A 129,995-nucleotide genomic window follows, 5' to 3' on the forward strand; every position below is an offset into this window, starting at 1 on the left:
TGATGGAATAATGCAAATAAAAGCCAAATTGCAGGATGTTAAGAAGTAAGTATACAGTGAAGAAATGTAGGCTACTCTTTCTGAAGTTTGGTTGCAATTCCTTACCATGATAGAGAAGGAATAGCTGGGGACCCGACACATTTTTTTAAATTTTTTTTTTTTTTTTTTTTTTTTTTTTTAATATTGGCACTATTTGGCCCAAAATGCAGTTATCTATCTCCATGGAATGACTTGAAAGGTTTCTGGCTCTCTTCCAGCCAAAAAATAAATTTCTACTAGCCTATTAGTGATGTCTGAATTGCTACCATTAGTGATATTGGGTTATTGAATTAAAGGATTATCTCCTAACAGTTAGTAAGTACCCTCCCGGGCTCCCATCTGTAGGTAATTCATTAAGCTTTTAGCAGCTATTTCTGTGATGTGAATTGGTTTATCTGATTTTGTGTGTGTGCGACCACTGAGAATAGATTTTGACAAAGGAAGGATAAGAACACTGAAGGGTTTTTGACAGTTTGGAGGTGGTACCCGTAAGGAGGCAAGGTGAAGCACTCCCAAAAGGAAAGGCAACCAGGTTCTAAGGGGTTATCTGCCTCTCGGTGTTCCTCAGATCGTTTTCAATCTTACACTCTCCCCCCCACCCCCTCACATCAATGAATCATTTTTAAAGACCGCTTTGGACTATAACCTTGTCAAATTTTTCTGGAAATATACTTTATGTCCCAGATAATAGAACAGTGTACTGGATCTGTTCTCACTGGGCCTATCCAGAGGCAGAATTACCTTGAAGCAAATGATGCTTAGGTTTCCAGATACCTCACTTGCCTGGGCCCCCTCCCAGACCTTGGGAGGGATCTTAGCAATATGTTAACATGATCATGCATTCTGGGAAAATTTGCAAAATAAGATAATTACAACAGACCACTGTCTCTTTCCACTCTTATTTCCACTTTGTCACATTTTCCCTAAAATTATACCAAAAAAAGCCAAAGTAGCCCTGGAGTAACCACAGTAATTTTTGTGATCCAATAGCTAACGGGAAGTTGAGTTGGATATGCAATTAGTTTAGGTTTACTAGCATATGTTTTTTATGGTTTGCTGTCACTTATGTGTACTTTTAGGCTATTGCTAGCTGCTTCAGTGCAGGGATGTATTGCTGGAATATTCCTACCACCCACTGTGCCAACTCATGTGTCACAACATGAATGTGTACTAGTAAAGCCCTTGATCACAAACTGGTGAGAGTTATCAATGCAAAGATTATTTAAGATGAGTTACTGTTCAAGGAAACTTGAAATATCTTGAGATCTATTTCTGAGTGATCACATAAAAGTATATGAAAGAAACTTCATTGAGGCTTGCCCAAATCTACACTAATAAAAAAGTATGATGCAAATTGACTGTACTTTTGTGATGCCTACCATCCAATCAGGAGTGAGTATGCAAATTAACCCACCAAAGATAGTGGGTTAAATTTGTATACACAGGCACCAAGCATCTGGGTTTCTTGTGTTGTCACCATGGCGACAACACAGGTGTTCTACACTGCCCCAGCTGCTCTGGGCCTCTGGGCAGTGTGGGAAGGCAAAAAGGCGGCTCTGGTGGGAGGGAAGGCGGTGCTGGCAGCCAGGAGAAGGAAGGCCCATTCTTGCATGAATCTTCGTGCATCAGGCCTCTAGTTTGATAATATGCCTAAAAATTACACATGGTATTACCAATAATGAACTTGAAGGCTGAAAAAAACTCTTCTAAATTATGAATTAATAAATTGAAATCAACTCATATTGAAGAAAATCTGAATTATCTTTCTAATTGAGATTATACTATGGAAGTATTGTCTTATAAAGACATACAATCAAAGACATATAATCAAAAATATACCAAAAAAAGTAGAGAGGAAACTTCTAGAGGTGTACATGACAGGAAATGAGTAAAATGATTGTGTTATTGTTTGTGGTATTTTGTTATTATTTGTGTAATTGCCAGGTTTTAAGATGTTATAGTTTCTTTTCTTTTCATTTTTTATTAAAAAAAAATTTAAATTCTTGTCCTTATAAAATATAAAAACTGCCGAAATCAGTTTGGCTCAGTGGATAGAGCGTCAGCCTATGGACTGAAAGGTCCCAGGTTCGATTCCGGTCAAGGGCATGTACCTTGGTTGTGGGCACATCCCCAGGAGGGGTGTGCAGGAGGCAGCTGATCGATGTCTCTCTCTCATCAGTATTTCTTACTCTCTATCTCTCTCCCTTCCTCTCTGTAAAAATCAATTATATATATATATATATATATATATATATATATATATATATATATATATATATATATATAATCATTTGGAAGTAAGACTGTACCAAAAAAGGCCAAAGAAGAATCATGCACTCTATGCCTTTTATGTGGTCACTCAGAAATATAATGTTATCAACTATGATTATTGTTGCTTGTTGCCTCACATTATTTTTTATCCATGTATCCACCATAGTCTAGTTGCCCTTCCACACAAATTAAAGATCTCTTTTTCATATACTGATATGTTACGTATCTATGGCCTGGTTGGAATGCTGAAATTCTGTGGCATGTTGTCTTTTGACTGACATCACCCATTTGATATGCTTCACTTTCCCCTGATTCTTCTTATTTGTTGTTAGAGAAAATAATGTGACCGTTTATGTTTGTTTTCTCTCCCACCTGTCTCATAATAGTCCTTACCCACTCACCTAAGTAACTGCACTCGATTCAGAGATCTTTCAAGAATGAAACTGCTAGCTATTTTGGACTCCTGTCTGACAAAACTGAAGTACCTGTAATGCAAGTCTTCAAAACATGGCTTCTATTTTCCTTTTGCTACAATCTAATCTTCAGTCTTTTCCCAGCACAGGACTCATGCCTTCTTCTCTCACTCTTACAGTTTTTTTCTCATTCCCAATTTTGTAATCATAATTTTGTATCCTTTACTTTAAAGAGTATTCTCCCCTTTAACTTGTGTTCACTTCAATCCCTACAAAATCTGATCTTCTCTGCTCCTGTGACTCTGAGCAAGTAATGTGAGACACTCGTTCCCTTATCTGGAAGTCTGGAATCACCATCTCTGCTAACTTAACTTTGCCGAGTTCTTTGAAGAAGTGAGATGATGCAGGTGAAAGGACTTATTTATAAGCTATAAAGAGCCATACAAATGTAAGTAAAGTGGGATCACTGCTTCCTCCTCAAAGAAATGGGACTTTCATTTCCCCCAAGAGGTTATGTTATCTTTTCAGCATTCATACTTTACATTTGGGATTATCCTGACTTGCAGGACGGGCCATGATCCCTTTGGAGAGCTTCATATAGAGGACAAGAATGATGGTGCCAGGACAAGCCCACCCATTGCCACTGTTGGAACACCAACTCTTGGGTTCTCTCTGCTGGGGGTGATGAACAGAGCTGCTTCTGATACTGAGGACAGCATTTAGCATTTAAATTCAGTAATATTTCAAATATTCAGTACTTCTGGAGTCTAACCTGAGAATTTTTCATTTCTAACAAGTTCTCTAGAGATGCATATGTTGACAGTTGCTAGATAGAGAACCCCCATGTTTCAATTCATCTTCAGCTATCATCATTGATATATCTCTGTTTTAATATGACAGTCACATCCTGATCCTGAAACCTGGATGTTTGGACAATTTCTAGGTTGTCCATTTTTTACGTTTTAAAGGTATTTCATTTGATTAAAATATTTGCTTAAGTACTTTAAATTTATCAAATCCAAGATGCCACTGATTGTGAGACACAACTGGGTTTAAAAAAACAAAGCTCAAATAGTTGAGTGACTAGCCCATATTCACAGATTAGGTATTTCAAGCAAGATCTGTTTGATCCCACCCTCTCAGATACCAGTTTATTGCTACAAGCTGCTTCTATATTTGTTTGTCTGTTTTAAGTCGATGAATCCAGCTCATAGTCATAATTGCCTGCAAAAATGATTTTGTAGATCAGATGTCTAAATATATGTATGCATAAGGCCTATAGTCAAAACACATACTTAATCATGAATGTATGGAAAGTGAGAAGTATACCCAATGCAATAAAATGTGCTTTAAATGAACAACTCTTCAATAGGAATTTTAAATATTTGAAAATGTTTGGAATACATAATAAACTAGTTTACTACCAACCAGGCTGCTCACATATCAAATTAAAATGCTCCACCTGAACTTAGATATTTTATTTCATGGAAGGAAATTCAAGACTAATCTCTTCAGCCAGAAAGACAACCAGTAAATGTTCTCATGTTGCAAATTGACAGTGTCAGGCTAAATGACTTTCCAAGAAGCAGTTATATATATATATATATATATATATATATATATATATATATATATATATTTTATCAGAATTCAAAATTACACACAGTTCATTTGCTTTTGTCCATTAAATTTTAAAGTTGAGTAGATTTCCATGGGGCTTCTGTGATTTAGGATTTTAATGAAAACTCTGGTTCCCCCACTGGGTCAGTCTGAACATGGGTGTGGAACGCCAATCCACTGGCTTAAAATTGAACACCTTATCTGAGTTTGTGACTTTTTTTTGTGTGTGTGTGTGTTTACTTTTTAATTTGTAGGCCAAGAGTCAAGACTAAAGTGGGGGTGCAAGGAAGAGAAGAAAAGAAAAGAGGTTCTTGGAACAGGAATCCTCTATCATCCTATCGTAGACAAAAATGCATAAGGCCTATAGTCTTATCCTGTTTCCCCAAAAATAAGACAGTGTCTTATATTAATTTTTGCTCCCAAAGATGCGCTAGGTCTTATTTTCAGGGGATGTCTTATTTTTCCATGAAGAAGAATACGGTACACATTTATTGTTAAATGAAAATAAAGGAAATTTATTACCTGCATACGGTACGGTAGTACGGTAGTTGTCAACACAAACCAGACAAACTGTGAATCCTACAGTGTCAAGAATTTACTCATTTATTCAATGACAATCATGTCATAATCTTCTGGGACATCATCATAACAATCCAATTTCTGAATTTCCTAGTGAATTTCTTGTGACTCCATTTCTTTCAGAATCAGTAGACCAAATCTCTCATGTTTAGCAATAGCATTCTGAGACAGAGCCTGGGGGGGGGGGGAGGGGGGAACGACCTTATTTTCGGGGAGATACCTTATATTTCACTCAGAAGGAAACCTGTAAGTAGATCTTATTTTCGGAGGATGTCTTATTTTCGAGGAAACACGGTAGAATTTTCAAAATCCAAGTAGTAACCCTTACCTTACTGTTGGCGGTAATGTGTGTGTGAGAAGGTAATTGTCATGTAATGAACTCGGAGCCACAAGATATCTAAAAACAAAACAAAACAAAGAAACAGAAAAAAACCCAGACAACCTGACAAGTAGGTAAGACAGGTGACCAGCGCTGGGAGGACTTAAGGGAACTGTGGGTCCAGCCTGTATTAGTTATCACCGTGGCTCACATGGGCTCAGAGCTAGCAGCAGTCCTCCACTAATTCCCAACAGACAGGCCTCCAGGAAGATCCGTCTGGAAATATTTATTGAGCTCCTAATAATTAGGATAGGCGCTGGGAAGATAAAGAAGAATATGATTTGGCTTTTGCCTTGCTCTTAAAGAGCTAACACTCTGGGGGGGAGGGGAGAGGAGGGAGAGTCAAACATATAAATACATTAGTGTATTACAACCTTTAACACAGACATTTCAGTAAGGTACGGCGGAAGCATTAAGAAGGGAGAGGGAAAGTCTCTGAGGGGGGCCCAGGCAACTGAGCCTGACTCCCTCCAGGAGGGGCAGGCTTGATGGCTTAGCAAATAGCAGTTCTGGGCCGGGGAAACCAAGGGACGAGCGGAAAGGGCGCGGGCAGAGGCCAGAGGCGTGAAACTGCGGGTTCTGCCTGGGATCGCCCGCACGCTCCTTTGTCTCCAGACAAGGGAGCGAGAAGGTGGCGAAAGCTGTGTAGGGTAGATCTAAAGAAATTTGGGAAGGTAAAGCTTAGCTATTAGAGAAGCAGGGCAGGATCTAGCCCGGGGAGATTCCTAACAGCAGAAACGTGAGTCCCCGGGTTTCCAACTGGAAGGGGTCTCAGGGGGCGGCGGGGCTGCCTGTGCGGTGGCGGACACTCGGTCCTCAGGGCGCGCTGGCCCTGGTTCGCGCCCCGACGGCCGGCCCGCGGGTCTGCGGAGCGCGCCAAGCCCTCTCCCTGCGCCTGGAGCCCACCGGCTCTCCGGGCGCCGCGCGGGGACTCGCTCAGCTGTCCCGGGGCCCGCCCGGCCCAGGGGCTCCGCCACCTGCCCAGCGCCGGCTCCTCACCGCAGGCCCAGACCCGCGCGCCGTCAGAGGCTGGAGGGCGAGCGCGTGTCCCCAACTGCCCCCCTCCCCTGAGCGTTCATTTGTGTTTATGCCCGCACCTTGATTTTTTTTTTAATTTTTTAATAAACACATTTTATTGATTTTTTTACAGAGAGGAAGAGAGAGGGATAGAGTTAGAAACATCGATGAGAGAGAATCATGGATCAGCTGCCTCTTGCACATCCCCCTACTGGGGAAGTGCCCGCACGCAACCAAGGTACATGCCCCTGACCAGAATCGAACCCGGGACCCTTGAGTCCGCAGGCCGAAGCTCTATCCACTGAGCCAAACCGGTTTCGGCCGCACCTTGATTTTTATTTAATCCCCGCACCCTGGCTGGGAGAAGTTTCTGCCCTCGTGCTCCTTGAGGCAGGCGGTCTGACCCGTGGCTCGCGGTCTACCCGTCTGGGAACTCCCAGGCGCTGGACGGGAAACGTGGTGCGTGGAGCGTCCATCCACCGTCAGGATCCGGGCCCGGAGGAAGGAAACCCCTTCCCGCGTCCTGGGGCCACTGTGGTCCTCCTATCTTGGGGGGGAAAGGCCGACCTCCCCGCGCAGGATCGCCTCCTCCAGGGAACCTCACGCCCGCGCCCCCGCCGCCGCCTATCCGCGGGGCTCCCGGGGGCGCACGGCGGAGGGACGCGCTGGGCGCCCGCGCCGGCGCGCGGACAATGACCCCTTCTCCCCGGGCCGCCGCCTCCCCCCGCCCCCGCCCCCCGCGCGCCCCCGGGCATACCTATTAGCCATTCAGCCCGACAAAACCCCGAGGCCCGCGCTTTGTCCCGCGGAGCCCGGCGCCGTCATTAGCGCTGATTACGCTGAGCCGCCTGACAGCCCCGCGGGCCGCCGGGCAGGCCCCGCACCCGCCCGGCCGGCGCACAAAGGCGGCGGAAATCGCCGCGCACTCCGCGTCCTGGCTGAATGGAGCCAGAAGCCGCTTCCCCTCTCCTCCCGCCCCATTCACGTTGCCTTTTGATACAATATTTTTTTTTCTTTTTTGTTAAAATTAGGGAGAGAGACCGAGGTCAAGGAAGATGTTGCTTGAGCTCTTGGCCTGGCATTTGTTTAATGTAAACAAAGAACAAGTCCTCCCCTACCCGGGCCTCTCTTCCCCTCCCTGCCTCCCAGGTTTTCATAAACAAACGGGACCAGAGAGGCGGCGGCGGCTGGAGGAGGCGGAGTGGGTCTGCAAAGTGGAGGCCACAGGAGCTGCGGCCTTGGGGAGCAGGAGCCATCGCGCTTTGGGGGGAATGACGGGAGTTTGACATACGTGTTACCGGTTAAGGAGCCTGAGCTAGGGCTGGGATCTAACCCTCACGTGGGTCAAGTCTGCTGAAATGTAAGAATGCAGCTTCTTTCCACTTTGCTGGAGTAACATTTTGTTGTTGTTGTTTAAATTGTTACAGGAAAGGGATTTCAAGAAAGAAAGGAAACCCATCATATGGAGATTTCTCCAAGTTCAGGAAACATCCACATTGCTTCCTCCTGAAATTACAACGAACAAACAAACAAACAAAAAACTACCACCTTTCAAGGCTAGGATAAAACTGATACGGAAAACAAAAACAAAAAAATGTTTAAAGGAAATGAAACGTTGACAACACCCTTCTACAGGTAGATTTAAACCAACTTCCAACATGTGATAAGACTTGATTATTCACAGAAGCAGTGAGGTGCCACCGGGTTTCACATAAACATTCTTTCAAGTCTCTTAAATAATAGGACACATATTAGCTAAATCTCCAGATTGGTGGAAACAGAATAGCTACTTATAATGTCATCCTTAGGCAACTGGTTACTTAAAGCAAATTAAATGTGTTTTTTTAAAAAAGATATACTTGAAAGGCTTTCACCAAAGCAGGAAGAAAAATCTTCCATTACTGTTTGCCTCCCCCCCCCCCTTTTTTTTCTGAGCAATTGTTTAGAAATTATTTCTAAAGAGAAAGCTTAGTTCTTAGCATGAGCCCCTTTTTCTTGAGAATGCAGAGTGGACATTTCCTTTTGCTTTTAGGCCTCATTTAAACCGGTGAGTGGGATGGGATTTTAGAATCTCAAATTCCTTTACATAAGTCCACTAATTAGGCCTTTCCCTTCCCTGTTGGATCTGGAAGCATCAGCTTAAGAGATAAAATTTGCCAACTATCTTCTTCAAATGCTGGTTCTGGACAGCTCCATAATCAGAATGGGGTGAGGCTGGGGAACAAGGCTGGAAATCCCTTGATTTTCCATTGAAGTGCAGTACTTTCTGGCAGATTCAGGACTCAGAGTGATCGAGGGAGGTACCTAAGAGTGCAAATTTAAGGAGGCACTCAATCCCCGTGCCTTGCACTTGCTGCACTTGCTTGACCTTTAGAGTGAATGCCTCCTTAAATTTCAGGTGCCTCCTTTGCTTCCTCTGGAGAACTGGCCCGGCTTCTTGGCATTCTAGGGACTCTGGGAAACATAACAAAGTCCTGAGGAAGCTCTGCCATCCAAGCCTTTCACAGCTCGCAGTGGGACTTTTGCTTGCTTTTGGAAGAGCACAGCTTGATCACAAAGACTTCCCTACTCTTCCACCTAGAGCTCTTGTGCAGGAAAGAGTGTTGATTGTCAACAGATCCCTGGCTAAGGGCTGCTGTCCACAATGACAACCACTTAGAAAGCCCCAAATGAGGCCAAATCTGTTTCAGCCATTGAGAAACCAAAAATCAACCTTTATTTATGTTGCTGGCTTCCCCATATAACTTGCCATTTGACTGCTTTTTGTCTTCCATGACTTCACTTATTTTTGTTCCGTTTGCACATTGGCATATCCATCCAAATAAGTTAGCAGGTTTCTGTTAAGGACAGAAAGGCAAATTGAAAGGAGTCTAATGGGGAGGGATACTTGAGGAAGGAAGTTCAGCTCGACTTATTTAAATATCAACATCAAATTGTGTAATATGCTATCCTTTTCACTGGGGGAAAAAATGAAAGCTTAGAGACTAGCTGGATAGCATTTACAGTCTTAGTGCAAGAACTCTGTGTGTGTGTGTGTGTGTGTGTGTGTGTGTGCCTGCACACTTAGGGAGGGCAAATTAAATACTAAGAATATTTATAATTTAATTACAGGACAATGAAGCTCTCGGTGATTTCTTTCATCTTTAATATAGAAGTCAAGATTTATCCGCAGCTTTCTATTTCACCTCAATATGTGAACATTCTTCCCCCATCGTAGTATATTCCTTTTGTTGAAAATAATGCATTTGATTAAAACCTGCCTCTGCGGCAAGATGTTAATCTAGTTTTTACAGCCTCTCCTATCTCCTTTTGTCTATGTTTAATGAGTTCAATCCTAAATGGAGTATATGCTCACCCTAGCATGATCGTGAGTACCTTCTGCTTTTGTATGGGAGGGGGCCTCAAAGGAGATGGAAAGTCTTTCTCACTGCAGAGTCTGTGGCAGATTAATCTTACATTTTTATCAAATAGGATTCACTATTAAGCCCTAGAACTTGTCTTTCTAAATTGTTCTTAAAAGCCGTTGACACTTAATAAAAGGGAGTGTCAGGTGGATAAGCCATAGTTACCTGTGCTGGGAGTGTGGGGAGTTGCCTTATAGGGGATGGTCACATTGCCAATTTCTAGGTTTAAATATATCATGCACATGTATGTACATACATACATACATACATGCATGCAATTTGACTTGGTTATGGACGTAGCATAAAATATACCAGGAGACATCAGAAAAAGCAAAGGAAACCATTTGCACTAGAGTCCTCACCTGCCTGAAAAAAAAAAAGGATTTTTTTTATTGTTTAAAGTATTACATGTCTCCTTTCTCCTCCTATTTACACCGCCCCCCCAAAAAAAAGGATTTTTTTTTTTTAAGGAATCGAGAGTAGCTCCCTTAGTTAGGAAAGGTTGCTCACCAGATTTTTATTGTTTGACTTCCTCATACAGAACCCTGCACCTTTAGAAACAGCAAGTTTCCAAGATACAGGGAAGCCTATCATACCAGTCTCTTAAATAAGTAAATAAACAGCATATCTATGTTTTGTTTAAAAAAAAACTTTAAAGCAAAAGTTATACATAAAGCGTCCTTTTGACATGAAATACCCACGGGAGATTCAGAGATTCGGGGCAGGCGCTCAGCGTGCAGTTCCGGTTCCAGAGGCATCTTCACGCACTCTCCTTGGGAAAAAGCAAAGCAAAGAGAACATAGTGCTGGTGGGGTCTCACCGTGGGCCTCTGTACCACTGGGCGAACATGACAACCCTCTCGCAGGCACCTCATCCAGAGAGTCCCTGGCCACCTGGCTTCCAACGCGCTGCAATTGTCTGTGGGTCTCTCCTCTTCCCTCCCGCCTTCATTTTGTCTGTGTCTTTTTATACACTGGATTCTGTTTCCAAGCCTGCTGTGTGGGCAGCCTAGATGTCGCCCTCGCTGTCGCTGGACGTGATGGAGATGGCTGAAGTGGCTGCCTTGCTGGATAGGCTGGCGGCTGGGCTGGCTGTGGTTCCCAGCACCTCCGTACTGCCCTCCTCCTCGGCTCTCAGCACCCACCCGGAGCCCTGAGACAGGACTTGCTGCTGGAGTCTACGGGGAAGGAATGAAAGATGCTTAATATATTTCCCATTGCCCCCTGGTCCTTGTCGTGGCCAATGGCTCTCCCTCAGAACCTGGGCGGGCGTTAAAGCCAGCAAGATGAGGCAACAGGAGGCAACAGGGCTTGGGCAGGAGTCCTCAGCCACCTCTGCAGAGCCCTTCTTCAGCGCCCGTTCTACTCCCAGTCTCCCCAGGCTTCCGATGCTGGGCTCCCAGGGTCATTCCCGGATGCTGGCCACCTTTGAGAGATTTACAGTTCTGTCAGGATAAAGGGAGTGTGGGTGACAAGGGCAGAGTGGGCTCCGGGGCAGGGTGTATCTGTGCCTCCAAGGCCTGGTCGGCCCAAAGCTAAGGGCAAAAAGGGGCTGCCTGAGAGCTGCAGGGAGCATCTGGGCCTGGGGGAAGAGGCAGTGTTTTTGGCCGATTGAGGGCCATACGCTGGAAAAGAAAAGAAAGCCATGGCCCACTAATCTGCTGTTTTGAGAGTGGGCTGCCCACGCATGGGAAGAGAGGAGCTCCACTTCCCACTTCTTAGAAGCAGAAGTCAACGGAAAACTGTTTTCATAGCATCAGAGAGGGACACAGCACATCTGGGCTTTCAAGCGGCCCATACACGGCCGCACCGCTCACAAGCCAGACTTTCTTTAATAATAAGAGAATTAGCTTTGGGCCTTGAGGTCCCTCATTGTTCCTGGGACGTTAACTTCTGTCCTCCTACCAATGCAGCCTGCATCTGGTGACCGGAACCAGCTGCTGGACCGGCTCCCCAGGCTCCCAGAACGGGACTGCGTAGAACCAAGTGCCCGGAAGGAACCCCCTGCCCAGAATCCCAGAACGCAGGGTCTCCAAACTCAAGGCGCAGACCGTGCTCGCATCCAAGTCGCAGGGCTCTCCGCCCGCCGCCCCCCGCCCCCTTCCCGGGTGAGCGCACGGCGGGAGGCTCCAGGGACTGACCTGTTCTTCGCAGCAGCTGCCCGGTCCCTTTGCCGGCGGTTTTTGAACCAGTTGCCCACCTGCGTCGGGGTGAGTCCGGTGGCCTGGGCGAGCTCCCGCTTCTTGCTGGGGTTGGGGTACGGGTCCTGCAGGTACCACTCGCGCAGCAGGTGCCGCGTGCGCTCCTTGAAGCAGTGCGTCTTCTGCTCGCCGTCCCAGATGGTGCGCGGCAGCGGGAACTTCTTGCGCACCCGGTACTTGTCCACCGGCCCCAGCGGCCGCCCGCGCAGCTTCTCCGCCTCCTGGTAGTGCGCCTCGAGCCACAGCGCCTGCAGCTTGGCGTGCGAGTCCTTGGTGAACTTGTGGTTCTCCAGGATGTGGTAGAGCTCGCGGTAGTGGCCGCCGTGGAAAGCCACGATGGCGCGGGCGCGCAGCACCGACTCGTTCTTGTTGAGGGCCTCGCAGGCCGCCGGGGCCACAGGCAGCGACCAGAGGAAGCGGCCCAGGCGCTCCACGTCGCCGCTCTCCTCCAGGGTTTCGCACACCCCCGCCACTTGCTGGGGGCTGAAGTTCAGGATGGGCAGCTGGAACATGGGGGCGGCGGCGGCGCCGGCGGGAGTGCCGAGCCGGGGACGGGACGCGCGGCGGCGGATGCCCACCGGCCCGCCGGGTGCGCCAGGCTCTTCGCGGTGCACCAGCTCTGGGCAGCCGGGCTGGTCGTTGGGATGGCAGCGGCGGCAGAGGTGGAGGTGGCGGAGGTGGCGGAGGTGGAGGTGGTGGAGACGCACCTGCGGGGAGCGAGCGGGCGGGAGGGGTGGGAGGAGGTGCGGGCTCCGCGGCTCAGGTCCAGCTTTGCACCGTTAGGGCCGAGCTGGCGGGCGAGCGGGCTTCTCTACTGGGGTGGGCGGATTGGCAGCCCGGGCGCCATGGAGACCCCCTGTCAGTCACCGGCCGGCTCTGCCAATCAAGACCGCAACCGGGGCGTCTAGGCCATTTCAGCACCTCCCCGCTCTCGACAGCGCCCGCTGTCCGCCCGCCCGTGGACTTCCCCGCAGCATTTTGTTTGCAGAAGCCCGAGGCAGAAAAGACTTGCGAGTAGCTGGGCGGAAAGAGTCCAGAGCAGCAGCGTTTCAAACCCCCCCCCCCCCCTTCCCCTTCCTAACCTTGTTCTTCTGTCCCCCGCCCTCTCCCACCCTCCCCAACCTCCACCCCCGCCCCCAAGAGGCAGCGAAGCTACAGGAATCCACTTTGGGGCGATGCTCTGCCTGGGTCAAGAGGTCTCCAGTGGACAAAGAGGACTGGCCAAATTGAAACCCTCCAAGGATCCGTCGTTTAGTCGTAGCCAAAAGGCAAACAGTTGCGGGGGAGCGCAGGCTCGGGGAGGGAGGGAAAGTGGATCACCTCATTTCTTCCCAGCAGCACCCATCCCCGCATGCCTTTCCTCCTTATCTGTCTGCCAAAGCAGCCCAGTGGGGAGCCAATCTGCAGCAGAAGGAACGGACCCGGGATCTGTAAGGAGGTCAGTGTGGACACTACACCCCACCACCACCACCTTCACAGGCCTCCTGAAATCACTCAGAGCCAGGTGCTGGCCCCGAAGTCAAACACTCGTAGGAAAAGGGGCATCGCACCCTCCAAAAGTTTATACTTTTCAGCCTCTCTGCCCCTCCCCTCCTACTCCCCCCCCCCCCCCCCCCCAGTTTAATGGACTTGAATAAATGGGCGGCATGGCCACATCTAGAGTGAGAAGTCATTGGCAGGTCAGGACAACAACTTAAAAGCTTATTTCAAAGTTTTTTTTTTAAAAAAATATTGATTTGCTTTTTCTGGAAGGCTAGTTTTTCCCCTAGTCTGTGTTGGAACACTTAACTCTTAAGCTGGGGATAGAAACTCTAACCTTGGCCTTTTTAGCACAAAAGTAATTCAGTAGAGGTGAAATAGGGGGGATGGGGGGAAGAGGAGGGAAAGAGTGGCACAACAATGGTCTGCAGGGGTGGGAGTGGGAGGGGGGAGGGCGGAAAGCGCTTACTAAGCTGTTGAGCACTGACCCCGCCCTCAGAGAAGGGCCTTCTTGGCTGCCCTGCCTTCAGGTCCAAGGGTTGAATTCGTAACTTTTATTGATTTCCAACTGACGTTTGCATCCTACCGTGTTCTGAGGTCAAGGTAAAAAGCAACCCCAATCTCACCTGGGCCTTTCCCTGGGGTTTAGTTTGAAGAAAATGATTGGGTGGGGTGGGGGTGGGGGTCCAAGGAAAACCCCCTTTAAAGGTCCATCCCAAGAAAGGAATCCACGAGGAAGGTTCTCCTGGACCTGGACTGGGCCCGGCTGCCTTTTCTTTAGTATCAAGTACAATCTGTGCGCGGCTGTGCAGCCCCGGTAAGTCAGAAGGCAGATAGATAGCACAGATGGTTGGAGGTGTCGGGTCAGATCATGCTACGCCTCATTGCAGGGCAAAGCTCGTTCTGACGGGAAACCCTGATATTATTTTCACAGATCTTCACAGTTCACTCGAAAAAAAAAAAAATAGCAGAGGGGAAGAAAAACGCCCTGCAACCATTTCCATCATTTCTGTGAGATTGCCAACAGAGAGGCTTTCTCTTCTGAGAGCTCATTTCCTTGAAATGCGACAGGGCAGGGGCAGAAATAAAGAGAGAGATGAGGGTCATGACAAAGCACAGACCGTAGGGTGACTTCCAAATCCGCAGGAAGGACAACTTTTAGCGAGAAACATCACGCACAAGGGCCCACGACAGGCAGTGCAGCACGGAGAAGGGAGACCACGGGAGAGCCGAGTGCGTGGCACTTCTGGCCGAGGATGGAAAGCATCCCCCTCCTCCCGTTCACATAAGTTCCTCCGTTCCCTCGGGAGCTCTCCCCTGCCCACTTTCCCAGCAGAATCGCTCCCCATCCGTGAGCGTGCGGAAGCCGCCAGGGGTGTCTCAGGACCTTACAGGCCCAGAGCCCGGAGCAGCTGGAGGGGATAAGTTGCGGTGCCCCCGGGGACCGAGCCTTCTGCACCCCCTTTTCTGCGCAAATTGAAAGCGGCGAATTCCGAATTGGGGGGAAACTGGCTCCTGACCCTTAGTCTTTGTGGGCAAGTTCTGTTAGCGTTCCGAGTCTAGGTGCCATAACCAGGAAATGGGGATATTTATCCCACTCCTTGGTCAATAGTTATGCAAATAGGAAATGTGAGGACGCGTTGGCTTGTGCGTGCCTAGTGCTCTCGGACGCCTGGGACCCAATGCGAGGACTGGCTGCACAGAAGGGCGCAGGCAGAATCCACCTCCTTCCTCACCCACCCGACGCGGCGTCTGGGCGAGGGGCGGACAGGGTCTGAGAAGTGTCCCGAGGCTCCAGGAAATTCTCTCGTCACCAGCGCAGGGGGACTTGACTTAATTTTGTTCACTCAAAGGAAATGAACTCCTCCCCACCCCCTCGGCACACTGGGATCATGCGTGCGTTCATCTGCTTCCTTTAGGGGAAAAGACAAACGGAAGAATTACGTGGGGCTTCCCCATCCCAGGAAATGAGACAAGCCCCGGTGGGTTCCTTAGGAATAATCTTATTGTGGCGAAGGAAGGGACCCACACCCCCCTTGAAAATGCACTTCTCTCAGGTTTGCCAGGCAAAAGCTGGACCTTCGGGCTGGCTTTTCTTAATTTCACATCAGGCTAGATTTTTACCAGTTTTGGAACCTTGCCCTGGACTCGCTGGCCGCCGCCCCCACCCCAGTTTTCTCTTGCGCTGGACCAGGAAATCTAGGAGGTGCCTAGGCTGCCCTGGGTGCGGGCCTGTTGGTGCAGCTCTGCAGCTGTCTGCTGTTGTCTGCAGCTCCTTGGTGTGAGAGTCCTAGTCAAATATTCGATTCTCACTTGGAATCCATAGACGTCTGTTTTACTTTATGGAGAAAATATGGAGAGAGAGAGAGCGAGACCTCGAAAGAGAGAGAGAGAAGACATTGCCCCTGGGGCAGATTCTACGTCTGTCTAACTGTTAAGTATGGAGGCAGCCCACAAAAGGCCTCCAGGGAGTTGTGAGGTTCATACTAAAGCTCTTCAGAGTTCGCTCTGGGACTTCTTGCAATTTTGTAGTCAGGGATTTTAAGAATGTAGCAATTGAAGATATCTGATTTTGCTCTCATGAGCAGAAGGACCCGTGGAGTCCCAGTTATACTCTGCCGAACAATCCGCCAAGGGAGAGCACTGCTTAGAGGTCAATACATTATCTCCAATGTCTTGTCTTGTTGGCTCTTGGCGCTGGTCTTGCCTTTTATTGGACTCTTCCTAAACCAAACGCCTGTGATAGAAAGGTGTTTTTGTTTTATTTCCTACACAATTCTGTCGACAGGGATTTTAAGAATGTAGCAATTGAGGATATCTGAATTCCTGGATAAAGACATCTGTGCTGCATGTGAGAGTCAGTCACAGTCTGGAAGGACAGTGAGAGCCCAGCCTTTTGTGTATGCCCATTTTTATTTTTTGGGGGAGGGATCTTGAGTCTCCCCCCCCTTTCAAAGCTGTATGTTGCCAGTGAGTGAGAATAATGTAAAAAAAAATCTAGAAAATTAAAATTACTGTCTTTAGAATTATAGTATTAAAATTTCACACTCTCAAGTATTTACTAATGAAGTTAGGATTCTGATTTCAGAAGATATCATATGCATAAATATAGGTATATTTGTTTATGTATTTGATGGTCTCGAGCTTCAGGTTATGGAATTAATTCAATATCCTCACTTTATAGTGCTAACTATCCTAATAAGCTCCCAAGGTAGACTGCTCTATTTCATGCATTCTTCCCCTGCCAGTGTGCACCTTTTAATGAAGAAGAGCGATGCCTCTTTATTGTCTACTTCTGAGAACAAACACCACTGGGAAATGTTTTGTAGATTGGCACTGTAAAATTAACAGACAAAAAAGTATTACAATGAAAATATTGATCTAATTTTAAAAGATTAGGACATTTTTGTTGTTATTTGCAAAATTCACCAGCTCTTTTTAAAATTGCTTATGTTAAGCAGAGGGAAATTTTCATAAGTTTAAATGTGGGAAAATGTACCATTTGAAAGTAACTATTAATTAGCATTAATTTTTTTTTAAATGTTAGGCTGACTATGCAACTTTGTTTTGACTTCTTATTTGTGGTTGTGCCTAGACATTTGATGAAAATTTGTATTTAAGCCAAAAAGTGCATTGCAAGTCATACTTCTTGTTTAAACTATGGTCTTGAATTCACTTTTCTCTCCCCTGCTTCTGTGGGGTAAACCTAAATTTCCACAGAGCTTGTTTAGGGATATGTATCAATCAGTGGGTTCTTATGTGAAGGATTAATGTTAAAAAATGTAACCAGTATGTCACTTAACTTATCAACAATGAAACAATAGTTGAATGACTGAAAGAATGATTAATTCATAGTTTTCTACTTGAACTTTATTTTTTTCTGCCAGCAGGTTATTTTTGACCATTTTCAAATCTAAGATCAAAGTGTCTTTCTAAAATACACATAGAAACTTTAAAATTCAATGAAGTGAAAAATATGTTTGTTTATGTCCTCTGGGATGAGTCAAACATCATCACATTAAATTATATGCATACCATATATAAGTATTAATTATGTGTTATATGTGTAGTAAGTAATAATTCCCTTCTAAGTACTGTAACATCAAATAGAAGCATTAGCCTCCAATTAATATACCTTACGTTCTCTGAGTTGATCCATATGGTTAGCATAAGCTACTTTAAAAATTGCATTATAAAAAATACATTTAGATGGCATCTTACCCTTCAAAGCAGCGAATCTCACCAGAGGGCAATTTTACTCCCCCTTCCAAGGGACATTTGACAATGTCTGAAGACATTCTTGGCTGTCACAACTGGCATCTAGGAGGTGGAGGCCAAAATCTTACAATTAATAGGACAGCTCTCACAACAAAACACTGCTAAAATCCTGCTTTAAAGGATCCCCAGTAATCAGCAAAGACAGACATTACTAACACTTGCTAAAATTCTGTTTATTCTGGTGTTGAAGTATTTTCAAAGGAATCAGTGCCCTTTTAATTTCTCGTTAGGTCTATGCCACACCAATAAAATTTGTTGCTAAGAACCTACTATAATTTTGTTCCTTAAAATTTGCTGTAAATACTTATCATTACCGAATACTTAAAAATTTAAAAATATCCCTGGGAAAAGTGTTGCTATTATGTTACAATCTATGATTTTTGAGTATTTGCTGAGACAGACGACAATGGTTGAAGGCTCTTGGCCAAACCTCTTCATTTTACAAATGAATAAAAGATGAAGACCAAAGGGGTTAAGTGATTACTCATATTATATAACAATTAGTGTTATATAATAACACTAATAATTAGTTAGTGGTAGAGAGGTTTAAAACACAGATTCAAACCTCTGTCCATTAGATGCCTTGCTTTTCCTACCCAAGGAAGATGGGATAATTCCAGCTGAGTTTGAGGGCAGAGGATTTGAGTCGCACATGAATATGTGTAAGGTCCGATGCTGTTTCCTGTTCTTGTGACTTTCAGAGTTTGGAGCAGTCTAGTTCATAGATCTCAGAGAGATTTAAACTATTCTGAGTCTTGCTAAGTAGTGTACCCTTGCAAGCTCTAAAAAAATTTTGAATCTCAAATGTGGCTCTGAGATTTTAGTTGTCTTCTTTCGGGGGGCGGGGGGTAGAAATGTTGACATTTAGGTTTGCTGAACACCTTTTTCTGAGGCATCACAGGAAAATGGAACTGAATCCAGCCTCTTGGGGAGGAAAGATTGGACTTGAGGTGCTGGTAAGGCTTGGTTTAAGTAAACACACACACACACACACACAGACACACACACACACACACACACACACACACGCATGCATGCAAGCACACACACACGCACACACATACACTCTCTCCCCTCCCCCAAATAAAAACCCAACCACCTCCAAACTCTTTTGTCAGGTCTTTCAAAAGAATAACAGTGATGCTCACTAGCATTTCTATAATTAACAAGCTGTCAACATTTCTATTACAACTACAGAAGTCTATTACAGACCACAGAATTGTGATAAATGTTTCTTTAGGTCTGAAATGTTAGCCTTCATCTTCTTTTCAGCTTAAGGGCAATTTTTGAAACCAATTTTGTTTCAATCATTTTGGATCAGTTGTGTGGTAATTTTGGAAGTGCAGATGCTCTAGGCCCACCTATTGAAATAAAGATTTTTAAATGGAAACACAGAGAGGAGTCTGCTTAAGCCCCAGTGGGGACCAGCTGCAAAGCTCTGGCAGGGAATTATGTAGACAGACAGTGGGAGTAGATTTAGAAATAAATAAGGGACAGAGAAATATGTGCATGTTTCCTTTAACAGCAGATTTTTTTCCAAAGCTTCTTCAAACTATGGAATTCCGTTTTGTATTCTATCTGTTAATTACTTTCTCTACTATTTCTTAAACTAATATAAGAGAATTTGTTATAACTATTAAGATTTGGGCTGAACTGATTTTTTATTTCTATCCTTCATTTAGTTAAATTTTCTTTCTACCTTTCTCACCTCCCTTCTCCTTGTCTACCTTTTTATTCTTGTCAGTCCTTTCCATGGATTCTGAAAGTTCCTATTTCCCAATGATTTGGTAGTTCTCTGTATTATAATAATTTGTATTTCTTTTTTCCCTTTCCTTTTCTGTTTGCTCTAATTCTGTGACTCTTTCCTTCTGCTTCCCACTCTCCATTGCCAAATATCTCCTCACTAAACTAAGCCTTGTTAAAATGTCCAGAGGTAGACAAAGACAAAGTGAGTGCTTACTCCTGAAAGCAGATGGGGGACGGTAGTATTTATAAAAGAAGAAGAGTATAGTGCCTCTAGAGTCTAGAATGATGTTTTAGGGCTGTGATGCTTCTCTAATTGAACCTATGGAAGCAGATAAAATAGTAAAAACAGCAAGGGTAGTTTACTTGAAATTTCCCAAATGTTCACTGTATTAGTTTCCTGTAGCTGCTGTAACAAATGATCACACACTGGGTATTTTAAAACAATAGTTCTCTGACAGTTTTGGAGGCCACAAGACTGAGATAATCACTATTGCTTGGTGCATGGTATTATAGACCATTTTTTCTACATGCAGGTACATACTTTTTCCCTTTTGACAGAAATACTGTTTTATAACCTTTTACTGTCATAACATTTTGTGGACATTTTCCTGCTAATAATTACACATTATTTTGAATGGCTGCATTGTGTTCCATAGTGAACATACTATAACTTAGTTATCCGGTCCCTACTGATGTTTATTTAAATGTATTCTAGTTTTTCATCAGATTCACGAGGTGGTCCAAACACATTGACATACCGGCCAACCCTTCCCACAGAGAGGTCCATGGCCACCTTGGCTTGTAGCACCAGCACTAGGGTCGTGGATTTGATTCCCACTGAGGGGCACATGCCTGGTTTGTGGGTTCACTCCCCATCCCCAGTCAGGGCACATGTGGAAGGCAACTAGTCAAGGTGTCTCTATCACATCAGTGTTTCTCTCTTTCTCTCTCCTCCTCCCTCCCTCCCTTCCTTCCATTTTCTCTGAAGGGCAATGGAAAGAATATCCTCAGGTGAGGATTAATTAAAACAAAAACAAGTTTCATGGCCAACTAGGGATTTTTCCCACTGATGCCTTTTTTCCAAGGCCCATTTCTTCGTCTCCTGGCTGGTGCACATATTGTCAGTTTGCAAACTGGCCCCTGTGCCCAGAAGGCAAGGAGAGACCTAAGAAAGAGGCAAAAGACTCCAGGTTAATAGGCAGTTGGTTTAATAAGCTGAGGGAACATAATTGCAAGACTTGTCCTGGGGAGCTGTAAAGCAAGTAGATCTTCACAACTGTCTTTTTACATCTTAAAAGTTATGCATATTGCCAAAACTGGTTTGGCTCAGTGGATAGAGCATTGGCCTGCAGACTCAAGGGTCCTGGGTTCGATTCCAGTCAAGGGCATGTACCTTGGTTGCGGGCACATCCCCAGTAGGGGGTGTGCAAGAGACATTCTCTCTCACTGATGTTCCTAACTCTCTATCCCTCTCTCTTCCTCTCTGTAAAAAATCAATAAAATATATATATTTTTAAAAAGTTATGCATATGAGGCCTTAACTGGATTCAGTGCAGTATTTAGTCAGATGGCCTCACAATTTACTCTTTCAAGGCTGTGTTCTTGAAAATGGCTCCCACTGTGGGAATGATAGGCAGGGCGCACAGTCTAAGGACAGGGGAGGGGCTGAGGAGCCTCTGGTTGCCAGGGTCTAGCTTGTAGGTCAACTGGAGGTCATGACCTTTTGACGACCTCCTCCAACAACTTGTATTACATAAATAGTTAATTTGGGATAAATTATATCTTGAATGTTCCCATTCAGGTACATGGGATGGTTCTCATTTATTTAAATGTCCTTTTGTGTCTTTCAATAAAATTTTTCTAGTTTCCTCATGTTGAAAAAGCAGATAGGATAACTGAAAAAACATTATGGGTTTATTGTAAAGGTCTTAAGTCTTAAGTCCCATACAATTCCATAGATTTTGAAGGCATCATTGTATTACAGTGTGGCATAATAGTTAACATTTACTATCATTTAAAATTAATGAGGAAGTTTTTCCATTGACTCCCCCTGAGTTGGTAGATATGGATAATTGGAGGGGGAAGAGGAGCAGAAAATGAGGTTAGAGCTTGAAGAATTGTGTAAAGTAGGGCATGATAATTGGCTCTTCTACTCCCCCCTCCCCTCCCATGAATGCACCCAGACTGCAGCCTAAGAAATTATCTTTAGTGAATTGAGTGATTAGCCTGGGAAGGTAAAGGTCACTCAAAGTGGAGTGTTTGTGCTTACTCTGGGCTTAGAGGTTATGCCAGAGCATTCAATTTGTAATGAGCCTGAAGGATTTGATGATATGGTGAAGAATATATATGATTTTTTTTTCTGTAGATAGGGAGAAAAAGTATAATTAGAAACTCTAGGAAGAACAAAATTGGTGCAAGAAATCATGGCTCAAATATGAAACAAACTAAAGCATGGCATGATTATGATCAATTGATGAAAATTTAGTTGTCTTTGATGCTTGGAAATTTGACACAAATACATTTTCAAATATTATGTAAAATGACACAAAATTTCATCATCTCTACTTTTGTGCATTTAAAAGAACTTTATAAGTGCAGGTGACATAAACCCAATTTACACTATCTTGAACAAAAATGGAATCCATTGGCTTAAGGAACTGAAAGTGCAAAGATAGTTGACTCCTCCATATCTTGCTTCTGCTTTTATTTATGTTGCCTTCATTGTAAGCCTAATTTTTCCACATGGTGAGAAAGGTAATTATCAATTGCTCAAGCTTTACAAGGTTTTTGGAGTTCAGAGAGACTTTTTTGTTTGTTTGTTTGTTTCTTTTCCTTTTTCCCTTTTTCTTTTTTCCCTATTCAACACATACTGTTTAAGAAAAGACTGGCCCCAGAGATGGAGTGCTTTGATTGGCCAGGTCATTGGTCAATGGTAGGAGGTTATTAAATGAAGGATAGAGCATTAGATGCAGATTGATGGCCAAGTCCATCCCTGAGATCAGAGTCCTATGGAAGCTAAATGCATAGCATTATTGGTTCTTGTTAAGAAAGAGAAATTCTATTGTCTGAGGGGTAACTCTTGAACATTCTGAGCCTATATGTCTCTCTAACTTTTTTTTTTTTTTTTTTTTTTTTTGTGTGTGTGTGTGTGTGTGTGTGTGTGTTTGTGTGTTTCTACCTCGCTGGATACCAGAAGCAGTGGAGTATGAGGGGGACAACTTTAAACTTCTGAGAGAAGTTTATATCTTAGTTACTGCCAGTTTAAAAGTTTCTTTTAGATAATTTAGTCGTTCTCAGATAAATGCTAAATCTGCTTTCCTCTTCCTCTCTAAACTGTCTTTTTTTATGGCGATGGGGCAAATGTGACTTCATAGGGTAGATGGGGTTTTGGGTACATTTGGTGTCCTTTGGATCCTTTCTGGTCTCCGCTGTGGAATGAATGGTTTTATAGTACGGATTGCCCCCCGTGAGGCCTTGTGGAGTGTTGTACAGAAACTCATTACTAGAATCTAGGCTTCTAGACATTTACTTCTAGAGTGAAACACTACATACTTTGTCCTCTGCCCATTACCTCTGTAGTCTCTTCACTAAAGTTTTATCATTTGAATCATCTGGGGTGATTTTTTGTTTCCTGCCCCATGGGACCCTGACTGATACAGAGTTGCTGACTGACTTAGAACTAAAGGTCATTGAGGTAATTAATTTACTATCTCCAAACTATCATCCCAATCACATATGCATATCTTTATTAAAGTATGCATAATCATCAATATCTGTGTCCACAGTCAAACGGAGAAGTTTTTGAGAGCAAGGACTTTCTTCATCTTTATATACTTAAATACTAAGTAAGTGCCATAGACTCCAGAGAAAATGTCACAGATCTCAGAGAAAAGAGATATCTATAATAGTCAGAATAGACTGTTTGGGGAAGTTAGGACTTGAACTCTGAAGAATGAATAGATCTCATCATTGATGTTTCTATCTTACCTCTCTCTTCCTCCCTGAAGTCTATAAAAATATGTTAAAAAATAAAGAGCATTTTATACAGAAAAGTTAATGTGCATTTTAATAGAAACAAACGACTCACTCCCAAAATGTTTGCTGAGGGAAAAACGTGTTTGAAATCTTTATGCTTGCTTTTCAAGAACTTTTGAAAAATGCTGATTGCAAATTGAATTTTTATGATTGATGCCAGTGTTTTTTACTGTTAAAGTTAATATCAATGTTATTGTTGTTCTCAAAAAGCTTTTAAAACGGTTATTAGAGGAAATTAGTAGTGTTAAGAAAACCACTTTCTTAAAGAAACCAGGAGAGTCTCTGAGCGGCCCCCAGCCCTCCATTTAGGGATGCTCTCTTAGAAGGCATCTGCTTCCGGGTTGTAAAGCGCTTGGCTCCTGATTGGCCAGGAGGAAGCTGTGACTGGCCTAGTCTCGCGGGACTTGGCTCTTCTGCTCTTCGCTCTTCTGCGGGGCCAAGCGGGCAGTTCCGTGCTGGCGTCTGTCTTCGTGTCCAGGCGTTCGATTCTGAGTGGATTCTGGGACCCGGGAAAGGAAGGGAGTGGACCTTCGGGTCCCCGGGGCCATTGAGGTGGGTGGGACAGGGAGCTGAGTGTGGCAGTTATTCCCCCCGCTGGCGGGCCCTTTCTCCACAGAACTGCGGGAGGTCGTGTTCTAGGGGCTTCTAGACGCTTCCAGGCGTGTGGCCGGCCTCTGCTTTGGTGTGGCAGCAGCCACGGGCGCCTCCGCGTGGGTGGAGGGTGGGGCGGACTCAGGTGAAGGGAACCAGGTCGGACGCGTTTCCTGCCTCAGAGCGGAAGGGCCGCTGGGAACCTGGGTTAGGAGTGGGGCGTGTTTTGTAAGCCGAAGTGGCAGTCCCCGGAGAACTTCCGCTTTCTGCATTCGTGGTAGATTCGTAAGTTGCTGTTGGTTGGTAAGGGACTTTCTTTCTTTTTCTCTTTTTTTTTTTGGTATAGCAAAGATGGAGATTTATTGAAAAACAAGTACAGACTCCTGCGTGGGGAGGGGAAGAGTCCCGGTAAGGGACTTTCTTTAGCTATCTTGCTACTCCTAGTAGGACCCCTTCGGAAAGGACATATCGAGAGGTACTTATTTTATAGGGCATGTCTTTTTGAGAGTTCTGAGTGTCTGTGGACTCCAGAATATTCAGACAAGGTATGAGGGCCCCCCCAAAAGTTTGTCATACTACAGCATTCAATAAGTATTGAGTAAAGTGCTCACTATCTCTCTGCCGGGCACTGAGCTGAATGGTTCTCTGCCCTCCCCAATTCTTGCTCCATCCACATTTTTCTGTAATAATGCTATATTAACAAATATTTTACTGAATATGTGCTGTTTTGCATATGACTTCAGAAAAATCCTTATTTATTTATTTATTTATTTATTTATTTATTTATTTTTACACAGTATCCAAGATGAATGACAGCCTATTTGTCAGCTTGGACAAGCTTTTGCTAGAATTCGGTAAGTATGAAATAAAAATAAAGAAATATGTAATTATTTGTATTATCATTTACTATTTTAACAATGATGTGAAGTCACAAAAGAATTGTTTATTTTAGTTTTTCAGTATGAGCAAGATATAAGTACTAAAGAAGATATGGTTCAACGAATTAATAGTAAGTAGTTTTGCATGATAAAAATTTCTTATGGCAGGTAAAGTAATACGCAGTTGCCTTGCTCAAGATAACTTATAGTTGGCATTATAACTTTTGTACAGTTCTGTTGATTGCCTAATAATGTCCTATTCTGTATTCAGTATTTCATTTGTGTAGAAGAATTTTACTTTAAGTTGAAATGACCCTCTGAGTGCAATTGAAAATAATATTTTTCTCAAATAACACAGAGTGAGTCAGGGGCCAAGATTGATGGGTGCCATATTTTTCAGGGATGATAATACTGAAAATAATATTAAGAGTGAAAGGACAAAGCAAATTACATACCATATTTTCTGGCGTATAAGACAACCCCCTAATTTTACAGTTAAAACATAGGTTTGTGCCTATATTCGCTGTATAAGACTACCCCCCACTTCAAAGAAAAGACTTACTTTGCCATCAAGATCTGCAGGTAATTTTTGTACAATATTGGTCTTTTGCCCCCGAATTTCGGTTGACTTTTTTTCGTTTCAAAAGTCGTCTTATACGCCGGAAAATACGTAAGTATATTAAGATTCTACAGAAAAACTGAAAAGAAAATAGAACCATTAATTTCTTAATAGTTCTGAAAAGATAGAATTTAGTTGTCTTTTCTGAAACAGAAAAGAATACAGGCTATGAAAATTTTATTTTAATCTTTTTAGGAAACTGTATTTTACTTTTATCTGTTTTAGTCACTACTAAAAATGAGTTGAAGGTGCTTTTTTTTTTTTAATGGTTTATTTATTTATTTAAATATATTTTGTTGATTTTTTACAGAGAGGAGGAGAGAGGGATAGAGAGCTAGAAACGTCAAAGAGAGAGAAACATCGACCAGCTGCCTCTTGCACACCCCCTACTGGGGATGTGCCCGCAACCAAGGTACATGCCCCCGACCGGAATTGAACCCGGGACCTTTCAGTCTGCAGACCGACGCTCTACCACTGAGCCAAACCGGTTTTGGCTGAAGGTGCTTTTAATAATTAATTGACATGGAATTGAATAGAAATTTCACATTTGTCAACAAAACTTATTATCATATATGAGTAAACATTTACATGAACTTATAGCTTCATTAGATGCCATTGATCTTAGATATCACTCTAACCCTCTTACAATAAAAGGATGTTTATCTTTCTCTTCATTGCCAAATACAAATTCTTAGCATATGGGTCTAGGAGCAAGCCTGGCTTTGGTTCTGTGCTTTTCAGTATAGGGCCCGTCCCATCTCATTTTCTCTCCATTCTCTGGCTATCTTCCATTTAGGTAAATTACCAAACTACTTTTTTCTATTGTATTTGTTTATTTTAATTTTATGCTTTTTACTTTAAGAAAATATTTCTTTTCTTTTTTTTCAGAAGGCTTTGAAGATATTAAACAAAGTAAAGCAATAATTTGTAAGATACAGGAAACTATAAATGCAACAGATGAGGAAATTGGTTATTACTGCAAACATAGTAAGGATATCAAAAACAACTGTAGTAAGTGAGTATTTGAAAGAAAAGAACTTTGAGTAATTATCACTAGATTCTTTTATTCAAGGTTTCTGAGTTTAGAAACTGCTCTTTTATAATTGTATTTTATATTAGCACAATGATTAATTAAGTCTTAAATTGCCTTTTAAGAAGGGATCACAGGAAATTCAAAAGAAAAAAAGTGCTTTAAGATCTCTCTAATTCAGATCCAACTAGTCTTACTTGTAAATACTGAATTTTGAATAATCTAGGTTCAGTATATAAAATTGCTATTACATAAATGAATTTGAAATAATTTACATCTTTGAATTCTCAAGATTGTATTTTTGTCTAGTAGAACCTAGGCTAAAATTAGTAGCTTTCCAAAATAAAAGTGTTTACTAGGTTAAGAATTCTTTCGATATGGCATCAGGTTCTACATTCTAGTAGTTAAATCCATTATAAGATATAACCATTTTGAAATAAAGAATTGTTAATGGGACTTTATTGTATATACAAATACTTAAAAATAAAATGTGAGAGGAGAACCAATATAGCAAGGGTAAATGCCAGTACTCATCGCCTCCTACAACCACATCAAAATTACAACTAAAATACAGAATAAAAGTCATTCAGAATCACCTAAAGCTGGCTGAATTCAAGTCCTACAACTAGAGCAACAAAGAAAAGATCACATTAAGGCCGGTAGGAAGGGTGGAGGCATGGAACATGCTGATTCGACACATAGGTGTGGCATTTTTTAAAAATCAGGATGGTTATCTCCAAGGCTGCTTGTGAGAAGCAGAGAGGCTCAGCCCCACACCAGACCCCTAGCCCTGGGTTCCAGAGCTGGGAAGAGAAGTCGTAACTTTGGGCTGTAAAAACCAGTGAGGACTGTGGCTGAATAATACAGAGGCTATTAGAGTCCTGGGTGTTCTCTTAAAGGACCCATGTACAAACATACATGATCCTGCTTCCCCTGATCTTCAGCACCAGGTGGACGCTTTGGGAGAATCTGGGACATACGGGGAAGAACTGGATTGTCTGGAATTGGGGCAGGAACTAGGGGGCAGCTTTCTCTGAGACAGGTGTGCTCACAGGAGTCATTGTTCTTGTGCTGGGCACTCCCCTGTTGCAGTCTAGCAGCCGTAACTGAGTTTACATCAGCGTGGCTCACACTGCTCTGGTGATTCCCTGAGACTCCATCCAAACCAATTTGCAGCCCTACCCAAGCTATTTGCAGCTGTTTTTGCAGCCTGCCCTGGGTCAGTGTTCAGACTTTGTTAAAATTTCTTAAACAAGCAGCAGCTGGCATCAGCATGCCCCAAACCTATCAATAAAAGGTCCAAGACTTGGCACTAGCTCTTACTTCACAGCCAGCCATTACCTAGGCTCTTGCCCAACACAAATAGAGCCATTTGCAGGTCATGGTAGCTCCTGCCAGGTGGGCCCAGGCAGTGGCTAACTTTGCACCTCCTGGGAGGCTCCAGAGCCAGTGCACTGGTGGACAGCTTCAGACCATACCAGATTACCATTCTACATATTCACAAGTGATACACTCAAGGGACAGACTGAGCACCAAAGCCCCATAGAAACAAATCCTGCTCCATGGCATGTCTCTTGTACAGAAGATCTTATATTGTAGACGCTGCTGATCCTCATAGCCAATTGGCCTGGAGGTCAATTCCTCCTGGGGATGCCAACAGCAATCAAAGCCCAAACTCAACAAGACTGTACACAACCCATACAGGACTGCACATAAAGTGCCCAGCTCAGGTGACTAGGGAGGCTTAGCCACTGGGCCCCATAGGACACCTAATACACATGGCCATTCTACCAATTCCAGGAGACATAACAGCTCTACCAAGTACATAGAAACAAACACAGGAAGCAACCAAAATGCATGGACTACTGGATACAGAGTTCAAAATAATGATTATCCGGTTACTTGAGGACCTTAATGAGATTTTCAAGGGGCTTAATGAAACCTCAAGGATCTTAGTGAGAAATTCAAAGATATGAAAAAGGACCAGTCAGAAATTAAGCATACACTAACTGAAATAAGGAATAATTTACAGGGATTCAACAGTAGAGTAGAGGACTTCAAGAGTCAACTCAATGATTTGAAATACGAGGAAGCAAATAACACCTAATCAGAAAAAAAAAGAACCCCAAATTATGAAGTTAGTACCAACATTCACATTTTGGGGGTGCCAGAGGAGAAGAGAGGGAGCAAGATATTGAAAACTCATTTTAAGAAGTGACAGAAAACTTCCCCTAGCCAATGGAAAGAAATAGACATAATTCTATGAAGCACAGAGGCCCAAACTAGAGGAACCCAAAGAAGCCCACACCAAGCCACATCAGAATTAAAATGCCAAGGGTTAAAGACAAAGAGAAAATCTTAAAAGCAGCAAAAGAAAAGCAGTTACCTATACAAAGCATCCATACGACTGTCAGCTGATTTCTCAACAGAAACTTTGCAGGCCAGAAGGGAGTGGCAAGAAATATTCAAAGTGATGAATAGCAAGGATTTACAACCAAGATTTCTCTACCCAGAAAAGCTCTAATTTAGAATTGAGGATCAGATAAAGAGCTTTCCAGACAAGAAAAAGCTAAAGGAGTTCACCACCACCACCAAACCATGGAATGTTAAAGGGTATTCTTTAAGAAGAGGAAGAAGAAGGGATAAAAAACATGAACATTGAAATGGCAATAAATACATAACAACTGAATCTAAAAAGTAAATGAACAAGAAATCTATTGAACAGAATAAAATGATGAGCAAAATAGAATTAGAGGCATGGAAACATGGATCAGACTTAGGAAACTCAGAGGGAAGGATGATTGGGGGATGGGAAGAGATTAACCAAATATCTTATATGCATACTAGAGGCCTGATGCACTAAATTTGTGTAAGTCACGGTGGCTTGCCTTGGCCCTTGCAGCCCTGGCTTTGTCTGGACAGTCATCTGGCTGTCTGGTCTAATTAGCATATTATGCTTTTATTACTATAGAATATGCATTTCCTGTGTACACAGGCAATGGGGTGGAGAAGGCCTGGGGCATGGTGGGAACTTGGTGGAGGGGAAAAAGTGGAGATATCTCTAATACTCTCAACAATAAAGATTTTAAAAAATATATATGAAAAGAGAAACCAAGATGGCAGCATAGGTAAACACCTAAACTGCTGCCTAGCACAACAATATCAAAACTACAACTAAAAGACAAAACGGATACAATCTAGCACCAGAGGAAAGCTGGCTAAGTGGAAATTGTATAACTAGAAGGAAAGAGGAAAGCACATTGAAACTCAGAGGAGCTTCAAAAGACTGAGGTATGGAGATGCATGCGTGCAGAGAGGACAGGCAGCTGACTGCACTGCTGGTTTTCTAAAGCAGGAGGGAGACGGAAGCTCTTGACTGTGCTGAATTCCAGTCCTGGGTGAGAATGGGAGCCCAAACTCATTTTGGGGTGAATTTGGACTGTCAGGAAAAGAGAAAGCACACTGAGACTTAGTGAAGCTGCAGAAGGCATAGGTCCAGAGGTGTGTGTGCGCATAGAGGATTGACTGCTGAGTGCACAGGTGGCTAAATGTGTGGTTGGCTTTCTAAAGCAGGAGGGAGACTGCAGCTCTCAACTGCCCTGAACTCCAGTTCCAGGCGAGTTTCTGGGAAATAAGACTCATTCAGGGAGAAACTGGACTGTCTGGCTGCAGGCGAAGCTCAAGGGCAGCTTTCTCTCAGAGGTGCTTGCAGCGATTACTGAGGGACACTGAGACCCAGGAGCCTCAAAGAGCAGGGCTAACGGGAAGCCAAGGCTGCATGCTCCATCCTGAGATTTTGCCTCATCCAAGCTGAGTACAGAGGCTTTTGTGAGTCTTCTCCATAAGGGTGTCTCCAGCACAGAAGTTCTCCCAGTGTAGACACAGCTGATCCTCACAGCCAACTGGCCTGGAGGTCAATTCCTCCCAGTGATACCAACAGCAACCAAGGCTTAACTACAACAAGGCTGTGCAGACTGTCCACAAAAAGGTGCACCAAAAGTGTCCACCTTAGGTAACTGGGAAGGCTGAGCCACTGGGCCATATAGGACACCTACCACACAAAGCTACTCTAACAACACAGGGAAGCAGCAGAAATGCATAGACAAACATCACAAATGAAAGAAATGGAGGAAAGCAAAACAACTGAATATAGAGTTCAAAACCATGCTAATAAGATTTTTCAAGAATTTCCTAGAAAAGGCCTATAAATTTAGTGAGACCCTCAAGGATATGAAAAAGGACCAACTAGAAATTAAACATACACTGACTGAAATAAAAAATATTATACAAAGACCTAACAGCAGATTAGAGGACCACAAGAATCAAGTCAAAGATTTGAAATACAAAGAAGTAAAAAACACTCAACTGGAAAAGAAAAAAGAATCCAAAAATTTGAAGATAGTGTAAGGAGCCTCTGGGACAACCTCAAGAGTACCAACACCCAATTTATGGAGGTGCCAGAAGAGAGAGAGCAAGATACTGAAAACTTATTTGTAGAAATAATGACTGAAAACTTCCCCTACCTGGTGAAAGAAATAGATTTACAAGTCCAGGAAGTGCACAGACCCCAAATAAAAGGAATCCAAAGAGGACTACACCAAGACACATCATAATTAAAATGCCAAGAGCAAAAGACAAAGCGAGAATATTAAAAGCAGCAAGAGAAAAATAGTTACCTACAAGGGAGCACCCATACAACCGTCAGCTGGTTTCTCAACAGAAAATATGCAGGCCAGATGGAAGTGGCAAGAAATATTCAAAGTGCTGAACAGCAAGAACCTACAACCAAGATTACCCAGCAAAGTTATTCAGAATTGAAGGGCAGATAAAGAGCTTCACAGATAAGAAAAAGCTAAAGGGGTACATCACCACCAAACCAGTATTATAGTAAATGCTGACGGGTATTTTTTAAGAAGAGGAAGAAGAAGAAAAAGGTAAAGATTAAAATTATGAACAACAAATACATGTCTATCAACAAGTGAATCTAAAAATCAAGTGAATAAAAATATCTGATGAACAAAATAAACTGGTGAATATGATAGAATCAGGGGCATAGAAATGACTGAAAATTCTCGGGGGGTAAAGGGGTGTGAGGGGTGAGGGAAAAGGCTGGACAAAAATCATACACCTCTGGATGAGGACAGTGCGGGGAAGGTAAGGGCAGAGGGTGGGGTAGGAACCAGGTAGAGGGGAGCTATGGGGGGGAAAAAAGAAGAACAGTAATAATTGAACAATAAAGATTTATTAAATTAAGAAAAAATATATATGGAAAAAAAAGGAAATTGTTAAGTTTTTTATAGTTCATTTTGTGTGGATCATTGTCTTTGTATTAAGTACTATATTTTAAATTCATATTTGTTTTAAAATATTTTTTTCAAAATTTTAATAAGCTCTTTTGGTTTATACCTCATTACTTAAAAAAAAATAAAAAATCATAGTAATTCTTGACATTGAACCTGAAACCTGGTCATGGCCCTGACCGGGAATCAAACAGTGATTTCTTGGTTCATGGTTCAATGATCAAACTACTGAGCCACACTGGCCCTTTCAGATCTTTTTAATAAGTTTTAAACATTGTTACATACTAGAGGCCTCGTGCATGAAATTCGTGCACTTGGGGGGAGGGTCCCTCAGCCTGGCCTGTGCCCTCTCGCAATCCCAGGAGCCCTTGGGGGGATGTCTCACTGACAGCTTAAGCTTGCTCCTTGTCTAAGCCATCAGTTAGACATCCTTAGTGCTGCTGTGGAAGTGGCAGAGGTTCCTGCCACCACCGCTGTGCTTGCTAGCCATGATCTGGGCTTCTGGCTGAGGGGTGCTCCCCCTGGGGGAGCTCACTGACCACCAGGGGGCAGCTCCTGTGTTGACAATCTGCCCCCTGGTGGTTAGTGCATGTCATAGTGACTGGTCGTTCTGCTGTTTTATAGAATACTTTTTTTTTTTTTAATATATTTTATTGATTTTTTACAGAGAGGAAGAGAGAGAGATAGAGAGTTAGAAACGTCGATGAGAGAGAAACATCGACCAGCTGCCTCTTGCACACCCCCTACTGGGGTTATGCCCGCAACCAATGTACATGCCCTTGACCGGAATCAAACCTGGGACCTTTCAGTCTGCAGACCGACGCTCTACCACTGAGCCAAACCGGCTTCGGCTGTTTTATAGAATACTTAATGCACATCTATCTACATACCTTTTCTTTTTACAAAGATGGGTGTATACCATATTTATTCTTCAACTAGTTTTTTGAATTTAACAATATGTAATGTAAATGGTATTGTATATGTAATTATTATAGGCTTCACTTTTTATGAGCTCCACAGTATTTTTAGTATTGATGTGGGTATTTAACCATTCTTCTATTAATAGACATCTATATTGTTTTCAGTTTTTTCATATTATAAGCAACATGTCCAGGTATCCTTTCACATTTATAGACCTATTGCTATAGGATGAACTTCTACAAGTGAAATTGCTAAATCAAAGAATATGCATGCATATTTAAACGTTTGATAGATAATGTCAAACTGCTCTCCAAAAAGTTTATACTAATTTTATACTTCCACCAACAATGTATGAGAATTTCTATTTCCTCAAACCCTTGCTAACACAGGAATTAGTAATTTAAATTTTTTGGCTATTTGATCTATAAAAAATACATCTTGTTGAACTTCTAAATATATTTTTGATTTAGGTTTTATTGTAATGATTTTTACCAGTAGTTTCCATTACCAGTAGTATTCTAGCTCTCTGAATGCTAACTCCATCAACTAACTGCAATGGGTGCTGGGAAAGAACTGATTTTTTTTTTTTTTTTTTCCAGAGAACCTGTATTCAAGATGTATTGTACTTTATAGTACAATTTCATCTCTGCTGGGTTCTGAGGACAGTTAGTAGCATCTGTTGAGTTTAATACCATGACCACCTCTAGTTTATCATGTCAGCATGCTGGTTTAGAAATGTAAATGTTAAAGATGAATTCATAATAGTTCTAGAAGAAAATATAGATGACAACATAATCTTTGAGAGAAAACTTTTCCAAATATGTCACCAAAGGTAGAAATCATATAGGAAATGGATAAAGATGACTACATGCAGATTAAAAAGAAAAACACCCTAAAATGATACAAAAGGCAAAAGGAAACAATTTATTAAAACAATAATAGTAGTTATTTTTCAGTGTTGAAACTATATGGATTGATTTTCTGTGCTTTCTAGTGGGCATTTATACTTTTTGAATCTGAAAAAATTAAAAAGATTAGAAAGAAGAGCTAGAGAAAATATATGAACAATACTTAGAATGGAGGCTGCCATGATATATGCTAATTTTAGATTTTTCACATTGGTAACACTCTTTGAGTCATGTAATAAAAATGTATAAGATGAATATTTATTTTGCTATTACCATCTGATTTTATAATTCATTTATAATTCATTTTGGCCTAGTTCAGGAGGGTGTAACAACCTGACTTTTTAAATTTCAAAGAAGAAAAAACCTCTCTTTAGCCCTTATCCTAGCTCTTTGAATGCTAACTTCAAAATAATTTCTTTGCCAAGACCTTAGAAGTATGATGAGAAAGAAAGCCAGATGTTGCAGTGTTGCAGAAGATATGCCATAGGAGAATATACACAGTCCATTCACATTACATTACAATTGCTGCTTCCCTAGTCATGATTCCAAAACGGGTTTTATGTAAAAACTAGAGGCCCAGTGCATGAAATTTGTGAACTTGGGAAGAGTCCCTCAGCCTGGCCTGTGCTCTCTTGCAGTTCGGGAGCCCTGCAGACACTGCTGGCCAGGTAACCAGGGCATCCCTCTGTGGGGTGATCGTGGGGTGATGGCGGGCCCACCTACCCCCCCACTAATCGCATTATACCCGCGTTGACTAGCCTGGTGCCAGTGTGTGTCATAGCATGGTCATCCAGAAGGTCATCCAGACAGTCGTTCTGCTGTTCAGTCATTTGGTCAATTTGCATGTTACACTTTTATTATTTAGCTTAACAGATAATGATATTTGAGCATATGTATAATTGCATGAAGGATGGTAGTGATGATGGGAGATGGGACTATTTTTCTTGATGTAAACTTGTTTTCTCTAGGAAGGGAAAAACTTGTTTATTTTTAAATGGTTGCATTTATTTTCATTATCTCTAACAATTCATTTATCATTCTGAGATGCTGATTATAATATTTTTTTTCTTAGCTGGAAGCCAACATGTGATGTTTTTCATAAATATGAAGACTATATGAAGGACCGATTCTCTGTTTATCAAGAAACACTTGAAAAAGACAAGTACAATATATAAATGCTTTTATTTTGTTAAACCTTGTCCGAGGGTATTTTGTCCATTGATTTTTAGAGTGGGTGGAAGGGAGGGATGGGGAAAGGGGAAGGTCCAGAAAGAGAGAGAGGAAAAAAAAACAACAACAACATTGATGTGAGAGAGACACATTGATTGGTTGCCTCCCACACATGCCCTGACTGTGGCAGGGGTCAAAACTGCACCCAAGTATGTGCCCATGATTAGGAATAGAAACTGAGATCCTTTGGTAAGCAGGCTGATGTTCTAACCACTGACCTGTACCAGCCAGAGCAAGTACCTATGTTTAAGCTTATCATTCCTGTAAGTATTAATAGGGTATGCTTTGTAAGAATGTAGAAATTTTGTACAGTGGGGGGTAGTTTTTTTTTTTTTATTTAACTTTATTTTCATTGTTTATACTATTCTAGATGTCTCCATTTTCCCCATCTTTTCCCACCTTCACCTAGTCCTCACTCCTTCCCTCTGGCCAAGTAAAGCCTTGTTTTTGACTCTTGTGGTGCCACTAAAGGCCTACCTATTTGTTATATAGCTCTATCAAACCCTGGATTTATTTACATATGTCCTTAAACAGAAACTATCAATAGCAATTACTATAGCAGAGTGCTTCAATTAACAGTGCTTCAGTTATGACTGAATTGTTACAAGCAAACATCTGTGAGAATAGTTAACTGTAGATTTAGCTTATGAAAAATTTGGAATACAAGTTTTACCCGCAACCCAAAAATTTCATTCTTCTGAAATCCGTCATAAGCTGAAATGGTGTCAAGTGAAGAAGCAGTTACCATCAATTTATACGGAAACATTTTTTAGTGCTTCTGGACCTAAAAATAATCTATTAAATCATACCAAATAACACATAAAACCAAATTACATTAACATTATAGTAAAAGCAGGAATGCACAAAGTAAATTAAGATAAAGCACAGCTGCTCACAGATACATTTCAAGGTTATGGTGGCTTGATAATGAGATGCTGATAAGATAGTAATGACTCTTCTTGAATCATGACTTATCTATGCTGGGCTCTGTCATAGTTCCTATACAGAGTATGTTAGAAAAGTGGGCAGGAATATGTAATATGAACAGGATAGATGTCGTATGCTAATCTCATCAGAAACTGGAGTCTCAGACTCAGTTTCCTTACAGGTAATTTCCCTCCTCCCTGGACCATTTCCCTAAATTACAACTTAATTAGCAATTATGCATTTAGAAGAATAGGAGCTTGTTTGGGCTCAACTGCTTTATCTGCTTAAAGGAAACAGAATTTAGTAATATTAAGAAATTAAAACATTCTCAAGATTCAGACTTGCTAGTACAAGGTTATTAGCTCTACTTTTTTTCTTACTATACAAGCAATTTATGTTTTTATAGTTACCTTCTTACAGATAACCATTATAGTATCTACACTAATAAAACAGGAACATGCAAATTAACCATTTCTTCGCTACGCCCACCAGCCAATCAGGAGCGAGTATGCAAATTAACACAACAAAGATGGCTGCGGCCATAGAGCTAGAGTGAGTAGGAGGCTTGGTTTCCCCCAGCAATGGAGGAAGCCAAGTTTCCAGACTACCCTGGCCTCTGCTTAAGGAGGGGCTGGGGGGGCGGAAAGAAGGGGCTGGGAGCCTTGATTGCTGGAGGGCATGGCCAGCCTGAAAATGGCTCTCAGCCCCTTACCAGGCTGGCCACACCCCCATGGAGTAAGAGACCCTGCTGGGGGGCATGGGCAGCCTGAAAACAGCCATCAACCCCTCACCCAGGCTGGCCAGGCATCCCAGCAGAGACCCTCACCTCATGGGGGCATGGTCCGCCTACAAACCACCATAGCCCCCTCGCCCAAGCCGCCCCATGCCCCAAGGGAACCCCCACCCTGATCTGAGACACCCTTCTTGCTAACCAGCCACTGCCCACCCATGCACCAGGTCTCTATCTATACTAATAAAAGGGTAGTATGCTAATTAGACTGGGAGACCTTCTGGATGTTCTTTTCGGCAAAGCCACGGTGATGGGGCCAATGTAGAGCTGGTTAGAGATGAAGAGGGGAGGGCAGTTGTGGGTGATCAGGCCAGGATAGGATGGCAGTTGAGGGTGATCAGCTAGTGGGGTGGGAGCATTGGGAGTGACCAGGCTAGCAGGGAGGACAGTTGGGGGTGAGCAGACCAGCAGGGGGTACAGTTGGTGATCAGGCTGGCAGGGGGAGGGTGGGCAGTTGGGGGCGAGCAGGCCAGCATGTAGAGTGGTTAGGGTCAATCAGGCAGGCAGACAGGTGAGCAGTTAGGAGCAGCAGTCCCAAATTGTGAGAGGGATGTCTGACTGCCAGTTTAGGCCCAATCCCTGTAAACTGGCAGTTGGATATCCTTTGAGGGGTACCAGATTGGAGAGGGTGCAGGCCGGACTGATAGACACCCCTCACCCCTGTGCACGAATTTTATGCACCATGTAAGAATTTCATGCACTGGTTTTTAAATAATTTCCCCATATAGTATGGCTTAATTTATAAAATTTACAAAATTTTGAGCAACATGAGGATTATATATTTTTAGGATATTTTCTATGAGTATTAATTCTTGAAGCTAAGTATTTTATAAGAATTGGGTAGAAAGAGGATAATAAATATTTTAGGCTTTGTGGGCTACACAGTCTCTGTTGTAACTACTGAACTCTGCTGTTGGGTACAAGAGCAACTTGAGACATTATAGAAATAAATGACTATTTCAATAAAACTTGGTTGATGGAAATTACAGTTTGAATTTTATATAACTTTTTTTTTTGTTAGTGGATATTTTTTCATTGATATTTAGAGAGAGTGAAAGGGATGGGAAGAGACACACAGAGAGAAACATTGATGTGAGAGAGACACATCGATTGGTTGCCTCCTACATGAGCCCCAGCCAGGATGGGGATTGAGCCTGCAACTGAGGTACCTGCCCTTGTGGGACCCTTCAGTCCATGGGTCGATGCTCTATCCACTGAGCCAAACAGGCTAGGGTTGAAGTTTATATAACTTTAATGTGTCATGAAATATTATTATACTTTTTATTTTTCTAGTCATTTAAAAATGTTAAAAAGCCGGGACCGGTTTGGCTCAGTGGATAGAGCGTCGGCCTGCGGACTGAAAGGTCCCGGGTTCGATTCCGGGCAAGGGCATGTACCTTGGTTGCGGGCACATCCCCAGTAGGGGGTGTGCAAGAGGCAGCTGATCGATGATTTCTCTCATCGATGTTTCTAACTATCTCTCTCTTCCTCTCTGTGAAAAATCAATAAAATATATTTTATATTAAAAAAAATAAATAAATAAAAATAAAAATGTTAAAAACAAAACAAAACAAAAACAAAGCATTTTTAGCTAATAGGCCATACAAAATCAGGTGGCAGATTAGATTTGCCCCATAGGTCATAGTCACTGACCCCCTACTGTAGAGCAAGCAAATGTCAAATAAGAAGGAAGAGTTAATGTCATCTTGCAAGAATTAACTGTCTCACTCAAGACTTGTACCTAAATAGATGACTACTTACCTCTACCTGTGTTGGAATGAAGTTCCAAACAGTGCTGACATTTTCTTTCTAAAATAGTTTTTTAAAATATATTTTTATTGATTTTTTTACAGAGAGGAAGGGAGAGGGATAGAGAGTTAGAAACATTGATGAGTGAGAAACATGGATCAGCTGCCTCCTGCACACCCTTTACTGGGGATGTGCTCACAACCAAGGTACATGCCCTTGACTGGTTTCAAACCTGGGACCCTTGAGTCCACAGGCCAACACTCTATCCACTGAGCCAAACTGATTAGGGTTCTAAAATAGTTTTGAAGTATACCAAAATGATTATGAAACCAGAACATGTGAAACCATGTTCTAACACATAGAACATGACTATGTAATAATTTTGGCTTAGATAGTTGAAGAAGATTTAAAAGTTGTAGTTACAGAAGTAGCTGATCTGGGGAGAATAGAGACTCGTAACTCAGGAGGAATAGAAATTCAAGAAGTGATCAAAAGAACCAGGTTGTACACTGCCCAGTGTAGCTCGGTTGATTGGATGTCATCTCATGCACCAAAAAGTTGATAGTGTGGTTCCTTGTCAGGGCACATCCCGGGGTTTTAGGTTCAATCTCTGGTGGGGTGAGGGAGGAATGCAGAAAGTAGCCCATTGATGTTTCACTCTCACATCAACATTTCTCTCTCCCTCTCCTTTCCTCTCTCTCTAAAAGAGCTAATAAAAATATATTTAAAAAAAGAACCAGATTCTGTAATGTCAATTGGAAAGAGCTAAAGAGATATGGAGTTTGACAAATTAACTCATTGGTGACCTTTGGAAGGTAGTTTCATCAGAATGGTGAGAATGAAAATTAAGTAGAAGTGTATTAAGAAGTGAATAACTCAGGTAGTGAAGAAAAATTTGAAAGTGTGATGGAGTTAAGGAAAATCTGAAAGACAAATGGTATTTAGGGAAGCAGGGATAAGTAGATATTTGACTTGCCTTTTATGCTTAATTTAGTAGACTTTAACAAATGATAGACAGTTTTAAAATATACTCTGTGATAATGACATCATTTAAAAAAATTTTAACAGAAAAATGTACCATGGTTATGTATGTCAATATAAAGATGTTTTGAAGCAATATCAACTAAAATACTCAGAAGCACCCCTTTCACATGAATATTATGAGAAGAAAAGAGAACATGAAGAAATTAAAAACAGAGTGTTGGCATGTACTGAACAACTAAAAATGAATGAAACTATTTTTATGGAATTTCTAGGTATTAATATTTTTATTATATATTGTTTTAATAGTGGCATCTTCATAATTAAAATAATAACTCAATCTAAAATACAACTTTGTTTTTCAGTGCCTGCTCCCTTCCCATCACTTACTAAATGGACATTGCATATGTATCCACAATAGTATTTCTACTTAGAATTTTTATTAGATAAGTATTATTTCTGTATTTTAATTGTTATTGTGTTTCTTTGGTGAGAATCACATGGGTTTATTTTATGTTTAATTAAAAAAATTTAGAATTTACTTTAAAGTTCATCTGGGATTAGTTTTTATATATGTGCATGTCATTAGAAGAGGCAATTTTAATGAGAATGAAGTGCAATATGTATCTGGCTTTAAATGGTATGTCTTAGCAACCAAACCAATGAAAAAGTCATCTTGCTCTGTCTTACCAAAGGAAGAATTTCAATTACATCAGTTGATTCTAACTTGTTAGGATGGAAAGCCGTAAGGAGGTGGAGTCACAATCATTCAATCACCTATAGAAATTCATTAGGTATCTGCCTGTGTCAGGCAGTAACAAGAAGATACAGAGCTTTCTTGCAAGGAGCTTTTGGTAGTGAGGGAGATGTGTAGGCAAATATTCTGATACAGTGGCATTGTATTAGATGCTTAAGTAATTCTTAATTGGTCTAAATCTCATTTGTTTGTCAAGATCTTGCCTGGTGATGAACTTGGAACTTTAATCCTCTTCCAACCTCCACAATCCTTTATATGTTTCCCTATCAGATTATAACTCCACTGTTTGTACTAAGTCTACTTTATCCCTGTACTCTACCTTTCTTCATCCTGCTTCATCCTCAATTACCCTTTTATTCCTTTGCTGCTTGCTCTCTCCATGTTTGGGTTTTAGCTTTTTCTGTTTTTGGTTGATCATCTGCTGCCCATTTAAGTTTTAACTTCTCAATGGGAAAGGGCAGAGGTTGGTAGATGCAGAAGGTACAGTGGGTTTTAGGGAGTTGGATGTAGGAGGGATGAGTTGTATGAATGCATGGCAAACAAGAAGAGATGTTACAGGTAGGGAGATGATTTAAATGTCTACATCTTAAAATTTAAATTGATACTGTTGATAATGGCATTGCATTATAAATAATGTTCATCTGAAATTTTTTGTTCATACAAGTCATATTTTAAGGCAGAATAGAAAAGGCCTGACAGATTTTCTCTGGAGTTTTTTACTGTCCTATTTATTTTTAAATTCTCCTAAATAAATTATAGAGTAACTTAGGAAATTGTAGTAGCTAATAACCATGCAGAATGCCTAGTAACAGCTGAAATTGGTTATAAATTTAGTTCAAGCAGAAAATCCAGATACAAGTTCTAGTTATCTTCTGAGTTCTGCAGGGTACACTGATGAACCTTACAGAGCAAGAAAAAAGTGTATTTTTAATGTTGACTTTGGAAAAAAAATAAGTAATGCAGAAACACCGGAAGTTAGATTTGAGCCTGAGTTGGTTGTATATTATTAGTCATGCCAAATGACATGATGAACTTGGGTTAAAAAAAACAAAAACACAAAAGCACACTGTAAAAATACTTAACTGAAAGAAAAAAATCTTAAGTATTTTGGATGAAATGTGTTTTGTTGTTGTTAATCCTTACCAGAGAATGATTTTGAGAGAGTGGAAGGGAGCGGGCAGGGGGGTAGGGGAGAAACACACAGAGAGAGACACATCGATTTGGTTGCCTCTCACACATACACTAACTGACCAGGGCTGAGGATCAAGTCTGCAATCAAGGTAGATGCTCTTGACTAGAACATGGACCCTTCAGTCTGCAGGCCAATGCTCTATCTACTGAGCCATACTGGTTAGGGCTAAAATGTTATTTTTAAGCTCAATATATAACATAGATAAACAATAAATTTTCTTTGTCAGTTTGACAGATGTTTATATTCTTTTTTCATGTACTGTTAGTAATATTAATTATTGTTTATTGTGGAATATAAGTATATATGAATGTTATATGATATTATTTCTGATGTAAAATCTGTTTGCATAACATAGTTCCTTAACATATTAAGTGTTAATTTGAGATGTAGAACACAAGATATTCTTAGACATGCCAACAATTTTTCCAAAATTTCATGTGAATTGAAGAAAGAAGTCGATGAAGTGGAAATAGAAATTAAATATTTAAACCAGGTATATATTATATATATAAATGTATAAGTGTAATGGTACATTACTTTAAAGTCTTAGAAGAGCTATTTCTAAAGAGCCTAAATATGGACAAGGGCATATGATAATTTATTTGCCTCAGATTCCTTTGGAGTAAAAATATAGGTATTGAGTATATCCAACTCTAGATTTTGGGGACTAACTCTTGATTTGGTTTAACTTTCTTTGGGGGCTGAGGAAGAAAATGATGAAAAAATATCATCTAGCTTAATAATGAAAATTTAAAGGCATTAAAAGAGAACAAGACAATAAATGGTTTAAAGAACTTAATTTTGAAAATGTATAACTATATTCTTTATAGAGCTAGGCTAGAGCTAGTTTAACCTTTAAGATTGATGGTACATGATAGTTTCTTGAGTACATTTTTAAAGTTGATTTTAGAAAGAGGAAGGAGGAGAGAGAGAGAGAAGCCTTGATTAGTTGCCTCATATTCACACCCTGACTGGGGGACCTAACCCGAAACCTGGGTATGGGTCCTGACAGGAATCCAACCTGCCATCTTTCAATGCATGGGACAATGTTCCTACCAACTGAGCCTACCAGTCTGGGCTTTTGAATATATATTTTAGTGCCATTTATTGAAATGTGGCTTTCGTTGACAAGTATGTAAAAAAAAAAAAAAATCAAAGTCTAAAATTTTCCAAATTTTGAGAAAAATTTAATAGCGAATTTTCTAAAAGTTGTGTTATATAGTATGTTGATCATTCATAGGTATGAGGTTCAAGATAAGTAATATCATTTGGCTTCCTTTAAAGTTTATGGAAATTATGTCTCTAAGTAGGGAATCTGTCTACTTTGCTTCTAACTGTCCTTTTTTTAAAAAGTGTAAATGTCAATAAATAAATAAAAAATAAAAAAATTTTAAAAGGTGTAAGTTCAATGAGATCTAGGTTTGCAAATGGAGTTGTAAGGAAAAATTAAAGGGTTAGGATTTATTGTTAATTTTACCTTGCTTTGGCAACTTTCACTAAACAATAGCTAATATACCCCACAATATAAATCTTGTGGTAATATAGAAAAAAATCATATTTATTAGTTAAGATAAAACATGTTCCTTAATACTTTGCAGGTAATTATTTTATTTTGCTTTATCATTTTTATTTTTAGCAGATTACAAGATTTTATGAAACTAAGAAATTGGAAGAGAACAATAAAAATATAGAAAAAAGAAAGGAATTGAAAGAAAGGTATAGGTAAACTTTAAAATGGTATTTTATGTGAACAAGTATTCTGCATCTAACAATTTTATTCTATATTTTATCCCAAACTACTAATATTTATACAGATCCTATATTCATATTTTGTGCATGCTATTTTCTATTAATTTCTTATGAAAATATTAATTTTACCTTAAATATTATGGACTGATTTTCAAATTTGCTTGTTATTTAGTACAGCCAAGGATAATTTGTAAAGAGAAATGGGATAGCAGCAGCATATTCACTGTTCTTTAACCTGTCAGTTGTATATTTCATCCAGTTTTCCATGATGACTCAGCAGTGGGAAAAATAGTAGGAGCAGCAACGTACTTACCTTTTTATCATCCTGTCACCAGCTTGAACAGTTCTTCCTTTGCCAGAGAGAGTGAAGATTAGCCAAAATGCTACTGAGTTGTGGCATCATATGTTTCCTTGACATTCATCCTAATGGTGATAAAATAGACATCAGTGCTGGAGGCGTTTAAAAAAAGATTGATTTTGTCTGTTATTGTGTGATGAAAAAACATGTATTACTATTGCTATGTCTGATAAACTTTCTATTTTTCTCATTTGCTTATTTAAGGTAAAGCATGTATTACTTGATAATAACTATCAAAATCTATATTATATAAAATGACTACTAGTTTCTAAGTTCCTCTCAATATAGAGAATTTCATATTAAAGATTTGTCAATAGCCTGGCCAATGTGGCTCAGTAGTTGAGTGTCAACCTATGAACTCGGAAGTCACAGTTCAATTCCTGGTCAGGGCACATGCCTGAGTTTCAGGCTTGAGCCCCAGTGTGATATATATATATATATATATATATATATATATATATATATATATATATATATATATATATATATATTGGGGTGTGTGTATGTGTGTGTGTGTGTGTGTATATATATCTCAAATTTTAGACTTTGATTTTTTTCATTCTTCTTAAGTTTCCTATGTCTCCATTGCTTTTATACTAATTTTCAACATACTCCTCTCCCAAATTAATCTTCCTGATCCCACTTTCTTAGATCTTTTTTCTTGATCCCCTTCTCCCATGTATCACATTCATAGTAATGTGTCTTTAATTTTGTAATCAAATTGATTAGAAAAATATAGTAAATGTACAGAATCTCACTTTATTGACAAATTTTTAAAAATATATTTTTATTGATTTCATAGATGGAGAGGGAAAGAGAGAGAAACATCAATGATGAGAGAGAATCATTGATTAGCTGCCTTCTGCATGCCCCACACTGGGGATCAAGCCTGAAACTTAGGCATGTGTCCTGACCAGGAATTGAACTGTGACTTCCTAGTTCATAGGTTGATACTCAACTACTGAGCCACGTTGGCCAGGCTATTGATAAATCTTTAATATGAAAATTCTCTATATTGAGAGGAACTTAAAAACTAGTCATTTTATATAATATAGATTTTTATAGTTATTATCAAGTAATATTTTAATTATTTAATCAATATTTAAAAATTTTACTTAGAAAATATTCAGTGAAATTGCTCTTCCAGTAAAAAACTTAAAATACTTATGATCATAATGTTGCTTTAATGGTTTCTGTATTCATGCTAGTTGATTATTTCTAAATCTTTTTAAAGTTTGAAGTATTTCAAAATCTAAAGCATGCTACTTAGAAATATTACTAGAGGCTTGGTGCATTAATTTGTGCACCAGTGGGGTCTCTTGACCTAGCTTGCAGAATTGGGCCAAAACCAGCTCTTGGACATCTCCTGAGGGGTCCCAGATTGCCAGAGGGTGCAGGCCAGACTGAGGAACCCCACTGGATGCACAATCGGGGCTGGGGAGGGATGCAGGAGGTTGGCCAGCTGGGGAGGGACTGCGGGGAGGGCTCCAGGGTGTGTCTGGCCCATCTTACTGAGTCCTGATTGGCCAGACCCCAGCAGCAAGCTAAGCTACTAGTCAGAGCTTCTGCCCCCTGGTGGTCAGTGCACATCATAGTGAGCAGTTGAGTGACCTTAGCATATCATTAGCATATTATACTTTGCTTAGTTGAACTGCCAACTGGATGACCAGACGCTTAGCATATTAGGCTTTTATTATATAGGACATTTTAGTTTAAAATATTTTTGACACATTTAGAGTTAAAATTATTGTGTTTTAAAAAATGAGAATGTGATATAATGAGAAGAGCACTGGACTTAATCAGGAAATGTGTGTTTTAGCTGTGACACTAATAAGTAATTTAATAATATTGGGTAGATTTGTTAAGTTCTCTGGAACTCAGTTTTATCTGTGAAATAAGGAGTTTTAACTATCTCATCTAAGTATCTCTTCTGGCTTTAATATATGCTAATTTTTATTGAATTTATTGAGGTGACATTGGTTAATAAATTAGTATTCAGGTGTACAATTCATACAATATACATAATCTGTATATTGTATTATGTGTTTATCACCCAAAGTCAAGTCTCCTTCTGTCAATATATGTTAATTTCTTACTTCACAAATACTTAATGTGATTTACTTTTCCCTTTAGAATTTTTGAAAAAGATGAACATGTATTTATATTGAATAAAACCTCACAGAAAAGTCAATTATTTCTTCCAAATGAATCTCAGAAATTAGTCAGACCAATAAATATTTTATCTTCAGAACCAAGAGTTATAGGTACAGTATCTGTTTATTTTCAAATACTTAGTTTTCTTTGCAAACACCTAAAAGAAGAAATAGAAAGAAGAAATTTTAGTTATCATTTGATATAACCAAGAACAAACTGTTAGAAACCTATCAACTCAGGAAAGGACCACTTTGATTTTTTCTGAGAGCAAACAAGACATGCCTTTTATAGTGTTCTGATTTGGTTGCACAGCTATCAGAGGAAGGTGGATAATTATATATTTTTTATTTGAGAAGTTGTCTTATTAAGTGGGTAGCTGACTTGTGTTAATGATATTTGTGACTTAGTCACAGAGATATTTGAATCATGATTCATTCGTAGATCTATAATTATATTAGGTAAGTACATTGGCTATTATTGCCTCCTGGTCACTAATATTACTGCTCTGTCTTTGGTTCCCCATTATAAAGATGTAGTTTTACCAGCTGGTTTTCATTTTACAGTCATGGTTATTGTAATAGCTATTATATAGTGAGGAATTAAGATTTGTATAATAATTTCATAATTCTATATTTTAATTTAAATTAAGTATTCATGTAACTTTTTTTAAATTACAAGGTTAGGTTAAATGTTGGGTATGATATTTGAGTCTATCTCTGGAAATTATTTGAAGTTGTATAATTTAATAACCTAGATAAAAAAGAAGATAGTTCTATGAAGCAGTCAAAGCTTGCCAGTGTTGACTCCAAACAGAAAGAAAATAATATGCAGGTAGGTATTTCTTTTTTAATAATATAAATTAAATGCTTGCATTATTTAGGACATGCTGTGTGTTTGTGTGTCTGTATTTGTGTTATAAATATATATATATAACACACATATATATACATATATACACACACACACATACACACGCACACACATATATATATGTATGTGTGTATATATATATATATTTTTTAATATATTTTATTGATATTTTACAGAGAGGAAAGGAGAGGGATAGAGAGTTAGAAATATTGATGAGAGAGAATCATTGATCAGCTACCTCTTGCACACCTCCTACTGGGGATGTGCCCACAACCCTGGTAACATGCCCTTGACCAGAATGGAACCTGGGACCTTTCAGTCCGCAGGCTGACACTCTATCCACTGAGCTAAACTGGTTTCGGCTGTTATAAATATATTTTACTAGAGGTCTGGTGCATAAATTTCGTGCATTGAGGGAGAAGGATCCCTCAGCCCAGCCTATGCCCTCTTGCAGTACAAGAGCCCTTAGGGGATGTCCAACTGCTGGCTTAGGCCCAATTCTGTGGAGTGGGCCTAAGCCAGCAATTGGACATCCTTAACACTGCTACAGAGGCGGGGGAGGCTCCTGCCACTGCCACTGCACTTGCCAGCCATGAGCCCGGCTTCTGGCTGAACGGTGCTTCCCCTGTGGGAGTGCACTGACCACCAAGGGGCAGCTCCTGTGTTGAGTGTCTACCCCTTGTGGTCATTGTATGTCATAGCAACCGGTCATTCTGGTATAGGGCCAAAAATAGATCTCTGACATCCCCTGAGGGGTCCCAGATAGTGAGAGGGCACAGGCTAGGCTGAGGGACCCCATTGGTGCACAATCAGGGCTGGGGAGAGACATGGGAGGTTGGCCAGCTGGGGAAGGACCACAGGAGAGTGCCAGGGTGTGTCCAGCCCATCTCACTTGATCCCGATTGGTCAGACCCAGTAGCAAGCTAACCTACTAGTTGGAGCATCTGTCCCCTGATGGTCAGTGCACGTCATAGTGACTGGTTGACCATTGACTGTCTGCCCCTGAGCAGTTGAGCAGCCTTAGGATACCATTAGCATATTACATTTTGATTAGTTGAACAGCCAACTGGATGACTGGACACTTAGCATATTAGGCTTTTATATATAGGATTGGCCATTAGTACAACCTCAGGATATAAAAAAACTTAAAAGAGTTTCAACAGGGCAGCCTGAGCATATATTGTAGCCTTCTCATATACTCATAAAAATAATAGAAAAAATATTTTAAGACTGGAGGTCTGGTGCATGAAATTCATGCACGGGGGAGGGGGTGGTTGTGTCCCTCACTCAGCCTGCACTCTCTCCAAACTGGGACATCCCTCTCACAATTCAGGACTGCTGGCTCCCAACTACTCTCTTGCCTGCCTGCCTGATTGCCCCTAATCGCTTCTGCCTGCCAGCCTGATCACCCCCTAACCACTCCCATGCCAGCCTGATTGATGTCTAACTGCTCCCCTGCCAGCCTGTTTGCCTCCAACTTCCCTCATCTGCTGACCTGGTCACCCCTAACTGCCCTCCCCTTCAGGGTTGATCACCCCTAACTGCTCTCCCTGCAGGCCTGGTCTCTCCCAACTGCCCTCTCTGCTATCCATCTTGTGGTGGCCATCTTGTGTCCACATGTGGGCAGTCATCTTTGACCACATAGGGGCAAGCTTTTGTGTGTTGGAGTGATGGTCAATCTGCATATTACTCTTTTTTTTTTTTTTTTAGATAGGATAGAGGTCTGGTGCACAGGTGGGGGCCAGCTGGTTTGCCCTGAAGTGTGTCCCAGATCAGGGTGGGAGTTCCCTTGGGGTGTGGGGCGGTCTGGGTGAGGGGCCTGTGGTGGTTTGTAGGCCAACCACGCCCTTCGCCCTTTGGCAACCCAGGTGGAGTATCTGGGATTTATGTATCTTCTACAATTGAAACTTTGTAGCCTGGAGCGGAGCCAAGCCTTTTGCTTGCTCTGTGGCTGCCGCCATTTCTGTTTGGATTTGTTTACCTTCTATAATTGAAACTTTGTAGCCTGGAGTGGAGGCTTAGGCCAGCTAGGGCAGGCAGAAAGCTTGGCTTCTTCCCATTGCCTGGGTTATTCAAACCTCCCTTCTGCTCTCTGTGGCCGCAGCAATCTTGGTTGGGGTTAATTTGTATACTTGCTCTGATTGGCTGGTGGATGTGGCTTGTGGGTGTAGCAGAAGTATGGTCAATTTGCATATGATCAATATTCTTTTATTAGATAAGATACCAAGCCCTGTACCCAGTAGACCAAAAACTGAGATATTTCTGAAGGATGAAAACAGGATTGGATTGAAGAGGGAACTTGTAGCCCAGGATTTTCATAGAATACTGTTATTGAAGTTATAGAGCTGAGAGCAATGAATCAGGCAATTGATTGGATTACTTTAGTAGGTGTTAGTTTCATTAACATTTGTTCATCTCATAATCCTTCTGCCCTTGGCCAGGTGTCAGCAATGGGATTACTGTCTCTAGGTACCGTTTCCCCGAAAATAAGACAGTGTCTTATATTAACTTTTTCTCCCAAAGTTGCGCTAGGTCTTACTTTCAGGGGATGTCTTATCTTTCCATGCGCTAGGTCTTATTTTCGGAGGATGTCTTATTTTCGGGGAAACACAGGTAGAAGCAGTGAATATAGGAGCTTGGGTTAGAGAGAGGTGGTGCTCTGGGTGATTCTTGATTTGCATAAAGAAAAAGAAGCACACCACTCAGAAAGCTAACTTCTGGTGTGGCACATCTCTTTTCCTTCATTCTTCCTGAAAATAGTACAGAAGGAAATTCTCAATTAAAATATAATTACTTTCCATTAACTCATAATTAATACACACAAATATAGGGGTAGTGGTGACCAAAGTAATTAGTGAAACATTAATTTTAAATATGTATTAATTTTAGAAATTTAAAAATAAGCTACTAAAATTCTAGATGATATCCAATATGGGATGAAGGTGAAAAATAAATGAGGGAAACTAGTGTACTCAATTCTTTTTTTATTCAGGGTTGGAAGAAAGGAGAAGGTACAAAAACTGATTAATTCAATATATTGCTGGAAAAATATAAATTTATGCATATGTTAAACATTTAAGGGTAACCAACAGTAGATATATGGAATGTATAAGTTTTAAAACAACAGAAAAAAAAGATGAAATGAAGAAAATTAGTCCAACAGAAGTCAGGAATGGGAGGGAAAATAAAACAGCATTTTATTTTTTTATTTTTTTAAATATATTTTATTGATTTTTTACAGAGAGGAAGGGAGAGAGATAGAGAGCTAGAAACGTCGATGAGAGAGAAACATCAACCAGCTGCCTCTTGCACACCCCCTACCGGGGATGTGCCCGCAACCAATGTACATGCCCTTGACCGGAATCGAACCTGGGACCTTTCAGTCCGCAGACTGATGCTCTACCACTGAGCCAAACCGGCTTCGGCAGCATTTTATTTTTTTTAAATATATTTTTAAAATTGATTTTAGAAAAGAAGGGAGAGGGAGAGAAAGAGAAACATCGATGATGAGAGGGAATCATTGATCGGCTGTTTCCTGCATCCTCACACTGGGGACTGAGCCTGCAACCTCAGCATATGCCCTGACTCCGATTCAAACCATGACCTCCTGGTTTATGGGTCAAAATCCAACCACTGAGCTATGCCAGGCAGGCACTAGAAAGCATTTTAAATAAAAAACAAATAAGGTGCCAAAATTAGTTTTGAACAAATCAGTAATAATAAAAATCTGACATAGGTGCTTCTATGGAATGTATAAACAAAATACAACTAAATACTATTAAAACAGAACAACTGAAACAACTTGATAAATGAAGGCTGAAAATAAAAGGATGAAAAATATACACCAGGCAAATGCAGACAAAGCCAAACCAAATGTAACAATGCTATGTAAAATAGAGTTCAAGATTTAAAAACATTAATAAGGATAAATATATTTCATATTTTTAAAAGAATAATTCACCAAGAACTCATAACCATGGTGCACTAACTGATAGTTTCAAAATATATAAAGGAAACATCGATAGAACTTCGAAGAAGCAATTGAATCCATAGTTAAAACATGACCGCTCTATCAAAAACAGTGCTGACTCTGAATTTGGCTACATGTGAAACAATATACAATAAAACCAAGTCATGAAATAACATTAAACAAGATTAACATTTCTTTTTCTGTTGCAATTCTACAGTGACACAGGTTCACTTTATTAGGGCTAATAGCACTATCTCCACAATTTCATTATTTCTCAGGCTACATCTATGCTTTCTTTTCCTGCTGAGCTTTTGTCTCAAGGTCACATCATGATTAGAAGCTAACTATTGCAACTTTACCATTATATCTGCCTTCTAGGCAGGGAAGAAGGAGATCAAGGTTAGCTGATTCAGCCCCATTTAAAAAAAAATTGTGTGTGTGTTTAATTGATTTTAGAGTGTGATTTGAGAGCTAAAGAGGGAGAGGGAGAGGGAGAGGGGGAGTGAGAGGGGGGGAGAGAGAGAGAGAGGGGGGGGGGAGGGAGGGAGGGAGGGAGGGAGGGAGAGGAGATGAGAAAGAGAACCATAGATTTGTTGTTCTACTTATTTATGTATTCATTGGTGATTCCTGTATGTACCCTAACTAGGGATTGAATCCACAACCTTGGAATATTGGGATGATTCTTCAAACAACTGAGCTACCTGGCCAGAGCTCAGCCCCATTTTTAAAGATCTTTCCTGGAAGCTCTTTAAACAACTTATAGTAATGTTTCAATGGCCAGAACTTAGTCATATGGCTACCTCTATCTGGGGAGTGGTTGAGAAATATAGGTAGTTTTGTTTTTGTTTTTGAAATCAACACAAAAAGAAAGTAGATTTTGAATAGGATAGAAAACTTACAGTTTTTGCCACAGGGAAAAAAAAATCAAGATAAAAAATAAGTAAGGATGTAGAGGATCTGAATAACATAATTATCAAACTTTGTTCTAACATACAGAGAATTCAGTTAAATTTTCATTTGCAATATTCATCAAAATTGACCAATTAATACAACTAAACCAATTCTAAAAAGAAGCTATCTTCATTTTTCCCAAGGAATGTTATGTAGAAAAACCTATCAGTGTGATTCCCTACATTAACAGATTAATAAATGACTACAGAGGTAAAAAATATATATCTATATATTTTAAATAGTGGGTTGTTTCTCTTTTGAAAGAATGTAGAGACACTCATCCTACCAGATATCAAAATGTTTCTCTTTTTACTTTTGGTATTGAGATAATTCACATATCATAAAACTCACAATTTTAAAGAGTATGATTCAGTGGTTTTTAGTATATTCACAAGGTAGTGTAATCATCATCATTATCTAATTCCAGAACATCCCAAAACATTTTAAAATATTATCAAAATGTAGTAATTATAAATGTGGAACAAGAAAAGACAAATTTAGTAGTGGACTACATCAAAATAAAAAAGTTCTGTATGACAACTAATGTTAACAAAATAAGAAACAGTGATGGGCCCTAGCTGGTTTTTCTCATTTGCTAGAGCACATGTGTTAATCACAAGGCCCGAGGGCCAAATCCGTCCCGACAGGCCTTGCAATGTGGCCCGCACCGCGCTGTCATCACTGCACTCTGCTGCGTTTCCATCACAATGACAGTTTATGACTGTTCAGTAAACCATTCGGCCCGCGATTTAGGCTGGATTTTAGATTTTGGCCCCTTCTCTGATTGAGTTCGACACCCCTAAGCTAGAGCATTGGCCTTGGGACTGAAGGGTCATGGTTCAATCCCATCAAGGGCACATGTCTTGGTTGCAGGCTCAATCCCTGACCTTGGTCAGGGCATGTGTGAGTGATGTCTCTCACATCAATGTTTCTCTCTGTCTCTCTCCTTCCCTTCCACTCTCTCTAAAAGTCAATGGAAAAAATATCCTCAGGTGAGGATTAACAACAAAAAGACAGTGATAGAATGGGCAGGAGGTTGATATCCAGAATGTATATTAGTAATATGCAAATAAATACATAATAATTCTTACAAATTAATAAAAAAGAAAAAGAAATGATCAAAGATAAGGTAGTTTACAGAAAAGGAAGGATAAGGGTCACTAAACATAAGAAGATGCTGACCTCAGAAGTACAGGAAAGTGCAAATTAAACCAATGAGATGCCTGAGTTCACCTATCAATTTTCAGACATCAAAATAATTGCCAACATCTAGTGAGGTTAATGATAGTGGGAATATAATTTTATACAACTACGTGGGAGGACTGATTCAGTGAACTAATTAAAAATAGAAGTGTACATACTCAGTGTTACACCTTGGCATCTACTGCAAACAGATACTTAAAATACTTGTACTAGTACTTGTATTAGGAGACATACTAGTATATAAAAATGTATATTGTTTAAAATAGACATCAAAAGAATACTTGTATTTTAAGAGACAGGTGTTCCTTAAAGCACCAGGTTTTCTATAATCTGAAAGTACAAGATGATAAAATTAAGACCAGTGGCTGTTAAAACAGAAAGAAATAGTATAAACTTTTCTATTAAAATAAAAATATCTTCATTTTGGTTAAATAAGAAAAATCAGAGACTGTTTAAAATTAGTGACTCAGGAAAAATTAAAGGCTTGAAACAGACAATACAAACAGTAGTAAAGCAGTGGTTTAGATATTAATATCTAAAGTTAAAAATGAAATATTAAATGCATCATATAATAAAAGGCTAATATGCAAATCGAACAATGGAATGACAGGTCTCTGTGACGTGCACTGACCACCAGGGGGTAGACGCTCAATGCAAGAGCTGCCTCCTGGTGGTCAGTGCACTCTCATGGCCAACCTGCCGTAGGCAGCCAAACTCCCCTGATCCCTACCCACAGCCTGCTGGCCCCAATCAGGACTGGGCAAGATGGCCCCGGTCCAGCCCCTATCGCCAGCCAGGCCAAGGGACCCCACCCATGCACAAATTTGTGCACCAGGCTTCCAGTCTATATAAAAGCCTAATATGCAAATTATCCCCTCAGGAGTTTGACTGGGAGACCAGAAGTTTGATTGCTCACTATGATGTGTGCTGACCACCAGGGGGTAGCACAGAAGGAAGTCCCTGGCAAGCAGCTGGAAGGCCCCGATTGGCCCTGATCACCGGCCAAGCCTAGGGGACCCTACCCATGCATGAATTTTGTGCACCGGGCCTCTAGTAAATAATGGTGATGACCAGGGTGACGATGCTCTTGGAGAGCTCCAAATAGCCATGACAAGTCAAACATTTTTATTGTTTTATGTATCAAATTCTAATGTTTATTTTTTTCTTCAGATATTTAATGACTCTGCTATGAATAACCCCTCAAAATGTTCACATGTTACAGCTATTAAAAGTTCACAGAATTTTATGCAGTTCAGGTAACTTTTAAAAATAAGAAAATGCTTTCGTATCTGAAATAATTTATCAACTTAGCAAATAATATAAAAATTATATGTACTATGTTTTAGATTGCTAACCCCACAGAAACAGTTAAACTTCAATCAATGGTTTGAAAAAGGAAATACAGGTACTTATTTTCTGTTTATATTTTCTCTAAGAGTTGGGACTGACAAATTATATGAGGTTTTTATGCTATTCAAATAAGTTTTTTAGATTGTTTGCATCTCTGGTTAATTGACCAGGCATGCCTGGTTTTTTAAAGTACATTTTACCCTAAATATAAAACAAATACTTTTCATTGAAGAAATTTGGGAAACAGAAAAAAAGTAAAGACACAAAAATACCACCACTCAGACATAACAGGCTCTTTACACACTGGTATATATTCTTGATTTTTTTCCTGTGCATATGAATGTTTTGTTTTTTGATATTTTCCCCACAAATTTGAAACATGCTATGTATATAATTTTGTATTTTTTTTCTTCCCACTTGATATACTATTGTTGAGGGTGTTTTTCCATGCCATTCAGCTGAATTTATTTGCAATGATTGTATGGATATGCTATAATTTATTTAGCCTCCTCTCACTTTGAATATTTTGTTTCCAGTTATTTTGCTATTAAAATAATGCTACTATGTTCTTTTACATAAATCTTTTGCTATCTTGGATTATTATCTTTGAAATAACATCATAGGAAGGTCACAGGATATATATCTATGAATTTATTATCCTAGAAACAAGTAGCTGTTGAAACTTTGACACATCCTTGAAAATACTGATTCATTCTCTGTCTGTATAATCCATGTATCATGTTTTAATATACCATGTTCACATGTATGTATATTGTAGTAACCTAGTAATGAATAATAATTATTCTACTTATAGACTATATAAAAGTCTTCACCTCTTCTTGTCTGTAGCATATGGATAGCTGACTTTTATTTTAAAGTTTTAAAAATGGCTCATTCTGGTAGTATAAAAATTCTGTAAATATATGTATATTCAAAAAAGTCACGTAATATACTATTTCTTACACAGTGTAGGATTCAACCAATACAATATGCTTATTTAAATATCCATGTAAATGGATAGTCTTTCTGCTTTCTTCTGGGATAAAGAAATACATCTTATCTGCACAGGTGATCTGTTCCACCTGTTTATAATCCTCCATGCATGCCAAGCTGGCTGAGTATTAGACAAGGAAAGGATGGCTAATCTTTAGAAACAACACATCACTAGTACACTTATGTGGGGAAATGCATATATGTGTTGTAGTTCTAGTTCCAATGAGCAGAAATAGTAAGGTTTCATACTCAAGAAAGCGTATAGTTATCTTAGAAGAAAAAAGACTCTGTTCAATAATTTCCAAGCCTATTTTTGAAGAAGTTAATATATGGCAAAAATAATATTGTGACTTAAATGCAAGAGGCAAAATATAAAGCTTTCAGATGATAAAGTAGAAAAATATCTATTCAAGATAAGGAAGTTCTATTAAATAAGAATTAAAAAGCCCAATCATAAAAGATTGATAAATTTGGCTATATTAAGATTCAGAATTTCTATTCATCAAAAGACACTTAAAAAGAATGGAAACTAGGTCACTAGGTAATCAAAAGACACTATGAAAAGAATGGAAGGCAAGATGATTTAGAACTGTCAGAAGACTAGTTTCCAAATATGTATAAAGAACTACAAATCAAGAAGAAAAAGACAATCTTATTGGAAATTGTGCAAAGTACACAAATAGGTACTTCAAATAGCAAAACTTTTGTGTCAGGTAAAAGTCTGAAAAGTTGCTCAGCAAATCAGGAAACTTAATAATAAAACCACAATGAGATATTACATATTAACCAGACTAGCAAAATAAAGAAGTCTGACTATATTAGATAAGTATTGATGAGAATATAGGGCAATAGGAACTCTCATAATTATTGTAGGAACTGCCATTTATAATTGACCATGTACTAAGACAATACCTAAGTTCTAATTGGAGCTAATAATTTTGTCTGGTGAAATTGAATGATTTCCTAGAGTAGCTCAGGATGGTCAGTTGCAATAACAAAAATGGATAAATAGTTTGGAAGCTAAACTTTGATAATAGTTTAACATCTTGTAAAATGGAGGATATACACACACCCTGTACCTTGTAATTCTACTCTATACCTAGAGAAATACAAGTACATAACTGCAAGTATACTGTATTTGTAAAAGAATGTGATATTATTGTTTGTAATAGCCTCAAAGCAGAAACACTTCAAATGCCAATTTTCAGTAGAATAGATACATTATGTGTGTTTGGACAATGGGATACTTTATATCATTAAAGTAAGCATCTTTTGTCTATGTATAACAATACAGATGAATCTCACAAGCATGTGCTAAGCCAAAAAAAGCAAGATAAAGAGTATGTATATTATTATTTCATCATGTATTATTTTAAAACAGGAAAAATAAATTATATTGCTTAGGTCAGTGGTCAGCAAACTGCTGCTCGCGAGCCACATGCAGCTCTTTGGCCCCTTGAGTTTTTAGGAAAGGCCAGCTTAGGAATACCGTAATACTATCTAATAAAAGAATAATATGCAAATTAACCATCACTCCGCTGCTATACCCATAAGCCATGCCTACAAGCCACACTCACAAGGAGCAAATATGCAAATAAATCCAACCAAGATGGCTGCAGCCACAGAGAGCAGGAGGGAGGCGTGGCCAGCCTGCAAACCATCACATGCCCCTTGCCCAGGCTGCCCCATGCCCCAAGGGAACCCCCAGCCTGATCCAGGACATACTTCAGGGCAAACCAGCCAGTCCCCACCTGTGCACCAGGCCTCTACCTTATCTAATAAAAGAGTAACATGCAGATTAACCATCACTCCAACACACAAGGTGGCTACTCCCATGTGGACACAAGATGGCTGCCACAAGATGGCAGCAGGAGAGGGCAGTTGGGAGGGAACAGGCCTGCAAGGGAGGGCAGCTGGGGGCAATTAAGCCTGCGGGGGAGGTTATTTATTGGTGACCAAGCCAGCAGAGGAAGGAAGTTAGTGGGGACCCAGACCTGCAGGGAAGGGCAGTTGGGAGAGACCCAGGCCTGCAGGGGAGAACAGTTGGGGTGGGGGACCAGACCTGCAGAGGAGGGCAATTAGGCATCAATCAGGCTGGCAGGGGAGTGGTTAGGGGTGATCAGGCTAGCAGGCAGAAGACGTTAGGGGCAATCAGGAAGGCAGGCAGGTGAGCAGATGGGAGCCAGCAGTGCTGCATTGTGAGAGGGATGTCCGACTGTCCGTTTAGACACGATCCAGGTAGGATTTTGCCTAAACAGGCAGTTGGACATCCCTCAAGGAGTCCCATATTGAAGAGAGTGCAGGCTGGGCTGTGGGACAAACCCCCACCATGCACGAATTTTGTGCATTAGGCCTCTAATCAAATTAATAACAGTGTACCTACTTATATAGTTTTAAGTTTAAAAAATTTGTCTCTCAAAAGAAATTTCAATCGTTGTACTGTTGATATTTGGCTCTGTTGACTAATGAGTATGTCCACCACTGGCTTAGGTTATCTATACTAATAAAAGGGTAATATGCTAATTAGACCAGGCATCTTCCGGACAACCATCAGGATGTTCTTTCTGACAAAACTGGGCCCAGTTGAAGCCACCTACCCTGCGATCTTGGGGGTGCCAGTGCCTGTGGCTGTGGCCCAGGAGAGGGAGAAGCCACCTGCCCACATCCCAGGCGCCTGGGTGGCTGCAGCCTGGTCGAAGCTGCCCACCCATGGTCCCCTGTTCCTGGGCAAAGCTGGCCCAGGTTCTGGGTGCCTATGGCTGGCCAGAGGGAGGGAAGCCCAGGTCCCTGGTCCCAGGTGTCTCTGGCTAGCCAAAGGATGGAATCCTGGGTCCTTGGTGTGGGATCGAGGCACAGGCAATTAGGGGCAATCAGGCCTGCAGGGAAGCAGTTAGAGGTGATCAGGCAGGCAGGTAGGCAGGCAGGCAGGCAGGCAGGCAGGGGTTAGGGGTGACCAGGCAGTTTCTAACTCTCTATCCTCTCTGTAACAAATCAATTATATATATAAATTATATATATATATATATATATATATATATATATATATATATATATATATATATATATATATATATATATAATTCCAGAGAGGAAGGGAGAGGGGGAAAGAGATAGAAACATCAATGATGAGAGAGAATCATTGATTAGCTACCTCCTACACCATTCCCACTGGGGATCGAGTCTGCTACCTGGGTATGTGCTCTGACCAGTAATCGAACTATGACCTCCTGGTTCATAGGTCAATGCTCAACCACTGAGTCATGCTGACTGGACTCATATAGTTAAGTTTTTATTCTACTACTAGAGGCCCAGCGCGTGAAATTTGTGCCTGGATATGGTCCCTAGGCCTAGCCTGCAATCAGGGCCATCTTCCCTGGGTGCCAGCAGCTGGCCCCATTTCCCCCACCCCCCCACCTGAGTTCCCAGTTTGCCATCAGGCGATCAGAGTCTGATGGCCAGAGAGGAGGGACTGAGAGATCGGCAGGTCCCACCCACTCACTGACCCTACCCTCACCACAGGTCACCCTTTGTGTGTGGGGTGACCAGCGGGGTGGGATCCTTGGCCTGGTGCCACCTGCATCCCCCGCTGCCATGGGTCCCTGTTTGCCATCGGGCGATGGGAGCCTGCTGGCTGGGAAGAGGAACCAAGAGATGGTCAATGCACTGCATAGTGACTGATCAAGGGGTTGTACTGCCATTATGGTCACCTGGCTTTTATTATATAGGAGCTATGTACTGTTGAATTATATGAACTTGTAATTTTTGTAGGTCAAAAACAGTTAACTATTGGCAATTTCATATGGTGTGACATGTTTTATTTATAATTAAATTTCAAAAAGAAAAAATAGTTTGTTCTCATATAACAGATGCTGAGTGTGGAGATACAGGGACAGTAAGACAGCTGAAAGAATTAAAATGTACTTCACAAGTAAGTCAAATTTTGGTTTCTAATTTCACAGCAAACATTCCAACTTAAATATTAATTTATATTTTTATTTCAGATTTATTATAGTAAAGATTATTTATGTGAAGTATAGATGTTATTAGCTTAGTAATCAAGTGGCTATGATGTTATAGAATCTTAGAGTTTTAGATAAAAAATGAAGCTACAAAAAGTTTATATGAAAATATATAAAAAGAGTTGTCATTAATAATTGACTAAATATAGTGGACACAACTAAATTGTAACTGAAGAAAAAATTTTTGTTTGGTAAGATGGAATAATTTACCAAAGCAATTTAAGACCAGTGGTGATCATAAAAATATATTCAGAATATTTTTAATAATGGAAATCTTTAATGATGATATATAATGAGAGAAACAAATTAGTAATTATAAAATATTCAGAGTAATCTGCAGATTGACCATCACTCCAACACACAATAGCTTGCCCCCATGTGGTCAAAGATGACTGCCCCCAAGTGGACACAAGATGGCCATCGCAAGATGGCCATCAAGAGCATTTGGGAGGGATCAGGTCTGCAAGGAAGGGCAGTTGTGGGTGATCAGGCCAGCAGGGAAGGGCAGTTAGGGGTGACCAGGTCAGCAGAGGAGAGAAGTTGGGGCAGCTGGGCTGCAGGGAAGGGCAGTTGGGGTGGGGGGCCTAAGCCTGCAGGAGAGAGCAGTTTTTTTGGGGGGGGCAGGCCTGCAGGGGAGGGCAGTTAGGGGCAAACAGGCTGGCAGGGGAGCAGTTAGGCATCAATCAGGCTGGCAGGGGAGTGGTTAGACGGTGATCAGGCTGGCAGGGGAGTGGTTAGGCTGGCAGGCAAAAACGATTAGGGGCAATCAGGAAGGCAGGCAGGCGAGCATTTGGGAGCCAGCAGTCTTGGATTGTGAGATTGTGTTTAAGATTGGGCCTAAATGGGCAGTTGGACATCCCTCGAAGGGTCCCAGATTAGATAGGATGCAGGCTGGGCTGAGGGACACACCTCCCCCCTGCACGAATTTTGTACACTGGGCCTCTAGTGAGTTTATAAAGGAAAAAAAAAATGCAAAGAATATACCCAATGAGAGCAAGATTTCTTAGAAGTAAAATATTTATCCCTTTTAAGGAGATACCATATACAACTCAACCCAGTGCATGATGTGGAAATTTTTCTTTTTTCCCCCTGTTTTGGACAGATATATTTTGTGTGTTTGGACACTTACTTTCATTAACTCATCTTATTTTACTTATCCTATATAATAAAAGGCCAATATGCAAATCAGCTGAATGGTGAAAAGACCAGTTGCTATAATGCACACTGACCATCAGGGGGCAGACCCTCAATGCAGGAGCTTCTCCCTGGTGGTCAGTGTGCTCCCACGGGGAAGTGCCGCTCAGCCAGAAACCCTGAGCCAGGCTTATGGCTGGTGAGCAAAGCAGTCGTGGCAGGAGCCTCTCCCACCTCCACAGCAGCGCTAAGGATGTTCAACTGCCAACTTAGGCCCGCTCTCTTGGGGAAGTGGGCCTAAGCCATCACTTGGACATCCCCTGAGGGGACCCAGACAGCGAGAGGCTGCAGGCTGGGCTAAGGACTCCTGTCCACCTCTCTCCCCCTTCCTGAGTACACGAATTTCATGTACCGGGCCTCTAGTGTAATGATACTGTCATACATTAATACAGTATTTTCCACTTCATACATTTTTATATATGCGATTTTATTAACGCAATAACATTCATTTTTATAGTTTTCTGTTACTTTGAATTTGTAGGTTATACATGAAGAACATTTGGGGAAGCCAATAGATAATAATGATGAAGTAGAAGAAAGGGCTGAGAATTTTCCACAGACTGCTGAAATTCCTTTATTTTTAAGAACTCCTGAAGCTGTGAAAACACCTGAATCTTTGGAGAAATTACTGTTCTCTAAAACCCCCCCAATGGAAATGTAAGATTTTAGTTAATAATTATAATTAAAGAATATATGTTTTGAGTTACATAAATAATTGATAGGAATAGTAAAATGCCTATACCTTTAAAAAGTTTTTATTATGGAATATGTCATATTATATATACAAAAGAGATACACCCTACTATAATGACTCTATGTACCTATTACCCTGTTTGAACAATAATTCAATTATTATCATTCTGCCATTCTTGTTTAATATATCTTCTACCCCATTTTTCCTGCAATATTTAGCTGAAGATTCTGAGTACTTACCTAGTGCAATAGTCTATATATTTAAGATTTTTCCAAAGGATAAAAAAACCCTATGGAAAATTTAAAATGCTATTATCCCATGTGGTAGATTTGTAGACATCATTGAATAACGTTACATCAGTCATTTTTCCTCATGTTGCAATGTCTAAAGCAAGAATTGCTTTTCTGTAACTAACATCAATAGGTATAAATATCTCTAAAATGATTATTTAACTTTGAAAACCATAGATTTTTAATTTGCAGCTAAGAAAATAGCACTGCATTTTGACCTTTTATAGTTCACTCCCTTCCTTAATGCTGATCTCTGAGATTTCTCTAAAACCTATGTCAAACAGATTTCACTTCATCAGGAATCTCTCACCTGTGTTCTGCAATATTTAAATTTTTTTTAAACCTCACCTGAGGATATGTTTATTGATTTATTTTTATTATTATTATTTTTTTTTTTAGAAAGAGGGGAAGGGAGGGAGGGAGGGAGGGAGGGAGGGAGGGAGGGAGGGAGGGAGGGAGAGAGAGAGAGAGAGAGAGAGAGAGAGAGAGAGAGAGAGAGAGAGAGAGAGAAAGAGGAATATAGATGTGAAAGAGAATAATCAATTGGCTGTCTCCTGCCCTGACTGAGAATCAAACCCACAACCTTTCAGTGTATGGTACAATGCTCCCCAACAAACTGAGCAACACTGGCCAGAGTTCTACAGCTGTATTTTAAATTGCTACTAAGAGTTTTATATATATTAATGTCATACTGCTGTCTCAAACATAGCATGCTCAAAGTGAGACTCATCATCAAGTCTAAGAACTGTAAAAGGATGTAGCAATCATATAGTAAAACCTCTTTTTATGGACGAGAAAACAGATCTATAAAGTTAAATGATTCATTAATGGTCATAGCGGTAGTTATATAAATTATCTTCAGATTCCTATGTATTTAACAAACACTTAATAGCACTGTCTAAGAACTTATAAATATTACTCATTTAAGACTCACAACAACTTTATGAGATGTAAGTACATTATTCTTATTTTATAGATGAGGGAACAGAATTACAGGTGGTACAACTCATTAGTGTTAGAGTTGAGATTCAAACCCAGGTAGTTTTGTTTCCAGAATCCCTGCTTTCAACCACTGTTTTATATACTGTCTTGTCTAATTATTTTCCCCAAATCTTTTTGTATTTAACTCCCTTATGCAACAGTCTGTAATGACTGGCTTCTCATAAAGACTATAATTTTGTGACTGGCTTTTAGTACCTACAGAATCAAGGTTAAGAATCTTGACTTTGAATCTGGATTGCTGCATTCAAATCCCAACTCTGGCACTATATTAATTGGAGCAAATTATTTAACCTTTCTATGCATCAAAATCCTATTCTGTAAAATAGAAGTGATATAAACGGAAGTAATAATAATATATAGTACCTATTTCATAGGGTTATTTGGAGGAATAAAGCACTTCAGTGGTGATGGAAATACCTAGAATAGAGTCTAACAGTATATTCTCAGTGGGAATTATTATCATTCCATAATTAATTGGTCCACTCCATTTAGCATTATTCTCCACCTTACACCATCTTTTTCTCCTTAGTTGTCACTTCAGTAGCTACTTCCTCCCTTTCCTTATTGTGTCAATTCTTACCTTTGTCAATGATTTTCAACTGGTGTGTGGCAATAATTTTTAAAACATATAATACCTGACTGTTTAGTTGGGCACTAACTTCTTTTCCCTTAGATGGTCAAATAAAAAAAAAAATGACAACACAGCAGTAGCTGTTAGATGTGAATGAATAAAAATTATACCTACTTTTTTTTTTTGTCATATAAGCAAAAAATATATTTTTGGTGTGCCACAGAATTTTAGTAATTAGTTTATATGTGCCATGAGATGAAAAGGTTGAAAATTACTGCTCTTTGCTATTTGTTATGGTACTTACCACTCTGCAATATTAAATAATATGTTTGTAACATTTTGGTTATTTCTTATTTCTCTATAACAGAAACAGAAGTACAATGCCTGAAGATCAAATACAAAAGGAATCCCCTGGGTTTTCTTTTCTTATGAGTTATACTTCCAGATCACCTGGATTGAATTTATTTGATTCTTCTATATTTGATTCAGAAATCTCATCAGATAAGGTAACATGAGAAACTAACGTTTTATTTCTAAAAAAAAAAAAAAATGTACACTAGAACCTCAAAGAATTTTAATTCTTTAGTACCAAACTATCTTGGGACAAAGGCAGTTTTTAAAAAGATTCTGAATATTGATAATATAGCAAAGTACACCCATTTTTTATTTTCAACTTCAGGTGCCCCAAATTGACATATATTTATTAAAATAAAATAAAAAAGAATCTCAGAGCAGGAATGCTTTGAATTGTAGTTAAAGGCAGTTTAAAACTTAATCTGGCTTTGTAGTTTATGTGTTTAACTTCTAAATAAATTTCCTATATTCACAGTGTAAAAACTCCAGGTTATTAGTTGATCTTTCTATCTACATGATTGTATATAACAATATTATAATCAAATAATTTTAAAAGACCTAAAGAATTTTCGTCTAATAGTGATTTCTCCTGTTCAGTGATAGAAATCATGATAAAGTACTTATTTCTGTATGTAGCAATTGAAACTGAAAATTAAGACTATGTACTTTATTTGATTAGAGAGGTAGCATAGCATAGTGATTAACACTAGACTCTGAAGCCAGACCACTTGGTGTATACTGGATATAGGATTTTGGGTATGTAAGACTCTATTTTTTATCTGTAAAATGGAAATAACTTTTATCATAGGGTTTTTTACTGTTAAATGGATTTATGTATATAAAACACTAAGAAAAGTTCAAACCATTTAATGCCATAAGTAGCAATGTAATACAATATAAATATTATATTTTTATTGATTATTTAATTTAGTCACAGCCAATTTTATGTGGATTAGAGTATTTTATTCCTACATCCAATACATATTAAAATATTGAAATTTTAAGTTTATTGATGGATGATGTAGTGTACATTTTGTAGTATTTTATGTCTTCAACTTTGATCTCAATTTATCTAAATGATTATTTCAAAAACAGTAATTTCTAGGGGAATTAAAAAATAGACTATAGTTATTTAATTCTCATTTACAATAGTAACATAAATGCAAAATATATGTATGCAACTTTAGCAGGAAATATGTCCATTTGGATAAAGAAAAAAATATAATTGAATATATCAAAAGATATATGACATACCTGTATAGGAAGAAAATATTGTAAGTATATATTTCTTCCCCAAATAATTTATAAATATCCAATTCTAATTGGAGTCTTGGCAAGCTGATTTACCTTTAATCTTTTGTTTTGATTTTGTAGTAGTGGGGTTGAGGAATGAGATTGGCATAATAATTACTAAGTTTTCTTGACCAAGAATAATAAAAATGTTAAAAAAAATAAGATTTGGAATAACTGAAATGAAATTCTAACACAACATTTAACCCAAAGAAAGGCAGAGAAAACAGCATAACAAGATACATAGGAACAAAGTGAAAACAAATAGTAAAATGTTTGACAAAAATATGAAATTTTAAAATAATTACATTCATCATAAATGGGTTAAACACTCCATTAAAAGGTAAAGATTGTAAGAATAAATAAAAAGCATGACCCAACTATAAGTTATCTACAAGATAATACTTTAAATATAAATACAAAGACAGATTGAAAATAAATAGATGGAAAAGGTATATCATGAAAACTGTAAGCATAAGGTCACAATGGCTATATAATATCAATGGCTAGATAATCTTCAAGGCAAAGAAAAATGGCAGAGATAAAGAGGAGTATTTCATAAGGATAAGAGGGTCAATTCTTAAGGAAGATATTATATAACAATGACAAATATGTACATGCCTACTAACAGCATCAAAATACAGAACAAAAATTGATAGAATTAAAGGAGAAATAGGTAAAAACACAAATTAAGTTGGAGATTTTTAAACAATTAAAATCTGTCAGCAATTTATATAATTAGACAACAGTCAATAAATCCTATCTAATAAAAAAGTAATACACAAATTGACCATCACTCCAACACACAAAATGGCTGTCACCATGTGTCCAAAGATAGCTGCCCCCATGTGGATATAAGATGGCCACCACAAGATGACCAGCAGGGGAAGCAGTTGGGAGGGACCAGGCCTGCAAGGGAGGGCAGTTGTGAGTGGTCAGGCAAAAAGGGGAGGGCATTTGGGAAGGACCAGGCCTGCAAGGGAGGGCAGTTGGGGGCAATCAAGCCTGCAGGGGACGGCAGTTAGGGGTGACCAGGCCGGCAAAGAAGGGAAGTTGGGGGCAAGTTGGCCTGCAGGAAAGGGCAGCTAGGGGGGGACCCAGGTCTTCAGGGGAGGGCAGAGGAGAGGGTGCAAGCTAGGCTGAAGGACAAACTCCCCTCTGTGCATGAATTCCATGCACTGGGCCTCTAGAATACATTATAAAATCAGAACACTATTGATCCTCTTGACCTAACTTACATTTATAGAACACCACACCCAGCAACTGATGGTGCATTCACCAAGACAGAGCATAATCCCCCCTTGCTCTCCCCCTCATCTTTCCCCCTCCCTCTCCCTCTCCCTTCCTCTCTGAAATTAATAAAATATATTTTTAAGAAAGAAACTGCATTGTATGTTACTATGGAGAAATATTAAAATGCCATTAAAAATCAGGTTTTGGAAGAATAATAACATTAAAAATGCTCATAATGCAATATTAAGTTAAAAAAGAGCAGAAAACTGTTGTAAGGATTCCTTTTTTTTCTTCTTTAAATCCTCACTGAGAATATTTTTTCCATTGGTTTTCAGAGACAGTGGAAAGGAGGAGGATGGAGGGAGAGTGAAAGAGAGAAACATGGATGTGAGACACATTGACTGATTGCCTACCACATATGCTCCAGCTGAGGCCAGGGATGGAACCTGCAACCCAGGTCCATGCCCTTGACTGGAATCGAACCCTAGACTCTTTGGTGCATTGGCTGATACTCTGACCACTGAGCCGGCTAAAGCCATGATTCCATTTTTAAAAAGCTTGTTTTACAGAGCAAACAGGCTTTGGCAGCAAAACTTGATCTGAAGTGATGTGAAGCTATTATACTTCCTATTACTTTACAAAAATACATCTTTATTATTGAAAATATTAGAATGTCCCTTTTTTTCTCTCTCTTTTTGAACCCTTTCATCCCATTTGGACCTTCCTCCCAGGCCTACTTCACTATTGTCTGTGTCCAGTAGTGTATTATGCATATAAATTCTTTGGTTAGTCTCCTCCTGCCCTCCTCCCTGTCCCCCTTCCCTCTGAGATTGGTCAGTCTGTTCCATGCTTCCATGTCTCTGGATCTGTTTTTTCCTCTCAGTTTATTTTATTCATTATATTCCACATATGAGTGAGATGTTGTCATACTTGTCTTTCTCTGACTGACTTATTTGACTTAGCATATAGGCAGGAAAACAATACCAAGAACCTGATTTGTAAAAGAGGCTTCAGAATAAAGCAAAAGTTAATTAGAATTTTAGGTTTTGCTAATATTCCAAAGTAGGAGCTTCCTTAGTAAAATATATGCTGCCTACTAATATTTTATCTGTGCCAAGAATCAAATCACTAAGCCTTATTTTAATATAATCAATGATAAGTTTTAAAGATAAATCTTTTTAAGTACAATAGTATACTATATAGAATGTTGCTGTTTTGTCTATTCTGATTATGCTTACTAGAAGAACCAGACTTTAGATTCAAATATAAATGCTATGTATACTGATTTACTGATTTCATGAGTAATACTTAATGGGAATTATTTTTCAGTTTAATGAACACTATTCTGCAGGAAATTTAAATCCTCTCTCATCACAACAAGAAGTTGGTAAGTGATATGTAGTTTGCATCTATATTCATGAGTGGTACTAGTCTTTACTTTTCTGGTAGTGTCCTTTTCTGGTTTTGGTATCAAGGTAATGCTGGCTTTATAAAATAACTTTGGGAGTGTTTCTTCCTCTTTGATTTTTTTTGGGAAGAGTTTGAGAAGGATTGGTGTTAATTCTGACCTATTTCTGACACTATTATTGATATCTCTTCATATCTAAAATACCTGTTGACATTAGAAACTAACTATAACTGGGCCTTTGTGGCTCAGTTGGTTGAACATTGTCCTATGCACCAAAAGGTTGCTGGATTTATTTCCTGGTCAGGGCATGCCTAGTTGGGCTACATGTGGGAGACACTTGATATTCTCTCTCTCTCTCTCTCTCTCTGTCTCCCCCTATCTTTCCCCCCTCTTTCTCCCCCCTTCTCTCCCCTTCCCCCTCTCCCTCCCTCTTTTCCTCCCTCCCTCCCTCCAATATTTTAGTTCTTTCTGGACCTATAGCTAAGGCAGAGAGGAAGTACTCAAGTACCTGTAATCAATCCATCAATCCACCTACCCACCCATTCACCATACTGCTGGCTGGTTCAGATTTATTTAGGGTGAAATAACTAATATGTTTTAAAATATATGAAATTTCTAAATGGCACAAACTAAATTGTTTTGTTTAATGTACTCATTGAATTGGTTCTCTGTGAAGAAATATAGGTGTTTTAAAAGACTTGTTTCAGGTAAGTCTTTGGATTAGTGTACATTTTAAATTACTTAATAGTTATAATTAAGATGTTGAAATATATCTATAGTATTAAATAATAAAATGAATGAAAAAGAATATTTTTTCTTCACAATTCTGGGAATTGTTATTTTTTATATAAAATTGATTTTTAAAAACTTCTTTTAAAACTATAGAGCTCTTTTCATTGTCCTGTCATTTTCTAGACCAATGTCATTAGCAGTCATTGTAGTTACTCATAAATAATATTGAATACATTTGACTTAGCGATGTCCCTTAGGTCCAATATTTCTCTCTCCATTCTTTTTGCTGAGATTTTAGTTAAGGCCAAGCTTTTATAATTTCTTTCTACTTCTAGACACTCTCCTCTTCCAGCCTTTCTACATATCCTCTCCTGAGTAACTCTTACATAAAGAAGTACAAGTCCTGTCATATCTCTTCTTCTGCTTACCAAATGAAGTCCAGTTCTGTAGCTGGACATACAGCAGCTTTTCCAAGCTTATCTTCATTTATTCCCTTTTAATAACTATTTATTATTTCTCAGTGCTTCTAAAAGATGAATTAATTTCTTTCACCCACATATTTCCTATGCATACCTATTTCTATGCCTGTGTACTATATTCTCCATTTGAGTTCTTTACCTTTCCTTCCATCTTATATACAACTTCTTTATGTACTTGAGTTCAAATTACTGTAAAGTAGAATTTAAGTTTGAATCTCTATAACCTTCCATACTACAAAGGATAGTACTTTGCACATAAGAGAAATAGAGTTAACTGTCTGCATGATAGATAAATGATTCAATGTTATCCTATTTATTATATGCTGTATACTGTAGTTTAGTAGGTTATACAAATTATGTAACATGAATGGCATGATATTGTGTATATATTTTCTTCAGGAAACTTATTTGGGAAACCAGAAGAAGATGCCTTTACATTTTCTTTTCCATCAGACTCTTCAACTCATACATTTGGAGCTGGAAAAGATGATTTTAGTTTTCCATTTTCATTTGAACAGGATCAAAACTCAACACCCCCTTCTTCTGTAAAAGGTTTTTCATCTTCCTCACAAAATACAACTCAGTTTACTTTTTTTTGAACTAATTATTAAGTTCTTGAATTATTTTACTGCTTTGTAATCCTAGGGCATAAATTTACATTATTAAAATATGAAGGGTTTTTTGTCAAAGTAATAATGGGTTACCATAATTATTTTATTATATTATTTAAATATTGAAGAAACTTAAGCCCATGCCATTTAATTTTGCTTATACTGTGGTATTAGCTATTACTATCATTATTTTGATTTTGATTTTGTAAGCCATATTAGGCATAACTTTTACCAGTCTTAATAGAATTTGATGTTTTTTCCTTTAATCTTTATTATAAATATTAAGCCTGCTTCTCCACAGGACCTAAGTTTCATTTTGGTAGTATTTTAGGTGCTTTGATAAGAACAAGAACTTCTTCATGCTATCAGAAGACCTTTTAGCAGTAACTACTAGTATGCAGAATTAATGTTGAGATGTACTTAGTTTTTAGCTACTAAAAAATTGCTTTAAGATTACTGTGTTTCCTTATGCTTTACTCTCCCAATATAAAGAGCAATACCTTAACAATATGTGTTTTCTTATAATAAGACAAGGAATAAAATTAGAATTTTACCAGCTTCTTTAGTGGAAGAAAAGGAAATGTGAAATATCATTTTCTGAAAATCGGATTGTTGTCTTAATGGTGACACTGTTAATGTTTTTTTTTTTCTTAAATATTTTAAAAGAACATTTAAAATTTTGTTACCTGTCTTCAACAAAATTATATTTTATGTGCAGCATTTGCTTGTTAATCAGTTCTATAGCTTAAATGAAGATATTTAAAATTCTATGAAATTATATAAACATATTGCTCAATATCATTGTATTTTGTATTTTTTAATTAGTTGTATGTGTTATTAAGTAATAAAGAATCTGACTCCATATTTTGGATTTTAAGCCTCACCCTGTTTTCTTCCCCTTTTGCCCTATACTAGTTTTTGGTCAAGCTGATAAGAAAGCCCAAATATTCCCTCCTTTGGTAATATTTAAATAACCTATAGAAATAACCTATAGAAACATTAAAATAACCGATAGAAACTCTTGCTCCAGCTCCACCCCTACAGATATAAAAACCCAAAGCCAGTATTCTTTCTCTGCTCTTTTAAGCCATTTTCAGACCAGCTTGGAATGCCTGGCCTTCTCTCCTCAGAAAAATGTTATGCAAGTAACAAGACTTCTCATATCCTATTGGAGTGTGTTTGGTTTTATATCTCAATATCCTAAGCAAATTTGGAGTGAGAGTCTATCTTGCTTCTTTAGGATGTCCACAACATAACACAATTATATTAAATTAAGACTTCTCAAAGTATATTTTTAGAAGTAGAAGGATGATATATAAATAATAATAGGAAGAATTTAAGAGAACTTTGGACTGTTTTTAAAAACAAAACAAAACAAAAAATTTTAACAACAGTTGAAAGATGAATATTTCAGTGAAGCTAGAGGAGGTTGTTTTTTGTGGTGGTTTTTTCCTCATTTTTTAAAAATGTATTTTTCTTTCCTAGAGGAATAGAGAAGGAAAGAGCCATAGAAATATCAATGATGAGAGAATCATTGACCTGCTGCTTCCTGCACACCCCCTACTGGGGATTGAGTCCCAAAACCCAGGCATGTGACCTGACCAAGGATAGAACTGTGATCTCCTGATTTATAGGTCAACAGTCAACCACTGAGCCACACCATCTGGGCTGGAGGGTTGTTTTTTTTAAAATCCTCACTGGATGGTGTGTTTTGTTTTTTTTTGTTTCTTTGTGTGTTTTTTTGGGGGGGAGGGGGGCGGGGAGGAGAAAGAGAAAGAGAGAGAGAGATCGAGAGAGATCGATCTTTTGCCTGCCATAAGTACCAGGGATCGAACACGGAACCTAGGTATGTACCCTGACCGGGAATCAAACCTACAACCTTTTGGTCGGGATGATGCTCCAACCAACTGAGCCACATGGGCCAGGGCTGGAGTCTTACTTTTTATATCAAGTATTTATTTTATTGACTCTACAATTGAATTAAATGACAGTTTTGGTAAAAACATTGACTATATTTGAAAAAGAAGAAAAATATAATTGATTTATTTGTCATTTATTAAGAGTTTCAAAATGGATTTTAGCCTTGAGAGACCCAGTGATTCCATGGTTTATTTTTTACTTTAAATAAATGCCTACTACACCAGTATAGTTAGATTTATCATGTATTAATAAATGAGGTAAAGTAAAATACATAACTTTAAAAATATCTAAACTGTGCATGATATTTTGAGGGCATATGGAAGAGCTAAAAGACATAGTGTTGTTTTTTAAATTGAATTTATTGTGGTGACATTTGTTCACAAAACCATACAGGTTTCAAGTGTACAACTCAGTAAAACATCATCTGCATGCTGCAAATGCACTCACTGCCCCAAGCAAAGTCTCTTTCTGTAAAGACAGTCTTATACTGGAGGGACTTATATTTTAGTTGAAAGGACAAAAACTTATTAAACAACAAAAATATTATAATAGTTAATAAAATTCGATAGTTTATAACTTCGTGTTATAAGAGATTGAGTGTTTTAAGATTCAGAGGGGGAAAGGGCCATCATGGACTAGGCAGCCTGGGAAGGATTCATTGAGGAGGTTGCATTTGAATTAGGACTTTAAAGGTACATAGATTGTAAAATTATTCATTGTAAGGTTGATGCTTTTTTTTTTTTTTTTAGCTTTTCATTTTTACTGCCTAACTCTACGGGAAAATGTTTAGTAGAATTTCATTAAGTGCTTATTGAATTAATAGAATTGACAGTATTGGTAAAGAAAGCAGGGAAGACTTTCAAAGTAAGGGGAACAATATGAGCAAAAGAAAAATACAATCACAAATATAGTATGTGTGGAGGAAATTTAGAACAGGCTTAATTGGAGTGGGGATTAGGAAATTGAGTTTATTCTGTTAATAAAAGCCTATGTGGTCAACATGCCTTCATGCTGTGATGCCCTCACGCCTAAATGGCGATCACCAGGAGGCTGTGTGCACAGAAGGCATGCATGGGTGGGTGGGCTGCATGCGCGCACAGGTGGGCAGGGGCTTGATGCTGCGTGTGTGGCACAGAGGCAGCTCCTGCAGCTCTGTGTGGCAAGGCGGGGGGGTCCCGTGGCTCTGCATGGCGAGGAAGCAGGACCCCCGGCTCCGACCTACCTCTTTGGGGCAATCCATCAAGGAGCCCTAGGTGAGTGGGCGGGGCCTACCTCTTTGGGGCGACTTCCCCCCAAGTGCACGAATTTCATGCACCAGGCCTCTAGTTAGATGTGATAGGACTGATTTATAGAGGATATTCAAGTATTTTGACTTGATTTCTGAGGCCATTAAAGAACTTATATTCTATATGCCACAGCTGCAAGAGAAAATGTTTGGCTAAGAAAGATGACCCTGACAATACAATCAGAGGAAAAATGAAAGTTAAACCTATTAGGAGATAATTGCAATGGTCTGAGTATGCAAAAGCATATGAAAAGATGCTCTACAACATATGTCATCAGAGAAATGCAAGTTAAAACAACATTGAGATGCCTCTTCACTCCTATCAGAATGGTCCAAATCCAGCATGTTGACAATACCAAATGCTAACAAGGAATAGAACAACAAGAACTTTCATTCATTGCTGTGGGAATGCAATATGGTATTGCTACTTTGAAAGACAGTTTGACAGTTTCTTATGAAACCAAGCATACTTTTACTATATGATCCAGCAATAGCACTTTTTGGTGTATACCTAACAGAGGCAAAAACTTATGTCTACACAAAAACCTGAACATGGATGTTTTAAAGCACCTTCTAAATTGCCAAAACTTGGAAGCAACTAAGATGTTCTTTAGTAAATGAATGGACAAACAAACTGTGGTATAACAAGACAATGGAATAGTGTTCATGTTAAAAAGAAGTGAACTTCAAGCTATGAAAAGACAGGAAACTTAAGTGCATATTAGTAAGTAGAAGAAGATAGTCTGAAAAGAGTACATACTGTATGATTCTAACTATACAACGTTTTGGAAAAGGCAAACACTATTGAGAGTGAAAAGATAAGTTGCTATGATGGGTTAGAAGGGAGAGAAGAATGAATAGGCAGAGCATAGGATTTTAGGAAGTGAAAACACTCTGTGATAATATAATGATGAATATATGCCATTAATTACTCTAAGCCCATAATAAGTATAACACAAAGAGTGAACCCTAATGTAAGCTATGGACCTTGGGTGATAATGTGCTGATGTAGATTCATTGATTACAACAAATGTACCACTCTGGTGTGAATGTTAATGGGGAAGGCTATGCATGTGTGGAAGTAGGCAGGGAGTATATGGGAAATCTCTGAACCATCTGTTCAGTTTTGCTGTGACTCTAAAACCTCTCTAAAAAATAAAATCTATTTTAAAAAACTAACAAAAGGCAATTTGGACACCACTACCCCCTTCTCTCTCTCTCTCTCTCTCTCTCTCTCTCTCTCACACACACACACACACACACACACACACACAACCTTAAGCTTTCTACTGTCTTGCTGATTGCAGAGTCATAAATCCTTTTTGGGTAGTAGAAAATAGAAATATTAATGTTTATTTATTGTAACTGATTAGGTATTAGAATTTCAGGGGCCTACACAGCCAGCTGATCAGAGAGTGTTAGTAATTTTGAAGTGGTATTATTACCACTTTTAATTTAAAAGTCAAAGTGTTTCTGATCTTTTGAAAGAATGAATGAGCAAGCAATATATAAACCTGGCTGGCATGTTGATGCTTTCCTTTTGAATTTCAATTGCTGCCATGTAACTTGCCTTGGAGGCTGAATGGCTCATTTAGAAGCATTCTCATTGCTTTGCTTTTATATTTTGCTCTTGATTTCTCTAAAGTTGACACAAGTCACATGCAATCAAATCTATATCCCTGGTGGATAGGCCTGTCCTAATATTTTCTGACTCACACTCAGGTTATTTGCAGCTCAGCAGTTCTTCCTCTAAATACATTACTTTGTATTCTGATGTTAACATCTAGCTGAGAATTGGTCTCTTAAAACATGATTTCTTTAATAGTGTACTTTTTTGTTTTGATATGAATCTGAAACTTTTTAGAAAATAAGTTAACTTATTTTTCTGAAGATGGTCTTTCTAAAGAATCAGCTCACCTTTTAATTTTTATTTTATTTTTGTTGTGTTGTAGGAAATGTGTTTTAATGAAGTATTTGTAGCTCCAGACTGATGAAGCCTAAGTACAGCAGAGGCATGATAGGAAGAATATTCCATAGTGTGGGCCTTGGAGTACTGTCTGGGTTTAAACACTGAGAGATTCTTGCTCAAGTCTGACTGTGGGCCAACTGCTTGTCCTCTTTGCTTCGGTTTCTTCATTTTCAAAATGGGGTTGATGATCCTACCTATGGGGTTGTTAGTAGTATGATAGTGTTTGACCTGGTGCTTAGCTCATGGTAAGTGCTCAATGAATTGTGGTCTAATTTGTTTTACAGATAGAGATTTTCATGCAAAACAAGATAAGTTGATGTTCAGATTTTTAAAACAATAAGAAATACAAAGCACATCAAATGATAGAGACACAAGATATTTTAAAGTAACTTTTAGAATCTGTCCAATGGCAAAGCAGATATTCAATAGGAAGGTATTTTATGTTTAGTCATACTATAGTCTGAATGGGTCTGAAAAATTACTGCTTGCAAAAGTTATGTATGTTTTGTTCCAGGCAAGGAAATAATTCCTTCTTCCAATACATCATAAAACAGTAACATTAAACTATTTACTCGCACTCTAGCCAGTTTGGCTCAGTGGAGAGAGCATCAGACTGTGGTTCAAATGGTCCTGGATTTGATTCCCATCAAGGTCATGTACCTGGGTTGCAGGATCCTCCCCAGCCTAGGGCCTAATTTTATTTTTATCATTTTACTTTTTATAACTAATTGACACCTTCTGGTAATATAAAATATTTGAATTGTGTGCTGAGATTTTAAATTAATAATATTCTACATTCATTTGATTAGTATGTCTTTTTCTTACTCTCTGTACTTGATGTGTTGAAAATAAAGGATCTCACAAGGGAAAATGTGGCAAATCTAATAATTCAAGAACTATTTGGTAAGATCTAAGTGGGAATGATAAGCAGTGCACAAAAATGCATAAATATTTAAAATATGTGCATAGATTTTTGAGGCAGGAACTTGGTTTTTTTTAGGAAGTAAAGGATTAATACACTATATTTCCCACCCTAGCCGGTTTGGCTCCATGAATAGAACCTCAGCCTTTGGACCGAATGGTCCTGGTTTCAATTCTGGTCAAGGGCACATGCTAGGGCTGTGGGCTTCATTCCCAGTGTGGGGCCTGCAGGAGGCAGCCAATCAATGATTTTCTCTCATCATTGATAGTTCTAGCTCTCCTTCTATCTTCCTCTCTGAAATCAATAAAAATACTTTAAAAAATACACTATATTTTCCTTCTCATTCACCAGCTGGAGCATGATGAATAAGCAGGAAAATATAGTGTATTAATTTTTACAACAATAGTAGCATCTCTGTAAGAACCTGAATTTATTCTTACAGAAAACCAAGAAACATTTTCACAGGAAATTTTTGACCAAAATAATTAGAGAGGTACCATGTTTAAAGATTTAAAAACTGAATTGTTTCAAAGTTTATGTTTAGATTCAATTCAATCCCAAACAAAATCCCAACAGGATTTTTTTTTAAAGAAGTTCACAAGTTGATCCTAAAATTTATATGGAAAAAAACCCCCACAAAATATAAAACACAGCTGATGGTTTACAGTATCTGATTTCAAAATTTACTACAAAATTACAATTATCAAAACAATGTGGTCATGTCATAAATAGATCATTGGACCAGAACAGAAAGTTCAAAAATAGACCCTCTCATTATGTAGTCACTTGCTTTTTTACAAAGATGCCAAAGCTATCTTACTGGGGGGAAAAAATCTTTTCAACAGATGGTACTATGACAAGGGAATAAATATGTGGAAAAATGAACCTCAACTCCTATCTGCTACACTTCTCAAAAACTAGGGATGTATCATAACCTAAATATAAAATGTAAAGCTATAACTTCTAGAAGAAACTTAAGAGACTAGCTCTGACAACTTAAGATCAATATTTATTAGAGGTCACAAAAATCATTAATTAAAATTTTTTTAATAAGTTGGACTTGATCAAAATTTAAAACTGCTCAGCATAAGACACAGTTAAGAAAATGAAAACATGGCCAGCTCAGTGGTTGAGCATCGATTTACAAACCAGGAGGTCATGGGTTTAATTCCTGGTCAGGGCATATGCCCAGGTTGCAGGCTCAACCCTTGCATATTGTGTATCCAAGTCCTAGGAATAGTAGCTACTTCTTCTATCTACTATATTTATTTTTAGAGCCCTCTTTATTTCTTACTAGCTATTCTTTTGTTACTTTAATCTCCTGTTATATGTAAGCATTCTTAACTATGTTAAACTTTTCCTGTTCAAATTACTATGTGGCTTCTAGCATGATGGATATAAACAAACAAACAAAAATATATCTGACATATACCTGGCAAATGATTGGTATCCAGAATATATAAAGAATTCCCACAAATCAATAACAAAACAAACAAACAATTCAGTAAAATATGGGCAAAGATATGAACAAACCTTTTTTAGAGGAAGATATGTAGATGACCAATACACCTAAAGATGCTCATCTTCATTGGATGTCAGGAGGATGAAAATAAAACCAAGGAGATATTATTTCATACCCATTAGAATGCCTAAGATTGGGAAGATTGACGTTACTATAGTTTTACTATTACTGCATGTCAGAATGGTGTTGGGAGTCTGGTCGGGATGGCTCAGTGGTTGAGTGTCTATCCATAACCAGAAGGTCATAATTCAATTCCCACTCAGGGTTTCATGCTCAGTCCCTAATAGGGGGTGTGCAGGAGAGAGCCAATAGATGATTCTCTCTCATCATTGATGTTTCTATCTCTTCCTCTCTCTCCCTTTTTCTCTCTGAAATCAATAAAAACATATATTTTTAAATGGTGTTGGAATGTCTTTCAACATATGTCCATGGCCCACTGTGCCATCTCAGCCAAGTCCATAGCATTATATGAAGACTATAGGCCCAGTGCACAAATTCATGCACCAGTGGGGTCCCTTGGCCTGGCCTGCAGGATCAGGCTGAAACCGGCTCTCCAACATACCCTAGGGGTCCTGGATTGTGAGAGGGCAAAGACCAAGGGACCTCACCAGTCCATGATAGGGACAAGGAAGAGATGTGGGAGGTTGGCCAGCAGAGGAGGGACCTCGGGATGGCTTCAGGATATGCCTGGCCTGTCTTGCTCAGTCCGATTGGCTGGACTCCAGCAGCAAGCTAACCTACCAGTCTGCTCCCTGGTGGTCAGTGCACATAATAGTAAGCGGTTGAGCGGCCTTAGCAAAGGAATTTCATTACTATATGATGTTAAAAATAGAATGATCACAAGTTTTTTTAAAGTTTTGGAAGAAATGTTATGAAAACAATAAATTCATTTTTTGAAGATGCTCAGGAATTTAAAGATGCTCAGATGTCAGCATTTAATATGCCTGGCATATAGTAGATTCTCAATAAGTATTTGTGAGGGAGGGGAAGATTGAATGAGTTTTACATAGCTTACACAGGACCACAATCTGTTTTGCATAAAAATATAATAGATGTCTCTATCACTACACTTTGTTAAAAATAACACAGCACTTTGAAGAGCAAACAAAAAAACAAAATTAAATTTAAAAGAATTAATTTATTTGTTTGAATCTAATGATCAACATGCAAGGTTTTCTTAGAGAATTTTTGAAACATTAGTAAAGTCTCTTAGCTATAAAATAGCATCACATAAACACAAGGAAAATAAGCAGAATTATATCTTTTAAAAATAACTTTCCAAAAGAGACATATTTAGCAAAGGCAATTACACTCTTGATTTTATTAGATGCCAGTGTTATGTATACTTAGGCGTATCATTCATTCTATTTATGATGAAGCTGTGTGAGGTCCCTTACTGCTGCAAATATTCTTTTGAATTCGCCTACCATTTGCTTAATCTAATTTGCTAAGTGATAAACATAAGCTCCAAGTACTTTTAGAATTACATTGATTTTCACCAAGATCCTAGTGACTGAAGCGGATAGTACTGTAAAATGAGATGAAGCAAATTATAAGATATATTTCTTTTTCAAATGAAAACCATTATCACTGATCCTCCCTATTGTTGCAGTTTTTGTAACTATATAATCATTGCCTATTAGACATGTAATCGTACTGAATGTACAAAAAACCCCACAAAACACAAAATATGAGGAAAATAGCAAAATGGAATATTTCATCCCAACAAAATATCCATAAATTTCTGAAAAATTGCAAAGTATTATTGCATAAAAATGATTAATAATTAGTGATGGAAGGTTTGATACAGATGCAAATGGAATATAATCATAATTCTATTAGTGCATAGCTTTCATTATGCATACTTATAACAATTAGCAGAACTTAACTAAAAAGTATTTTTAGCACTAACTGAAAAACAGTCTCTGATGCAAAATAAATAATCAAACTTTGATAAGAATTTGATAAGAATTTTCTCTAATTATGCTTCTGGAACATTAATATAACTAACTATTTGTTACATTTCTTTTAGAAATTAGGCTGAAAAGAAAAAATATATAATTTCCATATTTTTAAGTTTAACTTTAAAATTTGAGCATTTACCCATTTTTTAATAAATCTTTATTGTTTAGATTATTACAATTGTTCCTCTTTTTCCCCCCATAGCTCCCCTTCACCCGGTTCCCACCCCATCCTCTGCCCTTACCTCCCCTGTCACTGTCCTCATCCATAGGTGTACGATTTTTTGTCCAATCTCTTCCTTCAGCCCCCACACCCCTTTCCTCCTGAGAATTGACAGTCCACTCCCTTTCTATGCCTCTGATTCTATTATATTCATCAGTTTATTCTGTTCATCATATTTTTTATTCACTTGATTTTTAGATTCACTTGTTGATAGACATGTATTTGTAGTTCATAATTTTCATCTTTACCTTTTTCTTCTTCTTCCTCTTCTTAAAGAATACCTTTCAGCATTTCATATAATATTGCTTTGGCGGTGATGAACTCCTTTAGCTTTTTCTTATCTGTGAAGCTCTTTATCTAACCTTTAATTCTGAATGATAACTTTGCTGGGTAGAGTAATCTTGGTTGTAGGTTCTTGCTGTTCAGCACTTTGAATATTTCTTACCACTCCCGTCTGGCCTGCATAGTTTCTGTTGAGAAGTCAGCTGACAATCATATGGGTGCTCTCTTGTAGGTAACTAACTGTTTTTCTCTTGCTGATTTTAATATTCTCTCTTTGTCTTTTGCTCTTGGCATTTTAATTATGATGTGTCTTGGTGTGGTCCTCGTTGGATTCCTTTTGCTTGGGGTTCTCTGTGCTTCCTGTATTTGTAAGTCTATTTCTTTCACCAGGCAGAGGAAGTTTTCTGTCATTACTTCTTCAAATAGGTTTTCAGTATCTTGCACTCTCTCTCTTCTGGCACTCCCATTATTCTGATGTTGGTATGCTTAAAGTTGTCCCAGAGGCTCCTTACACTATCTTCATATTTTTGGATTTTTTTTTCTTTTTGTTTTTCCAGTTGGGTGCTTTTTGCTTCTGTGTATTTCAAATCTTTGACTTGCTTCTTGCAATCCTCTAGTCTGCTGTTAGATTTCTGTATATTATTTTTTATTTCAGTCAGTGTATGTTTGATTTCTAGTTGGTCTTTTTTTTATATCCTCAAGGGTCTCACTAAATTTATCAACCTTTTCTAGAAAATTCTTGAAAAACCTTCTAACCATGGTTTTGAACTCTATATCCAGTCATTTGCTTTCCTCCATTTCTTTCATTTGTGACCTGTATCTTTGTCTCCACATTTTGGCTGCTTCACTGAGTTGATAGAGTGGTTTTGTGTGCTAGGTGTCCTATAGGGCCCTGTGGCTCAGCCTCCCCAGTTACCTGAAATGGACATTCTTGATGCACCCCTTTGTGGGCTGTGTGCACAGTCTTGTTGAAGTTAAGTCTTGATTGTTGTTGGTATCACTGAGAGGAATTGACCTCCAGGCAAAATGGTTATGAGGATCAGCTGTGTCAACGATGGAAGAACTTCTATGCTGGAAACACCCTTATGAGACAAGACTTGCTTCAGTGGGGCTTTTGTGCTCACTGAGTCTGCCCACTGAGTGTGTCCCTTATGAATCTGAAGTGTTGTGTAATCTGGGTGGTCCTACTGTGACCCCTGGGTACACTGGCTCTTGGATCTCCAATGAGGTGCTAATTTAGCCTCTGACTGAAGACACCCAGCAGGAGCTATGGAGATATCTGCAGACTCCTCTTCTTTGTTTGGGTTTTGGAGGTGCCCAAATGAGCAATGAGGCCAAGCTGTGAAGCAATGCAGCCCAGCTGTAAAGCAATGCAAGCTGTGTGGGGCTTTGGGCCTTCTTTTGGATGTTCTGGGTCTCACTGACTCAGCTGCAGTTTGTTAGGTAAGTTTAGAATTCAAAGGATCAGGCCATTCATATGCAAAAACCTCTGTGCTCAGCTTGGATGGGGCAGAGTCTCAGGGCAGAGCAAACAGCAATGGCTTCATGGGGCAGGATCTCAGGGTAGAGCAAAGAGCAATGGCTTCCCATTAGCCCTGCCCTAAGAGGTTCCTGGATCTCAGTGTCCCGCAGTAATTGCTGCAAGTACCTCTGAGAGAAAACTACCCTCGAGTTTTGACCGCTGCCAGACAGTCCAGTTTCTCCCTGAATGAGTATGGTTCCCCAGAGTCTCGCCTGGAACTGGAGTTCAGAGCAGTCAGGAGCTTTGAAAAGCCAGCCATGTACTCAGTTGCCAGCTCTCTTTGCGCATGCCTCCATATCTCTGCCTTTACTTCCACAGCTTCTCTGAGTCTCAGTGTGGTTTTCTCTTTCCTTCTAGTTGTAGAATTTCCACTCAGCCAGCCTTCCTGGGTTCTAGATGATGTATGTTTTTTATTTTAGTTGTAGTTTTGAATTTGTTATGTGAGGCAGCAGTTCAAGCATTTACTTATGCCACTATCTTGGTTTCTCACTTTTATCCATTTTTTAATTGTCACAACCACCTAAATATTAGAAAGTAAGACTAATATTTTTTATTTTAAACATTTCAAAATTTTAGCTACTTCTCCAAAAGATAGAAAGGCTCTAACATAACCTTTAAATTTTGTTCCAAACTGTTAAGGATGTAGAGAAATTAAACTGATAGGTTATCATTGCTGAACTCACTTTATTCCATGATTTTAAACCATTGACCATTCAAATCTCTACAGTCTGCTGAAAAGCTGAGGATTTATTAAAAGGAGGAGAAAAGGAATGAAAATAAGAAACTTGAAAGTCAAATGTTAAGTAACCCTTTAAATCCTCTTTTCTTTTGTTAATCTTCACCTGAGGATATTTTTCTGTTGATTTTTAGAGAGAGTGGAAGGAATGGGGGAGGAAGGGAGAGAGAGAGAGAGAGAGAGAGAGAGAGAGAGAGAGAGAGAGAGAAACATCAAAGTTAGAGAGACACATTGGTTGCCTCCTACATGGCCCCTGAATGGGCTGGGATTGAACCTGCAACCCTGTAACCCAGGTATATGCCCTTGACCTGGAATTGCACCTGTGACCCTTTGGTGTATGGGCTGATGCTCTAACTTACTAGGATACATGGGGGAGGGATAAACTCATTTAAGGAGTTAAATTTTAATCACTTCAAGAACACTACTGGAAAGAAATGAATTCTAGAAAACTAATGATAGACACCAACTTTTTTTTCTTTTTTAAAAATATATATTTTGTTGATTTTTTACAGAGAAGAAGGGAGAGGGATAGAGAGTTAGAAACATCGGTGAGAGAAACATTTATCAGCTGCCTCCTGCACACCGCCTACTGGGGATGTGCCTGCAACCAAGGTACATGCCCTTGACTGAAATCGAACCTCGGACCCTTCAGTCTGCAGGCCGATGCTCTATCCACTGAGCCAAACTGGTTAGGGCGACACCAGCTCTTTTAAGTATATTAATTTATTAATTCATTTACTTGCCAACTTATTGTTCAACAGATATGATTGAACATCCACAGCGTACCAAGCACTGTGCTAAATTCTTGGAATATAGTGGAGAGCCCAGAGACGTGATCCTGCCCTAAAGGAGCTTCATGGCAGGAACCTGCTACGGAGCCTCACAACTTGATTATAGTTTTTAAGAATGTTTTATTTGGTTTTGGAGAGGAAATCTTATAAAAGTTTCAACATGTAAAATAATTCTATAAGTTCAATTAAAATGATCACTTCCCTAGTCAGTTTGGCTCAGTGGATAGAGCATTGGCCTGCAGACTGAGGAATCCTGGGTTCAATTCTGGTCAAGGGCACATACTTTGGTTGCAGGCTTGATGCCCAGCCCTGGTTGGGGCATAAGCGAGAAGCAATCAATTAATGTATCTCTCTTACATCTATGTTTCTCTCTCCCCACTTCCTTCCACTCTCTCTAAAAACTAAATAAAATAAAATAATGAAAAACAAGAAGAGAAACAACCTATTGCTCTATCTATACCATACTTGAATCAGCAAGAACTATCAGAGAGGCAGCGTGGAGCTTGATTGCATTCCTGCCCTAGACTCACTGAATCATTTTGAGCAGCTAAGTCAACAGCTGGGTTTATATTTTCTCATTTATAAAGTGGGATTATTTATGAGGACTTTTAAGCTAGTGGGACTACATATGAGTGCTCACTTCAAAATATTATTGTACATTAATTTATTGTTGATGTCAATAGGAAAGATAAGGAAGCAATATCCTGACATAAACCAAGTTCAATGTATTGTGTAAAATCTGGTGTGCTCATAAGAGACCGGGGTTCTGCTTACTCTCAGACTATTAGAAATAAAAGTTTCCTACCTACCCCATTGTGTTTGGTGGTGATAAGGAGTTCTGGTCAGGGTCCACTTCCCCCAACAATGTCTCATCTCTATTATTACCCGTGCACAGACCTGCAGGCAGCCGCATTGCATAGACATGTGTTAAAGGAAGCCAAAGGCAAAGAATTAACACCTGCATAAAGGATGCAAACCAGGCCATCACATTAAGGAGTACAAATTGATAAAATGAAAATGTAGTAAGTGACATCCTAATGGTTCTATTCTGGCTTCCTAATTCCCTGTGCACAAGATGCTTTTATGCACCACTGAAGTAGAGCCATCACAACCTCCCCCTAGCTCCAGTTAGCTAATTACAGCCTAATGCTCCCCAAACATGGCTGGCATAAAAGCCTGCAGAACTTCCTTTCCTTAATTTAGATAGGACAGATTGAGCACTTTAAAAAATCTGAACCATAGTATATAACCTTACAGTACACACAAAATATACATTCTTAAGGAAAGTGTGCATTTGAGCTATCTTTGGTATGGTAACCTATCTCTGTACATAGATTGAGAATTTATGAAACTAGGAATATGAGGATTAACAAGGCCATATAATTAAACTACTGTTAAAACTCTAAACTTTAAACTCCTTTTTTTTCTGCAAAAGGGCCATTGGGTGTTATTTTATTACATCATTCGCAGGCAATACAAAATTATCAGCTTAAAAATTAGTCTGCTATAATTGGTCACACATTTAATTAACTCACCCCTAATTCCTTGGCAGGCCAAACCAAATGATCTCATAGGCCTTATACAGGGGTAGGAGCATTCTACCCATACTCTAAGTAAAAGGTACTATTTAATCACCATATCCTAACTTTTTATTCACTTTGGTCACACAGTTTTGTCTTAGTAAGATACGAAAAATTAGTCAGATAATTGTTTCCTCATATTATCAATATACTAGAGGCCTGGTGCATGAATTCATGCACCAGTGGGGTCCCTTGGCTTGGCATGCAGGATCAGGCTGAAACTGGATCTCCAACATTCCCCAAAGGGCCCCTGATGGTGAGAGGGAGCAGGCCAGGCAGAGGGACCCCACAGGTGCAGGATCGGGGCTGGGGAGGAATGCCAGTGGTTGGCCAGCTGGGAAGGGACCACAGGAGGGCTCCAGGGTATGTCCAGCCCATCTAGCTCAGTCCTAATTGGTCAGACACCAGCAGCAAGCTAACTACTGGTCAGAGTGTCTGCCCCCACACAGCGAGTGGTTGGACCACCTTCACATATCATTAGCATATTATGCTTTGATTGGTTGAATGGGCAACCAGGCGACTGGACACTTACCATATCAAGCTTTTATTATATAGAATTAGTAATAGGTAATAAGCATGAATTGCTTTACATTAGGTTGATTTATGTAATTCTAAAGTCACCCTTATCAGAAGGCACTATTATCACTATTTTAGAGATGAAGAATCCAAAGCATCAGAGAGGTTATCTCAGACCACACCAGGTAAAGGGTAGACCGGAATTTGAACCCAGGCAGTCAGTGTGTTTCAGGTCAGACCTTTTCATTACCACACCAGGCTACCTGTATGGGTGTAGAAATGCAAGTCAGGGCACTTTTACATTAAGAACCCTATTGTATCATTAAGGGTTCTCAGAATGAAGGGTAGCCCATAGCATGCCCAGGAGGGTCAGAGAGCCAGGCGTGGGGCCACCGATATGGTTCCTTAAAGCCACCTTAGGGGTATGACATCACACTTGAACGGCTGTCAGTGAAGCTCAATTCTGATGCTGCTGCTAGAGTCAACCTCAACATCCGACACTGGACAGAACTCACCGGAACTGCTTCTGCCAAGTCTCTACTTCTTTGCATCCCTCAGTCCTGCCTCCAAGTCCAGCCTATGTGGCAGATAACGACCACAGAGCAAATGTCCTGCGAAGACCCTGAGGCCACACATCTGCTCCACGTGAACCAGCGATGTACACTTTTGAGAAAGAAGTCAGTTTTTAACTGTTGAGATGAGTTGCCACTGAGAAGAATTTAAAGTTGCCAAGAACATTGCCGTTAATTAGGCACCGTCAAGCTGCAGAGATCATGGAAAACAGGCGTGCTTCCTCACGGATGTATTTTCCCACTCAAATTAGCAAAAGGTATCTCGGAAAATCCTCCGGGGAAGTGAGTAACCAACCACGACAGCAATCTACAGGGTCCACAGCTTTCTTTGCCCTGTTGCATGTTTCACCTCCGATGAGGCTAATGGGGGGAAAAAGAGTTTGTTGTTGGAGTGTAAGGACTAAATAATGACAAATTGGTTGCCTGAAGTGCAGAAAAAAAAACAAAAAAGAAAAAAAAAGAAAGAAAAAACACACAAATGGATGTGTGGCATTAACAGAGTTAATTATAGATGCAGATTAAAAGGCAAGATTAAGTAGTGGGAGAAAAGCAGAGAGTCACCTTCGGCCCAGGCCCGCCAGGCAGGAGCGGTCAGTCACCTAGCAACAAGTTTCCTATCCCCGCTGTGCTCTTTAATTCAGCAAATCTGCTCAGGATGGCAGGCTGTTCTCCTGACAAAACGCATTATGTAGGAGACTGAGGGCTACAAAAATCCACTGTGTGCAGCACTCTGCTCCCTATTGACCACTGATCCTTTCTCTCGGCCCACAAAGGAGGCCCACAGAATGCCCTGAAAGGAGGAGAGGCTCCGCAGAGAAAACATTTGCTTGTAATTGAGATTGACTACATAATGAAAATGATGTTCTTTTTTAAAATTCTGCTTGGTGAGGCCACACGTTTTGTCTCCGGGCACTCAAAACACATCCCCGCTGGGAAAAGGGGCAAACATTGTAAAAACTCAAAACTGTGATTTTTTTTTTTTCTTCTTTCTTCTTTGCATTGAAAACACCCATTCTATAACGAAATGGCCAGGTCCCCTCTCCTTAGAACTTAAACAAGTGGCAAGAAGGTAAACAGGAAAACGCCTATTCAGAGCGGCTGTCGCAGGCGCTTGCTTTGCTGCGGTTGTGTGTGCATTCATCTGCACAACAACTAAAGAATTTTGATTTCTTGATTGTGCCCTCTGTGAAGAGACCGTAAGTGGCTGGTCAAAACACGGCCACCCTTGCAAGTGTGTGGGGAGAAACACCCATTGAAAATGTAACCTGCCTCGGAGGAAGGGGCCGAGACAAGGCGTTGTTCTCTTAACCTCGAGGACACTGTGGAGGCGGCCTGTGTTTGGCCTTTAACGGATCTCCTATAGAAAGGTTACAGTGGGATCTTCCTGAAGATCGAAGCAGCAGAGTCACAATTGTTTTTTTTTTTTTTTTTTTTAAAAACACACCAGTTCATTCCTTTGGAAATAATGCTAAATTATTTAGATAGATTAGTATGCCTGTCTGAGTTTCTAGGTTTCAAGGATTTTACAAAAAATAAGGGATTTCCCACACATTAACAAGACGCTCTTCCTGGAGGAGTATGATTCAATAAATACTTATTAAGGCCCCTACCCGTGCCAGGCACTGCTGTGAAGGTTGTGGTTTCAGAGATTTTTTTTTTTTTTTTTTTTTTCTTAAAGAGTCCTCGCCTTTAAGAGGAGCTGAGGAGTATCATGCTATTAAAGCACGGTGTGAAAGGCGTTGCGAGAGAGTTCGGCACAGAGTCCTAAGAGAACATCTAGAATGATAGAGGTCCCAAAATGTAGGGGAAGTGGTTGTCCACACATAAGAATTTAGGGGGTTGTGGGGGCGGGGAGCCGAAACCAGTTTGGCTCAGTGGATAGAGAGTCGGCCTGCTGACTGAAGGGTCCCAGGTTCGATTCCAGTCAAGGGCATGTACCTTGGTTGCAGGCACATCCCCGGTAGGAGGTGTGCAGGAGGCAGCTGATCGATGTTTCTAACTCTCTATCCCTCTCCCTTCCTCTCTGTAAAAAATCAATAAAATATATATATTTTAAAGAATTTTGGGGGGAGATGACACCAGAGCTAATACCTTAAGAATGTGTGGTTGTTCTTGGCAGAGAAAACACTGTGTAAAGATTCTGAGAAAGAGCGTGGAGCTTTGAGTCACTGAGAGGAGCTGTGGCGGGCGGCGCAGAGGAATTCCAGGACCAGGTCCTGTGTGCTGGGCTACGGCCTTTTCCCGAAGGGGGTGAGGAAATATTGATAGGTCTTAGGGATGATTAGGTTTGCAGTGACATTAACAGGTGATGTGTATTTCCTTTTCCTGAGGAGAGCTCCCAGGTAATAAGGAAATGCAAGTTCCCCGTTACAAGTTACCGTTTAAATTAGATGCCAGATTAGAAGCTCTAACGGGGAAGAGGATGGTTGGTTTTACTGAATGGCTGAAGGTGAAAAGCAATGCTTTCGTTTTCAGGCAGAGCGAGGTCATCCTCGGTATCACTGAGGCTGCACCAGAGTGGCACAGAGCGAAACAAAGCCCGGTAGAGAGAAGGCATTTGTGCACCCTCATTTTGCCGGTGAGTAAAAATGTGGCAGTGACTAAATCAGAATCACAGGTCAAAAAAAGTTACTTTCTGGTTTTCTAGCCTCACAAGTGAAAGTTGCCATATTCTTAAGATGAAAAGCTGGTGATTGTGATTGCCTCGGTTGAGGAACTGCATGAATGGACTGTGTGCACTACGCATCTGGGCAGAAAAAATGGAAGATTATATAAAACACAAAACAGATGCCCAAAGGCTAGCTTGTTATCCACACACAGAGGCATGCTTAAAGACATGTCAATACACAGGTTAGCTATTGTCTAGCCGTTGTCATAGGCAGGCAGGGCTGTACTGTCTGCAATAATGAGCACCTGCTTGCCCTGTCTACCCCCATCCTCCCTCCCCACACTCTCAGAATACAGTTGTGTCTAGGGAAGGCCCAGAGGGAGAGGCCAGTATCTCTGTTGGGACCAAAGATGAGCCAGTTCTAAAGGATGATTGTATATATCTGCTTGGTGGCCCATTCCCATATTAGTATTTCCCACGTGGCTGATGGCACCCAAATCCAAGGCCCAGCCCAAAGCCGTTGGCCCGTAGGCAGAGCACTTCTAGGTTATCTAGTTTTTTAAAAGGCATATCCCGCTAAAATCGGTTTGGCTCAGTGGATAGAGCATTGGCGTACGGACTGAAGGGTCCCAGGTTCAATTCCTGTCAAGGGCGTGTACCTTGGTTGCAGGCACATCCCCAGTAGGGGGTGTGCAGGAGGCAGCTGATCGATGTTTTCTCTCTCATCGATGTTTCTAACTCTCTATCCCTCTCCCTTCCTCTCTGTAAAAAATCAATAAAAAATATATTTAAAAAATAAAAAATAAAAATAAAAAGGCATGTCTGAACTCAGGAGGTGGGAAGATCCTGAGAGGTGACAAGATGGAAATGCTCCGTGCTGTCAGGACTGGGGCTGCCTTAACCACAGACCCAGGGCCCTCCCACTCTGCAGCGAGCAGTTTCGTGTGAAACAGATGCCGATGGGCCTTGCCAGCCTCAGTGATCCTCTTCTTCCTTTTCCGAGGCATATTTGCAAACATCTCATCGTGGGCTTTTCAAGAGCTACTCCACAGGAGCTTTCTTCTCTGTGAGGCAGAATCCTTGGAAAACAGGGTCACAGCAATAGCTGACCGGCTCCCTACGTATAAGGTGAATTTAAACTCTCCCACGAAAAGGGGCCACATCCAGTCTGCGTGAGGCACTCTGGGAGATTTATGGAAGCATTATGTGAAAGGCTGTGGACATGCGAGAGTCAGGGAGTCTCACTCCAATAGTTTCTTTCTGAGAGTACGGTTAAGAATTTTGCAAATATTACCTTCTCATGTTTATGTCTAATCAGTTAAACCACATTATCCACCGTCTTAGCTTTCTCGTAGAAGATTATCTGACATTTAGCATTCACCGGTTTTTCTGAAGAGGTCAATAGTTCACCAGCCCAAGTTAGAACTGAACAGAACTGGCCATTCCTACAACGCGGTTGAAATGCGAGGGCTTTGTGTTGACAGCCTAGCGGTTGTAATGAGTCTCTGGTACATTCTTAGGGCTTGTTTCTTTTGCCTTGTGAATGGAGAGAGTAAAATTACAATCTCTAGGTGTTTTCCACGGTCCTTTCACACGCAGGCTGTCCGACACCAATTAAAGAGATTATGTCATCGAGTGAAAGGAAAGCTATAACGTGTACGTTAAAGCTATGATTACTTGAGACAGGGTCACAGGGCCCTATAGCATAGGAGCTGACCTTCAAAAAATTAACTTTGAGCTCAATTCCTAATTAACCTTTTTCAATACAAGACAGTATAATTTCAGGCCATTGCCCCCTGAAAATACCCACTTTTTCATATACGATGACGGTGTTACCAAATTCAATGAGTAATTGACAAAAGATTTTTTTCCCCCCTTAATGATGTTATCTTGAAAGATTCATTTTTATTTCCATTCTAAATATTCTGTTTTCTCGGTGGACAAAACTTTGGGAAATACAATTAAAACTACAAAAAAAGAAAAGTAGTGTTAAAATAAGTTCATGTGGGGGAAGCAATGGTAAGATATATATACACATATATTATCTTACAAAATGGAAAAAAATATAAATTAAATTAAACAATATAAGTTCATGTCAATGCACAAAAACATCAGATAAGAATACTGCATACTCAACAATGTGAAATTACAGTCATTTGGACAAATGGAAATCTGGGTAAGTTTTTAATGATTATGTTGGAATCCAAAAATTTCATTGCTTTGAATTAATGTCTTCTGCAACTATTAAAACTCTGCTTTGCTATACAGTGTATATTTTATTCCAGAAACAGCTCTGTGATAAAAATGCTTCAATTATATTAGCTCTCATTTAATCAGGCCTGAAGTTAATAGCTGATGGACTTCAGACTTCTTATCATCTCTGGCACATTCTGGCTGAACAAAAGAGAAAGTGACTCTTAAATTAGTGCCTTTCAGGGTTTGGCCCTGATACTCATGATTTGCCTCTGGAGATAAGAATTCCCCAAATAGCCGAAACTGGTTTGGCTCAATGGATAGAGCGTCGGCCTGCAGACTGAAAGGTCAAGGGCATGTACCTTGGTTGCGGGCATATCCCCAGTAGGGGGTGTGCAAGAGGCAGTTGATCGATGATTCTCTCTCATTGATGTTTCTAACTCTTTATCCCTCTCTCTTCCTCTCTGTGAAAAATCAATAAAATATATATTAAAAAAAAAAAAAAGATTTCCCCAAATAGATGATTTTTCACATCATTTAGTAGTCACTCTTTAATGACCTCCATAGTAAAGCAGCATTCATCAAATTTAAAAATCAAAACCAGCTTTTTTGTGCCATAGGTTTAGAAAACACTTTAAATGCAACCTGACTGTGGGTTCTACTAATCACTTCTTCGATTGTTTTGAATTCGGACTGTAGATAACACGGCCTAAGACGTTGTCTCATTAATAAACCATTCAGAAACTATCCTAGCGATGTCTTTATTTTTCTATTTCACATTCCCTCCAGGTTTGCTATAGCTGCACTTTGTATTCCGTTAGTTGTGCATAGTGCTACACAAATCCTGCACGATTTTAATGAAAAGAATGTATCATTATTATTCTCTGGTTAAAACACCTCAGTATCTGGGTCTGGAGTGGCATTGTGGCAGAAGTGAGCAACGGACTTTTTATTTTATTTATTTTTTAATTGATTTTTTTTACAGAGAAGAAGGGAGAGGAATAGAGAGCTAGAAACGTCGATGAGAGAGAAACATCGACCAGTTGCCTCCTGCACACCCCTCACCGGGGATGTGCCCGCAACCAATGTACATGCCCTTAACCGGAATCGAACCTGGGACCTTTCAGTCCGCAGACTGATGCTCTACCGCTGAGCCAAGCCGGTTTTGGCAGCAACGGACATTTTAAAGGGCCCCACAGAATGCCTGAAGTACAGGGGCACACATGGATCCTCACCTACTCTGCCGCCTGCACAATGTAGGGAGGGAGAATGCTGTTTTGTTTATTGGTTATATTTCCCTCGGAGCATTCATACATACCAGGATTGAAAAGAAGAGCAAGGACCAGTAATGAGACACAATTAATGTCTTGCATAAGTTTCATTCGAATCAGAAAAATGACACCAAGGACATGGAAGCGAGCACAATGGAAAACAGCTGGAGCACAGCTGGAAAAGCTGCCTGGATATCTAAGCAATTGGCATTGATCCTTGGTCTTTTTGGATGAAACTGGGGGGGAAATCTCCCAGCTCTCTACCTGATCTATAAAATAAACACAGAATGTTGGGAAAGCAAACGAAAAGTGTACATTTTAAAAGCAAGCTTTATGTAGGCTTAGCTTCGGTCCAAAATAAAACATAACAACTCTAGAGAGAACCTTTCAGACTCCTTGTAAAATGTGTGTGTGTGTGTGTGTGCGTGTGTGTGTGTGTTTATGTATGTACTTGCCAATGGAGGAACTGGGCCCAATGGTGATGAAATGAATTGTCAACCTCAGAGAAAGGCAAAATGACTTCTAAAATCACCAGCAACACTTTGTCCCACTCCAGGTGGGATCTTTTGTAATGTTTAATTTCCTCGAATTCGTTTCAAAAGGAACAGTGTTGTGGCAGGATTTGAGATGTGCTAAATATGCCCCATTCCTCGGCTGGTGGCTAGAGTGACTTGGAGAAAGAGAGCAAGTAGACGGTAATGCTCACGCTTAACATCTACCTTTACTTGGTCAACTGAAATACATAGCAACTCGCAGAAGGCGTTAGGTTTTATTAAATGCACTTTTATTAAACACTAGCAGCTAAATGTGTTTAAATATTTATAACATATAAATGACACAGTTCCTGGATTTTACTCTTCAGCTACAATTACCTCCCTGTTACGTAAAGGAGACGAAATGCAAGGGTTTCTGGGTTTCATTCCCAGCTCTCATTGCTCTCCACGCCACCCTTCAGAATGCCCTGGATCTGGAGGAAGGCATTGCTCTCGAATGTCCAAAGGGAATGCTTTGTTTTAAACCATCGCCATCTGTGACTACGCATGCCCTCCACCAGCTGTAGAGCGCCACTCCACACAGACATACACGTTTCCAACTTTTCCGTCAGCCTTTCTAGTTCCCGCTTCCTAGGACAGCTGCTCACCTGTTCACCAGCACACCTTTTCAAGTCTCACTGAATAATTCTCCATCTTAATTCACAAACATTTCCGAGCACCTCCTATTCCAGTCCCTCCCCAATCTCCTTGTTTACCTCTATGCCTTTTCATCCTTACAACAAAATGTCTTGTTGATTGTATAAAACTCTCTTGCAACTCTGTAAGTCCTTTTGAAATCTGCTTCTGAAAAAAAGACAAAGAACATCTAGATATTAATATATCTGTTCTCAATGTGCAGTTTTTAAAATCAATTCACTTATGGATGCCTATATACATATGGCAAATATCATATGTGAAAAACTAAACTACAGATAAAAATATCTTTACATTTCTAACTTATAGGTGATAGGAAGTAGGTGGTGCCACTTAGTTCTGATCACTTATAACCTGTTTTGTATTTAGTTGAAATATATTTGAGACATCAAAATTCCAAGGCAATATGTAGAGCTGGACAATCCAATGAAATTCACCTTAATAAGATTTGATAATTATGCAAATGCATGCATGCAAGGCAAATGCATCACTGTTGGTGCTTGCCAAGTAGGTGTGAAAAGAGCTGAAGCTAGTACTTGGCAGGAGAGTTTGGGACCTCCACCCCTTTAAATCAGTGTTTCCCAAACTTCTCTCATGATGAGAATTACCTGGTGGAGTTGTTAAAAATACAGATTCCTGAATCCCAACTAAGAAGTGCTAAACTAGCACTAAGTTAAGTATACAATTTTACCTATATGTTCCCAAAAATTCTAGTTTAGCACTTCTTAGTTGGGATTCAGGAATCTGTAGTTTAACAACTCCGCCAGGTGATTCTCATCATGAGAGAAGTTTGGGAAACACTGCTTTAAATGATAGCCCTGTGAGGTGAGACACTGCAGGAGAGGAAGGGCCTGGTGAGAAGGGAGGCTTCTTCACACACACACACACACACACACACACACACACACACACACACACCCGGAGCAGCCAGGAGTGCTGTCTGTAACCCCGCACCTCCTGCAGGCTGGCCTCCCCAGCGGGGCTGGGAACATTCCTGGACCAGACGGAGCTGGGCTGCGCGGTGGGTGCAGGTCACCCCTCGCTAATCCTTACAAAGATGTCCTCACCGAGAAAAGGAGCTCAAGCGGGTAACAAGCCAGCATTTCTCTCTGACTCAGCAGCAAGGGGAGAGGAAGAGATTAACATTTTAAAAATCAACATGGCAAACGATCTAAGAAAAGGCTAGCGTGAGCGTTTAACTTGACAGGGGGTTTAAGTATTCATATTAAACACCGTGATTGCTGATATTTGAATGAAACCGTGAATGCCAACTGTACTTGAGTCGGATGCTGAATTTTTTTCAGCCCTTTCCTTCCCTGTTCCCTAGATCCTGGAACAGATCTAGGGAACAGGGTTGACTTCGCCACCTGCTGGTCCTGTGAGGGTACTGCGGCTCAGGAGCTCACTGCAGCACAGCGAGCCTCTGCCAGCTGTGAAAACGCCAGGCTGTCAGAGAGGGCCGCCGTCCATCCGGCCTGCGGGTGTGCGGATAGCACTGATCTGGCATCACCAAGCCGGGCGGAGGGGGTGGTGGCGGTGGCGGTGCAGGAGTCCCAGGGTTACCAAGTGTGTGGCGGCTGCCTAAGGCTCCCTCCGTGGATGGCTCCACGTTAATGTCCTCCTCCCAGGGCCTGGGATAAGTGTTATGAAACCTGCTTGCATAGATCAAACGGGAAAAATGCTTTTAAAACCGTAGGCATTATGCAAACAAACAGATTGGTCAGAATTAGGGGTTGGCTTCCTGCAGTCTGTGTTTTATGTGCGTATGGTCACGAAGAATTTAACACCCAAATTCTAACTGGAGCCGCGTGAAATCATCTTGAGAAAAATGGAAAAGTATAAATGCATGTATATGGGACCAGTTTCCAACATCAGCAGATCCCCGAGCAGCATTAGCATTCCATCTTCCAAAAACACCAATTAAAAGGCAGACAGCTTCCAGAACCTGTGCTTTAAACAGAGAGAGTGCCAGCAATCATAAAAACAAAATTACCTTCGTGATTTCCCCCCCCCCTAGTTATGCCCAATAGTATTCAAAGGTAGCCTTCACGGGACTCAGGGAAACAAAACCGAGAGGCACCAAGCATAAAGGCCAAAACTGAACTGATTCAAATGACCACACTGAACTTCCTTTTTTTCCCCCTTCTTTTTTTCCTTTCCCTAACAATTTCTTGATTTCCTAGCTATGGACTATTCTGTTTGTAAAAGTCCCAATAAAATTTCCACAATTTGTCCTTGTGAGGGACTCCGCCGTTGAAGTTTAATATAAATTTGCAGGTATTCACAAAAGGCAGGTCAGACAAAGCCACATCCTCCCAAATTGCTTTATTTCTTCACATAAATATCCCTTAAAATAGGCTTTTTCATGCTCCTGAACAGCACTGCAATCATGCTCACAAAACAAACATAGAATTCTGAACCTAAGCAAGCCACTTAGTCTGCTTGAGGGAGACAATGTCTTCCTTGTCACTGGTTTTGTCTTTTTTTTCCACCCCCCCAGCGGAGGAAAGTCCCCCCCCCCTCCTGTTTGCAGACCACCCATGAACCTTTTCATTGCTCTCTTTTAATCTGAGAAAGGGGAGAAAAGGAGACTTGTTGCCCTCAGCGGTTCTGGGGCTTTTCTCCCGGTTGGGTAAGTTAATTATTTTAACCTGCGGAGGGGGGGGTGGCCGGCGGTCTGCGGGCGGGAGGGGGAACAGGTGTCTGGGACACCTGCATTTCTAGGCTTAATTGCTCTGAAACCTTGTAGGCTCTCCACCGCATTCTCCTTTCTTCCCAGAGGCTCCGGGGAGGAGTCCGTCTGCGGAGTTCTTAGCCTATTGGAGCATAAATATGCAACCACTTTGGGTTGAGCAAATTATTTTTCTTAAAATAAAGTCCAGGTAAATTTAATTAGGAAACAGGTGATTGGCAGCTATTGCTCTGAATGCGGGGATTAAAAGCTCTATGGTTGTTAAGAGGAAAAGGCAGAGTCAGGAGTCAGCCATGTTTCCAGTGGTTCTCTTCTTACAGTAACGAGTTCAGGCCAAGGAAACCCGCATCAGTGACTCTGGAATTCTCCAAGTTCTGTGACACATCTGCCACAGTGAAGTACCACAAAGCAATTTCTTGTTCAGTAGAGCACATGGAAAAATCTGCTTTTAAACGATGCTGAAGCCCTAACTCGTTTGGCTCAGTGGATAGAGCGTCGGCCTGCGGACTCAAGGGTCCCAGGTTGGATTCCGGTCAAGGGCATGTACCTTGGTTGCGGGCACATCCCTAATAGGGGGTGTGCAGGAGGCAGCTGATTGATGTTTCTCTCTCACCAATGTTTCTAACTATCTCTCTCCCTTCCTCTCTGTAAAAAATCAATAAAAAATATATATATTTTAAAGATGCTGAAATAACCTGTGGGCCAAAAATGAGTATTTCATGTTGTATTTTGCATTCAGCTTGAGTGTTTTCATAAACATAGCTTATAATAACTGAGTGCTTACCATGTGCCAGACACTCTTGTGTAGGTATTGTCTCATTTAACCTTCATACAACCCTGTGAGGCATTTCCTGCTAATCCCCTCACTTTGCAGGTGCAGACGCTGAGGCTGAGGCGTAGGGAGATTAATTAACTTATCCAACAGTAAGTGGCCAGGTAGGGATTCCAACTCGGGCAGCAAGTTGCAGAGCCCATGACTCCCACTCATAGCATTCGTTTGCTAGAAGTCAGTAGCTCTGAAGTCCCCCACCCCTGAAGTGTCCCCCAGAAACTGTTCTCGATTCCTGAGGGTGGGAGAGGAAACATAGGGATGGAAACTGGCTCTGAGCAAAAAGCTCCAAGCCCTGGCCCTGCATCATCAGAGCAACCCTGAGTCACATACAGTGTCGTTAATCAATGGCATGGGAACATTCTAGAAAAAGCACAAGCCTCCAGGAGGTATCAGACCTGAAGACAGGAATTGAAACCCAGGTTTTCTGGAACTGAATGAGTTCCAATCCCCCCACTGAATGAGCGAGCAATCTGTGGTCCAGAGACACTAAAGGAGATTTTTTCAAGCTTTCACAGCGGGACCAGAGTCCGGTGCAAGATTGTGAATCCAGAAAGGCAGCCGGTGCCTTTTTTACTCCCAGGAGCCAATGCTTCTCCCCTGGGTGAGGACCTTAGACCGATTGGTTAGGCCAGTGATGACCTTGCCCTGTGACGGACGCCTCCGGTATTGGTGCAAAGGCCCTGAAAGGGAAATGACGGTTTGCTACTGACTGAATGGTTCTCGTCAGGCAGCAGCACACGCACGTTTCGCTCGACACAGGAAATCAGGTGTCAACGCCGGCTGGCTGGCAAGAAAACATCTAGCCTCAGACAAGGGAGCCTTAGTTCCTGCTTCGGGTTTCCTCTCTGCCTGTCTGTGCTCACCGCCGCCTTCTCAGGGCGTGGAGGTGGGGAAATAGTCAAAGGAGGGGGGCGGGATTCCCCCTGGGAATGGCCTGGAACTTCCCACTGCCTCCTGATGGAGCCCAGACACAGACTTCCCCAGGCCTGGCTCTCCCTCCACTCCGCTCCTCAGAGCAGGTTCCCAGCCTCTTCTGCGTCGTCAGCAGGGAAGCCAGTGAGCTGTTAGGCCGGGACAGGGGGAATGTGTCTGAGATGCCACCGCGGCCGCTGGGGCTTCCTGAGGAGATGACAGCACAGGTCACATGGCAGGTTCAGAGAAAGCCCCACGGGCAAGGAAACGGAACGCCCTGTTTGCTGTGTCCCAGGGGAAGGACGGGTGTGTGGGAAGGCGGTGCATCAGGTAAAACTCAGCACAGAAAGAGCCCCTTCTAACAGCTCCTGGGCTAGTCCTGTTATTTAGAAGTTGTTTTTTGTTTGTTTGTTTGTTTGTTTGTTTTGTTTGTTTTTTTTTTTTAGACCAAAAGCCCTTATCACAATACAGGTGTCTCTTGTTTCATTGCACTTTGCTTTATTGTGCCTCCAGATGTTGCGTTTTTGTTTTGTTTTGTGAAATATGGTAGCAGTCATCCTTGGGTAAATACTACTGTTTGAATTTTAACCCTACTATTCTGACTTCGACCTTCACTTACTTGCTTTGTTCATCGCGCAATGGGCTTAGGGAGGATGGGCAAGGTTACAGGCAGAACTTTCTTTTTCATTAAAGAGCCAGCCCTATGTGCACTTAGTGGTTATCTCGATGCTGGCCTCGAAAACAATGCTGTTCTATCCAATTAAAAAAAAAAATGCACCTGGCGTGGTATTGAGACTGTGGGCATATCTGGTCTCTGGCCTGCAAGGTCAGACAGCTAAGTTTCTCTTCATCGTTCTTCAAACGGGCTAAAGCAAACTAGAAAGCAACATTTTATCTAGGAAGAAAAGCAGAAAATTCCAAACAACAGTTTGTTGTAGAATGGGGGTTTTCCTTCTCAAAGCCTTTAAAAAGAACTACCTGCCCTGAAGCCTCACAGTCTTGTAGGGTCCGCCTGCGTGTGGTACCCTTGCGGCTGCCCTGGCCAGTCAATAAATTCTTGTTTGCTTTTTTAAAATAAATTATCAGCCTCCGGTGGTCTTATTTTGAACCCAGGGTTCGACCCCACAACATTTTGTTTTACTTAATGAAGGCAAGACCTTCCACAGTAAAGGGATTACCACTCGAATTATTGCAATACGTGCTTTATGGCAGTGGCCTGGACCCGAGCCCGCCATGTCTGCCAGCTGTGGCTGCACCGAGCGGTCAGGTAAGTAACCTTCCCCCCCGTGTGTTCTCATCCCGAGCCCTGGACGGCAGCGCGGCTCAGACCTCAGAGGGGCACGCACGCCGCCTGGGGATCCTGTTAACGATTCCGATGTAACGTGTCAGGCGATGTTGATGGTGCTGGTCTGTTGACCCTACTTGAACAGCAAGGTGAGAAGGAAATTCTGGTGTCAGAAGGCAATTCTGTTCCGTGTTTAATGAATCCATTTAGACTTAGGGCAGGTGTTTTAAAAAACAGTAGTTATCTTTTTGTGTAACAATGAGTTCTGTTATCGTCATGTGGTTTAGCTTATGTTTTGCAGATATTGGAACCAGCTAAGAGAATTTGAATCACAAAGTTGATAAGTAATGTACACGCTTAGGATGTTCTTGTTGATTTTGATATAGAAGTCTGCATGTTAGATGCTTGTTTGAATCGGGTATGTTGAATTTATGGTCGTAATTTAAAATGTGTCAGGGAATTTAAAATACTATGTAAATGGTATTGAAATTTAGGGAGATGTTGTTGTTCATCCTCACCTAAGGATATTTTCCCATGGATTTTTAGAGAGAGTAGAAGGGCGGGGGAGAGACAGAAAGAGAGAAACATCAACGTGAGACAGACACAGCAATTGGTTGTCTCCAGCACGGCCATCAGCCATGAAGGCGGCTGGGATTTCACCTGGTGGAGAGGATGGAAGCAGGGACAGTTGCGATCCGCGCGACTCGTCCAGTTTGCTGGCTCCAGTTTGCCGCAGGAGAAGTCCCGGTGAGAGGAGTGTTCGGATCTGTTGTAGAAAAAGAGGTGCATCTGCTGTGTGTGTGCGCAGCCGTCCTGGCCAAGGCGACCCTCGGGCCCCGCGTGACTGTGAGGCGGCCCTGTGAGAGCGAGAAGAAGCAAGGGAACGGATAAAAACCACGGCAGACGTTTACTGTTTTGGCTGTAGTTCAACAATAATAATGCCATTAATAGTTGAAAGATATAAAATAGTAAGTTTATGTTTTGATTCCATGGAAACATATTTATAAAAAGCCAGCGACTGGAACACTGTTATGACTGGACCAGCTGGTTGATACGATGCCCACTGTGGCCAGCGAACTGGTCAACCTCCTGCAGCCCCTCCCCCTGGCTGGCCCTGCCCCTGATGGGCCCCCACCACCCCAATCGGCCAGCAGCCCCTCCCCTTGTCTGCCTCTGCCTCTGATTGCCCCCTCTCTACTCCAATAGGGGGCAGAGTGGGGCAGCCAACCAACTCCTGCAGCCCCTCCTCCCACCTGGCCCCACCCAAGATGGCCCCCCACCCCTATCAGGGGCAGGGCCAGCTGGCCCTCCCCTAACTGGTCCCACCCCTGATGGGTCCCCACCACCCTGATTGGTCTTCAGCCCCTCCCCCTAGTCAGCTCCATCCGGATCATCCCCCTCACACCAATCAGGGCCTGCTGGTCAATCACCCGTGGCCCCTCCCCTCAGCTAGCCCAGCCATGATCAGCCCATTCAGGGCAGGCTGACTGGACAACCTCCTGGCAGGCCTGGCCCCAATCTGCCCTGTTTGGGGTTGGGCTGGCTGGACCCCACTTGTGTACGAATTCATGCACTGGGCCTCTAGTAGTAAATAAAAAACAATGTAGACTTATAGTCATAGTTTCATTACAATTCAATTAGTAGTCACAATTTTAATAATGCTGAAAATCATTTTCATTGCTAAAACTACAATGTAAATATAATAAAGACTTTTGCCACCAAGGAAGCTGTGAGAGCCACTCAGTACTGTCCTTGACAAACCTGGTCAGCATTTCCCTGCCTCGGGTCTCTTCTGAGAGGTAGACAGGCTGCTGGGGATGTTTGAAAGGAGTTGAGGTGCTGCTTTGACTCTAAGATGCTCTCTTGGTTTTAAAATGATCATGGCAAATAGTTATGTAACACATTATAGTTATTATCTAAACAAAAACACAGGCAAATTGACTGAAAGGGTAAACTAAATGCTTCCTAGTCTTTGCAATATCTTTGAAGATGCTAACGCTTACCAATCCACTTCTGTGTCCATACCAGACTACAAGATCCTGAAAGATCCTCTTCACTTATTAGTCAGAGAAGTAGAAAAAGAACCTTCTTGCCAAAACCGGTTTGGCTCAGTGGATAGAGCGTCAGCCTGCGGACTGAAAGGTCCCAGGTTTGATTCCAGTCAAGGGCACGTACTCTGGTTGCAGGCACATCCCCAGTGGGGGGCATGCAGGAGGCAGCTGATCGGTGTTTCTCTCTCATTGATGTTTCTAGCTCTCTATCTCTCTCCTTTCCTCTCTGTAAAAAATCAATAAAATATATATATATTTTTTAAAAAGAACCTTCTTCCAGTCCATACACTTGACACTAGACCATTGAGTCCCTTTGTGACCCTGCCAAAAATAAAGAAAACGGAATGTGGAAGAAAGGTCAAGAAATGGCGTTCCCTTTTGTGATTTTTCTGGCAAGTGACCTGGAGCCCCCTAGAGTGTAGACAAGATGGGCATCAGATTCTTTGTGGGGTGAATGGAGGCGGAGAGGACAGAGGGTTTCTCTCTTTCATACGAAGAAAAGCCTTTCCTCCCCTTCTCTAAACACCTGACTTCTCCTCCCAAGCATCTCCAGGTGACGGGCCTTCCTCACGGAATTTACAAGTCAGTCAGTTTAGACAATGGATTATTCATTGTGACATAACCCACTTAAAAATGAACCATAAAAGAGTAAATCTCTCCATAAGAAAGCCAATGTTTTTCTTGCATTCTTCTCCTGTAGGCTACTAAGAAAAATTTGCTTATTTCTCATAACTACACATTTGTTCTGGAAATCTGAAAGACCGAGTTTTGCTAAGTACAGACCTTGTTCCTTTCCATTGCCTGGGCGCTATCCAGAGAATGCACAAAGGAATCATTGTAAGCACACACTCAACGCTGGAAAACAGGTCAGAAAGTCTACACTCAGAGGTAGATGGCTTCGTTGACAAAGAAAAATATCCCTTCTTAAAAGTGAGTTTCCAAAGAGTTCTTACTTTTACTTTTCACTGTCATATTTACAAGTAAATGAACAACATCTATGGTTTCCTTTCTTTAAAAGAGCATAGGTTTTCCGTGTTCACCATCCACTGCCACTGCCTACGAGAAGGTTCCAAATGCGATGCAACGACCTGGCTTCTGAGAAATGGGAATATTGGGAGTAGATTGTATTTCCTATGGAGGCAGCATTCCCAGCGCCGCACACGGCCACTGGCAGGTGCGTGTGAGAAGTGGGGGCCTCATGGGACAAGAGACAAAACAGGGGCCACATTGTGAGGAAGGCTCTCTCCTCACGGTCGCTCTCACCTTAAAAGGCACACCTGCATTACAAGAAGACAGAAGTCTTATGCACGGGGGACAGTCACTGAATAACCGGGAACATGTACTGAGAGTGTGCTTGGCACTGTTCTGAATACTTTGTGTGCAAGAACGTCTCTCATTTTAATTATAACAGCCTGATGATTCTAACAATCACCTCCACTGGACAGAGGGAAAGGAGGCTTATGCAAGAGAATTGCCCAGGGTCAAAGGTTAACGAAGCGTCTTGCTCAGAGGATCCAACTCAGGTTTGCTTCTCTGAGACCCAGACGCATGCGTGGTGTGCAGAGAGCTCAGGTGCAGGGGCCTCTGTGGATGCCAGAGGCTGGCCTGGGGTGGGCCGCTGCCCGGTGTGGGAACTGGACGTCAGCGCTGGCAGATCAAGTACCGTACATCCCGTTCCGTCCTGCTCCTTCCGCTGGAACCGTGAGACTCAGAGCGGCGAGGCGATGGAGCTGGGACTCTGTCTCCAGTTCCCCCTCCGGTCCTGGCTCTGTCCCGCGCTTCCCTCTGCTTTTTACACACTTGCCCGTTTTATGGGCAGCCATGCTAACGCCTTTACTGCTGGCACAGCTATTGGGAGGGGAGCTTTACTACTCCATTGCACATGAAGGGCTTTCTAAGTTCAAGTCAGGCATTTGTTATCGCAGTTAAGACCATCCCGCCCGTGACTACGTGGCCGACAGACCTTCCGTTATGGAGAACAAGATGGCATCACAGACCAGATTCCCTGCCACTTATATGATTGGATGCAAGATGAGTTGAATTGTTTGCTAAGGGGGTCTAAAGCAGCTCAGGTTAGCTGGACCACAATGTGGTCATTTTGCTCACTTGAACGTGACTTAGACCTAAAGCAAGTGTCCTGCCCACAGAGCTGTTGCTCTCCTCTCTCCCCTGTGACACAGGTTTCTGGAGAGTGGAGCTAAGTCACACCCACCCGCATCCCTGCACCCAGCCAATGGACATCAGGCAAACAAGGCCTTTTCGTAGTTATAATCCCTGGCCTCTCAGGATTAAATCTTCCGGGGGGAGGGGGGCGGGGTGGGGAGGGAGGAGGAGAAGACAATCAAACAAGCACTTGTGATAAAGTGTAATAACAGGGAGGGAAAGTCGAGGGGTCTATGTGAGAACAGAGGAGGGCGCCCTATTCAGACTGGAGGCCAGGGGTCGATGGAGTCTTCTCAGAGGGAGACCTGAGACCTGAAGGAAGGATGGGACTTGCTCAGATGAATGGCGGGAGGAAGGACAGAGGGAAAGGGAAGACAGTAGAGGGAAGAGCATGGCAAAGGCTCCGGGGGAGGGAGATGGCACAGGCATGGAGCTGGGAGGGGCCCCCAGCGCTGTTGGCATTCACTGATTTACATAAGGGCCGAGGACCTCCTGTGAAAAAGCTGTTGTCCTTGTCCAGCGGGGGCTTGGAGACACAGCTATAATCAAACGCAAAGCGCAGGAAATGTGGTGGGAGTGAGCTCTGGTTACGCCAGGTGCGGGCACAGGAAAGACGGGGGCACGTAGGGGCTCAATCATCCTTCCAATGCAACACCTTCCCCTCAGCCCTCAGCACAGCTCAGAAGGCAGATTCTCCTCCTCACTTTGCCGGATGGTAACGTGGCTCTCTGGCCTTACTGTGCAGCCCCACATCCAAGTTCTATCAGTCTCAGGGCATCCCCCGTCCTGTCCCGCTGACACAGGGCCAAGGAGGGTCTTCCTCTGTCCGCATCCAGGCGGTGCTGACGGTGGCCACAGGCATGAGGATAAGGGGCCCGCAGGCAGCACAGCGCTGTGTGGGACTCACGAGGCTGGAGGCAGCAGGGTCCCGGCTCATATGGCGAGAAAGAGGGCCTCACTCCTCTGTGATGTGGGAGCTCACGCAGTCCTGCTCCGGGACCGACACAGGCAAAAGGAGACACAGATTCTCCTCTCTGCATGGGAACCGGAATGCACACAGGGCCTCCTCAGGCCCGCAGGTGGGGGTGGGAGGGGGCCAGGCTCCCCAGGTCTGGGTGGGTCTTACGAAATGCTGTTCTTGGTAGAGTTAAAATGTAGCACAGTATTTTGCAGGCCAGCTGTGAGTAGGATGAGCTGACAGGAACTCACCCTGGAGGCAGCCAACTGCAAAGAAGAAATCAACTACAATTGACCAAACAGTGGACAGCTTGTCTCTAACTCAGTGGTGACTGTCCCGGGCGTGAGCAATGGCTGTGCCGCTCTGCAGGGAGCCAGAGTTTTGGATGTGAATCCCCCGTCTCCTTCACTTGCTCCAAGTAGATGAAACTACCGGAGGACAGCCGCCTCCCGCTCTGGAACAGAGCGCCCCCGTGGCAAACCCCTTGAGGCGGGTAACAGGCAGAGCAACAGCGCAGCTGCCAGCCCAAGGGAAACCTCGGTGGGTTTGTTGGATCCCGAGACTGAGGAGTTGTGATTTGGCTGCGGCAGCAGCAGGGAGTGGCTGGGATTGATCTGTGGATTCCGTGAGGACCTCGAGGGGCTCCTAGAAGTTCTTTAGGAAGAGGGAACCATGGCTCAGTGGGTGAGCGCTGACCTGTGAACCAGGAGGTCACGGTTTGGTTTCTGGACAGGACACAATCCCAGGTTGCAGGCTCCATCCCCAGGAGGCAGCCTGTCAGTGCCTCTCATCAGTGATGTTTCTCTCCCTCTCCTCTAAAATCAATAAATTTTTTTTTAAAAAAGGAAAAGAACGTGTTTTCAATGACCAAGTAGGAAGAAAGGGCCTTGGGGCTGCTGACACTGGGGCATGAATGGGGAGGGCTGAGAGCTGCGGGTCGCATCCGGGAGACGTCACCGGCGTGGCTAACGTGATAAACTCCCTGAGCTCAGAGCTGTGAGGACGAGTCCCCGGTGGCACTTTCTACCTGTCCTCCACAAAACAACATTTTATACGGATGTGACCATGTAATGACTGGCCTCACGTCTTCCTGTTTGATCTTTCTGGAAGGAAAACTTCCAGCTGTGAAGGCATGAACGTTATGATGACACAGGACGGCATGTGTGTATGAGGCACGTGCATGCAGAGAACACTGCTGACACTCCCCTATCTGGGACATCAACTTCTCTAAGGCTTTTTGGGACAAAACTAAACAGACCAGTAAGTAATTTAAAATGTTTTGTATTAGAACAGGCGTGTTTATATCAAGGAATCGATTTTTAACTTTTCTTCTTTTTCTTTATTGATTAAGGTATTACATATGTGTCCTTATTGCCCCATTGCCCTCCCCACCCTCCACTCATGCCCTCACCCCCCTGGTGTCTGTGTGATTTTTAAAAGCACACAGAATCTTGCATACTGTCTAAGCAATATATGAAACTGGATATAAAACAAAGGTAAAACAACCGGCTTCAGAGAAATACCAGGCTTGCACAAGGACACGTAGGCCCTCCCCTCACCTCACCCTCTAGGGCACATGTGTCAAACACAAGGCCTGTGGGCCAAATCCGTCCCGCCAGGCCTTGCAATGTGGCCCGCACCGCGCTGTCATCACTGCACTCCACTGCGTTTCCATCACAATGACAGTTCATGACTGTTCAGTAAACCATTCGGCCCGCAATTTAGGCTGGATTTTAGATTTTGGCCCCTTCTCTGATTGAGTTCGACACCCCTACTCTAGGGTCTACATTTCACAGCCTTTGGCCAATGAAGATATTCCTGTAGGAAAGTCTGAAAAGCAGTGTGTTGGTGGTGATGGGGGTGGTAGTGGTGTCAGAAGATACAAGTTCTAACCTTCTCCTTAATAATAATAACCATCCATTTTATTTTTTAATATATTTTATTGATTTTTTACAGAGAGGAAGGGAGATAGATAGAGAGCTAGAAACGTCGATGGGAGAGAAACTTCGACCAACTGCCTCTTGCACACCCCCTACCGGGGATGTGCCCGCAACCAATGTACATGCCCTTGACCGGAATCGAACCTGGGACCTTTCAGTCCGCAGACCGACGCTCTACCACTGAGCCAAACCGGCTTCGACTATTTTATTGATTTTTTTTACAGAGAGGAAGAGAGAGGGATAGAGAGCTAGAAATTTCGATGAGAGAGAAATATCGATCAGCTGTCTCCTGCACACTTCCCACTGGAGATGTGCCTGCAACCAAGGTACATACCCTTGACCAGAATCAAACCCGCAGTTCGCAGGCCGACGCTCTATCCACTGAGCCAAACCTGTTAGGGCAATGATAATCCATTTTCTACTTAATAATAATAGCAGCAACAAAAATAAAAGCTAGTGTTTATCAAATGCTTACTAAGTGGTAAGTACTTCTAATGCCTGAACTCCACCCCCCACGCATACATCTTTTGGGGTCTATGCCATTAATAATGTGTCCATTTGTGGATGAGAAACTGAGGAACAAGGCAGCTGACGTTACACAGGGGCCATGTGGATCTGGCTTTCAACCCCTAAGCAGTCTGGCTTCAAAATCCAGCTAACCGCCCCCTGCTGGGTGAATGCATTGTTGATCATAAAACAGAACAATCAGGCTTGGCCTGGGGGGGGCGTGGGAGAGCCTGCCGAGAAAGCTCTGCCCCAGGGGCCTGCTCTATGGCGGCCATGTCCAATGATCCCGTCTGTATTTTCTTGAGAAAAGTGTGAATGTAAAACCATCAGGACGAGGGTAACAGGGGCAGAGGCAATAAGGAAACAGTTTGAGGGGAAGTGAAGCAGGAGAAAAGAGGCAGGAGGTGATGCCGTCAGAAGAAAACTGAGTCTCCCAGGCCTGTGGTCAGCAAACTGCGGCTCCCGAGCCACAAAAAGGGCTCTTTGGCCCCTTGAGTGTGGCTCTTCCACAAAATACCACGTGCGGGCATGCACGTACAGTACGATTGAAACTTCGTGGCCCAGGCGCAGAAGTTGGTTTTTGGCTCTCGAAAGAAATTTCAATCGTTGTATTGTTGGTAGTTGGCTCTGTTGACCGATGAGTTTGCCCACCACTGGCCCAGGCCGTGGAGCCCCTGGGATAGGTGGCAAATAGGAGGGGTGGTCCAGGCCCCAGGGCTGCCCTTGAGAGCTCACATCCGCGTTGGATCGTGGGGGGCAGCGCTCTGCCACCCTGTAAGCGGGGGGCTGGGGGACCCCTGAGATGTTTCCTGGGTCCCCTCACCTGCCACCCTGTAAACCCAGCACCCGAGGGGGTGTGATGCTCTCTTCTTTTCGGCCCAGCAGCCTAACCCAGTACCAGTTTGGTGCAGGTTATGAATGTGATTTTTCTGCACAAGCTTCTTTCTGGATCTTAGGTGTCTTTTTAGTAAGACAGCTGTGTTCTCCAGCAAGGAAGATACTGCCCACTAAGGGCACTTGGGATGTGTGCACGCCTGTGTGTGTGTGTGTGGTGGGGAGGGGGGTGTGACTGTCACAAAGACTTAGGGGGGGGAGGGGGGGGCTGTGTGCTGTTGGCAGTCAGCACCCAGGAGCCAGGAATGCGAATCTAATGGCCCAGGCCTTCAGCACCCCCGCTGAGAACCACTGGATGATTCCAAGTCTGCATGGTTATTTCTTCTCGTAAAAATATAAATAAATCCACTTTTAAGTTCTGAAGCTCTGTTAAGTAGGCTTCTTGGCGTTGAATGTGAAAATAGTGAAAGGGAGCAAGAAAAAAAAAATAGCTCATGATTTATAGGGAGCTTTCCGCACAGGCTTTGCGAAAGGAAGCAGCTTTGCTGTGATGGGGAGGTTGCTGGCACGGTCCTCATGCCCGAGAGCTCTGAAGATCTGAAGCCGGGATCGCGTTAAACAGACGTCCTGGGAGCCAGAAAGCCCCCTGAGGATAAAACTGCATGGCAGACTTTTCTGGAGTTGCAGAAAAATAAATAAGTTACTTAAGCCACAGGTACCTGGTGTTATTTGTCTGCTAGCGAGGGCTGAAGGCATTCGTGGCCTCGCTGGGCTGGAGCATGCTTTGTGAAGGGCCCTGACTGTGGGGCCAACAGCAGTTGCCTTTTTTGGTTTCCCTGGGTCACACCAGAACTATGGCAAATGTCAGGCATTCCTCGCTGCCTGTGTTATTTCTGTCGTATCCGAGAACCAAGTGCTTTGTAAGTAACTTGATTTTTTTAAAAACTTGTTTGCATCCTAAGTGATTTCTGTGAAATTATGGTTCTCATGTTAAAAAATATAAGCCACCCTTTAAAACACATGCATAACTATCATCACATGTTAAAGTTCATTCATATGTTACCTTAAATCAAACTGAGTAAGTGTAACCATAACTATAACCTATAACGATAAAACAAAGGATTTTTAAAAATCCAGCATATATATATATATATACCAGAGGGATTAAAGGAGAATACAGAAACCCCTGTTTGTTAAATGGGCACATACAAGTTGTATGATACAGTTGACGTAAGCCTGAGTGTGAATGTGTGTGTGCGTGTGTGCGTACACACAGGCATGCACATGCATGCAATCATATGGAATATTCATTGTGGCTTTATCTGGCATTCTGGTATTCACTTCCAAATACTCTTGAAAAAATTACTGGTAAACTGTTCAGCCACGGTTACTGCGATAAATTACTATTACTGTCAAAAATTTAAAAAAATTTAAAAAATTGACAGGTAGGTTAGTTTGTTCTGGCTTATCTAGGGCAGATATACAATTGCTTTTAGGCTTTGGAAACCATTGAAAAGGATCCTGTGGCAGAGAGATAAGATTATGCTTGATCATGGCATTGAAGGTGGGGAGGAGGGAAGTGAGAACATGAGGGGGGTGAGAAGGGGAGCCAAGAAGAGTTAATGGATTGTGGTCCCCGTGAACGTGGGTACCAGAGGCCCTGCATTTCTGTCTGACCTGAGTTCCGAAGGACGGAGACAGGAAACTCATGTTTCTTTTTCTTTTTTAAAATATATTTTATTTATTTTACAGAGAGGAAGGGAGAAGGATAGAGTTAGAAACATCGACGAGAGAAAGATTGATCAGCTACCTCCTGCACATCTCCTACTGGGGATGTGCGTGCAACCAAGGTACATGCCCTTGGCCAGAATCAAACCCGGGACCCTTCAGTCCACAGGCCAACGCTCTATCCACTGAGCAAAACCGGCCAGGACTCACGTTTCTTAGGCACAGACCCACATTCCTGTGAGAAGTTAGCTTGCAGCCAAAGACCCCTCCACCAGATGAACTTACCGTATTTTTCGGACCATAAGACGCACTTTTTTCCCCCCAGAAGTGGGGGGAAAAAGTCCCTGCGTCTTATGGTCCAAATATAGCCTACACATATACTTTAAAAAAAAAGTTTTTTTACTTGCCCAGCTCTGTGTGGTCTCTGTGTGCTTGCCCGGCTCTAAAATGGTTCTAAATGCTGCTGTTTACTTTACAGGGTTGATTACATGTGTTTATGACTGTGATGTTGGGTTTTAATGCACATAAAATATTTTAGGACACTATTTGTTTCAGAATCTTTTTTTCTTCATTTTCCTTCTCTAAAAACTTGTCCGGAGCGTCTTATGGTCCAAAAAATACGGTAAGTTCCAAAGAAGGAATTAGAACTTCCTTCTACTCTTTCAAGCATGGGTTCCTCGGTCAGCACTGCCCTTTCCTTTGAATTTACGGAGCGATCACAGTAACGGCTTCCCCTGAGTGGAGGGCCCTCTGTGTGTCAGGCTCCCGTTCAGGGACAGGGAAGGACTCAGCCCCATCGCCGGGGACCCAGGCACAGCCATGACTGGTTTATTTTCTTCTTGCAAGCCCCCCTCGGACAGGGATCCTCGCCTGTTTGGTTCAGAGTGTGGGCATCCGGACTTGGCACGTAAAAGGCTCCTCGTCAACATTGACGGAACGAATGAGTGAACCCGGGCCTTAGTAAGCTTCCGTGAGAAGCACTGCATGACTGAGGAGAAGCTAAGGAAGCCTGGGTCTCCGCCGTGTGTGGGTGGAGGGTCCGAAGCCCCTGGGGGGAGGGGAAGAGGAGGCTTTTCTGCGGACTCTGCCACACAGGCCAGCGAGGATCGCATGGAGGCACCGCGACCCGGGGGATCCTTCTTGCAGCTCATTTCGGAGGTTCAGGCCCTTAGCCCGAGAGTCTGGACACAGCTCCTCTCTCCCTCCCGGGACAGTCACCACTGAGTTAGAGACAAGCTGCCTGATGTGCACAGTGTGTCTGCCCTTCACTCTCCCAGGGTCTTTGCAGCTTGAAAAGTCTAGTCACTACGGCTCTTCTGTCCTCAGGGGTCTCTGATACCATCCCCTCAGCCCCAGGGAGTTTCTCTGACTGTCTGTGCTGTCCGGTGTCATTTAATTGCACTATTTTCAATAAAAGTATTTAAATGTATGCCCCTTTTAAATATACATTTAAATATACACGTCCCTTCATTTTTCTAGGTTTGTAGGACTTTCCCCATCTAACGAAATCTCCCAATCAGGGGGAAGGGCCACCTGACAGACACCAAAAGGTAGTTAGTATATGGGTGACTGACTGGGGGTTTGGGTGGCTAAGGCCCATTCCGCATAAGATGAAGCCTCAGACGTGGTCCAGCGTCATCCTCAGTGTCTGCTACTTCACAGCCGCCCTGGGCCTTGCAAGGCTGCAGGAGAGACCACGGCTCAGCCTGGCGTCCACCCTGGATGAATGCTCCCAGGGACATCTCCCTGGGGAGATTAGGGGGGTCCGTGCCTGCAAACGGGGAGCCCCCCTCCTCCCCCTCGCCGGGCGCCGGCTGCGTGTGGCCTGGAGGGCAGATGGAGCCACCGAGAGGCCTCTCCTGCCCCCGCAGCTCCCCTGGGTCAGACCAGCCCGTCCTGCCCGGGCTCCGCGGTGAAGCCCGCACCGGGGGGGCCTCCGAGCGGGGCGGCAGCTGCCCGCCCGCAGCCCCGCGCCTCCTGGCCGCCGGGCTCTGTCAGCGCCCACAGAGCCGCGGACAGCTGCCATCTGCTGTGTTTAGTAACCCCACCCCCACCCCGCCTCCCCTTCCGCGAGAGGACGCCTGTCCGGGTCGGTAAGCCGGGAGGTTGTTTTTTAAGGACTCCCACTCCCTCCCGCAAGCCCTCCTTCCTCTGGCCCGCGAGCTGGTGCCGCAGCCAAAGGCGGGGAGCGCGCCCCTCCCTGCGTCCGTCCGGGGAAGAGAACAGTCCGTGCCCGTGCGCACCATTTTGACGCATCGCATTTCAGGTCTGCAAACGCGAAGTGTAAATTGGGCTGGAAAATGACTGTGCGTCGGCCCAGACGTCGGGGTTAATTCATCACCGCGCTCCAGATACATCAGCGAAAATAACGGGAATGTAGAGCAGTGGTTCCTCCTGCCTCTGTGCTTGCTGGCTGCTGGCGAAGGCTAAAGGCTAGATCACTCGGGAGATAAAGGAACTAGGATTCCCCTCTCCTCCTTAATTGGCCAAGCATGAATGCCATGGAACATTGTCAGCCAGGTTTCTCCCACCGATGGAAGTTGGATTTACCCACTAACACTTCCCACGAGCCTGTGTCCTGTTCGCATCGACACCCCCCGAGCTGTGGGTAAACCTTGAAAAGGAGCTTTTTCGTATTTCAGAGGTGTGCTACCTCAAACTCTGATTCCTCACCGGGGGATTGTTGGAATTTCCAAGGGCCTTGCCGCTCAGAATGCGGTCCATGACCAGCAGCACAGCATCTCATTCAAGATGGAATGGGAATCTAAATTTTAACGATGTGTTTACATGAAAGGTGAGGAGATCTAGCTGTTTAAATCCACAAATACCTTTGCCCAAACATCTGTGTAAGTAGCCTGGGCGGCCCTTCTAAGTTGAATAGTCAGGGGGGGGAAGCCCGAGGTTCAGGTGACTTTTATGCTCACGATAGCCAAATGTCTTGAATCAGCAAGGCTGCCTTCAGCCAAAACCAGTTTGGCTCAGTGGATAAAGCGTCGGCCTGTGGACTGAAAGGTCCCAGGTTCGATTCCGGTCAAGGGCATGTACTTTGGTTGCAGGCACATCCCCAGTAGGGGGTGTGCAAGAGGCAGCTGATTGATGATTCTCTCTCATTGATGTTTCTTTTTTTTCTTTTTTTTTTTAAATTTTATTGATTTTTACACAGAGAGGAATTGAGAGGGATAGAGAGTTAGAAACGTTGATGAGAGAGAAACATCAACCAGCTGCCTCTCGCACACCCCCTACTGGGGATGTGCCCACAACCAAGGTACATGCCCTTGACCGGAATCGAACCCAGGACCTTTCAGTCCCCAGGCGGACTCTCTATCCACTGAGCCAAACCGGTCTTGGCTCTCATTGATGTTTCTATTGATAGCTCTCTATCCCTCTCTCTTCCTCTCTGTAAAAAAAAAAAAAAAAAAAAAAAAAAAAAAAAAAAAAAAAAAAAATCAATAAAATATGTGTGTTTTTTTTAAAGGTGGGGGTGGGAGGAACTGCCTTCAGGTTTGGTTGCCCGTGAATTACAGAAGCAAGACAGCTAATGACTTGTTTGGTTATCTAACAACACATTGCTTGCACCATTTAGAAAAACTCAAAACTGGGAAGGTATATTTTCTCCTCATATAACTGGCTCATTCACTCCCAGAGTGAGTGTTGGCGTGAGAAAGCCTTTTGCTTGACCCTCAAAGTCACCCCTCTCCCCATTAGCACGGTCGGACTGTATTCATCATGGCACTTGTCATTCAGGAGGACACAGACGCCCTTCGTGCTGATGGTCTGCACTGCTCAGGGCTGTCCCGGAGGACTGTCTAGTGCTAGACTTCACAATAAAAGAGGGAGGTGGGGACCTTGGCAAAGGTTCAGAAAACATTCCTAAAGGTGATTTTTTTCTTTTTAGGTTTTGTTAATCCTTACCCAAGGATATCTTTCCATTGATTTCTTAGAGAGCATGCAAGAGAGAGGGAAAGACAGAGAAGCATATAGATTGGTTGCCTCCTGCATGCACCCTGACTCTTGGCGAAGGATGGAGGGGGCGGGGGTAAAGAGCTGAGCCAAACAGGCAAAGGCCCTAAAGGTTATTGTTAAAACTCAAAGTGAATCATCTAATTGTGTAACACTATCCGGAAAATGGTCATCCACCCACTGCACTGATGTAAACAACATAGAGAGATTTTCACTTTCGGAGAAATAAACATGGTGGGACTAAGTGGACGAAGAGGAAAGATTGTCTCCGGGGCACACGTTCTCCACGTTGGTGGCTCATTGCAGTCACCTGGGAAGATTTAACAAATCCCAGCGCCAATTAAGTCAGCACCCAGGCGTCAGTACTCTATCACGCTCTCCAGATGTCTCTGATGTGCAGCTAAGGCTGAGAAGCGAGCAGTGCGTCTCTACCTGGACTGGGCATTAGCACCGCAAAGGGATTTTGTTAAAATGCAGGTGCTGAGTCATCAAGTCTGGGTGAGGCCAGAGCTTCTGCCAAAGCCCAGTCCATGCACCAGGCCTGAATAGCAAGGGGCTAGAGGCCTTTGAACCTAGAATGAGCTCCCTCCCCATAAGACTCCATGGTCACATTTCACACCATCTCACAGGCTCCATGGCTTTATGATATTTGTCAACATGCAAAAGAGATACCTTCAGCCATCATAAACCATGAAAAGAAAACCAACCTCAAGAACACAGTTTTGCCCTGCCCGTGTGGCTCAGTAGTGCTGACCTATGAACCAGAAGATCATGGTTCAATTCCGGTCAGGGCATATGCCCAGGTTGCACGCTTAATCCCCAGTGTGGGGTGTGCAGGAGGCAGCTGATCAATAATCCTCTCTCATCATTGACATTTTTATCTCTCTCTCTCTCCTTCTCCTTTCCTCTCTGAAGTCAATAAAAAATAATTTAAAAAATTTAAAAAGAACACAGCTTTTGATGAAAATACAATATTTAACAATGATTGATATGTCCTTGAATGAAAAAGTATTTGCAGAACTTAGGAATAGGAATGTTCCTGACTTTTCTGGACAATATTACCATTTCTATTCTCTTGCTACTATTTCCTCAAGACGGCTTTGCTAATAGTAGAGTCACCATCATGGTATCTCTCTGGTCAAGTACAAGGCAGCTGGGTGCTGGCACCTAGAGGTGCCAGTAACATCTGCTCCAAAGCAGAGCCCTCTTCACAACTAGAGGTTTCTGAATTCTGTGCATGTGAGGACCAGCCACTGTAGGGAGGTCCCTTTGAGCAGTCAACATATGGGGCCAGTAAGTGAAGCAAAATTTTAAATTTAAAAAGTAAACACCTTCACAGTGATATGAACAGCTAACCTAAATGACACAGCTTTGCCTGTACTATCTCACTTGATCCTCTCAACAACCTCCCAGGGTGGTTACCATTATTATCCCTACTAAAGGCCCGACGCACGAAATTCACGCACGAGTGGGCCTTCCTTCCCCTGGCACCCAGGACCCGGGCTTCCCTTGCAGCCCAGCTCCGTCCGGAAGGTCAGAATGTCATCCGGAAGGACATCCTCGGTCTAATTAGCATATTATCCTTTTATTATTATAGATTTTACAAAGAAGACACCAGAGCTTAGAGAAGGGGAGACACTTGCCTGAAGTCTCACAACCAGAAAGCCGTGGAGCCCACTATCGGGCCCACTTCTGTTTGATGCCGGAATCCACGGTGAGTTCACTCATGTGATGGAATAGTTGTCCCTGCGGATGGCATTTTCTATGGAGAGTTCCGCTGCCATAAGCAGTGTGTTCATCTTTTCCCTAGGCTGTGGTCTAAATATTTTTTTAAAAAGCAGCCTTTTAATTTTTTAATTAGCCTGGTTCCCCCAAGATAAGGCTCTTTAAAGGTCAGATGTGAGCTTAATCCTCTTTGGGTTATCACTGAGAGAGATCAGCGGAATTGACCTTGACAAAAGCGCCTGGGAGGCCCGGGGACAGACAGGCCTTGGGTGTCCGTGAGCACGACAGCTGCTGCCATAGGAAGGGGCCTTTTCTGCGCCTTTGAGAGAAGGCAGATACGTTTCGTTTCCCCTGACAAGAGCCTGAGTAAAAAAACGTAATATCCACCTTCGGCGTGAACGGAATCGTGTCCCACTGACATTAGATCCTCTGCCTCGGGGAACGCCAGGCTGGGTGCTGAGGGGCTGCATGAGGCTGACTCAGTGACCATGAGAAGAAACAGCGTGATGGGGACAGAGCACATCGCCAGGAAGGGCGGGCTCAGCTCAGCTCCCTGGCCAGCGGAGCTAACCGATCACACGAGACAGGCTCATGGAACCCTTTCCTAAGGACAGTCAGGGTTGCCAAGATGTCAGCCTAACATGCAGAATTTGCCTGAGATCTGTCAGCTTAGTGTCAACATGGGAACAAACAACTTCGTACGGGACAAGCATAAAGCACTGTGGTCCGGGGCCTGGGCAGGGGAAGGGACGGGGCGTCCTGACCCACGGAGGCCTGCTGCCTCCCTCATCCACGCGGCGAGAGTGGGAGCAGCTATGACCACCATTGGCTGGTGGCAGCGTGGCTGGAGCTTGGCCAACTGGAGTCCTTTCTTGGGGGTTTTATTTTTTTTTCAGGTTTAAAAAAAATGATCTTTAGAAAGAGAGGAAAGGAGAGAGAGAGAGAGAGAGAGAGAGAGAAAGAGAAACATCATGTGAAAGCATAACATTGATCTGCCTCTCGCACGCCCCATCCTGGGGATCCAGCCTACAACCCCGGGCTTGTGGCTTGACCCCGAATCAAACCAGCATCGTTTCAGTTCCTGGGAGAACACCCTACCAACTGAGCCACTGACCAGGGCATCCCTAGGGCTGTTAGGAAAGGGACTCTCCGCCCTCCCAGTGGCGGTGCAGGAGGGATGAGGCTCAGGAGCTGCAGCAGCCATCTGCCTCCCGCAGGAGGAAGCTGCTCTGCCCACATGCAGGACAAAGGCGGCCGGGGACAGTGTGCAGATGCCGGGACCCCGTTGTTCCTGAGGCCCAGCTTCTAATGTAATTGTTCAGTCTGGATACTCTGAACTAACACGTCCCCCTTTTGCCTCACCCAGTCTGGCCACGTTTCCATCACTTCTCCCAGGAAAGTCCCGGCTCCTCTGGAGGAAGTGACTGTGACCCTCCCTCCACCTGCTGTTCAGTGTCCTTTCCTCCCAAGTGGACAAGCAGCACCTTCCTGCCGGGACTCTGTTCGCTCCCATTTCAAACCAGTGGGCTCCTTCCCAAAGGATCGGCCCTCGGTTTTCTCTCGTGTGGCCTCAAGGAAAAGCTGAGAGCTTCAAAATTTCTCCTTGAGGGAAAATTTCCTTTTTTTTTTTTTTTTTTTTTTTTTTTTTTTTTTTATGGAAAAGAGAATGCATTTCAACTCAATAAGCTGGTGAGTGCAGGTACTGGAGACAGTGGGCCGCCCAGCCGCCGCTCACATGACATCGCAGTGTGGACCCTAGAATGACAGAGATGGGCGTTTACAGAACCTGACAATGTGAGCTCATTATACAAAGTGCCCTTTAAAAATTAATCTCCCCCATCACAATTAGATAAGAATTGCTAGCCTGTTTTATAGTATAGCTGAGAATACTATAATTTTAACTATTTTTAGTTAAACCTTTACCCTTTATCCTTTACCTTTCTAACCCTTTATCCTTCCTCTTGCATTCAAACATCCATGGGAACTTCTATAAGACCTCTCCTTAGGGTAGGTCTAAGGAAGAAGGAAATTCTTGGTGTTTGAATTCAAAGGTAGATTTTTAAAATCAATAGCATTTATCTGACTTTTAAATGTAAGAGTCACACATGAATATATATTTCTAAAAGCTCAAAAAAAAAATAAAATAAAAGCTCAGGGCTAAAGACAAGAGGACCTAGACTCTAGAACTTTAGTCTATAAACCAGAGTCAGCAGGTTATGGGCTCCAGGGTAAAGGTTTATAAATAAAATTTTATTGAAACCCAGTCACACCCCTTTGTTTATGTATCAACTAACTACTTTTGCATTAGAACAACAGAGTTGAGTGGTTGCAACAAAAACTGTATGGACGGACCTCAAAGTCTAAAATATTTATTATCTGACCCTCTTTTGGAAAGTTTGGAGGACAGTAGACATCATGACTCCTGATTTCCAGTCTCTTCAGTCTTGTCTCTGGAGTAAATTCCTGGGGTGTTCCTGGCCGGTTTTCACACACAATACAGACCAGAGAGCCCAAATGAAGGAGCAAAACATGGATTGTTTGCCATGAGGAGGCCTCAAGAGGTTTTATTCTGATCCTCACAGGCCATCTGGTGCTGGTGTGGGAAGATGGACAAAGAGATAGGAGATAAAGGGGAAAACACACACACACACACACACACACACACACACACACACAATTGAAACACAAGGTAAGGAGTAAAAAGATGGAGGGGCGGGGCAGGGCTGGGGCCGGAGGTGATGTAACCTCCTCCCTCCACAGGCTTGCTCTCCCCACCACCCCGCTGTTGCCCCCCCAGCCAGCCTCCCACACCCAGCTGTATTTGGCCTGCCCTCATCTTCTTTCCTCCCTGCCCAAGCCTGTAATTACTGCCACCAGGTGCACCGTTTCCACTCCTCTCCTGTGACTTTATCATCCTCAGAGCAGTGAATGGTAATTTGCCAGCCTCCATGAACCTTTCTTTTTGAAAGCAGCATAAGCTGGGTGTAATGTTACATCGCTAAGACTCCCTAGACAATAGAAAAGGAAATGGAATTTACCGGCGAACAAAGGAATCTGCAGCTCCCTTCTCTCCAGCTTTACGTACTGGGGTCCACGGCTGGGCTCTGGGGGAACCGAGGCTGGGCCCAGCCCGGGAAGGAAGGGGCTTCTTGCAGAGGCTTCTGGGGTCGGTGCTTAGTCGACCCAACATGGCATTTGCTCTCGTGCCAAACGGAGGTGAAGGTAAGGGAGCAAAAGCTGTGGCTCCTCCACTTCACAGGTTGCCAGTGTGGACCGCAGAGTGGTTAGCAGAGTGGGCCTGAGGGCTTCAACAGTAGGCGTGGTGCCCCTCCTGCAGGTGAGGCTCCCTCTCAAAGCCTCTGCTTTTCATCTGAGTGATAGACTCTCACGTGTACCTCACGGGGTTATCTTGAGGGTTTAGATGAGAAGCTGCATGGAAGCACTTAGTGTGTAGTCCCCGGAACAGGCTACACACAAGGGTCAATCATGTGTTGGAGCTAGTGTGACGTGCTTTGTCGGCCCTGTGCAAAGCGGTTGTGGGGAGAGTCACTTTGTTCTTTGGGCAAGTCCCGCTAAGCGGCCATGAACCATGTCTTGGAGAACGGAATGGTGCGTCTGAAGCTGAGTTTATGGGTTTCTTGCTTCTGTGGGCTTCCATGCAGGTCTCTTTGGAAGAAAAAGACTGCTCCTTCCTTCCGTGTCTTTACCTGGCTCAGGGGACCTACTATTGTGGATTTAGAGGTTGGGAAGTCCCCTTCAGAGAATTAAGAGATAAGAAGGAAGTGGTTAGTAAACAACTTTCATCTTGGATAAACAAATGACCTATCGTAACTCAAAGACAAGTGACCCTGAGCTGTCTCTCTCCTCTGGGGTTTCTTGGCGTAGGACGATGAGAGGCACACGTGTCCCTGGCTGGTTCTCTGGTCTCTGTGAGACCAGCGCATTTGCCAAGAAGCCAGTTCTGGAGGGTTTAACCGCCCTATTTTAGAAACCAGGTCATCATCCCTCCCCCTCTCCCAACCAGCCCTTCTGTGGCCTACATGGCCTTTGAGGAGTTTGTGAAAAGGCCTGTCCCCTGGCCACGTTTCTATCTCTGAGTCACTTAGGAAGGACTTAGCAAGTCGAGGATTCCGGAAGAAAGTGGACTTGTGATGGGGACACCTGGGAAGGAGTAGGGACATGAGGGAGGATCAGACACCTGCCCTTGGATGAAAAGCTTGATGATCAGCAACAACTTCCCTTCCCTAACTAACCTATGAGGAAAACACTGTCTACCTCCTATTAGAATCAAACAAACAAACAAACAAACAAACAACAGCAAAAATGGACGTGGATCAAAAATAAGAAATTAGCCGAAACCGGTTTGGCTCAGTGGCAGAGCGTCAGTCTGCGGACTGAAAGGTCCTGGCTTCGATTCTGGTCAGGGGCATGTACATTGGTTGCGGGCACGTCCCCGGTGGGGGGTGTGCAAGAGGCAGCTGGTCGATGTTTCTCTCTCATCCAAGTTTCTAGCTCTCTCTCTCTCTCCCTTCCTCTCTGTAAAAAATCAATAAAATATATTTAAAAAAAAAATAAGAAATTAGGCCAAATCTAGTCACAGGGATAGAATTCATGTTCGCAGCCCTGGGCAGTGGGGCAGCCCGGGAAGACGGCCCTGGCCTCGGCCTTGCCCTAGTTCCATGGGAGGCCAGCCCACAGTGCTGGTTCTGTGCTTCCCAACAGCTGAGAGCCTCCTACCTATATTTCGAAGGTGGCTTTTCCAAAGTCATGCTTACTACCTGGTGATCTTGAGTTTTCGTGGTGAGAAGATTAATTTGGGCCAAATTAAACTCAAGACCCCAATGGGATTTACAAGCAGTGTTTGCAGAACTACATAAAAATATCCCTTGCTATTCATTCACTCGCCGTGTCCTAGGCATCATACATCTGAGGCGAAGTGCTCACCGTGTGAGAAGCGATGGGTGGGAGTCCCCATGTGAGCCTTCCTCCTGCCCATGGGGACCAACGGCTGGCTCTGTAGAAACTGGGGGACAGTCAGGGAAACACAGCTACTGGCTGCTCAGGAAGACCTCCAGCCAACCACTGTGGTTATGGCTTTGAAGAAGGTGAAGGTGGCGAGAAGAACCCAGCAAGAGAAGTTCATCCGAATCCACAAGTTCCCAGGCAGACATGGGAGCTGGGCCAGGAAAGAATGGTGTCAGCTGACCTGTGACAAGCAGAGAGGGTGGAGTGACTGGAGGACTGAATGCACTCTAAGCTTCCTCAAGTCCCTGGCGAATGCCTCCCATTAGCCCAGCCAAAGTGCCTGCCTGGGCTGGGGGCAGCCCTGGGGGAGTAGTTAGGGGTGGTTTGGAATGACAGTGGCTGCTCTGTGGACTCCTCCCCTGCTGTGCTCTCTCCCATTTGCAAAAAAAAAAAAAAAAAAAAAAAAGCAACTGCATCACAGACTGGTTGTGCATGCTCTCCAATGCTTCTTGGTCCAGCAGAACTGGGTGGGACTCAGCAGGCCTGGGAGGTTCCGGGATGGGGCTTTGCTGTTTCCTTGGTAACAACTATCATTTACTGAGCTCTCATTAGGGAGAAGCCCCAAGTTAAGCAAATGAGTGAAGGCTTGGCTAGGGGGCAGAACTAACATTCTGCATCAGCTGGATACTGCCATCTTCCACTCCCTGTTCATTCACAGGCTTGTCTCATAATTGTGTATAACAAGAATGTCAAACTCTCGGCAAGAGGCATGCAGCCTGCTGGCCGTGAGTTTCACATGCTTGTTGTACGACATCCAACACTTTGCTGGTTTCTCAGGACAGGAATGAAGTCTTTCCCACATCTTTATCTTCTACAGAGGTTAGCTCAGGGCTTGCATGTACTGTTGGAAATGTTAAGTAAAACTGCCCACTTCTGTAGTGTTTGTGATGGGACTGAGTGCCTGTCACACTCACAGGTGATCTGGCCTTATCCCACATGACCTTGCTGCCTGAGCGAGGTCAAAGGTTTGCCCCTGAGTCTAAGGGAGCTGTTTCATAGGCTGACTGTGGCCCAGAGAGGGAGGTCAGCCCAGCAGGACTGGAGAATCCATGTTGACTGGCTAGCCACTCAGATCCTCTCTGAGGGAAACTGGAATAAAGTTCTGTGGAGAGAGCCCATCAGTAGGAGTAGTAGGAACAAAATTGAGTCACAAATGTGATGGAATCTTGAATGTGACCAGCAATAGCCGCCCATGGATAAGGCTGGAGCTGTTATACCTTGAACGAGGCAACCCTTAGGCACTGACTAGCTATAATTACATGCTATCTTAAGAACATGTTGACTCTTCCACAACCATCACCAAAGGTATAAATGCTTAAAGGACTTTGGGATGAAATCAGCCAAACGGTTTCTTAGCTGAGCCCATTGTTTTGAAATTCAGAACATAGCCAAGTGCTTTCCATGGCCTCAGCCCTTCCGATCCCAATTCCATGGTCTCAAGTGGCTGACTGCAATGGGATCTCTGGCCATGCAGACACTATTCCTAGACTATAGGGCACTGCCTTGCTCTCCAGAGGGGCTGTGGGCTGAGAAATCAAGCTCTATTTGGATAAGTTGTATGTATGTTTGGCCAGGGAGAGGCCATTCCTAGGTATGGTAGATCCAGCACGGGGTCCACTGTTCCCAGACAGTGCAAACAAGAGTTACCTATGCCTTCTAATCCGTAAGTGCTTTTTATTGATACCCAGGTAATTTACATTTTTTCTAATGTGCATTGTATTTTTCTATCATCATTATAGTTTTCTTGTCTCCAGATGTTGGAGAATTGAATATATTTAGTGTGTGTGTGTGTGTGTGTGTGTGTGTATATATATATATATATATATATATATATATATATATATATTTTTTTTTTTTTTTTTTCATATATTATCCACATAAAATGCAAACATGTTTACATGACAAACATTGCTTACAAATGTGACATGATAAACAACAAAAATGACTATATTCTAGAAAGTAAAAGAAGTCTTGGGTTCAGTTAATAACATGAAAAGCTGATATTATAATTGATCTTGTAATAATACTCTCTCCTTTCCCAGATCACTGCAGATCTGAGGACATCCAACATGGAGGCAATGAGAAGAAATAAAATGTCACTGAGTTTTCGTTAGGATATTTTTATGTAAGTGTTGTCTTAAGACACAGCAGTTCCTAAGAGGTCTGATCACAGGTTGGTCCATAGAGCTAGGACTTAAGAGTGTGGGGTTGTCAAGAAGCAAGGGACTTCAGTTGGATGTTGGGAAGCCAACCAGATGAATTATTGTAGTCAGTTGCCATAAATTGTTGCCCATTTTTGACTCCCTCTTCCTAATGGTCCTCTGATTTCCTCTGGGAAATCTTTTATAAGCATTATGTATAGTAGTCTTGGTACTTCACTAAATTTTGGTGTCTGCCCCACTAAGAAGCACAAGAGGATAGACCCTTCCTTAAATGACCTTGGTTCCTACCCATTTTCAAGCCTGGTTTTCCAGCCTTCCTATTCATCTGTGAGCTTTTAATGGCCTTTCTATAAATTTCACTTTTTGCTTAAGTCATGGAGAGTCAGGAGCTATTACCTGAAAAGGAAGGGCATGACAGACCCACCTGCTGTGTGGTAGGCACAGTGCTAGGTGTTTTGTAAATATTGTCTCACCAACTCTCAAAGCCACCTACCAGCCTTAGGGGGAAGACAGGCATATGAAGGCTAATTGCTGTTAGCAAGAACCGCAGAGCCCATGGGGAGCGTACGTGTTATTACGTAGGAATCAGGATGGCTCTTCACCAGCCAGGCGATAGGAAGGGGAAGAAGCAGTTTGCAAGTGTTCCGTCTCCAGCCTGTGTGTCCAGTGTCAGGTGAGGCAGGAGGAAAAAAAGGTAATAGCTTAATCCATTATCATAAATAAAGCTGCCAATCTTTTCAACAAATGGTGCTGGGGAAACTGTGTAGCCACACACGAAAGAATAAAGTTGGACCCTTACCTTATACCATATAACAAAACAAAACAAAACAAAACAAAACAAAAAAAGGATCAGGTGAGGCTCTTGCCCCGCCCTGGCCACCAGCACCCACCCAGACAGCCTGGCTCAGCCATGACTGAGGCCACGCTCATCTTCAACAACCACAAGAAGCTGGGCTCTCCTCGTCCTACAGGCCTTCAGTGAAGAAACACAGCGAATCATCAGGGAGACATTCCATTTGGTATCCAAGAGAGAGGCACATGTTTGTAGTTCCCTAGGAGGAGTATTAATTGGAGCTGACAACAAACTGATTTGCAGACATTATGCAGTGTTACATTTTGTCTTCTGTGTGGATTCTTCAGAAAGAATGAACTTGGCATTTTAGATCTAATTCTAATATTTGTGAAAACATTAGACAGGTTTTGAAAATGTCTGTGAACTGCGTTTAATTTTCCATGTAAGCAAGGTTCACAATATTCTTGCAGAAATAGTGATGGGGGACTAACATGAATGAGACTGTTACACAAATTGATGCACAAAATAACCTGGAGAAATCTGAGGCTGGCTTAGCGGGAGCTCTTGCCCATGCTGTATTAGCAGTAAAGAATGTGAATCTTCCTGAGATCCCCAGAAATATCAACACTGGTGACATCAGTATAAAAGCACCAAACCTGCCTTCTTTTAAATAAAACAATTTAAAAGGCTTAAATTATAAAACTGGGGGGGGGGGGGGCAGATCACCTAAGTGCAGTTGTTTGTCAAAAATAATAGAGTCTTAACTTTTGCTCTTGGATTTAAGTCAAGATACTGTATATAAACTGTGTAAAATTAGTATGGCAGCTGAATGTTGTTTTTCTTGCACAGTAATGTTGAAGAAATTGAGTTCTAGTGTGATTTTTTTTTTAAAAGTTATTTTAGAAAAAGGATGGGAGATAGAAACATCAATCAATACTAGAGAGAAACATTGATAACATTGAAGGGTTGCCTTCCACACTCACCCCAACCAGGGATCAAACCCCACAATCTGCCTGACCAGGAATTGAACCCGCCACCTTTTAGTGTACGGGACACTCCAACCAATTGATCCACACCAGCCAGGGACAGTGTGATTTTTTTTCTTCTTCTTTCTTTTCTAAACTGCATTCCTATGTCTACCTAAGGCATGCCTCCATGTATTGGCGACAACTATTTCGAAGAGTGTTGGAAACATTAAATTATGTATGACCCAAAGTGTTGGTGTTTTGTATGGATGACAAGTGCAGCATTCCTTAATTCTTTCTATTACCTGTCCCCATTTAACGAACCAATTATGTACTGCATGAAAACATTATGATCTTTTCCTCTTAGTTTAAATAGACCCAAGGTAATTGGACTTCTAAAGCACCTTTCTGTTTGTCTGATTATCTACTTTGGCAGTAAGTTGTTGTTTTTTTATAGCCCTCTGACTCACCAAAGTAAACAATAATATATCACTGCTAAAAAAAAAAAATTAAAAATGGACCAAAGACATAAATTTAAGAGCTATATAAAACATGGCTGAAAATCTTCATGACCTTGGATTAAGCAATGATTTTTAGGTATGACACCAAAAGCTCAGGCAATAAAAAAAAAAAAAAAAATGGACTTCACCAAAATTAAAAACTTTGGTGCATTAAAAGACACTAGAGTAAAATGTAAAACATCCATAGAATAAAAGGACACAGAATGGGGGGAAAAATTACAAATCACCTATCTGATAAGGTATTAATATTTAGAATATTTAAAACTCCTATAACTCAACACACCAACAATAGTAACAATAAAACACCCAAACAACCCTACCACAAAATGGGCAAGGAACCTAGACATTTCTCTAAAGATGCATAAATAGCCAAAAAGCACATGAAAAAATGCTCAACATCACTAGTCATCAAGGAAATGCAAATGAAAACCACAGTGAGAGACCACTGCACACTAGTTATTCAAACAGAAAATAATTATTAGTAAGGTTGTGGAGAAACTGGAACCCTCATGCATGGTTGGTGGGAATGTAAAATGGAGCAGCCACTGTGGAAAACAGTCTGGCAGTTCCTTAATAAGTTGAAGATAGAATTAAAATATCACCCAGCAATTCCACTCTTAGATATACACTGTATACCCAAAAGAATTGAAAACAGGGTTTCCAACTTATACACATCCACATTCTTAGCAGCATTATTCACAGTAGCTAAAACCCAAGTGTCTATCAATGGGTAAATGGATAGCTTATCATGGGAATAATATTCAGTCATAAAAAGGAATGCAATTCCTACACATCTAAAACATGGATGTAACTTGAAAACATTATGCTAAGTGAAAGAAATCAGACACAAAAGGACAAATAGTGTATGATTTCACTTACATGAAATATCTAAATAGGCAAATTCCTAGAGATAGAAAGAACAGCAGTTGCCAAGGGCTGAGGGGAAGGAGAATGGCGAGTTATTGCCTACTAGATGCAGAGTTTCTGTTTGGGATAATAAAAATGCTCTGTAAATAGGGGTGATGATTAAACAACACTGTGAATGTACTTAATGCTACTACACTTTATGCTTAAAATGATAAATTCCATTATGTATATTTTATAGTCAGAATTATATCAAGAGGTAATAAAGCTGGTGAGATCTTCCCTAAGAAATTAATTAGGGTAGTTAATGTTAATCAGAAAAAAATAGTTTTTTCCCCCAGCTTGAGAATTTTTACAGGTTATTTTAAATCATGCTGGGAAATAAATCCAGTACATTTTAATTAATATTTAACATATACAATAATCCATATTTTCAGATTTTCCATTTGATTTGTCTTTTCCCCACACCACCAGAAAATGAGTAGAAAGACCAACATCAAATTTGGAGGGTTAAGGTAGACTAACTTAAAATATAGGCTCCATGGCAAACATAAAATTCTCTTTAGTGCCTCAGAAAGAGTTAAGTATCCTTATCTGGAGAGGATGAGGTAATTACGTTTCTGCTGGTGTGTGAAAGCAGACAGCAAACAGTTTCCAGTGAACTGTCTTCTAGTCTCAAAGGCAGAAACACCAATTGCAAGTGTGGATGGCAGTGAAGACTCTGAGTCTTTCCTATGTCAGGGTTAGTGACGGCAGGTTTATCTATTAACGTTGATTAATAATTCTCCCCTGCAACATGGAGCAGGACATCTGGAGCAGCAGGAAGATGAAATGTGAATGAGCAGAGCCCACACTGTTGGGTTTTGCTTTTGTTTTTTACTTCCATTATATTCACAGAATTTCTACTCCAAAGAATCACACGTACTGAGAAAATATGTTGTTTTACCTCATGTCCTAGCCACAACTGTAGACGTTACTGCTTTAGAACAGAAGGGAGCAGAGCACTGTGCAGAGAAGCTTTCTGATTAAAACAAAAGGTCTTGTAATGTTTACATCCAAATTATATTCACAATGAATAGGCTTGGGTAATAGCTTTACAAGCTAAAAATAGGCACATAATGATACACTTTAAGATAGGCCCTTCAGAATTAAATTGCTAATAAATTGAAGATTATGTTTAAAATTATGAAATACACTGTCCATTGTTTAAAACTTGGAATATGATGAACTATCAAATACTTGACTGCTTTTAGCTCTAACTTCGCCTCCTGAATGCTGTTACTTCGTTTTGGCTTGGAGGGCGGGGGTGGCAGAGGAGCAGCACAGCAGTGGAGCTAGAGCAAACAGGAAACCTCAACAGCTTTTCATGTGGTCCCCGCCCCTCTGCTCACATGCACTTGCCTTAAAGTGCACAGTTCAAATTAGACCACAGCCCCTAGCTCCTGCTGGCCAGGTGCTAGCCAGGCAGCCCAGTGGGGCTCACTGAGGTTATGAAGAATGTCTTCTATGTGGACCCACAGGTCTGCCAGACCACTGCCACGGCTCTGTACAACCCACATCTCTTCCTGAGGCCCCCCAACACTCCATCTGGGTGGGGGACACAACAGATTTTTCTGATTGGACAATTAGCCAAAATTACATCAAGAGTGTTAGGTTTGGGGCAGCACTGCACTGGGTGGAAAACAAATTCATGTATTATTGAAATGGCACTGCACTTGAGAGTAAAGCTGATTTGAGATAAACAATATCATCAACATAAGAAACCTTGTACATAAATGGCAGGCTTTCTTAGGGATGTACCTCTCAGTCCCCTTAAGAGGTCAGTGTGTGTGAAGTTCCTGCTAAGACCAACATCCTCACTGGCCTCATGCCTTCTTCCTTACTCAGCCATCCTATTTCTTGGAATCTCTCCCTACTTAGCTCTCTGCCCATGCAAATTTAACCTCGCCCTAAACGCCAGGTGTTCTACTTCAGCCGTCGCCAACCTTTTGGACCTCATGGCCCATGGATCACCGGTTGGCGACCAGGGCTCCAAAGGTTTCCTTAAACCAGCGGTTGCCAACCTTTTGGACTTCCGTGAACCACCAGTCTACTTCATCCCCAAAGATGCAAGAACATTGACCTCTTTCTAATAATGAGTACTTACAATGAGACGATCCCTTATGGTCCTAGTCTCTCTGCTATTCGCATTTGTTCAAGTAAGACAGTTTCCTAGAGTGTACCTAACACCAATCTCACTTTCTGCAGGCACATACAGCCATTGAATGCATATAAGGCTGTCATGGTTCACAAGTATTCCTTTCTGTTCCTCTTAAGTCCCTCTTGAAGTTAGAGGTGACTTTGGCCAAAGATACAATCCAGGTAGAGGTAACAGATAAAGCAAATTGCCTGTAAGACTCTGGGGTTTGAGTGAAACTGGACAGCCAGTTCTGGGACAGCCAGGCAGAGACCTGTGTGGGTAGAGACTGAAGTGAATCCAAGAGGTCACGGGGATCAGAACAGATAGGGGCTTTGTAGTCCACTGTAAGGACTTTGGCTTTTACTGAGTGAAATGGGAGCCACCAGGCATTTGAACAGAGGCTGTTAGGAGGGGCAGGGGTTGATGCAGGCATTCAAAGGGGCTGGAGAGGGAGGAGAGAACGGACTTTCCATGGTTATCTTCCAACCTAATCTTGTCTGCTGAAGGATTAAAAAAAAATTTCCCACGTCATTTTATCTTGCTGGCAGGTAGCAGGTTGAAGACCAGAGAACAAAACTGATAATACAAGGGAAATCTGCAATCCATATCTTAAACTTAATTTTAACTGCTTTGCTCATCAAACATACAAGTGAGAGTTGACAACTGAAATTAGATGATCTCCCCCTTCCCCTACTACTTTGAGGGAGAACAGACTTGACTAAACTACCAACCAGTGATGCAGAGTGACTGCTATAAAACCTAACAATTTATGGGGCCTACATGGATGGATTCCATTTGAATATCAGAAAAATGGAATTTTCTTTACTTAAAAAGAAACCTTGTTTACTTTAAAACCTCCTCTATTTGTCCTTAGTATTTATCTTCCTTTCTCTTCTCCTCCAGTCTTCTTTCCTCTTCCTTCCATGAAAAAAAAAAAAAAAAAAAGCCAACTTCACCAAATTTCAAGTAAAAAGTCTAAGATAACCACAGATTCTAAAATTAAAAAGTAAAATTATTTTTACATAAAGTATTCAAATTTTTATACCTGAACCTGATATTTGAATGTGTTTGACTTTCAGTCAGTCCAAGAAAACGAAAATATTAAGAGTTTAAATAAATTTAGAGAATCTACTACATGATCTTAAAAAATTGCTATAACTTAGTCCGTGATGCTCAATGGTTAAGCATTGACTTATGAACTAGGTCACGATTTGATTCCTGGTCAGGGATTGCAGGCTCAATCCCCAGTAGGGGGTGTGCAGGAAGGAGCTGACCAATGATTCATCAACTGATGTTTCTATCTTTCTCTCCCTCTCCCTTCCTTTCTAAAATCAATAATATGCCACATCTATCTGATCATGAAGCAGGCAAAACTCTCTGAAGGTCAAGTTGAACTAGTAACACTAGTGACAGGGACTGTGGAGCTGGAAAGGGTATTTCTTATAGCCGTATTGTCATGTTGTAAAAAATCAGCATAAAGTACATGGCAAATCCTTATGGTATTTAAGGATGCAGAATTCAACGTCCAGACTTTTCTGAAGAAAATATTCACAAAGGCCCTAATGCAGGATATAATCTAGGAACTTATATAAACAAAACCAAAGGAAAAGAACAGGCAAGCATTCTGATTTCAGACATAAAAGTAAATATTAAGAGAGGAGAGCAAGCAGCCTCTTTATGAGAACTAGGCACAGAAGCACTTTCATTTTCCTTATTAAATGCTAAGGCCCCTCTCTCTCTTTTTATTTTATTAAGAATCATTGCAGCAAAGAGTCTGTCAAAATACATCAAGAAAGGCATACAGTTGTAAAAGTTGAATTTATAACAGTTACATGAGACTTTTATTTGTCTAACATGACAAGTTTCAAAAGCCAGTTCTCATGTGCTTCTACTACATCCAATCACTAGAAAATTTTAGTTGTTTTGTTAGGAATGTTCTGGAGATGTTTATAGTTTTAAAAACTTTTCAGTTTTGCTAGTAAGCAGTTAAAATATCAATGGCTGAAACAAGAATAATTCTGCTTTTATAATGGTATATAGTAAATCTTTGTTTTCTTCATTAAACATAATCAAGTTACACATTCAAGTCTGTTATACTTAGAATTTAGAAGACAAACAATCCTGGAATGGTTTCGTTATGCTAACGTAAGGTGCACTTACAACTCCTTTGACCTAGAACAGTCACAATTCTTCTAGCAAACCCTTTGATCTTTAAATACCAGACAATTTTAGTCAACAGTTACCAAAACAAATAGCAAAATAAATACAAAAAACACTTTTTAGGAAGGACACAGCATGGCTGCAACCTAAGCCAGTTTGTCACCTATAAGAAAGTTAGAGCCCTTAACAAAGATGCACTTAAATAGTTCAAAGACTTCAATGAGGATCCTTTGGGTCCATACATCTCAACACCTTTAATAAAATATTTGAAAGTTCTACAGTCACCTTACTTAATTATATAATTCAAAATAAACATTTGTTTTATTATAATCCTGCCTGAACACTAAATTCAGTATTATTTTCTTTCCAGGTTACTGCTGCTGTAACATTTCTCATACCAATGTCTGAGCAGAAGTTGAACATCTATGAGAAATTGGACAATAAATTAGTAATTTAAAATATGTATTTGATATTGTCTATTTTATCAGACTTCGTATTTGCAAATTTATTCAAACATATATGGCTTTTCTTTAAACCTGTTATCTATCTAGCTCTAAGGATTGTTGCAGATAAACTACCAGGTGGTGCGGGAAAATTAATCAGCTGGGCACTGCAGATGCACTAGTGCCATGACTTAGGGGAATCATTTTCCAAATCCTGAATGATGAATATGGACGAAGCTTTCACTTTATACCTTTTGTTACTTTGTCCCCCAAATATGGATCAGGCTTCTGGACTTTTCGTGGGCTTTGCAGCCCTCTTTGAGTTAGAATAGGGCAAGTGAGATTACACTCAGAGGCCTGTCCAGTGCCAATGCTGCCAACCCCCTCAGGGGGTTGTATATGGTTCATGGCTTATGGTCTCTGTAAAATGGGAGTATTCCAGAAAACAGGTTCTGCAAGGCAGGACAGGCATCACAGGTAGGAATAGAGCTTATCGGCAAGCAAGAGTGTGCGTCAGAATGCAGGTTACTGGCACAGATTCAGATAGCTATGTCTTATTTTCCGCAAATGTCTTATTTTCCCCTTCAGGACCAATTCTAAGGACACATGATTAAATTGAAATATAAATGGGAAATACTGACTTGTAATCTGATCATTCAAGAACTAATTTGAGAAATCGGTAAATTTACCCAAATAAAACTGCCATTTTGGTAGATGGTCAAATATTGGAAATTTCATTGGCTTAAATTAACACCTGGAAAAGATTTTTGGTAGTTACCAGGAAAGTTATAGAGTAAGTGCTTTGGTCTGAAGACCCAAGATTGGACCTAAACTATAGCAGAGAATAGACGATAGATGTGGTGTGTTTAGCAAATCCATTATTTAGGTAACAACACAGCTATTAACATGAAACACATGAACTAATAAAAAGCTTTTTAGAAACTCTGAATCATTTTAATAAGGTATCAGGACAAATAAATATAACTCTCATGTACACAATAAGAAGTAGCAGAGCACATGTTTTGTGGCAAGTAAACAAAAGTCTTATGGAGGGCACGCAAGCCAAGGTTTTCTGGGGTAATTAATCTACAAACAGACTTTTTAACTGGAACAGAAATTTTTGTGATTTGATGAAAATTTCAGTATGAGCTATTAAGCAGTAACAAGGGGAAAAAAGAAAGACGAGTACCCCAGTTATTAGTTTCTCAATGCAGTAAGTAATCAAGTAGGGGGGAAATAACTGAAATAAATCTTTTACTAAAAACAAACAAACCTAGCTTCAACTTTCAAATGAAAAATTAAAACACAAGGATACACCTTGGCAAATGAACATATATTAGCTACATATAGCCAAGTAAATACTTATTTGCCTTAATCTTACTTACTTTTAAAGACTTTAGTTAGGAGGCCCCATTATTGTGCTTTCAT

At 41.6% G+C, this 129,995-nt stretch overlaps 2 protein-coding genes and 1 pseudogene across 2 annotated transcripts; 2 read left to right on the forward strand and 1 right to left on the reverse strand.

Moving 5' to 3' along the window:
• Positions 1–10,562: 10,562 nt before the first annotated feature.
• Positions 10,563–12,571, reverse strand: SIX6 (SIX homeobox 6). The gene is made up of 2 exons (XM_036459583.2): positions 11,863–12,571; positions 10,563–10,899 (listed from the first exon to the last, which is right to left on the reverse strand). The coding sequence occupies exons 1-2, from the start codon at positions 12,432–12,434 to the stop codon at positions 10,731–10,733; spliced, it is 741 nt and encodes a 246-aa protein (XP_036315476.1). The 5' UTR covers positions 12,435–12,571; the 3' UTR covers positions 10,563–10,730.
• A 12,282-nt stretch (positions 12,572–24,853) lies between these two features.
• On the forward strand, positions 24,854–68,861 carry CUNH14orf39 (chromosome unknown C14orf39 homolog). The gene is made up of 17 exons (XM_036459708.2): positions 24,854–24,905; positions 25,004–25,060; positions 26,437–26,563; positions 34,780–34,869; positions 39,472–39,659; positions 39,750–39,792; positions 41,706–41,826; positions 42,970–43,049; positions 45,574–45,704; positions 46,349–46,425; positions 53,759–53,844; positions 53,935–53,993; positions 58,798–58,859; positions 60,626–60,801; positions 63,069–63,207; positions 66,908–66,965; positions 68,597–68,861. Exons 1-17 carry the CDS (start codon positions 24,857–24,859, stop codon positions 68,794–68,796), a joined length of 1,743 nt encoding a protein of 580 aa, XP_036315601.1. The 5' UTR covers positions 24,854–24,856; the 3' UTR covers positions 68,797–68,861.
• Positions 68,862–121,552: 52,691 nt separating this feature from the next.
• Positions 121,553–122,109, forward strand: LOC118717170 (annotated as a pseudogene).
• The last annotated feature ends 7,886 nt before the right edge of the window (positions 122,110–129,995 follow it).

The sequence above is a fragment of the Pipistrellus kuhlii genome, unplaced genomic scaffold (genome assembly GCF_014108245.1).
Source record: "Pipistrellus kuhlii isolate mPipKuh1 unplaced genomic scaffold, mPipKuh1.p scaffold_m20_p_1, whole genome shotgun sequence".
NCBI classification, from domain to species: domain Eukaryota; kingdom Metazoa; phylum Chordata; class Mammalia; order Chiroptera; family Vespertilionidae; genus Pipistrellus; species Pipistrellus kuhlii.

What these genes read in the sequence shown, in the direction of transcription:
- SIX6 (XM_036459583.2), bottom strand. Translation starts at nt 12,434, where the DNA reads ATGTTCCAGCTGCCCATCCTGAACTTCAGCCCCCAGCAAGTGGCGGGG. An exon ending in GCAGCTGCTGCGAAGAACAG is followed by an intron (nt 10,900 to 11,862) that starts GTCAGTCCCTGG and finishes CCTTCCCCGTAG; the next exon opens with ACTCCAGCAGCAAGTCCTGT.
- CUNH14orf39 (XM_036459708.2), top strand. Translation starts at nt 24,857, where the DNA reads ATGAATGACAGCCTATTTGTCAGCTTGGACAAGCTTTTGCTAGAATTC. An exon ending in TATTTTTATGGAATTTCTAG is followed by an intron (nt 39,660 to 39,749) that starts GTATTAATATTT and finishes TTTGTTTTTCAG; the next exon opens with TGCCTGCTCCCTTCCCATCA. An exon ending in AAATTAAATATTTAAACCAG is followed by an intron (nt 41,827 to 42,969) that starts GTATATATTATA and finishes TTTTATTTTTAG; the next exon opens with CAGATTACAAGATTTTATGA.